This window comes from Erythrolamprus reginae, chromosome 1 (assembly GCF_031021105.1).
Source record: "Erythrolamprus reginae isolate rEryReg1 chromosome 1, rEryReg1.hap1, whole genome shotgun sequence".
Lineage (NCBI taxonomy): Eukaryota > Metazoa > Chordata > Lepidosauria > Squamata > Dipsadidae > Erythrolamprus > Erythrolamprus reginae.
Genome location: NC_091950.1, coordinates 161,649,208 through 161,793,386, shown reverse-complemented (window position 1 = coordinate 161,793,386; position 144,179 = coordinate 161,649,208). Strand labels below are relative to the sequence as shown.

The following is a 144,179-nucleotide window of genomic DNA, read 5'->3' as shown; positions in this document are numbered from 1 at the left end:
ATTGCCGCAAGAAAGGTCATCAAATCAGGCAAAACTCTCTTAACAAATGTCTCATTTAGCAGCAGAAATGTTGGGATCCATTGTGGTCATAAGTTGAGGTCTAGCTCCTATGCATATGTATCCAAGGATAGTTTACTTTGATGCTTCTTCTAAGCATTATTTGCACTATTTGTGAGCAAATATTATTGAAGGTCAAGGGTTTTTTTCCCCTATACAGGGAGTTTACTTAGTGCATTTATCTCACTACAGAAAAAAAAAGTACCTACATTATTGGATTTGCTTAGGTCTCTATTTTCACACTGGCCCAGAGCATGTAGTTGCTATCAAGCAAATTGCTATCAATTTACATTTAATTTGCTCAGTTCAATTTCTGCCATTGCAATCTCATTCAGTCAAACTCACTCCAAGGTGATCTGACTGAGAAGCTTCTAGCAGTCACATTAGATTCCTATTTCCCCCTCTGTGCTTGTCATTTTAACAATATGCAACAAGCTCTATTATTAAATAAAATATAACTGTATTGTTCGGGACACATTTTGGAAGGTTACATATTTGCATTGCCAATGTTAAAGAAAGCCTGACCTACCAAGCCTGCTGTTCATTACATTACATACTTTGATTTGTACATAGAATCTGCATAAACTGATGAGACGTTGTACCATAGGATTACAACAAAACTGCTGATGAGATATAATATAGAGATTCAAATAGGAATTTAGTGGAGACACTGGCTCCTCCAAATAATTTGAAATCACACATAGGGTGTTGGTGGGGTTTTATTTGAGCTGATTATAATATTTCCAAAACCGAGTGCTATGGTTTCCAAGCCAAAGAAGGACCAAAATTCATGTGTAAATCACCTAACCTAACACCAGCCTGCACATCAAATCCATGAAGCCATGAAAATGGCAGGTAAATTAATTAAGTATTGAATGAACTTTGAACACAGACAACAGACCATGGACCTGTGTGAAAAGTTGGAGCAAGATTTATTTCTCAGTGTAATTGGATTTAATTTAATTTAAGATCCCTTCCAACTCTGTTATTCTGTTAGTCAATATATTCCATTCTATTTAAGGTACACTGGGGAGGCATCTTTTTCTACAAACATAGAGGAGATCAAATGTGAAAGATAACACACATACCAGGAAGTTACTGGTGTATCTATGGAATCAAAGTCAATCAAAGAGAATATCTCTAGCTCAGGGTTGAACCGAGGGGTCCTTGCGTTCTCTGCGCTTGGTTGTTTTTCGTGCAGAAATTTCATTTTCATGGCACCTTCCAGATGTGCACCAGCTGACTTATGAAACATCTGCAAGAAAACATCAAGCCTAAGAGAGCACCAAGGGACCCCAAAGTCAATCAGTTGTTGTGGATGGGATGAGTCCATTTTTCAAGCACTAGATTTCAACTAGAATAGCTTTATATAGTGTTGTGGTTGGCTCTGGCCCAGCTCCTGCCCCAAGGAATGTGGAGGTGGAGGTGGGGGAAACATCCACATGTCACAGGCCTGTTTTGCTCCCAATAGAGTCTCCTGACAAAGTCTCCTCTGACGAAGGAAGTGTGAGTGGCAGGGAAGAGGGGAGTTTGGCAGACAGCCCAGGAGGACATCAATCATCCTTATCATCCCTGGATTCTGAACAAGAACCTATGACAGACCCACTCATGCATAGAGTGATGCATAGGGGAGAACAACTGAAGGATTATTACAGGAGATAAGTGAGACCACCTGTGGTTGGGTGGGGCTGCTGTAATTAGTGCTACAGATAAAAGAGCAGCATGCTGATTTAGTCTTGTGGAAGTTTATCTGATTCATAGTCTCGTCAAGATTGTGGTTTTGCTATTTCCCTGTTCAAGATTGTGGGTGGACTTTCTGGACTTTGGAATTGGACTCAATTTCCCAGTTACTGGGTGAGAAATTGGATTGCATTTAACCTGTGCCTTGTGTGTACCGGGAAATTCCTTTGACATTTAAAAGACTTTTGGTTTTCCTTCTATCGTGTGGTGTGTGTCTTTTTGGACCAATTACCCTATACTTACGGGCAGTTGGGACATGCCGGCAGAACATATAGAATACAGGATAGAGAATGACAGACTTGGAGGGAACATTGGAGGTCTTCTAGTCCAACTCCTTGCTCAGACAGGGAGCCCTACACCATTTCAGACAAATGGTTGCCCAATCTCTTCTTAAAAATTAAAAAAACATCTCATAATGTAGGGCATTTAGCCTTTGAGAGTATGATTGCCAACCAAGGTGTTCTAACTTTTTGATCCAACACCCCTCTTAAAATGGGGAGCATTGTAAACATACTTTAGATGTCCTTTGATTTGCAAACTATACCTCCGTAAACTAAACAACCTCCATAAACTAAAGTTTATGGAGGCATAGTTTGCAAATCAAAGGACATGTAACAAAGGTTGCAACTCCAGAAGAACATACCTCATGAGAGAGGTAACTGTGGCATGAAAACAAAAAAGGCTGTTTAGCAGTTAAGGCTATTGTGACTAGTAACGTTGACTTTTAATGTAAACAGGGAAGTAAAAAAATAGAGATCATCCCAAAGGTGCTTTCTCAAGCGGCAACTGGACTTTCTGGTTCTTCTTTCAACATGTTTTGCCTCTCATCCATGAAGCTTCTTTAGCTCTGGCTGGATGGTGGGGAATGAAAGGATTTACAGTATTTTTTGGAGCATAAGACGCACCTAGGTTTTTGGGGAGGAAAATAGGGAAAAGAATCTGCTTACCATGTATTCATCTGGCTAGCGTCCTTAGCCAGCACATTATTTTATCCCCTGGTTAGGGCTTTAAAAAAACTTTATTCGGAGAGAGTAAAAATGAAAGATCTTGCCAGCCAGTAAGAGCTGAGAACATCATTAGCACCTGGTTAAGGCTGAAAAGAAACATTTGGAGCAAGTTAGAGCAATGAAAAAAACCCTGGAAAGTCTAAGGACTTGGAAAATATTCTTCACAGAGAGTAACAATGAAAGAGCTTGCAAGGTAAGATTGTTAGCAGCTAGTTAGGGCTGGGGGGGAAAAAACCTACATTCAGAGTATAAGACGCGCCCAAATTATCAGCCTCTTTTAGGGAAGAAAAATGTGCATCTTATATTCCAAAAAATGTGGTATATTCCTTGCAGAGAAGTGGTCATTCGCAAAGCAACAGCATGACCTGGATGACTGAGAATCTTCATGGACCACGGGTGTCAAACTCAATTTCATTGAGGGTTGTGTTTGACCTTGGGGAGATGAGGTAGGCATGGCTAGTTTGACATCACTCATGTTAGGGGTGGTCTGCCAGTGAAACTGGGCTCCCGATCTCCTTTTCAGCTGAGACAACTTCCTGCAAGCTTCTGCCAGAGCAAAAGCAGCTTGGGGAGGGCCACACAAGGCACCATGGGATGGTCCTTCATTGTTTCCAGGCCGGCCATATTGGTCAGGTGGTCTAAACTCCCCATATGCCAGATTCAGCCCGTGGACCTTGAGTTGGACACCTCTGCCATAGACATTTAAAAATTAGAGATATTCAGGAACCATTGACGACCTAGACATGAGCATAAAGGAGGCCTTTCAAACAATAAGAACTGCCTCCTTAAAGGAAACCAGTGAAGCAAAAGCGACTTCCATAGTTAACCACATTCCTTTTCATATTTCAAAACAAGAGGATGAACCAGAAAGAGAGAAGGGAATTTCCTCCAGAAACAAAGAGCAGTGTGGTTATTGATGCATAAACTATCAAACTGGACACTTAATGCTAAGTTTGACAGGGAAGCAGATCATACACCCTCCCCAGAATGGGCTGCCAAGCCTGTGGGTATCATCAATCTCCTTTAAATAGGGAAACAAAAGTTCCAAACAAAAAATATTGCTACAGCAACTTCTGGCCCTTTCCTCTTTCAAGTTCCCGTGACAATGGCAAGAGAAAGAGAGAAGTGGGGGGAACGGAGAGGGAAGGAGGAAGGAAGTATCTTTCACTCTTTCCTCCACTGTCCTGCTGTCTTCCATTTCTTCACTAGACTGGTGACCTGATCTAGTTCAGCCTGGCGCAAGCAAACCTATATTTGAGGGGAAGAAACAACCTTTCTATCATATGCAAAGATTTATTATGAGTGAGTGGAGGAAGATTGGCTCCATGAGCTGTGACCTGCATTGTGCCAGTACTTTTAATGGAGGGTATAAAATATATTGCTCCATTGATATGTCAATAAGGAAGGAAGGATTTCACAGATTATACCTGTAGATTAAATGGTGAGGCAGAAACAGAAACACCCTGGTTCCTGCTACTTGGAAACAAATGTGGGCAGTTTTTCTGTAATTGAAAAGTGGGCAAAGTTTATTGCAGCTTTTTACAGTTTAGCAAATCTGATGAGTGTTCCTCTTCCAAATACGTCAAGAGATAAAGAAAACCTTTATTCATATTTGTTTCTTTGGATGGAAAATAAGGGCTGGAGCAGTTTAACAACCATCATCAACAACATTCTAACTGGCACCAGACATCTATCTATGCCAGTGTTTCCCAACCTTGGCAACTTGAAGATATTTGGACTTCAACTCCCAGAATTCCCCAGGCAGCGTTCGCTGGCTGGGGAATTCTGGGAGTTGAAGTCCAGATATCTTCAAGTTGCCAAGGTTGGGAAACACTGATCTATGCTATAGCACCTTAAACACCTGGACTAAACATTTCTTCAGGTTTTGTTTGGGGTATTTTTTAGAAGGCAAACAGAAGCAAATGCAAGTAACTACAGCAGAACTGTGGGCCATCTTATCATCTTTCTGATTATGTATTTTGTCAGCATGTTACCATCTATGGCAGTGGTTCCCAACCTTGTTTTGGCTATGCCCAGGGGTGGGCTTCTGCCCGGACGGTGGAGGGAATGCAGTGGGGTAGTGAAAATGGAGCTCTACCCCAGAACACCAAACTTGCACTGAAAGATGTTGAAAGAAAATGCAGGGTGCCCTGCATGAGCCCACAGTGTGGTAGTAAACATTTTGGTAGCCCTTCACTAGCTGCCCCACCTATGCATCTCTCCTGATGCCTTCCCACCCCCGTGACATATAGTTCTTACTATTCAAAAAGTGAACTACTCACATGGAGGAAGCCTAAAAGGCCATTAATTTGGTGTAAACAAGGTTCCATTTGCCCCCCTCGAAAATCAAATTGCACCCACGTTGGGAACCAAATTGCACCCACGTTGGGAACCAGGGATCCCACGTTGGGAACCAGGGATCTATGGCCATCTTGAGAAAATCCTCATCCACACAGAATGATACAGCTTAATCTGTGTGGATGAGAGACCTTACGTTTCATTCAGTGGCGTTGTCCTCTCAACCCTCCTTACGGCATCAAGAATAACATAAAGTCCAGTTGTATTATTTTTAATTTTTACTTACAGTAATGCGTGAAGCCTTTTATGACCCCTCTTTCTCCCAGCAGATTGTTATATTTTTAAGCACTTTCTGTGTAGAAGGTTTTGTTTTTTGTTTTTGCTCTTTGGTAACGCATGTATATAGTAAGAAAAAAAATATATTTGTTTTCATAGAAAAATAGAAGTCTGACGGTAGAAAAAGACCTCATGGTCCATCTTGTCTGCCCTTATACTATCTCCTGTATTTTATCTTCGGATGGATATATGTTTATCCCAGGCATATTTAAATTCAGTTACTATGGATTTACCAACCACAGTATTTTCTTCTTTTTATGTTATCTTAAAAGCAGGAAAAAGTTTACATTTTTTTTACCCATGTTGAATACTCTGTACAGGGGTGAGTTCTTCCTGGTACAGAACAGTTCACCCAAACCAGTAGTAAAATGCTGGTGACATCACAATGATGTCACAGAACCAGTTCGGTCAATGCTGGTCCTTGGGCACCACCATCTCTTTTTTTTAAAAAAAATGATTTTTTATATTTTTTTTATTGTATTAAAATGAGATTTTTCTTCTGAGAGTGTGCAGAAGTTGAGTTTCCAGCACTGTGCATCCGGTCTCCATCTTGTTTTGGGGTTTCTTTTTTAAAAAATTGATTTTTTTTTTTGCTACTACATGGCCATGCGACGTATGAGGAAGCAAAACAGCAACAAGGTAAGTTAGAACCCAGCCCTCTTGTGTAAGATTTTGTGTTTCTGTGTGTGTGTTTGGGTGTGTGTGTGAGAGAGAGAGACAGAGACAGAGAGAGAGACAGAGAATGATCTTTCAACTAACACGCTGAGGATCGTCTCTGTGTAGTTTGCGTGGGAAGTGGGGAGGCACAATTCACTCCATGGGCTGCAAATCCATCCTTCAATATTACTGGCTTGTACCATTTCTTGGTTTTCACCAACCTTCCTGATTGAAATACTTCTCCCATTCTTCAATAGCCAGGCCATTATAAGTTTACTGTATGCAGGCCGATGAAGATTCTCAGCCACCCAGGTAGAGTCATCTAGAAGCTAAGTCACAGCAACTGGACTTACCTTCTTGTTGGTTTGAGGCATTTCACTGCCCATCCAAGCAGTTTGAACAAGGAGGGGGGAATCTGAGTAGGCATTGGAATGTGCCAACTCCTAAACTGTATGTTTACTATATGCAAACTCCTTGTGTTTGTGCACAAAACAGATTAGCAGGACTTAAGAGCACCTAAGCTAGTCCAGTGAATGTATACCTGCACTCATCACTTCTGTCTATTGAGTAACACACTATTGAGTAGACCGATTCTATTTCATCCCATACCTGGCCTGCAATCTACTAATCAGAACAATTCTTGAAATCAGTCATAAGTAGATATATAAACCAGATCTGCAGAATGGGGCAACTATCTTGCTCCAGGCCTTGCAAGCTTTCCATTTTCAATGAGATGGCAGAACACATTTAGTTACTCTTTTTTTTTGTCCCTCTCCAAACCTACGGAGGGCATTTCCATACATGTCACTCAAAGCAATTCTTGATCCCATTAGTTGCTGATGGGAATGTAAAAGAACTGTGTTGGCCACAGGCAGTTTGAACCAGGGCTCTGAAAACACTCATTTGCAGCAGGCCTGTGCAATCTGCAAACTACCAAGATGAATGTCGTGCCCCAGCCACAATAGCAGTTCTCTAGGGACCTGATAAAACTTCAATTTTCTTGCCAGTCTGGAGATGCACAACCTCGCAGGGCAAAATAGGTGAATGGAAGATTACATTTGTTTTCCCAAAGGAGAAATTGTGCCTGTCAAAGCCTTTGTTTCCTCAGGTATTCTGTTGGGTGCTGTATGGTGTCCGCAGACAAGAGACAAAAGTGAGGATGGACATTTGTAAAGTCTCATTGACCTCCTATGCTGAGCCATAAAGTCTGGTTTATGGAAACCATGGCTGATTCAAGAAACAATGATTAGAGCAAACATGGTTTAGTGCAATGCTTGAATTCAGTGTCACTTTCCAAATGCTTCCTTTGTCCGATAAGCCTTTTTCTCCTTTGCTTTCTAAATTTTCTCTCATCCAGTAGGTTTCAAGAAAGACAAATCACCAAACAGATAGGCGGTCTGGAAAATATTTGTCTGTGCGTATAGTGTGTATGTAAAAGGACTTTTTAAAAAATAATCTTTATTAAATATTAACATTAAAAAAGAGAAACAAACGTAACAAAGAGGTACAGTGATACCTCGTCTTACAAACCCCTCGTCGTACAAACTTATCGAGATACAAACCCGGGGTTTAAGATTTTTTTGCCTCTTCTTTCAAACTATTTTCACCTTACAAACCCAAGCCACCGCCACTGGGATGCCCCGCCTCTGGACTTCTGTTGCCAGCGAAGCGTCCATTTTTGCGCTGTTGGGATTCCCCTGAGGCTCCCCTCCATGGGAAACACCACCTCTGGACTTCCGTGTTTTTGCGATGCTGCAGGGGAATCCCAGCAGCAAAAAAATGGGTGCTTCGCTGGCAACGGAAGTCCAGAGGTGGGGTTTCCCAGCGAGAGGAGCCTCAGCAAAATCACAGCATCACAAAAACACAGAAGTCCAGAAGTGGACTTTCGAGGACTTCCGTGTTTTTGCAATGCTGCAATTTTGCTGAGGCTCCTCTCGCTGGGAAACCCCACCTCCGGACTTCTGTTGCCAGCGAAGCACCCATTTTTGTGCTGCTGGGATTCCCCCACTGGGATTTCCCTGCAGTATCACAAAAACAAGGAAGTCCGGAGGTGGGGTTTCCCATGGAGGGGAGCCTCAGGGCAATCCCAGCAATGCAAAAACGGGCTGGCAAAAGGGTGAGTTTTGGGCTTGCATGTATTAATCGCTTTTCCATTGATTCCTATAGGAAACATTGTTTCATCTTACAAACTTTTCACCTTATAAACCTCGTCCCAGAACCAATTAAGTTTGTAAGATGAGGTATCACTGTATATTGCATAATATAACAAAAAATAATGGTATTATCATCATAAACATAGAGAGACAGTGAGAGAGAAGGAAAAAAGAGAAAGAAAAAGGATTTTTGTTATTCAAGGACTGGTAGTACAGTAGTCCCTCACCTATCGCTGGTGTTACGTTCCAGACCTGGCCGCAATAGGTGAAATCCGCGATGGGGAATTTATCGACTGATAGTACTTATTTAAGTATTTATATTGTAATTGTTTGGTAAGTTTTCATTGTTTTAAGTGTTTATAAACCCTTCCCACACAGTATTTATTTTAGATACAGTATTTAAATACAGTATTTACAATTTTAGATTTTTATTTTTTTTAAAAAACCTGCCGATCGAGTTCGGTGGGCTGTTTAAATCTGCCGATCGACTTCCTCAGAAACCCGCGATGAAGTGAAGCCGCAGTAGGTGAAGCGCGGTATAGCGAGGGACTACTGTAACTCAGTAGCAGGACAGTGATTGGATTTTGGCTTTTGAATTCTCCTATTGGTATGTGAGCACTGCATGGCTATTGGTATTTTTCTCTCTCGAAGTCAGCAGAAGTGATAGTGAGCACGGGTTAGAGGCAATTGATATACTGTGCACTGCTCAAAAAAATAAAGGCAACACTGCAACAAGTATTCAGTGAGAATATTTCATTCATTCGGATCTAGGATGTGTTATTTGAGTGTTCCCTTTAATTTTTTGAGCAGTATATAAACTTATGCCTATTTTCTGAAGTCACATACCAGTGAGATGAACTTTACTTAATTGGCCTGCAAAACTCCATATGTCAACTGTGAGCTTACATTTGGCAAGGAAGAACTGATGCAACCTCCCACATCTGTAATTTCCTTTCTGTTAGGGTGCGTGTGATTAATCAACACCCAAGCAGCTGTACAACATTTCTTTTTTAGTATGACATAGACAAAGACAGTATATTTTCTGTATTCTGTGCCCCTTTGTATGGAACATGAATACACAGAAACATCATTTTGTCACAATGCAGAGTTTTAGAAATTTAAGATTTATTTTTGAACTGTAAATATCAAAAATTCAAAGTTCATTTGGAACATCACTTGGGAGATGCTAACCAGTGAACCTCAATATCTAGCTAATTGTGTTTCTGCATGAAGTAACACTAGGAGAAGCCCCTGTAGTTGAGTTTTTACAAACTGCATTGTATTCCGAAGGAGCTGGTGGTGGCTCAGAGGATAAATACAGCTGTTACTTTATTCACTTAGCTCTACAAAAGCATTGCTGTCTTGCACCGTGGCTCTAAACAAACAGCTGCATCATATTTTACAAACCAAGGCAAAATAATAGGGAATGGAGGCTTAAAAAAGAAGTTGCAAAATATATTGACAGCCAAATTAAATACGGTTTTGCATTGCCTGTCTATTTCCAACTTCTGCCCTCCATTGAAAAAATTATCTCACATTCCTATTATAAGTTGCTTTGAGGGGGAGGGGAAAATCTCACAGAAATAAATAGCAAAAATGAAAGCAGTTTTAATAGATGCTGCATGTTCATCCTTCAATATTGACCAGACATTTGGTATTTCAATGTAAAAGAAAGGGTTCTGTTTTGAAAATTGTAGTCAAATTCCCCAGTAGAACAAGTAGCAATATTCAAAGTTCTTAGTTCTTTCTCCAAGCAGGCAGTGATTTCTTCCTCTATCAATTCAAATCAATTCTTCATATTCTAGTCTCATTTTTTCTTTCATCTACTCTTTCAATAAAATTGAATTATTGTGATCTTCTTAGCTTCCCGAAGGTATTCTGGTCCGATGCCATGGGGCTACCTTTGAAGAGTGTTCGGAAACTTCAGATCATGCAGAATGCAGCCGCGTGAGCAATCATGGGCCTCCCTAGATACGCCCATGTCTCATCAACACTCTGTGGCCTGCACTGGCTGCCGATTAGTTTCCGGACACAATTCAAAGTGTTGGTAATGACCTATAAAGCCCTACATGGCATCAGACCAGAATACCTTCAGGACCGTCTTCTGCTGCACAAATCTCAGCGGTCGATTAGGTCCCACAGAATTGGCCTTCTCCGGGTCCCGTCAACTAAACAATGTCGTCTGGTGGGACCCAGGGGAAGATCCTTCTCTGTGACGGCCCCAGCCCTCTGGAATCAACTCCCCCCGGATTATTAGAATTGCCCCCACCCTCCTCGCCTTTTGTAAATTGCTGAAAACCCACCTATGTCGCCAGGCATGGGGAAACTGATGCATCCCCCTGCTAATAAGCTTTATGTATGGTATGACTGGATTGTGTGATTATTTTTAAGGATAGGGTTTTTAAATAGTGTTTTTAAGTATTGGATTTGTTCATATTGTTCACTATTGTTGTGAACTGCCCTGAGTCTTTGGAGAGGGGTGGCATACAAATCTAATAAATTATTATTATTATTATTATTATTATTATTATTATTATTATTATTATTATTATTATTATTATTCCCATGCTTCTCTGAACTTGGAAGGGGTTCGGTTCATCAGACGCATTGAGGGACCTTTACAGTCTCCTCCTAAAATTAGATGTTTGTCACACAGCTGTAATATTTCATGAAATCAATTGTAGTATTTTATGGAAAAGAGTACATTTCCCAAGCGACAAAGGCTTTCTTTTTATCCTTTGAAGATTTAAGTCATTATTTATTTGTTTCTTTATGTTGATTTGTCCTCAATTTTATATGTACGTTCTGTAATCTACCTACAATCCTTCTGGTTTCAGACGATAGACAAAAAAATAAATACATGAGTTTCTTTCATTCATTCATATGAAAGAACGAGAATTAAAACCCAGGTCTGTCTTTGAACTATCTTATCCTTTCCCAGTTGGGGTGCCCTTCAACTAGGGGTGGGCTGCTGCCTGGATGGGGGGGAGAAAGCAGTGGGATAGCGAAAATGGAGCTCCACCCCAGAGCACCCAATTTGCACTGAAAGATGAAAGAAAATGCAGGGAATTCTGCATAAGCCACGCCCACAGTGTGGTAGCAAAAATTTTGGTAGACCTTCACTGCCTTCAACTGTATAGAACTGTAATGGTGGCACATAGAGCCATATCTGAAGGCATGCGAGGCACTGCCCTATGTCAGCTCCAGCGCGCATGTGCGCACTGGTCATGTGATTTTCGGCCTTTTGGAGGGTGGGGGAGGTTGTTATGCTTCAGTAAAGCCTCCGGAGCTGTGGATGGTGAAAAATGGGCCTAATGGTCCTACCGGAAAGTTCAGAAATAGCCCTGTTTTTTGTCCTCCCCAGGTTTCAGGAAAGAATGTGTGGTGGGCACAGAGTGTGTGGGGATTGTGCATGCATGCACAAAGGAGGACATTGCATTATGGGTGTGGGCATGCACATGCACACTATCTCACACGTGCGCACCCTTTTGGCACCTAAGCAAAAAGAGGATCGCCATTTACTGGTCTAGACCAGGGGTGGGCAATTAATTTCCTTCCTTCCTCCCTCCCTCCCTCCCCCAATTTCTCCTTCCTCCCTCCATTTCTCCTTCCTTCCTTCTTTCCTCCCTCCATTTCTCCTTCCTTCCTTCCTTCCTCCCTCCATTTCTCCTTCCTTCCTTCTTTCCTCCCTCCATTTCTCCTTCCTTCCTTCTTTCCTCCCCCCATTTCTCTTTCCCTCCTCCCTCCATTACTCCTTCCTTCCTTCTTTCCTCCCTCCATTACTCCTTCCTTCCTTCTTTCCTCCCTCCATTTCTCCTTCCTTCCTTCTTTCCTCCCTCCATTTCTCCTTCCTTCCTTCCTTCCTCCCTCCATTTCTCCTTCCTTCCTTCTTTCCTCCCCCCATTTCTCTTTCCCTCCTCCCTCCATTACTCCTTCCTTCCTTCTTTCCTCCCTCCATTACTCCTTCCTTCCTTCTTTCCTCCCTCCATTTCTCCTTCCTTCCTTCTTTCCTCTCTCCATTTTTTCTTCCTTCCTCCCTCCATTTCTCCTTCCTTCGTTCCTTCCTCCATTTCTCCTTCCTTCCTCCCTCCATTTCTCCTTCCTTCCTTCCTTCCTTCCTCCATTTCTCCTTCCTTCCTTCCTCCATTTCTCCTTCCTTCCTTCTTTCCTCCCTCCATTTCTCCTTCCTTCCTTCCTCCATTTCTCCTTCCTTCCTTCTTTCCTCCCTCCATTTCTCCTTCCTTCCTTCCTCCCTCCATTTCTCCTTCCTTCCTTCCTTCCTTCCTTCCTCCATTTCTCCTTCCTTCCTTCTTTCCTCCCTCCATTTCTCCTTCCTTCCTTCCTTCCTTCCTTCCTCCCTCCATTTCTCCTTCCTTCCTTCTTTCCTCCATTTCTCCTTCCTTCCTTCTTTCCCCCTCCATTTCTCCTTCCTTCCTTCCTCCCTCCATTTCTCCTTCCTTCCTCCATTTCTCCTTCCTTCCTTCTTTCCTCCCTCCATTTCTCCTTCCTTCCTTCCTTCCTTCCTCCCTCCATTTCTCCTTCCTTCCTTCCTTCCTCCCTCCATTTCTCCTTCCTTCCTTCCTTCCTTCCTCCCTCCATTTCTCCTTCCTTCCTTCCTTCCTCCATTTCTCCTTCCTTCCTTCTTTCCCCCTCCATTTCTCCCTTCCTTCCTTCCTCCCTCCATTCTCCTTCCTTCCTCCATTTCTCCTTCCTTCCTTCTTCCTCCCGTCCATTTCCTCTTCCTTCCTCCTCCATTTCCTCCTTCCTTCCTTCTTTCCTCCCTCCATTTCGTCCTTCCTTCCTTCCTTCCTCCCTCCATTTCTCCTCTCCTTCCTTCCTTCCCTTCCTCCATTTCTCCTTCTTCCTTCTTCCTCCTCCTTTCTCCTTCCTTCCTTCTTTCCTCCCTCCATTTCTCCTTCCTTCCTTCCTCCATTTCTCCTCCTTCCTTCTTTCCTTCCTCCCTCCATTTCTCCTTCCCTTCCTTCTTTCCTCCCTCCATTCTCCTTCCTTCCTTCTTTCCTCCCCCCTTTCTCTTCCCTCCCTCCCTCCATTACTCCTTCCTTCCTTCTTTCCTCCCTCCATTACTCTTCCTTCCTTCTTCTTCCTCCCTCCATTTCTCCTTCCTTCCTTCTTCCTCTCCCATTTTTCTTCCTTCCTCCCTCCAATTTCCTCCTTCCTTCCTCCTTCCTCTCCCTCCATTTCTCCTTCCTTCCTTCTTTCCTCCCTCCATTTCTCCTTCCTTCCTTCTTTCCTCCCTCCCATTTCTCTTCCCTCCTCCCTCCATTACTCCTTCTTCCTTCTTTCCTCCCTCCATTACTCCTTCCTTCCTTCTTTCCTCCTCCTCCATTTCTCCTTCCTTCCTTCTTCCTCTCTCCATTTTCTCTTCCTTCCTCCCTCCATTTCTCCTTCCTTCGTTCCTTCCCTCCATTTCTCCTTCCTTCCTTCCTCCATTCTCTCCTTCCTCTCCTTCTTTCCTCCCTCCATTTCTCCTTCTCCTTCCTCCTTCCTTCCTCTTCCTCCATTCTCCTTCCTTCCTTCTTCCTCCATTTCTCCTTCCCTTCCTTCATTTCTCCTCCTTTCCTCCTTCCTTCCTTCCTCCATTTCTCCTTCCTTCCTTCCTTTCCCTCCTCCATTTTCTCCTTCCTTCCTTCCATTTCTCCTTCCTTCCTTCCTTCCTCCATTTCTCCTTCCTTCCTTCTTTCCCCCTCCATTTCTCCTTCCTTCCTTCCTCCATTTCTCCTTCCTTCCTTCATTCCTCCCTCCATTTCTCCTTCCTTCCTTCCTTCCTCCCTCCATTTCTCCTTCCTTCCTTCCTCCATTTCTCCTTCCTTCCTTCTTTCCTCCCTCCATTTCTCCTTCCTTCCTTCCTTCCTCCCTCCATTTCTCCTTCCTTCCTTCCTCCATTTCTCCTTCCTTCCTTCTTTCCTCCCTCCATTTCTCCTTCCTTCCTTCCTCCATTTCTCCTTCCTTCCTTCTTTCCTCCCTCCATTTCTCCTTCCTTCCTTCCTTCCTTCCTCCATTTCTCCTTCCTTCCTTCCTCCATTTCTCCTTCCTTCCTTCCTTCCTCCTCCATTTCTCCTTCCTTCCTTCCTTCCTTCCTTCCTCCCTCCATTTCTCCTTCCTTCCTTCCACCATTTCTCCTTCCTTCCTTCTTTCCTCCCTCCATTTTCCTTCCTTCCTCCATTTCTCCTTCCTTCCTTCCTTCCTTCTTTCCTCCCTCCATTTCTCCTTCCTTCCTTCCTCCATTTCTCCTTCCTTCCTTCCTCCATTTCTCCTTCCTTCCTTCTTTCCTCCCTCCATTTTCCTTCCTTCCTCCATTTCTCCTTCCTTCCTTCCTTCCTTCTTTCCTCCCTCCATTTCTCCTTCCTTCCTTCCTTCCTCCCTCCATTTCTCCTTCCTTCCTTCCTCCATTTCTCCTTCCTTCCTTCCAACCTCCGTGGGCCGGTCACAGACAGCAAGCAGGCCACATCCAGCCCCCGGGCCACCCTTTGCCCAGGTCTGGTCTAGACACTAAACAGCCATGGCCAGGACAGTTGAAGATTTCTACAAATTGAAGCTCTCCCTCTCTGTGTAAGGTCTCCTGCAAAGCTTACAGAGGTTTTGAGAAGCGTGTAATCCATCACTGTATCCTTCCTTCAGAGACACACTTGGCTGCATCTGTTTACCTCCTAATCAATGTAGTTTTGGAGTCTATCATCCACTATTGTTACCTGATGAACTTGGGGTCACTAGTATCAATGACCCCAGTATCTGATTGTGGCAGCCTAGCTCTCTGTGTATTTTCTCCGTTGGTATGAACTTACGGCAATTTCCAAAAAACCTGCCTCTTTCTTTGCACAAAATATTTCACCAATCTTCAGTGACCACTTCACTGAACGAGCTAATGAAATGAAGTTCCTGCGAGTGTTATTTTAAAAGCCATTTCATCTAATCATTTTCAAAGTGAAGATGATTTTCTGTAACAAACAGGGTTGGGTTCTACTTGCCTTCCTACTGGTTTGAAAAGATACATTTGTCAAAAATCATGAGCTACAACATTCAACGATTGTCATAGGAGTCAAATAAGCTATCAGGAAACAATCAATATTAATAAAAATCTTAAGGATACAAGCAACAAGTTATAGTCATACAGTCATAAGTGATAGGAATGATGAGAAACAACTAGTAGTAATAGTATTGCAAACAGTAAAAAGTCTGACAGTGTTGAGGGAATTATTTGTTTAGTAGAGTGATGGCGTTTGGGGAAAAAACTGTTCTTGTGTCTAGTTGTCTTGGTGTGCACTGCTCTGTATTGACATTTTGAGGGTAGGAGTTGAAACAGTTTATGTCCAGGATGCGAGGGGTCAGCAGCCCTCTTTTATATTAATACATTATTAATATCAATATTAATAATAAAAGATCCCAACAAATAAGAATTTTGTTCTTCAGGAATTTATCCAATCTCTTTGGAAACTATCTCTAACAGTAGTCAGCTATCACTGTAGAGGAATAAGTCAGAATCATTATTTATTAATGCATTACCAATAGTTGTTTCATTTTAGGAAAAGCAAGAAGTGCATTCTTGAAATGTTTCTACAGTTGTTGTTTTTTTTAAATCCATTTTATCCACTAGATGGTGATCAGAAAGATCATTCCAACCATGTTCAATGATACTTTCAGCTCTTTTCCTTGTAGTGAGAATTTTAGATATATCTCTGTCACACAAATTGTTATAATTGTATGGCAGGCTAAGGAAATGTCAACTCCAAGAAACACACTTAAACTGAATTTGAACTGAAACAAGAAGCCAATTTGGGACCTGTTTCACCAAATTGTTCAGCACCAATTTAGGGGTTTGCTCCATTTTGCACCCTGGCGGAGTTTATGCAAAATCCTTTCATTGTGACTTTGCCCTGTGGTGTTGCAGACAAAATGGGTTAAGCAGTGCCAGTACTTACCTGTCATCGTTCCTGTGCACAGATTTCAAGAGATGCTGCCTGGAGACAAAATAAAACAAAACAAAAGCATAGTCTATTTGGTTCACCTAACCTATATTTGCTTACCCATATCTTTACAAAATGGTTACTTTCAATAGGCAATTATCACTCTGGGTAACGCCTGCATTTCCTTTCTCTCAGCTTCTGCTCTGGCAATCTCACGCTACTCACCAGAGCCTACAAAACGTTTGCCAGACCCATCCTTGACTACAGTTCATCTGTCTGGAACCCATACCACATCTCGGACATCAACACCCTTGAAAATGTCCAAAGATACTTCACCAGAAGAGCCCTTCGCTCCTCCACTCGAAACAGAATACCCTACTAAAGCAGACTATCAATCCTAGATCTAGAAAGCTTAGAACTACGTCGCCTAAAACACAATCTAAGTATTGCCCACAAGATCATATGCTGCAACGTTCTACCTGTCAATGACTATTTCAGCTTCAGTCACAACAACACAAGAGCACGCAACAGATTCAAACTTAATATTAACCACTCCAAACTTGACTGTAAAAAATATGACTTCAGCAACCGAGATGTCGAAGCGTGGAACTCATTACCTGACTCAGTAGTGTCAACCCCTAACCCCAAACATTTTTCCCTTAGACTATCCACAATTGACCTCTCCAGGTTCCTTAGATGTCAGTAAGGGGCGTGCATAAGTGCACCAGTGTGCCTTCCGTCCCCTGTCTAATTGTCTCTCCTTATCTCATTTTATCTTTTCTTCCTTTCAAATATGTTCACCTATACTTTTATATCTTTTCTTCTATTCTTTTCTTTACTTATATTATTACATATCTTTCTCTTCAATGTGTATTATGTATTGGACTAAATAAATAAATGAATGAATGAATGAATGAATGAATGAATAAATAAATAAATAAATAAATAAAATAAAAAATAAAAAAATAGAATTATTTTTAGCTTAATTCCCCACCTCAAACACAGATGGGTGGAGAGCCTTCTTCCTAATCTAACCTTGTCTTTTTCTATATCTCTCAGGGCCATTTCACAGAAGACATATTTCAGATGAGGAATCTCCTATGTAGCTCAGTGAATTGCTGAAGATTGGTAGTACCATTTTGTATATCAGTGTTTTTCAACCAGTGTGCCGTGGCACACTAGTGTGCCGCGAGACATGGTCAGGTGTGCCGCGAAGCTCAGAGAAAGAAACAAGAGAGAGAGAGAGAAAGAAAGAGAGAGAAAGAGAAAGCAAACAAGAGAGAAAGCAAGCAAGAGAGAGAAAGAAAGAGAGAGAGAAAGAAAGAGAGAGAGAAAGAAAGAGAGAAAGAAAGAGAGAGAGTAAGAGAGAGAAAGAAAGAAAGCAAGAGAGAGAGAGAAAGAGAGGGAGGGAAGGTGGGAGAGAGAAAGACATAGAGGGAGAGAGGGAGGGAGGGAGAGAGAAAGAGAGCAAAAAAGAGGAAAGAAGGAAGAGAGAAAGAAAGAGGGATGGAGAGAGAAAAAAAGAGGAAGGGAGAGAAAGAGGGAGAGAGAAATAGAGCGAAAGGGAGGAAGAGAGAGAATTTTTTTGTCCAATATTTTTTAGCCCCCCCCCCCCCCCCTCACTCAATGTGCCCCATGGTTTTGTAAATGTAAAAAATGTGCCGCGGCTCAAAAAAGGTTGAAAATCACTGTTGTATATTTTCACTGGGAAGCTGTGAGTGGCTGAGGCTTTTTGCCATACATTTAAACAGCAAGGGAGGTAGAGGAATCAGTCACATGTTATAGTCTTAGAACCATCTAACTCAACTTCAATAATAGGCAGTCAACATTTTTACTGCCATGCTGTGGGTGTGGCTTAATTGTGGGTGTGGCCTATTTTGTGGGTGTGGCTTAATGGTCATTTGACTGGGTAGGAGTGGTTTCCTGGCCATGTGATCAGGTGGGAGTGGCTTGAACGATCATCACCGTTCAAGTGAACTGTTAAGTCCTTGACTTACAACCTTACCAGTGTCGCTTGCTGGGGTGACAATTTGCTTCACGTTTCCCATGCTCTCCTTCCTGGGTTGCCCTTCCCACCTCAGGCTGGGTAGCTAGGCAAACAGGTGCTGCCAGAAGCATAAATGTTGCCAGTGCCGCTTCCACCCACGCCTTCTGCTTGCAGGAGATGGCCACATGAGGCTGGAGGGGAACTGGGCAGGAGAGAGGGAAGTTTGTCTGAGGCCAGGAAGGAGGAAAGAGGAAAAAAGCAATGAGCGCAGACGCAGCAGCAGCAACAGGGGGGAAAAGGAGAGCAGAGCTGAGACCAGTAATCCAGGAAGTGACAGCCGCCAATCAGCTGGAGCTGCGCACACATTTCATTTCCACCGGTGGAACTGCGTTCCACCCCGTCCTGCCTGCTGCTCTCTCCTGCTCATCTTAACTTGAATCAAAAGGGGAAACTTCAACTGGTTTTTAAAAAAGAAAGAAGAGACCAGCCTTTCATCAGTCCAGAAGCCCTAGATCAATGGTTCTCAACCTGGGGATTGGGACCCTTGGGGTTGAATGACCATTTCACAGAAGTTGCTCCTTAACAGAAGACTGCTACAGTTCTTAGATTGTTCTGTCACTTAAACAAATTAAGATCTCAAAAACTACATATTAGTATGTTTTTCATAGCAAAGAGTGGTATTCCATGGAACTCCCATTCCTGACTCCAAGCATTTTTTCCCTTCATTGGTTTCACTTTTAAGCTTGATTTCTCCCCACTCCCCTAATTTGCAGATATTTGACAAAATGAATGCCCCTAGTGACCTATTTTCAGGCTACTTGGTGCAATGCTGGAACTATGGAGAAAGGGGAACTTGTTGTAGTAGTTCACAACAGCTGTTAGACATGATTTTCCAATTTATTGTGTTTCTCATGCATGATGAAATTGAAGATGCAAACAAGAGAGGGGCGGCATATAAATCCAAACAAACAAACAAACAAACAAACAAATAAATAAATAAATAAGAAAATGAATGTGAGCAGATTCCTTTCTACCAAAGGCCTAGAGACTGAGGCACATGAAGAAGGTTTGCAGGAACTGGCTATGGCCAGTCTAGAGAAAAGAAGTACTAGAGGTGACATTAGAGCAGTAAAAAAGAGGTTGCCACCAAGAAGAGATGGTCAACTTATTTTCCAAAGTACCGAAAGGCAAAGCAAGAACAAATGGATGGAAACTAATCAAGGGAAGAAGCAACCTGGAATTAAGGAGAAACTACCTAACAGTGAGAACAACTAAACAATGGAATAGCTTGCCTTCAAATTTGTGAGTGCTTCATCCCTGGAGGTTTTTAAGAAGAGACTGGACAGCCACTAATCTCAAATTGTATAGGGTCTCCTTCTTGAGCAAAGGGACTAGAAGACTTCTAAGGTCCCTTCCAGTTCTATTCTGATTGATTGATTGATTGATTGATTGATTGATAAATAAGAAAGAGGAGTGGAGAAGAATAAGACAGAAATAAACTGAGGGCAGGAGATAGGGAAGAGGGGCTGTTCAGAAGGGTTGGTTGAAGGAATGATTGAATACTTATTCTGCATGGACCTGACATTTTTCAGCAGATTGTACTAGCTGGAAGCTCCCATGATCCAGGCATCCACAAGGCATCAGGCCATGTTATATATTTAGTTTGCCAGCCAACAGACTGCCCTTCATCCTTTGTCCCCAGGCTGCTTGACTAAATGCCAGGATCCCTCCAAGATTAGAAAGTGGTTTTAGGGTAGCAGCCAAAAATAAAAACAGCAAAGCAATAATCTGTTCTGTTTACCAGCTTTCATGAAACTGGCCCCTTCCCCAATCTGCATTTTCATAAACACAATGGGACAAGGAAAAAAGGAAACAAGGAAACAAACATTTATTTGGATATTTATGCAAATATCCAAGTCATAGTCATCTGCAGTTCTCATGCTGAGTTAAATAATGATGCTCCATTTTCTGGAGTACATTATGGGTGTTAATTGTGAACATCATTTGTAAATTCCTTTATGATCCTGAAATGTATGGAAACTCTGACTCTATAGCAGTAACTATGGTATTTAACTGTTATTGAAGAACACTTAGAAAACAGAGTGGAGAAAGATTGAGAAAATGAGAATCAGATAAACAATGCAATGAAAGTGGCATGGTGGCCAAGTGGTGAAGATGCTGTCAAGGTTCCAGGTAGCATCCAAACTAAATCAAAGCCCAAGCCATAGTACTCCTCAAAGTTCCAATTTATTGCCAGAGCCATTTTTTGATTTGATTTGATTTGATTTGATTTGATTTGATTTGATTTGATTTGATTTGATTTGATTTGATTTGATTTGATTTGATTTGATTTGAATGCCGCCCCTCTCCATAGACTCGGGGCGGCTAACAACAGTAAAAAGACAATATGAACAAATCTAATATTAAAAGTAATGTAAAAAACCCCAATTTAAGAAACCAATCATACATACAGACATACCATGCATAAATTTTATAAGCCTAGGGGGAAGGGAATATCTCAATTCCCCCATGCCTGATGAGAGAGGTGGGTTTTAAGGAGCTTACAAAAGGAAAGGAGGGTGGGGGCAACTCTGATATCTGGGGGGAGTTGATTCTAAAGGGTCGGGGCCACCACAGAGAAGGCTCTTCCCCTGGGTCCCGCCAAACAACATTGTTTAGTCGACAGGACCCGGAGAAGGCCAACTCTGTGGGACCTAACTGGTCGCTGGGATTCGTGCGGCAGAAGACAGTCCTGGAGCCATCCTGGCACCTACACTGGGAAACCTGAATCTGAATTTCCCACCCAGTTGAAAGTTCACATCCCATGTCCCTAACCCATAAACATGACACGTTGCCTACTCAGAGTATGACAGCGTGGCACGTTGTTTCTCTGCTTCTGCCCAGGTGGGTGGGCATAGGATGGCCTTGAACCACTCGAAGGAATGCTTTGTGGCTGCATCTGTCCCCTTATGGAAATCACCCCTTCCAAGTTCCCATAAACATCAGACCTTTTACAGGTAGTGCAGCAAGCCATTAATTTATCACCAGCTTCTGCAGATGAGCTTGACAGATGCTCATCTCCCACTCAGAAGGCTGAGAGTTCAAACCTAAGTAGCATCAGGTGTTTCTCTCTCAGAGGGCAAAGAAAAAATATCTGCTGTGAACTCCACCTAGGCATCAGGAAGGGGATCTGGTCAGTAAACACCCAGCTCCAACTAGTCACACTGACCCCACCCTGAATCAAGGGGCTTCAAGGTCATTAAAAAAAACAATCCAATGGCACTGGGCATTATAGAATAAATACACAATTAATGTCCTGTTGAGATTGACTTCATTTGGATAGACTTATGCATCTTTTAATTAATAAGTAAATGAGGGTGCGGCTGGAATTTCAGCACCATAAAGTAATTGCATTGAAATTTGCCTAAAACATCTCATAAAGTGCTGGCTCTGATATCTTTATACAGCAATGGAAAGAGTACATCTATAATCATACAGAATCCATTTTGTTCTGATGCTACTACAGCAGGAGCAGTTAAAGTAGGTTAACAAGGGCATACCATTTGCAAATATTTAACCCCTGAGATATATTGCATTGCAAATATAGAATGTCCTTTTCTAATCTTTGGCCTAGTCTTTCTAGTCTTTCTTTTAATCTTTTTCAAGCTCCACGATGGTGCAGTGGTTAGAGTGCAGTACTGCAGGCTACTTCTGCTGGCCACCAGCTACCACCAGTTTGGCAGATCAAATCTCAGTAGGCTCAAGGTTGACTCAGCCTTTCATCTTTCTGATGTGGGTAAAACGAGGACCCAGATTGTTGGGAACAATATATGCTGACTCTGTAAACTGCTTAGAGTGAGCTGTAAAGCACTATGAAGTTTAAATACTATTGCTAACCTAGCTGTACATCTTGTCTTGCTTTGCAGGTTGATACTACTGCTGCCAACCACGTATCTTCCAGCAGGATATCTTTATTGTTTATTTCTTTGTTTGTTTGTTTGTATTTCTGTACCAGCCTTCTCCATAGACTCAGGGTGGCTTACAAAAAATAGGAATAAAATACAAAAAACAACAGAGGGAAACCTAAACATAAAAACTAGTGCTAAAACCCCAAAGTTATTTAAAACCAGACATTCAAATTTATTCAACTGTTGTCCTATTTTAGCTGGCCTCCTATCTCTACTGTTGATGGATGTAAGAATGAAGGTTTACACAACCCATTAATATTACAGCCAAGTAAAAGGGAAATTTATTATATAGTACCATCTCTTTGTTAACTAGGGAAATCGGCCTCTTCCCCTTTGTGAGTAGATCTCACAAGAGATAAATACAATCAAACATTTAATTTTTAATTTTAAAAAAGGTGAAAGCTAAATGAAAGGAATGCAAGTGGGAGCCACTTTTGAGGCAAACAAAGTCTTTTTTACTAGTGCAAAACTGATTAGGGTCCTGTCAGGTTCAGGTTGAGGAAGCCAGAGCAATCTTTGAATCAACTAATTAATTACTTGAGCTTGCTAACCTGGTTGCTTCTGGCTGGACCCTTTGCTATTGGATGATTACATTCGCAAGTTTTCATTATTATTTTTTGCCACAGGGTTAAATATACTGCTCAAAAAAATAAAGGGAATACAAATAACACATCCTAGATCTGAGTGAATGAAATATTCTCACTGAATACTTTGTTCTGTACAAAGTTGAATGTGCTGACAACAAAATGAAATTGATTGTCAATCAGTGTTGCTTCCTAAGTGGACAGTTTGATTTCACAGAAGTTTGATTTACTTGGAGTTATATTCTGTTGCTTAAGTGTTCCCTTTATTATTTTTTTGAGCTGTGTGTGTGTGTGTGCATACTGCTCAAAAAAATAAAGGGGACACTCAAATAACACATCCTACATCTGAGTGAATGAAATATTCTGATTGAATACTTTGTTCTATACAAAGTTGAATAGGCACAACAGTATGTGAAATTGATTGTCAATCAGTGTTGCTTCCTAAGTGGACAGTTTGATTTCACAGAAGTTTGATTTACCTGGAGTTATATTGTGTTGTTTAAGTGTTCCCTTTATTTTTTTTGAGCAGTGTATAATCTTCTTGGTTATGATATGCTACCAGTAGTTCTTGACATATGACCACAGTTGAGCCAACATTTCTGTTGCTAAGCGAAACAGCCGTTAAGTGAATTTTTCCCCATTTACGACCTTTCTTGACAGAGTTAAGTGAAGCGCTGCAAGGAAGTAAATGCCGTTATTGTTAAGTGAATCTGGTTTCTCTGTTGACTTTGCTTGTCAGGGAGGTCACAAAAGGTGATCACATGACCTTTTGGGACACCACGACCATCACAAATACGGACCAGTTGCCAAATATCTAAGTGTTAATCCCATGACCATGGGGATGCCTCAATGGTTGTTAAGCATGAAGAAAAAGTCATACGTTACTTTTACATTACCACTGTGAAGTGCTATATGGCTAGTCCTTGATTTACAACAGTTCATTTAGTGAACATTCGAAGTTTCAAGGGCACTGAAAAAAGTGACTTATGACCAATTTTCACACTTACAACCATTGTAGCATCCTCATGATCATGTGGCACAATTCAGATGTTTGGCAACTGACTTATATTTATGATGGTTGCAATGCCCCAGGGTCATGTGATCAGCTTTTACGGCCTTCAGACTAGCAAAGTGAATGGGGAAGCCAGATTCACTTAACAAACATCTGCAGTGATTCATTTAATAACTGTGGCAAGAAAGGTCGTAAAATGGGGCAAAATTCACTTGACTACTCTCTTCCTTAGCAGCAGAAATTCTGGACTCAATACATTGAGGACTACCCATATAAGTTGATGATTTGGGGACTGGAGGCTAAAATATATGAAGAACGGGTATTGCAGGAACTGGGTATGTCTAGTTTAACAAAAAGAACCCCAATATCTCAGGGTTTGCCACAAAGAAGTCAACCTATTCTGCACTAAATGAACTGTTGTAAATCAAGGACTACCCATATAGCACTTCACAGTTGCAATGTAAAAGTAACTTATGACTTTTTCTTCACGCTTAACAACCATTCAGGCACCCCCATGGTCATGGGATTAACACTTAGATATTTGGCAACTGGTCCGTATTCCTGATGGTCGTGGTGTCCCAAAAGGTCATGTGATCACCTTTTGTAACCTCCCTGACATCTGAGGGTAGAACAAGCAGCAATGGGTGGAAATTAAACAAGGAGAGAAGCAACATAGAACTTAGGAGACATTTTTTGACAATTAGAACAATTAACCAGTGGAACAACTTGCCTCCAGAAGTTGTGAATGCTCCAACACTGGAAGTTTTTAAGAAGATGTTGGATAACCATCTGTCTAAAGCAATGTAGGGTTTCCTGCCTAAGCAGGGGGTTTGAACCGAAGTCCCCCCAAGGTCTCTTCCAACTCTGTTGTTGTTGTTGTTGTTGTTGTTGTTATTGTTATTATTATTATTATCATTATCATTATCATTATCATTATCATTATGTCTAAGCGCTATTTATTTATTTATTTATTTATTTATCAGATTTGTATGCCGCCCCTCTCCGTAGACTCGGGGCCAATGGAGAAGAAAGAATTAATTCTATTGCTATTGTAACATCGAACAGTCATTAAACAAATGGTTGTAATTCAAGGGCTACTTAACCTGTGTCTCCCTGCCTTTGGTTGGCAAACCTTGTAAGCATTCGGGTTCTAATCGAAAGGAACAACAAAGTACCAAATTACTTATCTTATTCTCAGGTCAACAACGTTCTCCCAGTCAGCTAGGGTAAATTCTGTTATCAGTCTTTATACCTTTCAGCACAGTCAGGGGCTGTAAAGGACTGGCTATTGATAACATGCCTCTTTAAAAAAAAAATCATCACACCCTTCCACAGAAACAGGCCACATATCTGCAGTATAAAATGGGCTTGCTAATAGAAAATTAAAGCCTGTCTGAGGCTCCTGTCTAAGAAGAGAAACTGGTGCTATCTTGTCACAGCATGCCGATGGCAGCATAATCCACCCCTCATTATTTCTTCTCTGTAGGTTTCTGCAAACTGGATTTTGCATATAATCAGCTCAGTGTTAGTGAAGCCCTCTCCTTCGCCCATTTCCTGTCTCTCAAACGCTATTGATTCAAAGCTTGGTTCTCACAGAATCAGGTACCACAGGACACCAAACCATTCAAAGTGCTCTTTTTCAACAATATGCTTTCTAAAATGCTTCTTTTGGGTGTAGGGATAAAAGCTGGTACACCGGGTACCCTAGAGGAAATTTCAGCTTGGGTTTTCATGTAGTTTTGCTGACTTTCTACTTGCAGGGAAGTTTGTTGTCCGCTTTCTAGAAGGAAATATTCAAAAATGGGATCTGGAAAAGAAATGATACAATTCAATTTAAACAACTCATTGGGGGAAACGCATACATCTAATTCAGTTTTCTTCTGGGTGATGCCCGGATGTATTAAAACTACAACTCCCAGAATTTCCAGGCAACAGTGGCCATTCTTGGCTTTGAATTCTGGTAAATTTAATTCCAGGACATGAAGCGGGCATTTTATTTAGGAAACATAATAAAGTCTCAGAATGCAAGAGATTAAAAAACAGACCACAATTGACTGTATAATCTCTCTCTCTCATACACACACACACATACAGAGATAGAGAGAGAGAGAGAGAGAGAGAGAGAGCAGAGCAACAGCACTGACACTGCAAACAGAAGACATTCCCTTCAATGTAATCAACTTTCCATCCTTGTAAAAGTTTCTATTTCTAAACCACTATGAAGTGCTAAATGTTTGACAATGTCCTTTTCCCCTGCCTTAGCTTTTATTGCAGGAGATGGTAGAATATTATTCTGAACTGTGATACTATAATTAGCAAATAATCCTTTGTCATAATTTTCTACATTTTGTTTTCTCTTAAAGGCTTCCTAACTCCTTTGCTCCTTCAGCAGGCTATGACAGTTGGAGAAACTTACTTTTTAAAAATATCTGCAGGCCTATGTTAAAAGTGTGTATATAAAAAAGCCTATAAGCAACTTATAATTTATTTGTTTCTAATAGAAACAATTCTGAGCAGTACACAAACGTCAATAAAAACAGCAAATACATAGAACAGTCAAAATAAAAAGATAAAAGTCATTATTAGAAAGAGATTATCATCATCATTTTAGCTCTGAAATATGCTGGTGAAACATGGACACTAACCTCACAATCGATTCAAAAGCTAAGAGTTTTGCAAATAGCCATGGAAATATACATGCACAGGATTACAAGGCAAGATAGAAAGGCCTGCACATGGATTAGAGAAGAAACAAAAGTATACAATAACATCAACAGAAAAGCAGAGAAGTCCACACCCTCCATTGAAATAGGGAAGCTTCAGCCAATGAAACCAGACTTAAGACCCAGGTGTTAGGTGCTACTCCTAACAGGATCGCTTGCAGAAACCTCAGGAAAGGCAAAAGCCGTCTCCGAATTTGGCAAGTGCATTTAGCTCTTTCTTTAGAAATCCCCTTTTAAAACTCCCTACGCCAGGAGCCATCGTCTCCCCATTTGAGTCCTTTCAAAATATCAACAATGAAGAATTTTTGAGAACCAAAGCAATCAGAAAGGCAGAGACATTAGTCTACCCGGGGCCTAAGATGCCAACCTATATATGAGGCTAGGATGACCTTTTTAAATCAAGGTAGAAGCAGCAGGCTTTTTGTCTAGGCCTAATTGCCACTCCAGAAAGGTGAGGCCGCAGATTTGCCAATGGAGAAGAAAGAATTAATTCTGATCTCACCACTTTCTATACTGCAATTAGGCTCAGGGAGAGAGAAAAAATAAGTGTCAATGGACCTGAAACTCTGATCCTTGCAGCATCCTCCATGCTACAATTAGGCTTGAAGGAAGAAAGTTCTCTTCTATTAAAAGCAATGGAAGTTTTTTAAAAGCCCAGTTGCAGGAAAACATCCTACCTATTCTCCAAAAGGAAAGGAGAAAGAAAGGGGTGAGGAGGTCAAAGGGTTAAATAAGGTTCAGGAGGGAAGTGTTTTTAATAGGAAAATGAACACAAGAACAAGGGGGCACAATCTGAGGTTTGTTGGGGAAAAGAACAGAAGCAACATAAAAAAATACTATTTTACTGAAAGAGTAGTAGATCCTTGGAACAAACGTCCAGCAGACATGGTTGGTAAATCCACAATAACTGAATTTAAACATGCCTGGGATAAACATATATCCATGCTAGGGTAAAATGCAGGAAATAGTATAAGGGCAGACTAGATGGACCATGAGGTCTTTTTCTGCAGTCAATGTTTTATGTTTCTAAAGAAAGAAACACCTTTATTGTGCAAGAATAAAGAATCGGGCAGGAGGCCCTTTCCTAAATATCATAGTATAGGAGTGGGCAACTGGGACAACTTTACAATCTGTGGACTTCAATTCCCAAAATTCCATGTTGGCTCCAGAATTCTGGGAAATGAAGTCCACAGGTCAAATTGCTCTAGTAGCCCACCCTGTCCTAATAGAATTGAATGTATACAGTAGTCCCTCACCTATCGCTGGTGTTACGTTCCAGACCTGGCCGCGATAGGTGAAATCCGCGATGGGGAATTTACCGACTGATAGTACTTATTTAAGTATTTATATTGTAATTGTTTGGTAAGTTTTCATTGTTTTAAGTGTTTATAAACCCTTCCCACACAGTATTTATTTTAGATACAGTATTTAAATACAGTATTTACTATTTTAGATTTTTTTTTTTTTTTAAACTGCCGATCGAGTTCGGTGGGCTGTTTAAATCTGCCAATCGACTTCCTCAGAAACCCGCGATGAAGTGAAGCCGCAGTAGGTGAAGCGCGGTATAGTGAGGGACTACTGTATTTGTACTATGGCGTCTTTTTATGCTCTGGCTTGTTCTACACATGGCGTATAAATCAGGGAGAAACAAGCTTTGTTTATTTCTTTACAGATGTGATCTGTGTGTGCATGCTGTAGAGCGGGAGGAGAATCAGAAGCTGTGGAGAAAAGGGGACATCCAATGTAATATAGCATCTTTCCACCTTCTTGCTCTCTCTTTTCTGCCCTTGCTCAGCCTAGCCTCGTTTCTGCTTCGCATTCTTGCTCCTTCCATTCTCTGCATTTCTTTATAGTCTTCTCTCATCTTATATTTCACTTTCCAGCTTTGCTCTTGATACTGCTCTTTTTTTAAAAAAAACAACAACATGCAATTATATAAATATGCCTTACATCTAGGAGTATCTCCTTATGGTCCAAAAAGTCAACATGGCAGCCACCACCACCAGGTGATTTTAACTCTAATGTACATATAAAAAATTAGCAGTTTTGTCTACGCTGTTGTAAGCACTATTTTGACTTTTTGGTCCCTATCTGTGGACATCAGGGTATCCTGCATCAAATATAGCAATAGCATTAATCCCAGCGACCGATAAGGTCCCACAGAGTTGGCCTTCTCTGGGTCCCATCGACCAAACAATGTTGTTTGGCGGGCCCCAGGGGAAGAGCCTTCTCTGTGGCAGCCCGGCCCTCTGGAATCAACTCCCCCTGGAAATTAGAACTGCCCCGTAAATTACTCAAGACCCAACTATACTGCCAGGCATGGGGGAGTTGAGACACCTTTCCCCCAGGCTTTTTTTTTAATTTATGTTTGGGTATGTATATGTTGTTTGCTTTTTAAAATATGATAGGGTTTTATGTGCTTTTTAATATTAGATTTGTTTTTGCTGGAATATTGTTTTTATTGTTGTTGTGAGCCGCCCCGAGTCTTCGGAGAGGGGCGGCATACAAATCTAATTATTATTAATAATAATAATAATAATAATAATAATAATAATAATAGTAATAATAGTAATAATAGTAATAATAATAATATACCACTTCACAGTGCTTTTACAGCCCTCTCTAAGCAGTTTACAGAGAATAAACATATTGCCCCCAACAACCTGGTCCTCATTTTCCCATCTTGGAAGGATGGAAGGCTGAGTCAATCTTGAGCCTACTGAGATTCGATCTGCCAGACTGCTAGCAGCCAGTGATCAGCAGAAGTAACTTGCAGCACTGCTCTCTAATCTGCACCATTGAGGCTCTACAGTATGATATGCCTGTGATATCCTTGATATCCTTGATACTAACACAGTGTTTTTCAATCTTGGGAACTTCATGCTGGATGGGGAATTCTGGGAGTTGAAGTCCACACTTCTTAAAGTTCCCAAGGTTGGGAAACATTGCACTTAAGAGACAACCATTGCCTTCCTGCAGGATGATTTCTTCTCTATCTATAGATTAACCTCTGTTCTAAATCAACCAAGGTCAGCTGGGCACTGCCACATGCTATGGTCATATTATATTTATGTTGATTGTCATGTATGAAAAAGATAATTCCAAAAAAGACTTAATGAAATGCTGAAGCTGAACCTACGGTAATTGAGAAATGAAAAAGGGTGACTTTTCCCCAGTTACTCTAACCTTGATTTAGGATTAGTTCTGGCCAACAACATAAAGGTCTAGTTACAGCAAAAGTTATTTTAAATACACAGCCTGGGCTTCCATTTAACTCATTGTTGTTTTTAATTTTTACTATTCAGAATCATACATGTAGGATGGGAAGCTGTATACATTGATGTAATTAACAAAAAGAAACCTTGAAATGTACAATTGCTGGCTTTATTCAAACCTTGATTATCCACATATTGTTTACCCGTTGTTTTTACAACATCCCTGTAAGAAAAGCTGAGCTCAAACATAGGGGCTAGTAAACCTGAGATGAGACTGTGTATCAGGGGTCTTTAAACTTGGCACATTTAAGACTTTTGGACTTCAACTCCCAGAATTCTCCAGCCAGTTTATCCACAAGTCTTAAAGTTGCCACTCCCCAGCTGTATATGTATGTGTGTGTGTGTGTGTGTGTGTGTGTGCGTGTGTACATACATACATACATATAGTGAAGGGCTACCAATTTTTTCCCTACCACACTGTGGGTGTGGCTTATGCAGGATGCCCTGCATTTTCTTCCAACATTTTTCAGTGCAAATTGGGTGGAGCTCCATTTTCGCCACTCCACTGCATTCTCCCCGTCCGGGCAGTAGACCACGCCTGTATGTGTGCATGTATGCATGCATGCATGTATGTATGTATGTATGTATGTATGTATGTACGAATCTCCGGAGGAAGTTTGGTCCAAAGGTCCAGAGCCACGACAGAGAAGGCTCTTCCCCTAGGCCCCACCAGACAGTTTAGTTTCCACACATACAATTAATCAGAATTGTATGTGTTCTCTTTAATATGCAACAGCATTCCACAGCCTCAAGTCCCCTTTGAGCTTCTCAGCTACATGTAGCTTTTCTTTGGATCAAGACTGAAGAGGCTTCCTCATGCTGGCTTCTAGTGGCAGTGATATTAACTTGCGAGTCCACCCTCCAGCCTTGGATTTTTTGGTGGTCTCCTTCCAGAGGAGAAACCAACTCAGGCCCTGCTCAGCTCTTTCAAAATCAACAGAGGCTCCCTTGCCTTGGACACAACTTTTATATACTGCTCAAAAAAACAAAGGGAACACTCAAATAACACATCCTAGATCTGAATGAAATATTCTCATTGAATGCTTTGTTCTGTACAAAGTTGAATGTGCCGAACAGCATGTGAAATTGATTGTCAATCAGTGTTGCTACCTAAGTGGACAGTTTGATTTCACAGAAGTTTGATTTACTTGGAGTTATATTGTGTTAAGCGTTCCCTCTATTTTTTTGAACACTGTATAAGAGTGACTGCCTTTATCTCTCGGAGCCCAAAGGGATTTTACTCTTTAGTGTCAAAATACTCGCGGAGGTAGATTCACCTGAGATCTATTGGCCCCCTCCAGAGGTGGTAGGAGAGTCACAGCTGTTGCAAAGCAAAACCGATTGGGGTCGAATGAACGACATAATTAGCTCCCCTTTCGGGTAGACGATTTAACTCGCTTTGCCTAGTTAAGTTAAAAACGTGGTTGTTCGCCATTTGCACGCGCGTTTCTCCGGAGGGGAAAACAAGCAATCCAAAAGCCAGACGGATTTGCAACTCTTATCCCGGGGAGCCGGAGCTCGGGATCCGCCATCTCCCCCAAGAGGTAAGACCGCGGCTGGGCTTTGAGCCACCCACCGGCCGCTTTCCCCAAGCGTCTCGGAGAGGCGGCCGAGGGCAGTGCCGCGGGGACTTTCCCAGACAGCGGCCGAAAGCCCTCCACGCACGTAACACGTGGACCGGCGCCAGGCCCGGATCAGGCAAGGCAAAGCAGGCAGGTCGAGTTGGCTCACTCGTGGAGCGAGGCGGGGAAAGCAACACGGAGAAGGAGGAGGAGTCCGCCGTTTTTGTAATGCCCTCGCCTTGCGAGCGCGGCCAAATAAAAACAAATTTATATATTTTTTAAAGCGGCCACTTTCAGCCTCGCTTCGCCGTCTGCCCTCCAACCCGAACCCCGTAAGCAACGGTGAGTAGAACAGCAGACCGAAGGCGGGAAAGGGGGGGGGGGGCGTCCCTCGGGCTTGGACTCCCCATTCGGTCGCGCTGCGTGGCTGAATGCCATTTGCTGGCCGTGCGTGGAAGACCAGCGGTCAGGTGGGAGGGGGCGAGAAGCGAGCGCTTGAGGAAAACGGAGGGCGCTCAATGGGGAACCCCTGAGGCGCCGGAAAGGGCCCCGGACGACAGGCGACGCTCCTCCTGCTCAGGGAAGCCCCCCCCCCCCTTTCCCTTCCTTGGCAATCCACAGGCCGGGCCCCTGAGTGGCAGGTCTCAATGGATGGCCGCCTTCGCAACAAGCCGCCTCCAAACATAACGAGACACGCTTATGCGCGGCTCGGTTCCCGTCTCGATAACCGCCTCCCCCCCCCCCCCATCCCTCCATTCACCCTCCTGCTCTCCATGTTAGCTCGCCTCGCTTTCCAGTTCCGGCCAAGTCTCTTCTTCTCTCCCGCCTGCGTTTCTCTCTCTCCGCTTTACTCTATTAAGCCACGATTTCCCTATTTCAGAGAGTCTGGCTTGGAGAGAGAGAGAGAGAAAAGCCCCGTTTTCTTTTTCATCTTCTCCGCCTTCCGAAAACTAATCTCGAGTTTTAAGAGAAAATAATCCGCACGGACGTTAAGATATACATTTTTAAAAAGCTCCGCTGAAGCGTGTTTCTGAAGCGTGTTTGTGGGTGCCGTTTAAAAGCGACGGTGTGTTAGAGCGACCCAAAACCTGTTCGGTCTTTGGGTGTATGTAGCGCTTGTAGCGCTACTCCGTTCGCCTGCTCCTCGTTTTCCACTCGGTGTATCTGCATTGCTTTATCGTAATACAGTACTACTGTAATAACAAGAGCTGGAAGGGACCTTGGAGGTCTTCTAGTCGAACCCCACTTTCATAGAGGCTGTATTGCATCGATTTGTTCTGTTGTGGCAACCTTGCCCCAAGAGTTGTTGTTGTTGTCGTTGTGGTTGTTGTTATTATTATTAGTTTTATTATTATCATTATTATTATTAGTTTTATTTATTTTTATTTATTAAATTTATATGCCGCCCACCTCCAAAGACTCGGGCAGCTCATAGTACTGTATTTAAAAAACAGTATACTGTACATCAAGATAAAAATAAGTTAAAATTAAGAGTTACATTTAAAAAACAAACTAAAAAGCCTATTAATGTACACACATCCCCATTCAGCAAACTTACCATATATTCATCATCATCATTATTATTATTATTTATTTATTTATTTATTTATTAGATTTATATGCTGCCCCTCTCCGAGGACTCGGGGCGGCTTACAACATATCAAAAACATAGTATACATCAAGATACAATTAATTTAAATTAAAAGTTACATTTACGTATCCATTCAAACAAACAAACTATAATTTTTTTTGGGGGGGGGGTTTCCCAGTAAAAATAGCAATAGCTCTTAGACCTATATACCACTTCACAGTGCTTTACAGCCTTCTCTAAGCTGTTTACAGAGTCGGCATATATTGCCCCAAGCAATCTGGGTTTTACCCACTCAGAAGGACGGAAGGCTGAGTCAACCTTGAGCCTGGTGAGATTTGATGTTTACGTACCACCGATCTATTTATTTGTTAAACTTATTTGCTGCCTATAGTATGTTGCCATGGGGGTTACTTTTGGTGACTTACAATAACAAACGGGAAGAAAAACGGAGTGTAAACAGAACAGAAGCAAAATAATAGAACAATAAACTAAACAATGGCAAAGAAGGAATACAATGAGGATAATACGTCAATAGAATAGGTAATTTTTTAAAACAGGTACTTTTTCAGTTAGTAGTTCTATATCTCTAAGGGGAGACCCATTGAGAACTGTATGCAATGAAATTTTATGGTAATGTACGTTGATTAGTGCACATTCAAAGACATGGTTATTCTGAGTCTGAAGTTCTAAGTCTATTACGTAGCAAGATTTGTGAAAATAACTGCTTGAGGCTGGGCTATAGTTTTGATGACTTCATGGGCATGATTTTGTTGGAAAGAATAGCGGAGTTGTTTACCCCTGCTCTTTTCCAAGATACTTTTTTTAGTTCCCAGTCTAACTTGCAGCCTTATGATTTCCTGGTGGTCCCCCTTTCAAGCAATCATATCTGTGTTTTCTTGTTTTTTAATCCACAAAGCAGTGTTAGATGGTGGCATCTGAGCAAGGCAGACACAAAATACTTAACCTGCCTGAATGCTGGATTAAACTATTGTGGAGAAAATTATACCCATCAGCTGCTATTTCATACCTATTGTGAACAGTGGATTAGAGTAGGAAGGCATGAAATTTTTCACCCTCTCTGTGAAAGTAATATGAGAGGAAAGATGAGCTTTTGAATGAAACACTCTGTTGATTCCCCATCTTGCCTCTAAATGTTTTTATTGTGGCATAAACTAGCCTTCCTAGTAACATCAGGATTTGTTGAGACTACAAATTTTAGGCCATGCTGGTTGGCATAAGCTTTTACAGATGAAAAGCTTCAATTAAGAAGATTTATTTTTTTTAAAACCACTCCGTATGTTCAGCCTATTCGTTGTAAATTTCCTTGCCATCAATTCTTAAATGTTTCCTAACTTTTTAAATGTGATCACAAAATAGAGCAAATTATCAGACATCAAACATTCTCTCCTGCACCTCCCTTGATAAGGATTTGCCTTATGCCTGCCAGTATCTCTTACAAGCAACATCTTCCTTTGCCTAAACCATGTTCCTCAGCCTTGGCAGCTTTAAGATGGGTGGACTTCAACTCTCAATATTTTCCAGTCAGCATGCTCAGTGAGAGTTAAAATCCATACCTCTTCAAGCCACCATGGTTGAAAGATGCTTGGCCCAAATTAATGATTGTAAGCTAGTTTAGTGTAGTGATTAAGGCACTACCAGGCTAGAAACTGGGGGACAAGCGACTTCTAGTCTTACCTTAAAAACAAAGCAAACCTGGGTGATCTCTGACCAATCACACACTCTCAGCCATAGGAAGCTGGCAATGGCAAATCTCTTCTAAAATCTGGCCAAAAAAAGCAACAGAGACATGTCCAGGCAATTGCCAGGAATCAACATTGACTGGAAGGCCAAAAAGAGAAAAAACTAATGATTACGAGAGAGATGTTTATATTTGTTGTTACATATGGCAAAGTGCCAGCGGCCAGGCTGTAACTTTAAAAAGTAGAATTTTGTCAGGAAAGTTGTATTTATCAAGTGTTTTGCCTTTATTAAGAAACTTGTTTTAAAAACGTCTTGGGAGGGAAAAAGGAACAGTAACAATAAGGCAGATCTTAGTCTTAATTTCAGAGGAAAAATTTCAGAGGAAAAGGTTGAAAATTGCTCCATTTACTGTTTTTTTCTCATAGTTGGTAGCAGTTGGCTGGAGGATACATGAATTTGATTCTAACTTTCACTATCCATTAGATACTTTGGTAGATGTGACAATAAGTGTCCCACATTCTTCCTGTGTATCAGAATAGCTCTATGGTAACACTTAATTACTTCTGGAATATGAAGAAATTCTCTTGGCCAGTTTATTGCAGGGTATAATTCATATCACAATGCCTGTAGACAAGAATCTGTGATGATTTTGGCATACAGGCTTTGAGGGGAGAGGATGTGGAATATCATACTACCTTCAAGATCTACAAGTCCCTCAGATTTACAAAAGGTGAAAACACAGGAAAGAGGGTCAGATATATTTTGGTAACAGGTAAGAGCACAGGAGGTTAAAGACCAGGTACAACAAGTTAAGGGGTGTACATAAGCGCAGTAGAGTGCCTTCCATCCCCTGTCCTATAGTTTCTCCTATATCTCCTCTACTATATCCTCTATAACCTTCATTGTGTATTATTGTGTATTGGAATAGATAGATAGATACCGGTAGATAGATAGATAGATAGATAGATAGATAGATAGATAGATAGATAGATAGATAGATAGATAGATAGATAGTTGTTTTCGTAGATTTTCACGGGTATATGTATGTAGATTGTTCTGAGTTCGGGTTTTGCCCCGTGTAATATTTTGAGTGTCTATGCAACGTTTCGGTGAAATCACATTCACCATTATTAGGCTGAAGTTGTAAGCTTCGTGCTGCTGTAGATATAGTTATATCTACAGCAGCACGAAGCTTACAACTTCAGCCTGATGATGGTGAATGTGATTTCACCGCAACGTCGCATAGACACTCAAAATATTATACGGGGCAAAACCCGAACTCAGAACAATCTACATAGATAGATAGATAGATAGATAGATAGATAGATAGATAGATAGATAGATAGATAGATAGATAGATAGATAGATAAGTTGCTTAGTTGAAGAAAGTTAATGAATGTATCAGTTATCTTTCCATTTGCATTCTAGTCTTTATGGTACGCTCTCTTTAACTGTTGTTCTAGCCAGGGCAAACATGCATTTATTACAGGAATGTGATCTTTTCTCCTGTTGTTGTTAGTTGTGAAGTTGTGTCCGACCCATTGCGACCCCATGGACAATGTTCCTCCAGGCCTCCCTGTCCTCTACCATCCCCCAGAGTCCATTTACGCTCATGCCGACTGGTTCAGTGACTCCATCCATCCACCTCATTCTCTGTCGTCCCCTTCGTCTTTTGCCCTCAATCTTTCCCAGCATTAAGCTCTTCTCCAGTGAGTCCTTCCTTCCCATTAGGTGGCCAAAATATTGTGAGTTTCATCTTCAGGATCTGGCCTTCGGAAGAGCAGTCAAGGTTTATTTCCTCTAGGATTGGCCGGTTTGATCGCCTTGCAGTCCAAGGGACTCGCAGGAATATTCTCCAGCCCCATAGTTCAAAAGCCTCAATGTTTTGGCTCATAACCAAAAAATGAAACATACAATGTGATATCAAAACCCCTAAAACACAATTTAAGCAATTTAAAACCACAATTAAAAACAGTTTGAAAAACCATGCATGTCATTAATGGCCGGATCTCGATGGTGTACTATTGGATCAATGGCCCCGGGCCTGCCGGAAAAAACAGGTCTTTACAGATTTCCGGAAGGCCAGTAGGGTAGGGGTAGTCTGGATCTCAGGAGGTAGCTGGTTGCAAAGATCGGAGCAGCCTCAAAGAAGGCCCTCCCCTGCATGCCCGCCAGCCGACACTTTTTAGCTGATCGGACCTGGAGAAGACCAACTCTGTGGGCCCTTATCGGTCACTGGGAGCTATGTGGTAGATGGTGGTCTCAAAGATAGTCTGGCCCTAACTCATGTAGGGCTTTAAAGATAATGACCAACACCTTGAATTGCACCAATCGGGAGCCGATGCAGTCCACAAAGAATTGGATAGCTTAAGGGAAAAAAGCAACAGGAGGCATCACTCATATATTACCTCTTATTAGAAATTAATAGGAGATTGATTTTTGTTTTTTTCTGTCGCTGTCAATCTCCAAGAGATTTAACTTTAAAGAATGCCAGAGAGATGAGACTTCAGATCAATTAAGCCTCTCTTACCTGATTATCCATAATGAGCAGGATCAAGAGTCATGGAAAATACAATCAATTCTACCTAAGCTATGGGATAGGTAATTTTACAACAAAAGTAGGGAACAGAGAACATCTAAATTTCCACAAATCTCTTTTTGACCCAGTTTTATTATCTACTGCAGCTGAGGCATCCAAGTTTACAGATCCGTTCACATTTTGAATTCAGTCCAATAGAAGCTTTCAGTAGCAAACTATATCATTCTGAAAGCCTTTCTGGCTGAAGAGCATAGTATAAATGCTCTAAATAATATATAAATGGCAGAAATATATTGATTACTAGCTAAGTCCATATTATTTATTTATAATCTGTTTAGCTGACATTTCCATATGAAGATGGTAGGGTGGAGTAAAATGTACCTTCACAGCAACCCTGCAGTGTAGATCAAGAATACAGGTAATCCTGAGAGTGGTCAGTTGGGTCAGTTGCCGAGCTAAATGGTATGTTTCAAATGGTGCTTTGTGTAACACAGCCACTTTCAGCCATTTGATAAGCTCTATTGGAGCAGTAGATCCCTTGGAGAGGGATTGGAAGAAAGAGGCTTTCTGGAAATTGATTTTTGGATGGCAGTCCAGATCAGTGTGACAGGAACCCCAGTGAGATCAGACAGGAAAGAGGAAAGCCAGCAATGGTGGTTTCATAGAGCTTGTGGAGTTGGGGTTTTCATGACAAATCATGGCTTGAACTATCTTGCTTTGCATGTAATGAGTCTCCGAAATAAGTCTACTGAAATAAATGAACTTTTGCAACAAATGCAAGATGTAATAGCAAAAAATTATGAAGATTTTAAAAGAGAATAGAAGAGAAATTATTTATACGATTTACCTGAAAAAAATACCACATTACCCCTCCAAATAAATTATCTTTAAACTTGGTGAGTGTTCGCTGAGAACATGGTGATGGAAGCAGTCAAGGTCTTTCCACCACATGGGATAATTAGTTTAAACCCATATCCTTTTCAGATTATTATTGACAGCTCAGGGATCAGGGATCCCCAAAAATATTTTTAAAAAATCCTTTAAAATCTAAAGAGAAAAAAGTATTTTGCACAGTAAATGAAAGATGTCCAATTTTCCATATCAATATTAAGGCCAAGATAAGCAATTGAAATATTTCTTTGACATTATGAAATATTTCAGATTTGCCATAATAGTTTTTTGTACTATTATTTGCACCTTTTCACCTTTTTATCTTTTTATTCTATTTATTGCTTTATTGGAAGGGCAGTGATCATACAAAACAACAGGTTTTTCACCTGGATGAATGCTGTTTATTGATTGCATAAAGTAAGCAGTTTATCAAAAATTTAGATAACTTACAGTATATCATTTAAAGAAATGCTGCATTGTCAACAAAATGATTCATCAAGTAAAAGTCTGTTAATAGAAAGTTATAAAGTATCAATTATCTGGATATAAAATATTACCCAAAAGCAGTTATTCCCACCCCTCATTCCAAACTGATGAAGATTAAGGAGTTAGACAGTGAGAAAGGATTTGGGGCTAATTGCTTTTGTCTATTCATAGCAACTCAAATTTTGTTTTTTGGGGTGGGATGGGGTTCCACACTAAGTTCCATTTTTTTGAGAAGACAGTTCTGCTGTTCAAGGGTCACATGATCACCATTTGTAACGTTCCTAGCTGGCTTCTAATAAGCAAAGTCAATGGTGAAATCCAGATTCGTTTCATATCTGCATGATTCACTGAACAGCTGCAGTGATTCACTTAACAGCGGCAAAAAAAGATAGAATGGGGCACAACTCACTTAACAAATGTCTTGTTTAATAACTGAAATGTTGGGCTCCATTGTGGCCGTAAGTCAAGGACTACTTATGCTGCCAAAGTCTGTAAATCAAGGCAGACGGCTTAGTCTAGTGATGGTGAAGCCATGGCACGTGGAGCCATGTCTGAGGGCACATGAGGCATGGCCCTATGTCAACTCCAGTGCACGTGTGCACGCTGTCCAGCTGATTTTCAGCCGTTTTTGCTCTTCCTAGGCTTCAGGAGGCTTTCCTGAATGAGAGCGAAAAACAGCCCAACGAAGGCTTCAGTGAAGACTGTGCGCATGTGTGTGATAGCAGCGTGGAGGGAGGGGTTGTGCACATGCATAGGGGGAATGAGGTGGTTATGTGCATGCACAGGGGGGAGGACATTGCATTATGGGTGTGGGTACATGCACGCACTCTATTGCGCATGAACTTTTGGGACCCTGGACTTTTGGGTCCTTTTGGGACCAAAGCCAAAAAAAAGGTTTGCCATCACTGCTTAGATCAGTTCTTAACAAACTGAAGACCTGGAAGGGAGTTAGAGATGAGTTGGTGTGTTAGTAGAGAAGGTTTGAAGAGAACAGGACCATTATTATTATTATTATTATTATTATTATTATTATTATTATTATTATTATTACATTATTTATTAGATTTGTATGCCGCCCCTCTCCAAGGACTCGGAGCAGCTCACAACAAGAAAAACAGTACAAATCCAATATTTAAAACAGTTTAAAACCCTTAACATAAAAACAATCATACATCTCATACAGACCATACATAAAGTGGAAACGGCCCAGGGGAATCAATTTCACCATGTCTTACAAAGTCAGGCTCCCTCATTGTTCATTAGTTGTAGCTGCAGCTAGGAATATGGTATCAGTATTTCTTCGCTCCTTTTTTTGCAAAATCCAAGCAATTGGGACAGAGAGTCTCTAACTTTTTTCCATGTGTCTCTAGTTTTCTTTCGTTTTAGTACACAATACACACCTCACTAGGCTAAATAATTTGTGGCTAGCTGTGCTATGAATCAGATAATTGCATCAAGCAATCATTTGGGCAAAGAATGTTTTGTAACATTGATTTAGCATGTGTGAACCCAGCCTCAGGATTTCTTAAGTCCTGCTTAGGCTAGAAAAAATCCAAGCTTCTCATGTACACTAACCTAGCAAGATCCTATCGTGTTTCCCCCAAAATAAGACCCAACTGGAAAACCCTGGCATGATTTTCATGATGCTCGTAATATAAGCCCTACCTCAAAAATAACACCAATTAAGGTCATCAGCCAGATGGATGCATTTCGTACCATATTCCCCATAAAATAAGACCTAATTAAAAAAAATAACCTAATGTGTCTTTTGGAACAAAAATTAATTTAAGACCCATATATAATATTAGACCCAGTGTTCTCTCTAAATTTTTTTTGGGGTGGGCGGAAAAGTATAGTGTCTGAGCGGCAGTCCCTTCGGGACTGGGCGACACAGAAATAATAATAAAATTTCCCTCTCGGCTTCTGGGCAGGTTTGGAAAACTCTGAGTTGATGATGATTTTTAAGTGAGCGATTGCTCACCTGCTCAGCTTAGAGGGAACTATGATTAGACCCATAATATAAGGGAAACACAGGATTGATTGGTTCATTCATTCATTCATTCGTTCATTCATTCATTCATTCATTCATTGGATTTATATGCTTTATAAAATTTCTTGGGAAACAGCCAAGCATCAATAGTTTGCAAACAGGAAATAATTTAAGGGATGAATAAATATAGTATATCTCAAGGCCTAGTTAGTCAATAATAATAATGACCCTTAAAACTAAGCTTGATTTTGCTCTGGCAACCCAAAGGGCTATTATCGGATTCATGATGTTGGGTGATAGAGTGGCGCTACTAGGACCAGCTTGGCCACCCTTCTACCTAAATGGGACCTTTTACCAGGCTTGTGTAGTCTTTCCACTAATCTCTTTTTTGGCATGGCCTGACTGTTTTCCGAAGACTTAGTGGTAATAGAGCTGATGTCACAACCTTCCAGCTGCTATTTAGGGGCAAAACAAGTTAAGTCACATATTTGAATAGAAACCATGCCTAGGAAAACAGATCCATTTCAGGTGCCAAAATACCTTTTTGAAAAAGGGTGCCCTCAGGGTGAAAGGAGTTGAGCAGTGAGGAGAATGAAACAAAGCCTTTAGAAAAATAAAAGTACTCTGTCTTTGAATAGTGAATACAATTTGATTGGGATCTGAACTTATGATATAAATCAGTGGTTCCCAACATGGGGCTCATGCCCTACAGGTGGGCAATTTTATTTTTAATGGGGGCAATTGGAACCTTTTGGTCTTTTTAGGCTTTTTAGGCTTCCTCCATGCGAGTTCACTTTTTCAATAGTAAGAATTATATGTCATGTGGGGAGGGGGAATCAGTTTTTTAGAGATGATCTAAACATTTAGATGATCGAGGGGGGACATGATAGAAACATTTAAATATGTTAAATAAGGTTCAGGAGGGAAGTGTTTTTAATGGGAAAGTGAACACAAGAACAAGGGGGCACAATCTGAGGTTAGTCGGGGGAAAGTTCAGAAGCAACATGAGAAAATATTTTACTGAAAGAGTAGTAGATGCTTGGAACAAACTTCCAGCAGATGTGGTTGGTAAATCCACAGTCACTGAATTTAAACATGCCTGGGATAAACATACAGTGGTACCTCTATGTAAGAACTTAATTCGTTCCGTGACCAGGTTCTTAAGTAGAAAAGTTTGTAAGTAGAAGAAATTGTTCCCATAGAAATCAATGTAAAAGCAAATAATGCGTGCAAACCCATTAGGAAAGAAATAAAAGCTCGGAATTAGGGTGGGAGGAGGAGGAAGAAGAGGAGAAGGAGGACAGTCACTGCTGAAGGAAGAAGGTGAGGTGAGGTGAATTTTAAAAATCCAAAACTTTAAGGCTTTTAAAAAAAAGTGGGACTGAGGCGGCGAGGAGGAGCACGCGCCTCCCATACACCCTGCGCGAGGCTGCCTCCCATACACTGTGCCAGAGAGAGAAACCCAGGCAGACAAAAGGGGGGAACCTTCTGATCCTTTGACTGAAAGGCGGCTGCTGCTACCTGCTTCCTCTTCCTTCCCATGCTGAAGGGCTCTCCTCTCCTCTTGCTCGCTTGCTTTGCAGCCGACACCTTTCTTTCACTGTGGTGATTCCTTGGTTTGGCTGAAGCCGAGTTGATCTGGCTGGGGCGAAGCAGCCCCTTTTGTCTTTCTGGGCTCAGACACTCTGGGAGGCAACCTCCCGCCAGGTGTGTGGGAGGCAGCACAAAGGAGTCACCACAGCGAAGTGGTTTATTCCCTCTCCAAGCGCCCAGAGAAAGTAAAATACTTCGTTCGCCCTGGACTGCCAAAGCCTCCTTAAGCACCACCAAAAGGCTCCCCTGGCAGCCCAGAAAAGCCCAAGGTGGCCAAGATTGAAGGGGGAATGGCAGGAAACTGGCCGGGCCTTTGTGCTGCTCTCAAATTTCCTGGGAAAATTTTCCAGGCTCAGGTTCTTAAGTAGAAAATGGTTCTTAACAAGAGGCAAAAAAATCTTGAACACTTGGTTCTTATCTAGAAACGTTCTTAAGTAGAGGCGTTCTTAAATAGAGGCACCACTGTATATCCATTCTAAGATAAATACAGGAAATAGTGTAAGGGCAGACTAGATGGACCATGAGGTCTTCTTCTGCTGTCAATCTGCTATGTTTCTGTGTTAGAAATGCCAAAAAATGATTGTGAACCACTGATATAAACGATTACATCAGTTATATCAAACCAGTCAACAGTGAACAGCTATTCTCCTATTGAGGGCTGTGTTTTCATAGGCTTGACAGGAAGAGTGTATGCCAGAGGTCTCCAACTATTGGGCTGTGCCCTGTTTGGAACTGGGCTGCGCAAGTGGCAAGCCACTTCCTCTCTCACCCCACTCACCCCCCCCCCCACCAGTTGCCAAGTCATGTGCCATCAGTGGGAGGCTTTAAAGCCGATGGGGATAATGACAAATCTGAGCAAGATTTCCTTCGTTCCTTCCATATCCTTCCATGCTTTCTTTCCACTCTTTCTTCTGAAGACTGCCAGGAAGGGGGGAAATCGCTCTTGCCAGCAGTCACAGGGGTGGGTGGGGGCGAGCTATTTAATTAGGCCAAGGACAGCGTAAGGCCCTGGAGCATTGAACTGAATATCTCTCCAGCTAGTCCACCAGCCACATGTATCATATTTTCTCTACTAGAAAATCCGGGACTTGGCTTGCTTCGGAAAATGTGACTTCCTAGAAGCAGCACAGAATTTGGGGAAAGAACATGTAAATTGCCTACTGCCATTTGAAAAGGAAGAAGCAAATGCATTGAAAGTACCCTTAAGTGATCAGTCATTAGTGGTTGTGGGCAGGGAAGCAGCCTGTGTGTGCCAAAAAAAAAAGTAGGCTGTTGTGTTGTATCCTGTTGGTGCTTTGTTGTGCCTGCTTACTTGCTAGCAACCTTTGCAGATGGCCATGAATGTGTCTCGCCTACAACAAAACATTTATGGTTTTAATCTGCAGATTTAGCTAAGCCTGTAGAAAAATGATTCAGTTCCAAAGGGATTCACAGTAGCTGTGTCAGTGCAGAAGAGAAGCCCAAGCATCACTCCTTAACTCCTTACCTGCTTCTAAAGAATATTTATATACCGTAGGTTATATAATACTGTATGCCTTAAAACATGGATATTGTTCTCCAGTGAACAACAGCATTAAAAAGTAAACTACCTAACATTAGAGTTGCTTACAGTTGTTGGACTAAACAGAATGGGGTGTCTTTGTTTGTGTAACATAGTTGTTTAGTCCCAGTTGCATTTGCTGTATGTAGCTGGACTGGTAACAATTCCTTTATTGTGCCAGGGTTTAATTAAGCAGCCAGGCAATGAGAGTGAGCTGGGTATGTGAGGATTTGGGAACATTTGAATGTACAGAGGTAGAAAGTGAGTCTCTCTCAATTAAATTAAGAGAGTCCAATCAAATAGATAAATAGACAGACAGATAGACAGATAGATAGATTTGATTCCTATCTGTTGACTCCATGAAGAAGTTCATGTGGCATGATAACAGTGATAGTCCATTTCTGGATTTTCATTCAGTTATTCAGTCTAGCCTACAGGTTGCGATATCCTGCTAGTCTCCCATTCAGGAGCTAGCCAAGGATTATCTTGTTTGGTTTTCTTTCAATCTAGGTTAAAAGTACATGGTCACTAAGCCCTGGCCTGTCCGTGTAAACCTTGCCATTTTCAAAGCCATCGAAGAAATGTACTGCAACCCTGCCTCAGTAATAGAACCCTTGAAAGTCAAGGTCAGAAAATAGGGAAGTAGGAGCACACTCACATAAGAAACTGACATGAAAATCCTAATATTCAAGATTTGGCAACAGTCATTCAAAATTATGCCACCTTAAACTACAATATATCTTGTTTGGGGTTTTTTGTTTGTTTGCTTGTTTGTTTGACTTCGGATAAGTAAAAGAAAGTGAACTCTTTTTTCAAACAAGTCATCCCGACCCTTGGTATTCCATACATTATAGATAATATAGTTTTCTTAGCAGCATTATTAAAGTTGATCACTGTTGCTATTTTTTTCAAGAAGAATTTAAGACTTCCTAGTCTGGTTGACAACTCTTAGATTCTTTGGTTGTCTTCTACCCTAACCTTCCCAGACGTAACTTTGCTTTAGCTTACTTCGGAGTCCCTTTGCATCCATCGGAGACCTAAGTCCACTGAACTTTATGTCCTTTTTGAAACTACACAAGGGAATTGTCAGGAATTCTCTGGTCTGAGTTCCATCATGAGGTATACAGGTAGTTCTTGATGTATGATCATAACAGAGCCTGCTCATAATGGTTGTTATGTCATGACAGTTTTTTAAAAAGGTTGGTGACATGACCCAATGTTATGCTTTGTTGTTGATGTTTTCTCCCTTTATATTTCCAACAATAAGGAGCTGTAAATTAAAATATTCTGAAATAGCTGCTGCACTGGGCAGCAATAACAATAAAAGGTTGTTTCCTTTGATAAAGACTGTTTTTGGCTACCTCTCTCATAGTCTGTAATTATTTATCTATTTAAAAGATTTGTAGACTGCCGTTTAGAATTATACCTCCCAAGACAACTCACTGTATATGTTTTTGCAATATATAACCAACTATGAATTCCTTAAAGCATTACAGTATTAAGAAAAAAAATTCAGAATGAGCTAATCATTCATAACATGGTTTGTTAAAAGAAATAAAATACAGCTAGAATTGCATAGTATCTACAGTAGATAAAGAGATATTAAATACATGCTATAATAACTAGGCTGGCAACTAAGAGTCTGTGAGTTCTAGTCTCACTTTAGGCATGAAACCCAGCTGGGTGACCTTAGACAAATCACTCACTCTCAGCCCATCTCATCTCATAGCGTTGTTATGGGGAAACAATAGGAGGAGGAAGGACTGTTAGAAATGTTGTTGCTTGAGATATTTATAAAAACTAACAAAGGCAGGATCAAAATAAATATTTATTGGGAAACTTTAAAAGCTTAATGTGGAAATGGAGCCCTGCATATTCTTACTAAAACTGAGTTGCATAAATGCAGAGCCATCACTGGCCCTTCCATTTTACCAACAGGGTAATGATTGTTACTAGTAGGTTTGTAAAATAGATTTACTGTTGATCTAAGAATGCAAAAAATGCAGTCCTTCATGTAGCTTGAGTACAAGCTACTTAGAGGTTTCAAGATTCTTTTCTTGGGTGTATTCTCCCAAGTGAGATTTTCATTCCCTGGCCTGAAAAAGCCTCCTCAATTTTCTTGGAGTGATTTTGGAGGTGGTTCTTCATTGCCTCCTTCCGAGGCAGTGACTGGCCCAAGATCACCAACTGGCTTCATACCTAAGGTAAGACTGGAACTCATAGTGTCCCAGTTTCTAGGTAGTGCCTTAACGACACCAAAGTGTACAATACCTGTGTAAGAAATAAAACCCAATAATTCAATTTAATTCAATTTATTAGACTTGTAATGCCACTCTCTCTGAGGACCCGGGGTGGGTCACAACATGCAATATAAACAATATGTATACAAATTTAATTTTAAGAAACAATAAATTAAAATCCCATTATATAAAAAACAGTCAGTCCACTCCATCACATCCATACATAACATTTAACTGTCAGAGAAGAAGGGGCATGGTCTCAATTCCGCTAAGAACCAAATGTTGGCTGTCAATAGAGCCAGCCGTAGGAGGGGAGGGGTGATAAAATAGATTCGCCTTTTTAAGTTTCGTGTGTGTACTGTACATTGTTTAGATGTAAATGTATTGTCAGTTGTTATTGTTTTAATGTATATTTGTAAATAAAAATTATTTTCAGAGAAGAAGGCTTCCCTGGAGCTTGGGAAGAGCAAAAACACCCTTCCCCCATCCCCCCGAGGCCCTCCGGAAGCCAAAAATGCCCCCCCAGAGCCTCTGTGTAAGCCAGAAATCAGCTGGCCAGTGCACCCATCTGTACTGGAGTTGAGCTAGGGCAACAGCTCACATGCCAGCAGATATGGCTCCACATGCCACTTGTGGCACCCATGCCATAGGTTCGCCATCACTATTTTATACCATCTTGTCCGAGTTTACCCACCAAAGAATTTCTCCCAGGGCCATTGCTATAATTCTCTCTGCCTCTACTAAGATGCCAGATCCTTCTTGCTACTCCTGGGATTGGGAAGAAAGGAGAAGCGATTGCAATTAAGAATTTTGGGTTTTAAAAAAAATCACCTTGCTCTTTTCTACCAGTATCAGATGAGTTCCAAACAGAATTGGGGAGGGAATCATTTTCATTGGATTTATGTTAATTCCAATTTTGGAAAGCAGGAAAAAGCCACCTGAGACTGTTTTGCCACAGATAAGCACTGCCTATGAATCAGCAAAAATAAAGGCTTAGTGGACCACCGATGGTGTCTGACTCACCTGTTTGAAACAGCAGTGCTAGACCACACTCCTTTATAAAGTATCTTTCAGCAAGCTGTCTTAATTGTGTTGACTTCAAACAATGGTCTTAGTTAAATCTACCATTAATGAGAGTCCAGACTTAAGATAGTCCCCCTCCTTTTAAAAATACCACTCATTTGCTTACACTTTCAAAGGGTTTAATGCTTCAGATTTAGATGTACTGTATTGCATCATCCAGTGTCTTGCCTATCAAAACAAGAGAGCACAATGTTTAATTTAAAACTTGGCAAATCTGCCCTTGCTCATTTTGAATGGCAGTTCGCAAAACACAGGTGCCAGACTATAAAAGAGACTAGGACAGTTCCTTATCCGTGGGGAGAACGGTTTGCACGTTTGAGGCATTGCTGGTTCACGGAACAAATCTCTAGGTAAATTCTATCTTGACATTACTGAATATTTATATATCTTAATTTCACTTAGACAGATAGGGTTCTGTTTGTTTGAAGTCTGAACTGGGCAGCAATTAGCTCTGAAAATGTCCTTATACTCTCATTCCCATCTTTTCTTGCTAACTTGTCCAGTAGTGAGGGATAATGGGAGTTATAGTTCGAGGTCATCCAAAGGGCTGCATGTCAATCATGCCTGCTTTAAGAGAATATCATTTAAGAGTGCTCTTAAATAGAGCTCAAAAACTGTTGGTTTTTTTAAGCTGATAATTTTGTTCATTGGATTAAATGAGTATAATGTAAGAATGTTTCTGCTGTAATTACAGGAATGGCTTCTCAAGTCAGGAGTTTCATATTATGAAATGCAATTCTAATCTATATTTATTCCAGAATCTTTATTGCAGATAGGTTTTTGAGGTTTCCTCTAAAGATAATGCAAAAATAATAAACTCTTGAAAAGTGTTTTAAATAAACTAATAAGCATAGAAATATAATGAAATTTAATTCTTACATGCCAATCATGTAATTGTGCAATATTTGCTAATTCGTACTTATTCAAATGTTGAAACTATTCTGCTAAACATGGTGTATTTATAAAATCATGTTAAGACTTGCTTTTAAAGTAAAATTTAGCTCTTCAATAGGAAACACTAAAGATTTTAGAAATACAATACCGGTAAGTTTTTAAAAAGTTTGTAAGTATGTGTGTTCTTCTTTACTTAATGAGTTAATACTTAAGCATAACTCAAAATTTTAATGACAAATTCTGAAGCCTGGTTTAATTATTTACTGATTAGGCTTATAACAACATTTAGCACTTACTGTATTTTTCAGAGTTTAAAATGCACCTTTCCACCCCATAAAAGAGTATGTGTGTTCTTCTTTACTTAATGAGTTAATACTTAAGCATAACTCAAAATTGTAATGACAAATTCTGAAGCCTGGTTTAATTATTTACTAATTAGGCTTATAACAATATTTAGCACTTACTGTATTTTTCAGAGTTTAAAATGCACCTTTCCACCCCAAAAAAGAGTCTGAAAGTCTGGGTGGTCTTATACTTCAAATGTAGCTTTTTTTGAAGCTTTTTTCCCCAATCCTAATGAGGTGCTAATGATCTTCCCAGCTCTTGTCTTGGGGGAGAAGGTATTTCATTGTTAATAGCTCTGAAAAAAAATTTCCAGCCCTAATTGGGGTGCTAACAATCTTCCCTGCTTGCAGGCTTTTTCATTGCTACTCCCTCCGAAGAATGTTTTTTCCAACCCTAAGTCTTTGGGGAAAAATTTTTTATTGCTACTCCCTCCAAATAAGTTTTTTTAAATCCCTAGCCAGGGGATAAAATAATGTGCTGAAGCTGACCAGGATGTTAGCCAGATGAATACTTGGTAGGCAGATTTCCCCCCCCCCTATTTTCCTCCCCCAAAACTAAGTGTCTTATACACCAAAAAATACAGTAACATCATACCATGCAGCTGCATGATATTAAAAAATTATTCTGATTTTTAAAGTTATTATTTGAGCTGTTCAAAGAACTTTCAGTATGGGACTAAAGCTATATACCGTCAATAATCAAGCAGATGCTTCATGAAAATAACCAACCTGCGTGTTTGATATGGCCTTGTGTTTATTTGCTTCAGCTTTACGGGATGCCAGGAGGTGACATGGCCAAACCACTGCTAAATCATCAGAAAGCGGACAGTAATTTAAGCCTGGCCCAGGCTGCTGGGAGCAGGACAATTGGGATTCTGGGAAGCGGCGACTTTGCTTGCTCCTTGTCTATGCGCCTGGTGTGCTCAGGTTTCAAAGTGGTGGTTGGAAGCCGGAACCCGAAGCGCAACATCAGCCTCTTTCCTTCTGCAGTTGAAGTCACATGCCAGGCAGACGCCATAAAGAAGGCCGATATCATCTTTGTGGCAATTTTCAGAGAACACTACACCACACTCTGTGACCTCAACAATGAGCTTTCTGGCAAAGTACTGGTGGATGTTAGCAACAATGCTGAGATCAATCATCACAAAGAATCCAATGCAGAATATCTAGCCTCGCTATTGCCAGCCTGCACTGTGGTCAAAGGATTTAATGTCATTTCAGCCTGGACTCTGCAGTCAGGTCCCAGAGATGGGAACAAACAGGTAATGGTTTTGTTTTTTCCCCTTTGGTACGTTGTTGACATTCTGGGAGTCTGAGATTCTCCCCTCCTAGGAAGTAATCATAGTTTGTTTAAACCAGTTTGTTCTGCATAAGGTTCAGACCCATCAGAAACTCTGTAATTTAGCTTGAGAAAAAGGGGAAAGCATCAACCATCTCCACTGTGATGGGGGAGGATCCCAATGAAGGAGGTTGATCAATTAATAACCAATCACTCCTCCCCTCCCCTCCCCATCCTGCCACTGCCCACCTCATTTGTAATTGACTCTTAGCAATTGGATTCATTTATTTATGATACACTGTGTGTGTATATATATATATATATGTACATGTATATATACACAAAGACAAACCATCATATATGTATGATTGTAAGTCATCACAATTACCTTGTAGTAAGGTGGGCAGCCTTTTCCCCCCCCTTTTTAACAACCCTGTAATCCCTTGCATCGAGTTGGAATCAGGGTGGCTGAATGGAGTTGAGCATTTACTGGCTGGATGCCCTTCCTGATGCCTATGCAGAGTTCACAGCAGATATTTTCTCTTTGCTCCCAAAGAGAGAAATAACTGCAACTACCAAGGATCAAACTCATCGTAATGAATATCTGAATTATTTTTGCTACCCAGACGGTTACAGACTTGCATATAGTTCTGCATCTAGAGGCCCAGGTATCAAATTTTGAGCAGCCTGGTAATTGAGATAGTCATTATTATAGAAAATTATAATTAAAACTCATTCATACAAAATTCATTAAAACAAGCCTCTATGGTGCAGTGGTTAGAATGCAGTACTGCAAGGTACTTCTGCTGATCACCGGCTGCCAACAGTTTGGCAGATCGAATCTCAGTAGGCTCTAGGTTGACTCAGCCTTCCATCCTCCCAAGGTCAGTAAAATGAGGACCTAGATTGTTGGGAGCAATATGCTTACTCTCTGTAAACCGCTTAGAGAGGACTGTAAAGCACTGTGAAGCGGTACATAAATCTAAATGCTAAAATTCATATAATCAAGTACAGTGGTACCTCTACTTAAGAACGCCTCCACTTAAGAACTTTTCTAGATTAGAACCGGATGCTCAAGATTTTTTTGCCTCTACTTAAGAACCATTTTTTATTTAAGAACCCAAGCCCGGAAAAATTTCCCTGGAAATGTGAGAGCGGTACGAAGGCCTAGGCAGTTTCCTGCCATTCCCCCTTTAATCCCAGCCATCTCGGACTTTTCTGGGCTGCCAGAGGAGCCTTTCAGTGGCGCTTAAGGAGGCTTTGGCAGTCTAGAGCGAATGGAGCATTTTCCTTTCTCTGGGCACTTGGAGAGGGAATAAACCACTTTGCTGTGGTGACTCCCTTGTGCTGCCTCCCATATACCTGGCGTGAAGTTGTCTGGACACGGAAAGACAAAAGGGGTGCTCACCTCACCTTCTTCCTTCGGCAGCAACTGTCCTCCTCATTTTCTACCTCCTCCTCCTCCTCCTCTCACCCAAATTCCGAGCTTTTATTTCTTTCCTAATGGGTTTGCACGCATTATTTGCTTTTACATTGATTCCTATGGGAAAATTGCTTCTACTTAAGAACCTGGTCACGGAACAAATTAAGTTCTTAAGTAGAGGTACCACTGTATTTCAGTATCTTTTTAAGATACCTCACTAGATGCCTCTTGTTCACAATAGTTCATTGGGAAAAATGCTTATTACCTCATTCAAGGAATGAGACTATCATGGGAAGTAAAGGCATCCAGGAGCACAAAAGAAAATGTTGTTAGGTAAATCAGTTTTCACTGCTGTTTCTGCTGCTGCTCCTGTTGTCATTCATCCATCCATCCACCCATTCATTCACATTTACATCCTGTCTTTCTCCTGAGAGCTCATACAGCAGTGATGGCGAACCTATAGCACGCGTACCACAGGTGGCACGTAGAGCCATATCTTCCGGCACACGAGCTATTGCCCTAGGCTCTGGGAGGGCATTTTCGGCTTCCAAAGGTCCTCTGGGGGAGTCAGGGGAGGGCATTTTCACTCTCCCCAGGCTCTAAACAAGCTTCTGGAGACAGGGGAAGGTGAACAACAGGCCAACTGTGCCCACCGGAAGTCAGGAAATGGGCCATTTCTGGCCACCAGAGGGCCTTCTGGGTGGTGAGGAAAACCCTCCCTAAACATTGAATTATGGGTGTGGGCACTTGGGCGTGTGCAATACCGCAAGTGCATGTACCTTCGGCACCTGAGAAAAAAAAGGTTTGCCATCACTGTCATACAGTATACAACTGACTCTGTTCTGTAGGTTGGAGTGAAGGAGAATAAATGTCCCCAAATAAGCAGTGAATCCCATGGTTCAATACGAAATTAAAACTGAGCTTCTCTGGTCCAAATCTAAAACCTTAACCACTAGGGAACACTATCCTGTTAAGATTCCTTTGGCTGCACCACTGCCTAGGATTCCTGGTTATAATTTCCCAGATGTTCCCCCCTCCTTCCTTTCGTTACAGGTCTTCATTTGCTCTGACAACCAAGAAGCCAAACAGGCTGTTGCTGAAATGGCTCATGCCCTGGGCTTCAGCCCGGTGGACATGGGTGCCTTGTTCTCCGCTCGGGAAATAGAGAATATTCCCTTGCGTCTCCTCCCTGCCTGGAAGATCCCCATCTTCTTGGCCTTGGGCCTCTTCCTCTGCTTCTACACCTACAACTTCATCCGGCAAGTCCTGCATCCTTACATTCGAGAGAAGAAGAACAAATTCTACAAGATCCCTGTGGAGATCGTCAACACCACCTTGCCTTGCGTGGCCTACGTCATGCTCTCCCTGGTCTACCTTCCTGGAGTGCTCGCAGCCATCTTTCAGCTATACTACTGCACAAAGTACCGGCGTTTCCCTGACTGGCTTGACCAGTGGCTACAACACCGGAAGCAGATAGGCCTCCTGAGCTTCTTCTGCGCAGCACTGCATGCTGTCTACAGTCTGTGCCTACCCATGCGCCGGTCCCACCGCTATCTGTTGCTCAACGAGGCAGTCAAGCAGGTATGGTACCCCCAGGAAAGAGATTGGAAAACTGGCTCTTTACTCCTTTTCATGGCATGATTTTAGGAATCCCTACCTCCACTGCTTCATTCCAAATTTACTGCAAACTTGGGATAGCTGGCGGGCTGTATAGGTAGTGCAGTGGTTAGAGTGCAGTACTGCAAGCCACTTATGCTGATCACTGGCTGCCAGCAGTTTGGCAGATTGAATCTCAGTAGGCTCAAGGTTGACTCAGCCTTCCATCCTTCCAAGGTGGGTAAAATGAGGACCCAGATTGTTGGGGGCAATATGCTTATTCTCTGTAAACTGTTTAGAGAGGGCTGTAAAGCACTGTGAAGCGGTATATAAGTCTAAATTATTAGACGTTCCCCAGAGTCCTTCGGGAATTGGGTGGCATAGTAAGTAAGTGAGTGAGTGAGTGAGTAAGTAAGTAAGTAAGTGGCGGCCCCGACCCTCTGGAACCAGCTCCCCCTTGAGATTAGAACTGCCCCCACCCTCCTTGCCTTTCGTAAACTCCTTAAAACCCACCTCTGCCATCAGGCATGGGGGAACTGAGATAACTTCCCCAGGCCTATATGGTATGTTATGTGCATGTTTTTTAAACTATGGGTTTTTAGTTTTAATTATTAGATTTGTATTGTACATTGTTTTTTCTATTACTGTTGTGAGCCGCCCCAAGTCTACGGAAAGGGGCGGCATACAAATTTAATTAATTAATAAGTAAGTAAGTAAGTAAGTAAGTAAGTAAGTAAGTAAGTAAGTAAGTAAGTAAGTAAATATATATATAATTGCTATTACTATTGTCCTCAACTTACAACCATTTCTTTAGTGACTAAAGTTGCAACAAAACTGAAAAATGCACATATGACCAGAGGTGAAAAGCTACCAGTTCGGACTAGTTCGCTGAAACCTGTAGTTTTAAAAAATGTTACCAGTTTGGGCAAACAGCTATAGCTGAAGATCAGCTGTGCAACAACCATCTGTGCCACACGATCTAGATTAGCTAGAAAGCAGGATTTCCTGCTTTCTAGCTAATCTAAATTGTGGGGCACAAATGATTTGCACCCCCCTCCCTTCTACTTAACTTTGCAGGCTCCAATGGCTTTAAAATGCTCCTTTTTTAGTGCTGTATGGTAGAAGCAGCGGTGAAATCTACTTACCTTCCCTACCAGTTTGGAAGTATGCGTGCCCCACCATCACACATGCTTTTTCACACTCTGCGCATGCGCAGGTTAAAAAAAAGAAAATGACGACGTACCGACAGGAAGGCAGAGGCTCACGCTGCTGTTGGTGCTGCTAACAGTTCTCCAAACCACCAGCAGCTGCCGCTAGCAGTACGCCCAAACTGGTAGCATTTTACCCCTGATCAGAAGACATTGTCCAGTGTGAACAGGATTTTCCTGGTTTTCCTTTGCTCTTCTGAGAAGTTAGAAAAAAGTGGCTTCTTTATCTGTAAGAAGTCAAGATCCATGCCTAAGCTCAAAAATCTAAGGTGTAAGTCAGCGGTCCCCAAACTACGGCCCGCGGGCCACATGCGGCCCACTGAGGCCATTTATCCGGCCTACCGATGAGTGACAAGAGCACAGGGAAAAGAGAGAGAGAAAGCCAAAAAAAGGGAAATAGAGGGAGGGAAGGAGAACTGGAGAGGAAGGAAGGAGGGAAGGAAGGAAGGAGAAATGGAGGGAGGAAGGAAGGAAGGAAGGAAGGAAGGAAGGAAGGAAGGAAGGAAGGAAGGAAGGAAGGAAGGAAGGAAGGAAGGAAGGAAGGAAGGAAGAATGAAATGAATGGAGGGACAGAGGAAGGAAGGATTGTTTTGGGGGGGGGGTAATTTTTTTTAAAAATTCTCTCAACATACATTCAAACAACACAGTGTACCATCTAATTTTCCATGAATAAAATGCAATATTTTGTTAGTAACTAATATCAATCATCAAAAAAGTTGCAAAAGTTTTTTTTTGTAATTTTGTCATCCAGTTACATTCATTTTTTAAATTAAATTTCCTCATAATGTTCCTTCAAAAAGTGCAACACCAATTATATTTCTAACTTATTAACCATTATGAATTTCATATATGAATTTCAGACCTTCTCCCCCCTCTAAATAGTACATTCCCATTTTGTTTTTTACTTTAAAACAAGGTATTTGTAGTGTGCATAGGAATTTGTTCATAGTTCTTTTTTATAATCCGGCCCTCCAACAGTCCGAGGGACAGTGAACTGGCCACCTGTGTAAAAAGTTTGGGGACCCCTGGTGTAAGTAGATGATTTCTATGGAACACTGTACATGTAATAGAATGATTTCATTCCAGTTTCTAAATGAGCACTGGTTATTTCACATATCAGCCCAGGCCAGAACATACAGAATCTAGCACTGATGGGGTTACCTAATTTGTTAGTGAAATATCTGTAAGTAAACTACCAAGGTCAGAGAACAGCAAGGACCCCATAGTTCGAGCCCTGAATTACAAGTATTTTTTTCCTATCAATATAGATTCTAAACCTGATGAAGTTTCATTGAGGCCATTGGACCTCAGTTCTACTTAAGTAAGTGAATAAGAGATGCAGTGTAGAAAAAACAAGGTTTTTCATTCCATTCTAACTTGCCTCTTGCCCTTCCTGTATTTGTTGCTGGGAACACAATATCCCCACACCCCAGCTTTTAATTCTGTTCCTGTTTCTTTTTGGTGATTTTTGTAAATAAATCTCAGGCCAGTTCTCCTGGCCTGTTTGTTTCTCTTCTTATGCTAGTTATTCCTCTCCCCTCCCCACTTCAGCCCCGGCTTCATGAATCTCATTGATTTAACAGAATAAATGGAAGGAGCTAAGTGTCAGTCTCTGTAATATAGTACAAATCCCATTTCTGAGAGGGTTTTTTTTCCCCATTAGCCTGAAGACTTCTCTCCCTAAAAGCATTTAAACCAAATCCCATTAAGCCCCTTAAGCGGCCCAGTATTCGCGGAGTGATGCTTGTGGTCTTTGCTTGAAACTGGAGCCGCTTAGCCATTTTAACTGTATCTTTCAAATGGCAAAGTGTGGTTTGATCTTCCAGGCACTAAGTTCCTGGCACATTCTTACAGAGGCTGGTGAGAGTTATAGACGTTCTTTTTTCCTTTATGTTGGTAAGTGAAGGTTAAGTAGGAGACACAGTTCTGCAGCAAATTCATATTTTTTGCTTCAAGTCACATGTATCTACCAAGAAAAGGAATTTATTTATTTATTTATTAGATTTGTATGCCGCCCCTCTCCGTAGACTCGGGGCAGATTGGTCAAATCACATGGCACCATTACAAAGTTTAACTAAGCTCTGAAGCTTTTCCATTGCAATATTTTTAGGCCAATATCTATAGCAGTTGATTGGTGGATTGATACATGCACATCTCTAGGAAAATACGACTTTAGTAAATGAGTAGTTAATGCACGAAACTCACTACCTGACTCTCTACTATCATCACCTAACCCCCAAAACTTTACCCTTAGACTATCCACTGTTGACCTCACCCAATTCCTAAGAGGTCAGTAAGGGGCATGCATAAGTGCACCAGCGTGCCTACCGTCCTACTAGTTTCTCTCTTACTAGTTTCTCTCTTACTAGTATCATGTATATAAACATTGTTATATCTTTGTATACTACCAAGACAGACAGACAGATAGATAAATAGACGGTGCCTACCGTACCATCCTAAAGTTTCTCTCTTACTAGTATCATGTATATAAACATTGTTATGTCTTGGTGGGTAGGTAGGTAGGTAGACAGACAGACAGACAGACAGACAGACAGACAGACAGACAGACAGACAGATAGATAGATAGAATCATTTCTAAACAGATCATGATCCAAAAAGAATGTTCATTTCAACCTTTGAGAAGCAAAATCCTAAGTAAACTTAGATGCCAATAAGTAAGTTAAAGGAAAATTTGGGAGAGCAATACTAAAAATCCAACACACACACACACACAATACTGCATTGAAAACACAGGTGAATGCTCCTTTTATCCAGTATTAAGAACAATAGGAAGGAAGTTGTAACTGATCGCCAATGGCGCAACTGAAGCACTTGTACTTCAGTTGTGGAAGTCAACCATATGCCAACCTGAACTACTTAAATGTCACTATCACTGTTGAACGATTATGAAACAGCCCATTGTGTATGCAAGCTGTGTGAAGTTGCCTGGGGCAGTGGTAGCAGTGGGCCCAAACTGACTATTACAACCCTTGTGACTATTCCCAGCTACGAAAACTTTCCGCCCCTATTTCTTCAAGTCAAATGGAGGTTAGGAATCAGTATCTGATCAGGAAAAAAAAGTTGGCTGAAGGACAGGCTTCCTTTGTCCAAAATTTCCCTATATCCTGCAGCTGGCAGACATTATATGGAAATTAAGCCCACCCTCGAGCATTATTCAGCTCACCCCCCTGTTTTCCATATCTTGGTTTATTCAACACAACTTTCCCACTGTTCTTTCAGGTGGAGAGGAGAACAGATGCCTGGGTGGAAGAGGAAGTCTGGAGGATGGAGATATATATTTCTTTTGGCATCATGGCTCTGGGCTTGCTCTCGTTACTTGCCATAACCTCCCTTCCGTCCATCTCTAACTCTCTCAACTGGAGGGAATTCAGCTTCATCCAAGTAAGTGCTACAGTTCAAGGTCCTTCTTCTAGAAAGAAAGAATTATTGAAGTCAGACTGGGGAGTGAAGGACACCATATTCTTAGGTCCATTCAGTATACACATAAAGAATTTCATCCCTAGCCAGCCTTCTTGCTAACCAAAATAGGTGAATACATCTTCTGCAGCAGCAGCCCTGGAATGGAGAACCAACATACTGATGATGCCCCCATGAATAGGGGGTAGAAGGCCTTTGGCTCCAAGCCACCATCCCGTGACTTTAGCAGGGAATCTTCCAGCTGCATGAAAATTGCACAGCAGTGCATTAAATAGGCCTAGATGGATTGAAGTCACTGAAAGGCCGCTTGTCTTTTGCGCAAGATTTGGCTTCTGCGCATAGAAACATAGAAGATTGGCGGCAGAAAAAGACCTCATGGTCCATCTAGTCTACCCTTATACTGTTCGTGTATTGTATCTTAGGATGGATATATGTTTATCCCAGGCATGTTTAAATTCACTTACTGTGGATTTACCAACCAGGTCTGCTGGAAGTTTGTTCCAAGCATCTACTACTCTTTCAGTAAAATAATATTTTCTCACATTGCTTCTGATCTTTCCCCCAACTAACCTCAGATGGTGCCCCCTTGTTCTTGTGTTCACTTTCCTATTAAAAACACTTCCCTCCTGAACCTTATTTAACCCTTTAACATATTTAAATGTTTCTGTCATGCCCCCCCCCTTTCCTTTCTGTCCTCCAGACTATACAGATTGAGTTCATGAAGTCTTTCCTGATAGGTTTTATGCTTAAGACCTTCCACCATTCTTGTAGCCCGTCTTTGGACCCATTCAATTTTGTCAATATCTTTTTGTAGGTGAGGTCTCCAGAACTGAACACAGTATTCCACATGTGGTCTCACCAACACTCTAAACAACGGGATCACAATCTCCCTCTTCCTGCTTGTTATAGCTCTAGCTATGCAGTCAAGCATTCTACTCGCTTTCCCTATCACCTGACTGCTCTGCATGTGCAGCAAGTAAAAACTTGTGTGTGGGAGCAAGATTTTGGTGATGTTCACATGCGCAGAAGCAAAAAATTGCCAAAATCTTGCTCATTCGAGCATCCTCACGTGATATTTCTCTTGCGGTACATGCACAGAAGCCATATCTTGTGCAGAGGCACACATGTGCAAACCAGGGGCGTGCAGCTGTGTGCGCATCCTGGATTTCCCTACCAGAACGGCACAACGGATGGTGTAACCTGGAACTCACTACTGGTTGAAGTGCACCAAGTGCTCTGACCAAGATAGAAGGTAGAATCCCAAAACTCAGATGATTATAACATGTTGATGACTGGCCATCCAGATGTTGTCCAATTAAAGACAGCATATATACAAACCTATTATATCCCCACCTCCTGGTTTCCTTACAGCAACAACCACTCTGTGAGGTGGGCAGGCTGAAAAGAACATATGGCCAAATGTGTGGGGATTAAGACCAAAAGCCTTGGCATCCCTAAGAAGTTCAGTCACTGTGGGGAGGGAAAAGAGGTTGTTCATAGAAAAACATCATCTAATGTGTGGTTGTGAGTGAATTGGCTGACTGATTTATTATTGTGAGCCGCCCCGAGTCTTCGGAGAGGGGCGGCATATAAGTCTAATAAATTATTATTATTATTATTATTATTATTATTGGGATTTTAGTAGTAATTTTTAATTAATTAGATTTGTTGTTGTGTTGTTTTTGTATCATGTGAGCCGTCCCGAGTCTTCGGAGAAGGGCGGCACAAAAATCTAATTAATAATAATAATAATAATAATAATAATAATAATAATAATAATAATAATCTTTCTCAACAGAGCCCAATAATAATAGGTTTTACATCTTTAAGAATCCTTTGTATAGAGCAGTGTTTCCCAACCTTGGCAACTTGAAGACATTTGGACTTCAACTCCCAGAATTCCCCAGCCTCACACGCACGCTCACCGCCCTGTTTGTGCATGCGCACATAAAGCCACCTGCCCCTCCCTCCCGCCCCCCTCCAGGCCACCAAGCTAGAAAGGTTGGGGAGCTCTGCTGTAGTGTACCAAGAAGATTTTCTGTATGAAATTTTGACAGTTTCATTGGTTTCAAGAGAGACATTGGTTCACTATAACCTTCAACTGGCATACATCAGGCTGCTCTGGTGAAGAAATTGCAAGCATCCCCCAAGGATGAAGAAAACGAGGGAAACAGAAAAGGGATACTGGTGAATAAAAAGCGGTTGATTCTCAGAAGAGAGAGTTTTCGGGTACCCAGAGCTGTCTCGTCGTCAAAAGAGATCCTAGCAAGAAGCTGTTCCAGTTTAATGAGAGAGAGAGATTTAGCTTTCGTGAGAAAAAGACCAGAGCACTGCCAAAAAAATAAAATAAAAATCGCCCAGAATATAAATAGATTTTTCCGGTTTTGAAAGAAGTCCTAATTTTCGAACAAAATCAAACAATGTCACCAATTACTTCTGTACATCCACTTAGGTTAGTCTTTCTGCTTCCTGTTCTGACATGGCTTTCTGGGCTCTTCTTCTGATTACAGCACTCTTGTAATAAGCCAGAAAGGCAAAAATCCTTTCAAGGTCAATGCTAATGACTCTTTCTGACAGGCAAGGAATCTTCCTGCCAAACAGCCTTGTGCGCTTTTCGGAGATGGCTGCAGTGCCATTGTGTGTAATAAGATAAAGCAAAATACATAAAAAGACTAGCTGAAAAATACCGTGATCTTTTCAGGAAGGTTGACTCACCTTCTGGTTTTGTTCTAATTATGATTTGCTGGATACAGTTAAGTCACAGGGACTGGATGCCGCCATACTAAGGCACATAAGAAAGGGGAGATCCATACTTGCATGGATTTGCTTAAATCTATCAACATGAATAATAAAGAGGGGGCCCATGTCCATAGTTCCCTCTAAGCTGAGCAGTGAGCAATTGCTCACTTAAAAATCATCATCAACTCAGAGTTTTCCAAACCTGCCCAGAAGCCGAGAGGGAAAGAGTGAGAGGGAAGGAGAGAGAGAGGAAGAGAGAGAAACAGATAGAAAAAAGAGAGGAAGGAAAAGAGAAAGAAAAAGAATGGGAGTAAGGAAGAGAGAAAGAAAATCAAAATCTAGTTTGAAACTAGCTCAACTATTTAAGTGGCATTTAGATATTGATAGAGTTGCCCTATTATGAGCTCACTGTTATAGACACACAGTACAGTATTTTATTTTGAAATTCTCTGAGGCAAAACAGGGTGGGTTTTTTGTTTCTTTGTTTGTTTGTTTGTTTGTTTATTTATTTATTATTTCTGTGCCACCCAGTCCCGAAGGGACTGCCGCTCAGACACTATACTTTTCCGCCCCCCCCAAAAAAAAAAATTAGAGGGGACACTGCCCATGTCCCTCTCCAACAAAGGTTGATTTTTTTTCCTACTAGCTGAGGTGCTGCTCAAAGATTACAACACTGATGGCGAACCTATGGCATGGGAGCCATATCTACTGGCACGCAAGCTATTGCCCTAGCTCAGCTCCAACCTGCATGTATGTGCCAGTCAGCTGATTTTTGGTTCACACAGAGGCTCTAGGAGGCATTTTTAGCTTCCAGAGAGCCTCTGGGGGGATGCGGGAGGGCATTTTTACCCTCCCCTGGCTCCAGAGAAGCCTTTGGAGCCTGGGGAGGGTGAAACATGAGCCTACTGGACCCACCAGAAGTTGGGAAACAAGCCGCTTCCAGCCTCCAGAGAGCCTCTGGGGGTGGGAAAAGATGTTTTCGCCCTCCTCAGGCATTGAATTATGGGTGTGGGCACTCACACATGTGCAATCGCACGCACCCACACTCTTTCAGCACCTGAGGGAAAAAAAGGTGGATTACAACATCACACAAGGGCTCCAAAGTTATTGCCCCATGTAAATATTTGATTACAGGTACATGCTGGGTTAGGTCTGAAGGAATTTTAGATGATATTTGAACTAAGAGCTCTGTTAACTTAGCTACTTATGTCTATTTTGTACAGAGTTATGGCACAGAGATTGAAGCCATGTGAAGGTTTTCAGCCCTGCCAGCCTCAGGCCTCTCAAGTGGCAACTGCTTGTAAACCAAACAAATATTTCGTATTACCAGTTGCTGTTCCTTCATGATATTTGCTCAGACCTCATTTCTAGAAGAATAATGATTCTTAACCAAAAAAAAAGGAATGAGCTTCCTTCCCCTTTCTTATTTAAAACAGCACTCCGGCAGAAAGGCCAAATCCATCTATTACAATTCAACACAGGGCAAGACGCTTTAACATATGTCAGAGCCTTGCATATTTACAAATCGCGGTTTTAAAAGTCAAAGCAAACCAGATTTGCAATCTGATATATCATTTGGGATCTGTAACAGTCCCTAACTGTGTCATTGCAAACCGAGGCCTCCTTCACATCTTTGTCTGCTGATGAGAGAGTTCAGGCCAACATCTAATTTTATCTCCATCCATTATTTTTTGGCAAATGTTTTTTAAAAATTCTCCACAGTTCCCTTCAAATGTCAGTTCACGCATACCTTTAGATATAACAATAACATATATATTTATACATTGAAATTCAATTTTCTACTCCTATTCATCAGCTTGTTTTCCTTCTTCCTATTACACTCCCTTCTATCTCCATCTCCTCCTTCTACCTTCTTACTCCTCTCCTCCGTCTACTTCTATTTTTTAAAAAAGAATTTTTTATTTTTTTTCTCTCCATTCACAATACAATTAAAAATACCAATACCAAGTTGCTTTACATTGAGTCAACTTTACAAATTATGGTATGTGCGAACCAATGCTGCCTCCTTAACTTTTAACATCTGGATAAAAAATAGCTGCTCAATTTCTTATGTTGTACAAAACTGCTATTAGCTAAAACCTCCTTTAGGCTGTTCCATATTTTAAGTATCTCAAGCTGATTAGGCTGTAAAGTTTCAAGTTTCTTCATATCTCTTTTATATCAATTTTCACGTATGTTCAAAAACCCTCCATCTACTTCTTTCCACTCCTTTTCTTCTCCCTTCTTCTTTCTATTTCCTCTTCCTCCCTCTTAGCTTTTCCCCGAGTGCCTCATCCTAATTCATCTTGTATTTAACAGACTGAAAGTATTTCCAAAACTTTTAAACTAATGGTGCTTTTCCTAAAATCATTATTTTATCTCATTTCTATGTGCATAATTTCTTGGTCTAGGTATATGTTGCCAATATAATGCTACTACTTCCTAGCTTGATTTTGTCTCCTGGGTCAATATCTCCATCCAATTTGAAGCACACTTGGCGTTCAGCTCAACTAATCTTAAAGTCTTTTGAAGAGGCAGAACTGAACTCTTTGCACCCATGATGTGCTCAAGTTTACAAATGGTAATGGGATCAGAGTTCAGCCTTCCAATTTCCTATGTCACTATTATTTTTCAAAATCTCATTGGAAATTGGGGTGCAGGTGCCCATCGCTGATCTAAATGACTGGAAAGGGCTTGACTAACAAAATTGACAGTTATGTTTTCATTAACTTCTACAGAATTAATGTCACATTTCAGGGACATTTTTCATGTGTTTGCTTACATGTTTTACCCGGGACTGAAAAATTGCTTATGTGTTTTACCCGGGACTAAAAAATCCTGTTGAGTCAAGGGATTCAGTGGTAAATGACTGCAGTGATAAATATCCAGGTATGGATAGATGTTTGTGGTAGAGCAGGGGTGTCAAACTCAAGGCCCGTGGGTAGCATCCAGCCCACAGAGTGCTTAGATCCATAGGACCAGATTATCTCCGAGACCGTCTTCTGCCGCACGAATCCCAGCATCCAGTGAGGTCCCACAGAGTTGGTCTCCTCAGGGTCCCATCAACCAATGCCGGCTGGTGGGATCTAGGGGAAGAGCCTTATTTGTGGGGGGGCGGCCCTCTGGAATCAGCTCCCCCCGGAGATTCGCATTGGCCCCACCCTCCTTGCCTTCCGAAAGAGTTTAAAAATCATCTTTGTTGCCAGGCCTGGGATCATTAGATCTTTTCCCCTGACCAACGAGTGTTTTTAGTCTGATTTATTGAGTGAATGTTAATGAATGTTTTAAAGTTAGAATTTTTTAAGATATGTAATTATATTAATTGGATCAATTGTATTATTATGTCTTTTGTATATGCTGTGAGCCCCCCGCGAGTCTTCGGAGAGGGGCGGCATACAAATCCAATTAGATCCGGCCTATGGGACCGCAGTAGAAACAGCAAAGGACTGGCCCATGGTGCCTCTGCCAGAAAAAACAGAGCTGGGCCTTGGGCGGGTTCCTCTTATCTTCCTACCAGTGCACTGCATGCACATCACAAGGATTCATGCAAGCGTCCCCTTGTGCAATTTTGCTTCCACGCATGCACAGAGGGATGACTTCCTTTCTGCACATGCTCAGAGAGCAAAAAAACCCCACCGAAAATTAGGGGGGAAAAGATGGTGCCATGCACAAACTGGCAACGCACAAAGCATTGGAGCCTTTGCGCACAAATTGCACAATTGGTGGGCCACTACCAGAGTGGTGCCCCAGGGCACACAGGTAGTAACCCATCTCTGAACTGGGCCCTCCCAAGATACAGAGCACTCAGGCCACCACCGATGCCCCCAACACAGGTCATGAGCTGGCCACGCCCACCCTGGTAGCACGCCCAGCCAGCCCTTCCCACCGTGGTCAAACAGAACCCTGATCTGGCCCTCAACAAAATGAGCTGGGGTGGCACAGCAGGTAGAGTGCTGTAATGCAGGCCACTGAAGCTGACTGTAGATCTGTAGGTCAGCGGTTCAGATCTCATCACCGGCTCAAGGTTGACTCAGCCTTCCATCCTTCCGAGGTGGGTAAAATGAGGACCCCAATTGTGGGGGCAATATGCTGGCTCTGTTACAAAGTGCTATTGCTAACATGTTGTAAGCTGCCCTGAGTCTAAGGAGAAGGGCGGCATAAAAATTGAATGAATGAATGAATGAATGAATGAATGAATAAAATCTAGTTTGACACCCCTGAAGTAGAGTATAAAAGTTAACATGACAGAAAATAACCCATCTTTAATTCCTTCCTGCTTTTTTTCAGTCTACCCTGGGTTTTGTTGCTCTGGTGATCAGCACGTTCCACACCTTAACTTACGGCTGGACGAGAGCCTTCGATGAAAACCAGTACAAGTTTTACCTGCCTCCCACTTTCACCCTCACTCTCCTGGTACCCTGCACCATCATCCTAGCTAAGCTCTTTTTCAACTTTCCTTGTATGAGCCAAAGACTGCAACGCATCAGGAGTGGGTGGGAGCGGAGCAGGTATGTCAAGTTCACGTTGCCGAGAGCGTCGGGGGAATTTTCCAGTGGAGAAAGCAGCAGCACTGTGTGATGCTGATGAACCTCTGTTTCCATTACAATTGTGAAGAAGCATTATGATTCTGGTTTTTATTGTGTGCATTTTTAAAAAAGAAAAAAAAAGCTTATTTGGGGTCATTAAATGGTGGGCGATATCTTATTCCAGGAGAAAGTTATCAAACAGAGTAACATTGAGAATACACTGATAATTTCCTAGGGCAGTGATGGTGAACCACAGGTGGCACGCAGAGCCATATCTGCTGGCACTTGAGCTGTTGCATGTGTGTGCCAGCCAGCTGATTTTTCGTTTGCACAGAGGCTCTGGGAGGGTGTTTTTTGTTTTCAGAGAGCCTCTGGAGGAATGGGGGAGGGCATTTTTACCCTCCCCTGGCTCTAGGGAAGCCTTTGGAGCCTGGGGAAGGTGAAACACGAGCCTGCTGGGCCCACCAGAAGTTGGGAAACAGGCTGTTTCTAGACTCCAGAGGGCCTCTAGGTGGCGGGGGAAGCTGTTTTTGCCCTCCCCAGGCACTGAATTATGGGTGTGGGCACTTGTGCATGTGTGATAGCACACGCCCACGCTCTTTTGGCCCCCGAGGAAAAAAAGTTTCACCATCATTGTTCTAGGGTACAAAAAAGGTTGCCTTAAAAACATCAGTGCAGAATTTTCACTTAGACCATTGACATATATGTAAGGAAACACAAGCATTCTGCTTCTTCAATACAGGGAAAACACAACTTTAGAAAAATTTTGTTTTTCACTGATATACCAGTCTAATTTTTTTTCAATCAGGCTGCAATCAGACACACACTCATGAATATCATTTGGACTCCTTTCTGAGCAGATTATTTTAGCTGCTTCCACAGAACATTTAGCGTGCTGACAGATTAGCTAAGAAGATTCTCTAGCAAACAAAAAATGTTTAAGTTCTGTGAAACTGACTTTCAGCTGTACCCAGCCCCTTATCCATCAAACGATGAGAAGTAATTCTCATAAATAACAAACATCTAGTTATTAAAGAGAACACTTTAATTCACAGGAGAAGGGAGAATCAACTGTATTACCTAGAAGTTAGTCAACAGCTGTCAGGAAGGGTTATTTTAAATACCCTACAGCTACTGTGTTTTAATTCCTTCCACTTGTTTCCAAACTTTTTCAGCATAGTGTTATTTCTATATACAACATAATAGGGGCAAAGACGCTTTGGGGCTACAATATTGGCCATTATGGAGATAGAATTAAATATTTTACCTATGTACACACAGCTGCAACATATAACATTTGTCACATTTCTCTTACATGGAAAAGTTCACACATAGGTTAACTGAATCTTCTGAGTGAATGCAACTATAAGTATGCCACAGATTCAAGCTGGTATCCAATTTGTAGTCTGGGGGCCACTCGTATACCCTGGGGTGTGGGGCAGGATGCAAGGAAGGACGTTTCTTCCATCTATTTCAAAATCTAGGGAGATCACCAGGTCTCCTAATATGTTGGCATACTTGCACAGAACATCGTGAGCTTTATGATATCATAATCTGACGGCAATCCAAGATTGGTTCTTGTTCTCTTGCACGCACACACACACACACACAATTGAGATTCTACAGAGGCCAAGTTGTCCACATTACAGTGGCCTTGAAAAGCATTTAATGACATAGTAAATCCACATAAAGGATAATTTGGGAACGGCTGCTCTAGAGCAGCAGCCTTTTAGCGCGTCAATCAGTTAGATAAAATGGACTTTGGATTCCTTTTATAATTAGTATTAGCAAAAGCTTCCGTTCCAAAGAGTTGGTCTTCAGATGTGCAGTATCTCTGTTAAAACACATTGTAGTTAGGCCATTCTGAATGTTTTGTTCTGCATCTTTACCTACTAGCTCTATCGTTCTCTTATTTCTTCATTGTTTCAGCCATGGGGTAACATAGAATGAAAGGCTTGCTTTTCCTGAATAGTTTGGGTAAACTGCTTAAATTTAGAACTTGGGTGGCTTGAGGGCTATCCTTTCCTCAGTTATCCATGGCAGCACTGAACAAATGAGGACAGAAACTGCCCAAAGAAGATAAAGCTTGGCCTATAAACTGGGCAAGTGGCAGAAACTGTATACCTCTACTTACGAACTTAATTCATTCCGTGACCAGGTTCTTAAATAGAAAAGTTTGTAAGAAGAAGTAATTTTTCTCATAAGAATCAATGTAAAAGCAAATAATGTGTGCGATTGGGAAAACCACAGGAAGGGTGGAGGCCCTGTTTCCTCCCAGGAGATTCCTAGAGAGGCCCCACAGAAACTTCTCCCTGCCTTTTCCGGCCCTGTTTCCTCCCAGGAGATTCGTAGAGAGGCCCCACAGAGGCTTCTCCCTGCCTTTTCCGATTACAGTTTCAGAGGCTCGGGTTTGTAAGTGGAAAATGGTTCTTGAGAAGAAAAAATATTGTATTGGCAACCTATTGGCATATACAATGAAAGATAAAGTTAAGATAGGCAGGTAGCTACATTTAACAGATTTAAATTTAACAAATAAAATATAGGTGACATCTTACAAGTCTGAAGAATGAAAAGCATTCCAATGCTCTCTTACTGCACATAGACATTGTTATTAATTGATGGCTGTGCACCCACCCAGCCTCTGCATTACAATGCCAGTTCTTCATATATAGTAGTTTTAGTTTCAGTGTGAACTTTAAAAGAATAGGCAATATAACGCAATAGAACAAAACATTTGCAATTGGTGTATAATCCAAAGAAAAATCATAAGGTGCTTTTACAGAGCGGTTGCGTACTCCAAAGCATCTTTTTTTAATATGACTTAAACCTACTGAATAGTGCAACTACAAAGAATTTGCCAAATCTTTCAATTCCGAAAGCATGCAATGATCCAATGAAGAACTTGGCTGTACTGTAGACACATTTGGAGCTGGATGTGCTTGCTTCCAGATTTTGAAGTTGGGAACCGAGTCCCATTGACAAACAACTTGGCTTGGGTCACACACATCACTCAAGTAAGATAATAATTATATAAATATATATAGAATATTTGGCTTAGTTTCATATAATCACATTTGTTGAACGAACATGGTAAAAAAGCTGACTTAGAGGTGAATGGACTATTGAGATTTAGGTGAGTTCACAGAAACCTATTGACCTGCTGGATCCACAAACCCTTGTAGGGTGGCATTTATCTATCCCAGCATCTATTTTACACATGGAGTCTGTCTGCCATAAGTGATACATAAGTCTAAGTGCCATTGCTATGCAAGGTTGGAACACAGATACATAGTATTTCTTACATTACCAAACAAAATTCTGCTCAGGTTGGCAGCGTTTAAACAAAAAGTGATGCAGCAAAGATTTTCAGGTAACTGCAGAAATTGGTCCCGAGCCATCATTCCCATGAAAGCTGGCAATAAGAAATGTAATTTCTGCAATTATTTCAGAAGCTCGGCATGGCTCTTGACTGGAAATAACTGCAAAGTAGCCATTGGAATCGGCTGTGTATCTTTTCTTTACCTATTATTTCAATCTGGTTCTTGTCTGCCTGCATCTGGGATGCTAGCCCATAACCATAGTGACCGCAATAGTTTTCCAAAATGTTCGGAACACCCATTTTTAGAAATGGACCATTATAATTGTGAATAGCTTTGGTTTTCCCGCCAATAAGAGTGTATGCAACATTGGGTTTGTGTTAGTTATTTGGTGTTTTCTGTAACAGCATTTGAATTTGAGTAACCAAAATGAATCTCGGTCGTTTTGACTGCAGATCTTTGTTAACGTATTTTTTTAATAATGTCTGGGCCAAGTTTACTGCCAAAAATATTGCGATCCAAATGGTACGAACAAGCAGAGAGTGATCTGAATGAAGTGGAATTGGGTTGCGACAAAAAATTTGTAATGGATGATGAAGAACCCACCACTGCTGCTGATTCTGACATCAGCGATGATGAAGCTCCCAATGAAATTGATGACCAGATACAATCTATGTCATGCAATAATTTATATGGCAAGAACAAATTCAAATGGTCTTCTTCTGCAACTTTTGGAAGCAATAGATCCATAATCGCTATTCACAATACTGTTCTGCAATTACCTGGACTTCTGCCAGCAGCTAGAAGCGCCATCATTCTGTAAACCAATATAAAAATTACAGCAAAAATATTCCAGTTCAAAGATAGCTATTTTTTTCAAAGGTTATTTATATTTAGGCAGGAATTTAGATGGACGATCTTTATCAGAGGAGGACTGCAAATTTTCCAAGCCTACTCAATCTGTATTGAGATTAGCCAAACCTCTATTTCGTACTAATAGAAATATAACCACTGATAACTGGTTTAGTTTGATCAAGGGTGGGTTATAAATTACCTGGCTGCCGGTTCTCTTCCTCCTGTGCTGCATGGCTGTGCTGGCTCATGCATGTGCAGTGCAGAAAATTCACCCACAATTCATCCAAAAAAGCCAAAACCAAGATAGTGCATGCGCAATGCCAGAAACTCAGCTTTTGCAGAAAAAAATCCCCCCCCTACAATTTTTTTTTTAAAAAAGATGGTGGCATCCACGGGCCGACGCAAAACCAGCTCAATGACATCATCAGTGGTTTGCTACTGGTTCTATAGAACCAGTGAGAATCAGGAGGAACCCAACTCTGAGTTCTATTGAGGTAGTTTGTGAATTAAGAGATAGACATTTGATTAATGTAGGGACTCTGAAAAAAAATAAAGCTGAAATTCCTTATTTCTTCCACATTGAAGGAAAGCTATTGGCTCTTACATCTACTCTTTACAACAGAAATAACCCTCTGGTCATAGAAAAATCATACAGTATGTTTATTATCTTCAATACATCATAATGAATACACCGATCCTGATAGCAACAAACCTAAAATTATTGCTTACTACAACAGTAATAAAGGAGTTATTGATTCATTGGACCAAAAGCATGCCGTATATTCCAGTGGGAGGTGTATCAGAAGATAGCCTATGGCAATATTTTTCAGAATACTGGCTATTAGTTCAGTAAATTCTTTCATCCTTTACAATTGTTACGGTAACACCAGTAAGAAAATAACCTGGTTCAACTTTGTCAAACAATTAGCAGAAAAATTGGTTAAAGATGAAATGATAAGGCTGGATAGACAAATGCCAAGAGAATTGACGTCTTCAAACCGAAAAATTCTGCAATTAGAGGAAATGCCACAAGACCAAAATTTAGATAAACCTCAAAAAAAAAAAAAGGAACATGTACTATGTGATCCAAAATTAAAAGTAAAAACTTTTCATTTGTGTTATACTTGTAAAATCCAATATGTAAGGAATGCCGTAAAAGACTGCAAACATTGCAGTGACTAAATTCATTATTATATTTGTGTTTCTCAATTTATAAAATTTGTTAATTTGATCAATAAATGGTTTAGGTTTAGGTTTAGGTTTATTGGATTTATATGCCGCCCCTCTCCGCAAACTCGGGGCCGCTCACAACAATAATAAAAAACAGTACAGTACACAATACCAAATCCAATGCCCACCCATCCAGTTCCAATTTAAATTAATAATCTCATAAAAAACAGTATATATAAAAAACAGGCACACAGTCAATCAATCAACAAAACAACATGGGCAAGGAAAATTTAAACTCTATAAAGTAAATTTAACAACATACCCCACCTATTATTTTCATAAAGAAAGTTGTATGAGCGGTCATTATGACCTCTTGTCTGTTAATAGCCTAGCCAAATTAGTATGTCTGTGGTTAAGGGCTAGAAACAACTTACATTTGGACTGTGACATTTTGAATTTCTAAATAAAGTGTGTTCCGTGCCACAGTAGCTAAGCCAGTTTTAAATCTCCTTTGAGGAGCTTTCTCGCCAATATAACTAATGAGTAGTATGAAAGGTTATGCTTATATATTAGGGCTCTGCAAAAGTTCCAGAGCGTAGGCGTGGCCTGCGCACAGCTTGACATCCCTGGCCTAAAATAATGACCAAGAAAACAGTGCAAGGATTGGTCACTTTGACCCTGATGCCTAGAAATGATGTGGCAGCCTGCAGCCTAGCAGATGTCTGTTTCTATCAAATAGGGCAAAAATCCTTCTTAAACAGGCAAGGCAGGCCAGGCCTCTTGCATACAGTGTATATAAGATATACAATCTTGGCAAGTACAGTTTAATAGATCATTTATCTCTATTATCCAAAGATGCCTATACAGTTTATTAGATTAGTAGTTGATGCTTGCCAAGAACATCACATGTAAATGTCGCAAAGCTTCAGAATTGTTTTCGCTTTTGTGAAACATTCCTGTCTGCATGAAGCATTTTAAAAGTGACTTTGATTTTGTTAAACAAACCAGCCATGTTCTCTTTCCTCTCTCCTTCCCTCTTCCTCCTCTCTCCTTTCTCTCTCTCATCACAATAGGAAACACAACCTCTTTGTAAATACTTTCTGCATTTTTAACCAATTACTATTGGGACGGAAAGTTTTGTGTAATAATGCTCGCTTGAAGATTATTTTTATATTTATATTCTGTATGAATATCTGCTGCAAAACTTAAAAAAAATGGCAACATACTGCCTATATCAATATTTTTCTGCACTGCCTAATTTGTGCCTTGGGGATTGTAAAGTTACTGGTGGACATTTTATTATTCCTGTTATCATATTGTAAAAAAAATGTAATCAGGATGTATTTATGAACTGATGCAAAGAACCTGTTCTCTCTCTCTCTCTCTTTTCTTATTTGCAGTAAAAGACTATTTCTAGATCTCCTTTTCATTTTATCCTAGTTTTTCAAACTTGGGGGAAAGGGGGGAAGGGCTCTGAAGATATCTCGGAAGTTGCAAAGTTTTGGGGGGGAAATGGAATTTGAGCTTTTTTTCTAAAGTCGGTTGAAAATTTCTGCTTAAGGCAGAAAGGGACTTAATAAAAGAATGGAATAAACTGAATGCTTCTGTTCTGCCAGCGTGTTTCAACCATCCGTAATTACAGGGTAATTAGTCCAGGAAGACACACACCACACGATAAAAGGAAAACCCAAAGGTTTTTATAAACAGAAAAACAGAAACAGCTCCCTTTTTAAATGTCAAAGGGATTTTCTGGTACACAAAAGGCACAGGTTAAATGCAATCCAATTGCTCACCCAATAACTGGGAAATTGAGTCCAATTCTAAAGTCCAGAGAGTCCCCACACAATCTTGAACAGCACAAAAACCACAATCTTGACGAAACAATGAATCAGATAAACTGCCATGAGGCTAAAACACCAAGCTGCACTTTTATCTGTGGCACTAATTACAGCAGCCCCACCCAACCACAAGTGGCCTCATTTTCTCTTGTAATAATCCTTCAGTTGTTGTCTCCTATGCATCACTCTATGCATGCGTGGATGTGTCATTAATTCTTGTTCAGAATCCAGGGATGATACAGATGATTGATCTCCTCCTGGGCTGTCTGCCAAACTCCCCTCTTCCCTGTCACTCACTTTTCCTTGGTCAGAGGAGGCTTCATCGGCAGTTTCCATCGGGAGCAAAACAGGCCTGCAGCATGTGGATGTTTCCCCCACATCCACCTGCACATTCCTTGGGGCAGGAGCTGGGCCAGAGCTAACCACAACAGCTTCTGGCAGGGGATTGTCCTTGGTCCACATAATATTTTTGAGAACCAAAGCAGATTGCGTTGGCCCACTTTAATGACCATTTAGGAAAGAGTCATTCTTCAATATTTACTGCCAATGTATTGTTCTGTCTAAGCGAAGAGCCCTCCAAGAAATAGGTCCACACACATTTTAATCATATATTTTCTAACAGTTAATAGCAGAAAGGATAACTGTAAAAATTTACCAGCAAAAGCAAGGAATCAGTCCATGGCAATTATTGGCTATTAATTACAGTCTCAGGCTGAGAGCCAAAAACTCCCCAAATAGTTTTTCTTTGATCTGGTCCTAATTACCATGACTCTCAATGACTTGGCAGGAAGCCCAGAAATACAAACTGAAGCATCTACTTTTGTAATTTCCCAGAAATAATCCACAATCATGATTGTCTCAGCTTTGTCCCATTGTTGAACGTTGTCGTCCACGATAGTTCATGAGAAACATCCTTATACAGTATAGCCAAAAGACGTGCGCACGTGTTCTGTAGAGCTATTCACACATAGATCTCTTCCTCCTCAGCTATTCCTGTCTACTAATAGTTCTGTGCACCTTTGCATCAAGAAGAGGCTCTTCCTCTTTTCCTGAGTCACTCATGGGCACCTCTGGAGGTGCAATAGGTCTCTGGAGATACAACAGGTCCTGATTGACTTTCAGCCTCTGATTGCACATCCTCTCTGACTTTCTCGCTATCAGACTTGGGTACCAAATAACTGGCCTAGGATACAGAGTCAGCCTTCTCCAGGTCCCATCCGCCAAACAATGTCAGTTGGCGGGACCTCGGGGAAGAGCCTTCTCTGTGGCAGCTCCAACCCTGTGGAATCAATTGCCCCCAGAGATTTGTACTATCTCCTCTCTGCCAGTCTTCCGAAAAGCCATCAAGACCTGGCTTTTCCGGCAGGCCTAGAATTAGATTGATTGCAAGTGTGCATGTTTTTTTTAATGATGTTGTTTTTATCACATTGATTTTATTGTTTCATTTTTTTATTGCTTTTTTACTATTGTTGTATTTATGACTGGTGTTAGCTGCTCTGAGTCCGTTTTGGAATGAGCAGCATATAAATACAATAAATACATACATACATACATACGTACATACATACATACATACATACATACACATACATACAGATTATCTCAGGGACCACCTTCTGTTGCACGAATCCCAGCGACCAGTTAGGTCCCACAGAGTGGGCCTTCTCCGGGTCCCGTCAACTAAACAATGTCATTTGGCGGGACCCAGGGGAAGAGCCTTCTCTGTGGCGGCCCTGGCGCTTTGGAACCAACTCCCCCCAGAGATTAGAATTGCCCCCACCCTCCTTCATAAGCTTCTTAAAACCCACCTCTGCCGTCAGACATGAGGGAACTGAGATATTCTTTCCCCCTTGGCCTTACAATTTACGCATGGTATGTTTGTATATCTGTTTGGTTTTATAAGGGTTTTTTTAGTTGTTTAGTATTGGATTGTTACGTGCTGTTTTTTGTCACTGTTGTTAGCCGCCCCGAGTCTGCAGAGAGGGGCGGCATACAAATCCAATAAATAAATAAAATACATACGTACGTACGTACGTACGTACGTACGTACGTACATACATACATACATACATACATACATACCAAAACACACTGCTCTCTCGACCCTCAGAATCCATGATCAGCTGAGCAGGAGGCAGACAGGCCTCAACCTATATATTAGAACTAGTAGAGGGAAATGGCAATATGTCATATTCAAGATCCATCATTTTAATTTTAAACAATTACCTCAAAAGAACCCAAAACATCAGAGATTCCCTTGGTTAAAGGGCATGGGATTTTAGTGAGTTATTTGGCAGCTGTTCTGTTTTTTTAACGAGTTTGTTTTAAATTCAGGCAACAAAACGTAATCTCTGCAGATAAAGCTTATACAGGTAGTCCTTCACTTATGACCACAATTGAGCCCAAAATTTCTGTTACTAAGTGAGGCATTTGTTCAGTGAGTTTACACTCAACAATCATAAGTGTGAAAAATGGCCATAAGTCACTTTTTTCAGTGCTGTCGTAACTTCGAACGGTCACTAAATGAACCGTTGTAAGTCAAGGACTAACTATAACATTCCCTAGATATCTGGACTGGAATGTTAGCAATTGCATGAGATTTAAATTGTATGGGATTTAAAGGACCATATTTTTGGTCCAGCATTAAGACAACTCTCACCAACAATTCTATTGGGCAAATACAAAGAACTTTAATTATTTGGAATCCTTTTGAGTATCGAAGGAATTTATATATGCAATTTAAAAGTTTACATTGACTACATTTATTCAAAAGTAGCACTCCAATTAATTTTGAAGCAAAATCAAATCAGAGACATGCAAACTAATATATTTTCTTCAAAATAATGGTGCCAAGGCATGCTCCCTGGAAAATGTGCACATTAAGCCTTAAACATTTTTAAGCATGATATGATAATATGGTAGTAAATGACATGACTATTTAAATATCTGAAGAAATCAAGTTCACAACAGATCATATAGAGACAACTGTCCTACCTGATATTCATAGGCTTACATTCATTTTTATATTAATTGCAATTCAAGATTGCATGCATTTTTTAAAAAAATATAGAGCATACATGTTTTTACTCAGCAGCTTTTGGTACCTCTCTAAATACTCAGTGTATATTTTTCCCCACTCCTACATGAAAGAAAAGCTGTGCTGACACCTTGTGGTTTATGTTGAAGGTAAAATCCACTACAGTACTTTGTTCTAGCATTTGTGTAAAGTGAACTGCTATTTCAAGGTAGTGTATTTCTTGTAGAAAGCGCCTGTTGTGAATAAACCGGGTGCTTGGTAATAACCAAGTGACTCCCAAGAATTACAGATGAACAGAGTTGGAAGGGATCTTGTAGTTCATCTAATCCAGTGTTTCCCAACCTTGGCAACTTGAAGATATCTGGACTTCAACTCCCAGAATTCCCCAGCCAGCAAACGCTGGCTGGGGAATTTTGGGAGTTGAAGTCCAGATATCTTCAAGTTGCCAAGGTTGGGAAACACTGATCTAATCTAATCTTCCGCCCAAGCAAGAGCCCCTACACCATTTTTGACAAATGGCACTCCAATCTCTTCTTCAAAGCCTCCAGTGATGAAGCTCCCATAACTTCTGAAGGCAAACTGTTCCATTGTTCTCACTGTCAGAAAGCTCCTCCTTATTTCTAAGTTGAATCTCTCCTTGATCAGTTTCCATCCATTATTCCTTGTCTGGCCCTCAGGTGCCTTAGAAAATAACTTGACCCCCTCCTCTCTGTGGCAGTCCCTCAAATATTGGAACAATGCTATCATGTCTCCCTTGGTCCTTCTCTTCACTTAGACTAGCCATGCCCAGTTCCTGTAATAATTCTTCATATGTTTTAATCTTCAGTCTCTAATCATCCTGGTTGCTCTCTTCTGCACTTTTTCTAGAGTCTCAACACCTTTTTTATAGTGTGGTGACCAAAACTGGATGCAGTTATTGCTCTGGCGTTCAGCCCTGGGAATAACCCGGTGCTCTTTATGAAACAGCAATATTAACACTTCCCTTTGAGTTGGTTCCTAATGTTTTTCAACACAGGCCAGCCCAACTAAATCATCAGGCAGAAAGTGAAGTAAGGCAACCCATCTTCCGAAGAAAGTTAACACGTCGGAGGCAGCATCTTTTCATACTGAAATGAATTTTGTCCAGTGACTCTGAACATAATCCAAGCCATTGTTATATCCTTAAAAGAAGAGCAGCAGAAATGACAAGCATTCGTTCTTGACCATATTGGTACAGAACAGTTAAAGCAAAAGGACTCAGTTAATAGCACAGATTAGATTAGATTAGATTAGATTTATTGGATTTATATGCCGCCCCTTTCCATAGACTCGGGGCGGCTCACAACAATGGTAAACAATACATAATAACAAATCTAATATTTAGCAATCTAAATTACAGTTTTAAGTTAAAAAATCCAAAAGAACTCCAATATATAAATAACAAGCACACAATCGAATCATACACAGAAACTACATGGGCAAGGGGGAGATGTTTCAATTGCATTCTGATACCAAATCTCATCATAGTTTACCATACCACAGTGACCATATCTCATAAATCACAGTGGGCATCTCTTATGAATACACCAAAGAAAGTTTTACCCAGCCAGAAATCAAAGGAAATGAAAGATATTACTTGGTGATTAGAAACTGTTAGATGCCCACTCTGCAAAATGACAATTGGTGAGTTATTTTTCTCCTTTCTACAGGTTTAACACTATATAAACAACTCTTTGGCACTCTGCCTCATTTATTAAAAGCAACATAAACCCCTGAAACAAGGCCAGCACAAAGCATGGATCTGCCAAATGAAATAAGGCATTTCTCACAATTCCTCACAATCTTGAAGAAAATGCTGTGTAGAAACAAGGGAAGAAATGCAAAGGATTGGGTTTAAAAAAAAAAAAAAAAAAAAGCTGCAGTGTGGTCAGATTACCCAGAGTAATTTTTTTATGCATAGTTTTTTCTGGACCTGATACATCTTCATTTTGGCATAAATGACTGTCCATCTCCATTCAAATTCCTATTTGCAAGCTGTGCAGAGAAGGTATCAACGTATGTTTATTATAAACCACACATTTCAGAAAGTGAAATTAGTTTTGTTGGAAAGCAATGTCACTGTTTGCAGTCGTGTTTCTCACCCCCTCTGCAATGGGTCTTGCTGTAAATAAAAGTCTCAATGCTTGTTAACATATATTTTTAGGATTTCAGGATAAACCGTCTCATTAATAGTACTGAATCCCCCCCCCCTCAATTTTCTTGGTCTTCACCAGGTAGCGACAGGGTTGGCTTTATATTTTCTGTAATCATCCATGCAGAAAAACGCGAGCTCTGTTTCATTCACTGAAATGAAGAAAATACACATATATAAACACCTTTTTGCAGTGATGGGCTACCAAAATTTTTACTACCACACGGTGGGCATGGCTTGTGCATTGGGTGCTCTGGGGTGGAGCTCCATTTTTGCTACCCCACTGCGTTCTGCCCCATCCAGGCGGTAGCCCACCCCGATTATCCACTATATAAAGTGTATATACACACATGCACACACAGCTCTTCTAAAATTATACACATTCAAACTCATTTACTGCGATAGGAAAAACATACCCAGAGCCCAGAAGGGAAAAAAAGAAGAAGTACTGTGTACTTGACCAAAATTTTATTACTGGTACTGCGTACTTTACCCATAGGAGCCCATCACTGCCTTTTTGGAAAAAAATAGTAATAATTAAGCTGTCATTTAAGGCTGTTGTTGATTAACATCTTTTTACAACTGATCCCAATGGTGGAAGGAAGAGGGAAACACCCTTGCTTAAAAACAAAATTCAAAACAAAGACACTGAGATAGCACTCCACAAGCTGGAAGTATTACTTCCTCTCTTTTCATTGTATTCTCATTTCAAAATATAAGAAACAGCTAAACCTATTATTTAAAGTTCCTTGTTCTATTTAGTGAGAAGGGAGGGAGGTTCCCCCTGAAATTAACCTGTAGCAGTAATAATTTAATACTTAGAGGATCAGTAGAATATTTTACAGGTCACTTTACATTCTCCCTCACGACCCATCAAATGCGAGACTGAAGCAGCTAATTTTTTTTCCCCCTGCCAATGATTAATTCATGAGGCTTCAACAATATGCAAAGTGAAAGACACAAATTGGCTTCTCCAGCAATACCTTCAAATGCCTCTAATTATTCACCGGGGATCTGGCAGAGCTCAAGGAACCACAGAGGTTCAGAGCAGCCACAGTTTCTTCCCACCAGCAGGTCAAGGACTTCTTCTAAAACAGTAAGTCAGCAACATTACTAATTCAGAGCAGACGCATCGCTGATGGAAAGTCATCACAATTAGAAGACGTGGGAGCCTTTTGAAGTGGGAAGCGACCAAGTTCGGGCGCTCGCTTTTTAAAAATTAAGTTAATGAAGTCTGCCTGTGTCATGAAGAAAGGAGCAAGGAGCGGGGAGAGCTATGACTGAATATCGACTAGGAAACCTGCCAGAAAGAGAAAAGAGGGTCCTGGAGGAATCAAAAGTGAAAGCAGACACTTTGCATAGAACTTTGGAGTGAACTGCACCCTTTTAAATCCTATCTTTTCAGATCATTCTTGCTCATAAAATGCTATTCGATTCTCACAGTTTGTTTTTCTCCAAAGAGAGGGACTGTTCAGAAGGTCACATCTGGGTTTATAGACCCTTCACCAGGGGGGATGAAATTCAGCAGGTTCTGAAAGGTTCTGGAGAATCGGTAGCGGAAATTTTGAGTAGTTTGGAGAATCAGCAAATACCACCTCTGGCTGGCCCCGGAGTGGGGTGGGAATGGAGATTTTGCAGTATCCTTCCCCTGGAGTGGGGAAGTGTTGTGGGTGATCCTCATCCAACTCTGGTAATGATAGATCCTAAGGAGGATGAGCCAGGCCCAACTTGGTACCCTGGACTAGTGGTGTTGCCAGCTGATGCAGAGAGTGAGAGTGAGAGAGAAATAGACCTGGATGAACCCGAAGGACCACCATAGGTGGTAGATATGCCAATGACAGTAGAGTCTGATTTAGAGAAGGAGGAAGATCAGGAGTCTTTGCTAGATGCCCGCTTTAGAAGACTAAGAAAAAGACAAGAATACAGTGATACCTTGTCTTACAAACTTAATTGGTTCCAAGATGAGGTTCTTAAGTTTGTAAGACGAAAAGTTTGTAAGACGAAACAATGTTTCCCATAGGAATCAATGGAAAAGCAATTAATGCGTGCAAGCCCAAAATTCACCCCTTTTGCCAGCCGAAGCGCCCGTTTTTGCGCTGCTCTGATTTCCCTGAGGCTCCCTTCCATGGGAAACCCCACCTCCGGACTTCTGTGTTTTTGCAATGCTGATGCTGCAGGGGAATCCCAGCAGGGGAATCCCAGCATCGCAAAAACGGGTGCTTCGCTGGCAACGGAAGTCCAGAGGTGGGGTTTCCCAGTGAAGGGAGCATCGGTGAAATCGCAGCATCGCAAAAATACCGAAGTCCTCGAAACCCCACCTCTGGACCTCTGTGTTTTTGCGATGCTGCGATTTCACTTAGGCTCCCCTCGCTGGGAAACCCCACCTCCGGACTTCCATTGCCAGCGAAGCACCCATTTTTGCACTGCTGGGATTCCCTTGCTGGGATTCCCCTGCAGCATCACAAAAACACAGAAGTCTGGATGTGAGGTTTCCCATGGAGGGGAGCCTCAGGGGAATCCCAGCAGTGCAAAAACAGGTGCTTCGCTGGCAACGGAAGTCCGGAGGCGGGGCATCCCAGCGGCGGCGGTGGGTTTGCAAGGTGAAAATAGTTTGTAAGAAGAGGCAAAAAAATCTTAAACCCCGGGTTTGTATCTCAAAAAGTTTGTATGACGAGGCGTTTGTAAGACGAGGTATCACTGTACTTGTATGGAAAAAAGAAGTAGTCTCTAGTTTGTTAACTCTGGGGAATGACTACTTCCTATAAATATTTAAGGGTGGAGTATGGATTATTCAAGGTGGAGTTACAACATTTTGCAATGGAATCGGATGATGTTTGAGATCTCAGCCAGGTTACGCTAGACCAGTGATTTTCAACCTTTTTTGAGCTGCGGCACATTTTTTACATTTACAAAATCCTGGGGCACACCACCAACCAAAATGACACAAAATGACACCCTAAGACACTCTCCTCTCTTTTTCCATCCCTGTCTCCTCCCCACCCGTGTCTGTGTGTGTGTGTGTGTGTGTACACACTCTTGAACCATTTCCAAAAACAGGTGAGGGTTGGGGGTTTTTCTCTTATTCTTTGGGTGCTTTTTATCATATGCTTTAAATCAAGAGTCACTTCGCTCTCTCTTTTGTTTCTCTCTCTTTCCTCTCATTCTCTGTCTCAATCATTTTCTCATTTCTCTTTTTTCCTCCCCTTTTTGCTCATTTCTCTCTCTCTCCCTTCCTCTCCTTTTCTCTCTTCCTCTCTCTTGCTTTCTTTCTCTCTCTCTCTCTCTTACCGTCTTTATCTCTCACTCTTGCTTTCTCTCTCTTTCTCTCTTTCTCTCTTTCACTCTCTCTTGCTTTCTTTCTCTCTCTTTCTCTCTCTCTTTCTCACTCTCACTCTCTCAGCAAAAAGTTGCGAGACCGGAATCTGAGCTTCCTTCTTCGCAGCACACCTGACCATGTCTCGCGGCACACTAGTGTGCCACGGCACACTGGTTGAAAAACACTGCGCTAGACAATTGTTATTTTCCTGCTAAAATCCTTTTGAGAAAAAGTGCCCTGTCTGCTGAGATGTTGGGAAGCTGTGAAAGTAAATCTTTGAAACTGGAGGCTCCTTACTTATCTCATGAAGGAATGCAAGTAGCTTTGATCTTTAGCAGCAGCCTAGTCATGGAACTGTTAAATCTTAATTACCCCTCACTGAGAAACTGCCAAGATTATCTCACATGCATGACTTTAGCTTGCAAAAGTGATACTTTATATATAAAAAGACTGATTTGAAATATGTGTGGATTCCTCCTTTGTTTTCAAGCTGCATAGACCAGGGATAGGACAGGAGGGAGTTGGGATTTTGCAGTATCCTTCCCCTGCCATGCCCACCAAGCCACGCTCACAGAACCGGTAGGGAAAAAATGTGAATTTCACCCCTGTCCTTGACGTCACAAGGAACAAGCTTCAGATTTGCACCCTTATTCTAAAACTTCTTCAAATTATTATTATTTATTCGACTTCTATGCTGCCCAATCTCAAAGGACTCAGTGCAGTTTACAACAATAATAAAAATACAATACAAATAGATACAAGGGAATAAAAAAGAAGTCAAACATTATCTAAAACTAAAACATTATCTAAATCTAAACCCCATAAAAAAGTTATTTAAAAAGGCAGTCACAGTTATACACATGCACAACATTCATAGAGTTGGCCATCAAGGATGTAAATTTGAATGAACAAAAATATCCCATGCTTATTGCAATACTAAATCTCTCTAGTCAATATTCTGTGAAAAAGGGCGATAAAGCATCAATGCTTAGATGCTGCCCCCTTTTTTACAGCAGATTAAATTGGGTCTCATTCTAGTGGGTTTTTCAGAAAGGTATAAAAACCGGGATTTTTCTGAAGAGCTATGAAGTATTTTTATTTTTTATCATTAAATTTCCATACCACCCATCTCATCTAAGTGACTCTGAGCTTAATAGACGCAGGTGAGAGCAACCTTAATGGGGTGAGGATAAGAGCAACTTTCTTACTGTGGGTTAGGCTGCTATGGCTGCTCTACAAGGCACTGTTGCTTCCTTTTCCTAATGGTTATTACAGTGGTCCCTCGACTTGCGCGTTCTCGATTAGCGCGAAACGCTGCAACGCGGTTTTTCAAAAAATATTATTTAAAAAAATAAAATATTAAAAAATAAATTTTTTTTTATTCTGTTCCCTGAATGGAGACCGCCGGCCGCTCAATCGGGCCGGCAGGGAACAGAATGGAGCCTTCCGCGGCGGGGCTGGTAAGGGGGGGAGCCGAGGGGGGAGCCGAGCCCAGCCCCGTGGCATTCGCTTTCCTCCCGCCGGCAGCCGACTGATCGTGGGCTCCTTCGCAACCTCGGAGAGCTTCCTGGTTTTCGTGAGCTTTCATGCCCAGGAAGCTCTCCGAGGTTGCAAAGGAGCCCAGGATCACTCGGCTGCGGGTGGCAGGAAAGCGAATGTCACGGGGCTGGGCTCGGCTCCCCCAGCCCCGCCGCGGAACGCTCCATTCTGTTCCCTGCCGGCCCGATTGAGCGGCCGGCGGTCTCCATTCAGGGAACAGAATGGAGCCTTCCGCGGCGGGGCTGGGGGAGCCGAGCCCAGCCCCGTGACATTCGCTTTCCTGCCACCCGCAGCCGAGTGATCCTGGGCTCCTTCGCAACCTCGGAGAGCTTCCTGGGCATGAAAGCTCACGAAAACCAGGAAGCTCTCTGAGGTTGCGAAGGAGCCCACGATCACTCGGCTGCGGGTGGCAGGAAAGCGAATGTCACGGGGCTGGGCTCGGCTCCCCCAGCCCCGCCGCGGAAGGCTCCATTCTGTTCCCTGAATGGAGACCGCCGGCCGCTCAATCGGGCCGGCAGGGAACAGAATGGAGCTTTCCGCGGCGGGGCTGGGGGAGCCGAGCCCAGCCCCGTGACATTCGCTTTCCTGCCACCCGCAGCCGAGTGATCGTGGGCTCCTTCGCAACCTCAGAGAGCTTCCTGGTTTTCGTGAGCTTTCATGCCCAGGAAGCTCTCCGAGGTTGCGAAGGTTACATCTTCCGCTGCCAGCCAGGCCATGCTGGTGGCAGCGGAACAATCGCTGGCTGTCAACTTTTCTTTTTAAAACTGGGCAGGAGCTGACTTGCCTCCCCAGTGCTAAAAAGAAAAGTTGACAGCCAGCGCTGCGAAACCGCCGAAACCGGAAGGGGCGAGGTGGGGGAGAACGGGAGGCTCAGCATTCCGTCAGTCGCAGCGCTGGCTGTCAACTTTTCTTTTTAAAACTGGGCAGGAGCTGACTTGCCTCCCCAGTGCTAAAAAGAAAAGTTGACAGCCAGCGCTGCGACTGACGGAATGCTGAGCCTCCCGTTCTCCCCCACCTCGCCCCTTCCGGTTTCGGCGTTCGGCAACGGAGTCCGGCGCTGGGGCCATGCGGGGCCGCTCATCCAGGGGGGCGTGGACTGGCAAGCGGCAAGCGGCAAGTGATCTGGCGGGAAGACCAAGGGAAGGTTCCTTCAGCCGCCCAACACCTGATCCGCTCCGCAGCGCGGCAGCAGCGAGGAGCCGAAGATGGGGTTTCCCCTTTGCCTTTACCCCATCTTCGGCTCCTCGCTGCTTCCGCGCTGCGGAGCAGATCAGCTGTTGGGCGGCTGAAGGAATCTTCCCTTGGTCTTCCCCGCCGCCCACACGCAAACTCCACCATCTGCGCATGTGCGGCCATGAAAAAAATGGCGCACATGCGCAGATGGTGGTTTTACTTCCGCATCCAGTATAACGCGGAAATCGGTTAGCGCGGGAGGTCTTGGAACGTAACCCCCGCGCTAATCGAGAGATCACTGTATACCTTATTATTTTAATACATTATAATTATTCTTAAGGTTACAGTCCTAGTTATTGGTATTCAAGTGAGATGAATTAAACACTGTTAGGCATATATACCTCAGGTGATAGATAAAAATGATCTGATACTCATGCACTAAATATTAGAAAGTTGTGTTTTCTTTTTTACCTTTTTACCTACAAACTAATTCTATCTTACGATGTTCAAATCATTTCAAAATTATCATATTTGAACAATACGTTTTCTTCTGTTGTCAATTTAATTGTTCAGATCATTTTTAGCACTTTTAGAGGGTTTCATCACCACCTTCCTTGGAAGCTTAAATGTTGAAAGAAAAGTTCCAGTCGAACAAACACTAGAAAGGACAGCCAGATAACACTCCAATTTTCCTGACCTCTCTTCACCATCTAAAGTTGCGTTTTCCTTAGGTCCTTCTGGATCAGATCCACCCCGGATTCTTTTATGGAATATTTTTATGGAATACTTCCTCCTTTGTATTTCTTCTGCTCTCCTCCTCCCCTTCTTTAGTTACATTTTATTCTAATTTAAATGAGATTTTCTTTGTTTTTTGGTAAAATTTATTAGCCACCCATCTTACTGCAAGGCAACTCTGGATGGCTCTTTTATTCATATATTCATGGTTTCATTTTAATGCTGTAAGCTGCCTGGAGTCCTGTGGCAAGATGGTCAGCAAACAAATTTAATAAATAAAGACAGTCACTGAACAAGGATTACCTGCAATGCCAAATCAATATTTAACTGGCACCCTGCAGCCATCTGGCTTGGCCTACACAATCCACTTTCTCTACATTTCTTACTGCACCACATACCCCAGGGCACTCTGCTCCAAACATCAGGGTGATATCGCCGCTGTGCTTTATTAAAAAGATGCCTCTCTCATATCTCCTCGCTAGTTCCCCTTCTTAAATTTCCAACCAAACTGTCCATTTAAATGTTACTGAAAAGACGAAGCAGATGTAGTTCTAATAACCAAACTGTCAATCATTTAAAATTACTCTCCACAGAGTTCTAGGCATAACTTCTTTTCTTTTTTTAAAGAAATGCCTTCATTAGCATTCTGTAGGGAGAGACAGGGTGCCCTCAAGCCCAATGATTTGAATGTACATTAAGTTGGCCTTCTCTCCCGCTTCTGAATAATTACCAGTTTGTGCACCGAGCACCAGGAATAGTGTTTTGCTTATCCAAATACGGTCAGCTGTTCTCAGAATAAAAGCCAACACAATGAACCACATCTTCCCTCAATTCCAACGAGCAACCTACCTACTCCAGCTGCTTTCAAAGTGCTGTCTTCTGCCAAAATGAGTTTGTCATCGTCCTCTAAACTCAGAACAAGTTCGTTAGTCTAGAAATATGGAGAAAGGGAGGGTGGAATGAGAGTGTCGACATTTTCCAAGATGAAGAGAAAAACAACAACATTAGAGCGATCTGGAGCAGAGGTGGAGAACTATGGACCCTTTATGAAGTATGGACTTCAACTCCCAAAATTCCTGAGTCGGCCATGCTCAGGAATTCTGGGAATTGAAGTCCACAGATCAATAAAAGGGCTATAGTTCCCCATTCCTGACTTAGAGGGAAATTGTTCTGACCCAGTTCCCCAAACATGACAAACCCTCAATTAATCGATGATTCCTTTATTAAGAGCCCCATTAAAAAGTCTCTACCTCACAGTAGGCTAAAAAATTTGTCTGACAGGAAGATGAATACAGTGGTACCTCGAGATACGAGTTTAATTCGTTCCGGACCTGGGCTCTTAAGTCGAGCAGCTCTTATCTCGAACGACTTTTCCCCATAGGAATTAATGTAAATAATTTTAATTGGTTCCAGCCCTCAAAAAACTCGCAAAGTTAGTCTAAATTATGCAGAAAGACATGTTTTTAATGAAGAAATGTACATGTACATATAAATGAATAATGAAGTTTCTTTCACTTAACTTGTAAACTTTCTTAAACTTTTAAATTTACATATGTTCAACTTCTCTGCCACCCAATCCTGTAGGACAGAGGTCCCCAACTCTTTTTGCACCAGGGACCGTCTTTAAGCGATCAAGAGAGGAATGGGTGAATGAATGGACGGAGGGTGGGAAGGAAGGAAGGAAAGAGGGAAGGGACAGGAACAGAGGAAGGAAGCAAGGAAACTTATGAAAGGGGAGAGTAAGAGAGGAATGAGTGAAGGGAGGGAGGGAGGGAGGGAAGAAGGTGGGAAGGAGAAAGAAAAGAAGAAATAGAGGAAGGGAAGGTAAAAGAGAGAAAGAAAAAGAGCAAGAAAGCAAGAAAGCAAGAAAGCAAGAAAGAAAGAAAGAAAGAAAGAAAGAAAGAAAGAAAGAAAGAAAGAAAGGGGGAAGGGACAGGAACAGAGGAAGGAAGCAAGGAAACTTATGAAAGGGGAGAGTAAGAGAGGAATGAGTGAAGGGAGGGAGGGAGGGAAGAAGGTGGGAAGGAGAAAGAAAAGAAGAAATAGAGGAAGGAAAGGTAAAAGAGAGAAAGAAAAAGAGCAAGAAAGAAAGAAAGAAAGAAAGAAAGAAAGAAAGAAAGAAAGGGGGAAGGGACAGGAACAGAGGAAGGAAGCAAGGAAACTTATGAAAGGGGAGAGTAAGAGAGGAATGAGTGAAGGGAGGGAGGGAGGGAAGAAGGTGGGAAGGAGAAAGAAAAGAAGAAATAGAGGAAGGGAAGGTAAAAGAGAGAAAGAAAAAGAGCAAGAAAGAAAGCTGCAAGCACCCCCCCGAGCCCCCCAGGCCGGCTGCAACCTTTTAAAACACGCGCGCCGCTTCGCAGCTGTCTCCTGAAGCCGAACGCGGAAGTTAGCATTTGGCTTCAGGAGACAGCTCCTTGGCGCTTGTATCTCGAATTTGGGCTTGTAAGTAGAACAAAAATATCTCTCCCCTCCCAGCTCTTATCTCGAGTTGCTCTTAAGTAGAGCAGCTCTTATGTCGGGGTTCCACTGTAGTTGTCTGCCACATCTATTCATCTCCACCCGCCATCTTTTATGCTAGGTTTTCACTAGCAGCGATGGCTCTTCCATCCCAAGGATCGGCCCACAGATTTCCACTGTTCTCCTCTCCTCTGCCTTCTGCACATCCATGCATCAGGCATGGAACCCAGTTGTTGTTGTTCCTCTTCATCAGCCATCTCCAGACCTGGGAGCTGTTGACTCTTCATCTGAGGGTTGATGGATGGCCCATGCTCCACCTCTGTCTCTCTCTCTCTCTCAGACAGCTCCATTCCCTCTTCTCAGGTTGCCTTGATGCTGATCCTGACTCCCACACCTCCTTCTCATCTGATTCAGCTGCTGGAGGGGTTGGTGGCCAACAGGCCACAACAGAAATAAAGGAAACCAGGCTGTCAAAGAACATGATGGCTGGACACCATCAAAGCTGACACCAGCCACAGCATAGAAAAACCCATAGAGGTGCAAGATTGAAAGATGTGGAGAGTCCTGGCCTACAGAGTCACCAAGAGTCAGACACGACAGAATAGATAACATCATCATCCTCAGTGGCAAATAAGGAAGCAATGATAAACACACCTTAGAGCCATGCGCTTGATGGATAATCTTCATTGTGTCTGAAAGAAATTATTCACAGAGTTGATCTTAAACACTCATGGACAGTTTCCTGATTTTGTGCATGCTTTATTCATTCTGCAGAGTATTACTTTTATTCATATTTCTGCAATTAGACAGATATCACAGTTTGAAAGGAGGTAAATTGCTGGGAGGCAGAGACCAAAGAGTGGGGGTTGCTGGGATGGGGCTACATTCAATGTATAAGAAGCCCCCAAATTTTTACCCTCCTTTTAGGGGGGGTGTAAAAAGGTGCATCTTATACTCCAAAAAATTCAGTAATCATATCCTCAAGGGCTCTCCTATGCTTTCCATCCCTTCTGCGTCATTTTAAAATACAGTGGTACCTCATCTTACGAACGCCTTTTCTAACGAACTTTTCTAATGAACTTTTCGAGATACGAACCCAGTGTTTAAGATTTTTTTGCCTCTTCTTCCGAACTATTTTCACCTTACGAACCCAAGCCACTGCTGCTGGGATGAAGGGGTTTCTTCTTTTTTTTTGAAGAAAGAAAAGGGAGGGACGACTTGGAGGGGGAAAGAGTTTGCATTTTAAAAAGTAGGAGAACAGCGTGCTGGCACAGAAGAAACTGTGCCTTTCTTCCTTCCCACTCACCCTTTAGCCTAGCCTTGTTTCTTCCACCTGCCCCCTTTAGCTGCTCCTCCCTGCCCTCTGTTCGCCTCCCTTCTAAAGTATGGGATTTTCCTGAAGGATTTGCACGCATTATTTGCTTTTACATTGATTCCTATGGGAAATATTGTTTCGTCTTACGAACTTTTCACCTTACGAACCTCCTCCTGGAACCCAATTAAGTTTGTATCATGAGGTACCACTGTAGAAGTATTCAGTGGAATAAGAAAACAATAGAACTAAAATGTATCAACTATTAATCAATATCTTGCAATTTCAAGTCATTATCAGATTGTGGCAGAAACTAGCATCTATGAAAAGATCACTGATTTTTTTAAAAACTATTTCACAATTTATTAGTTTACTAAAAACAAATTAAAAATAACATATAAAAGCAAATAAAGAAAAATTAAAAACATACTACCGTAAATCATATTCAAACTTTACTCTCACTATACCATGCAAGAGTTTCACTATAGAACTCTGCCATCTACTGTCCCTTAATCTCAATAGGCTGGTTATACAATATTGTTAATTCTTATTATTTGGGGGGGGGGGGGGATTCTAAGACAGTTTAGTATATTTTGCTTTTAAAAAACCCTGCAAAAATGTAATGCAATTTTCCTGGGAGAATTTCAACTTGCATACATTTTAGCACTATATCCTCCAAATTAGTGAAATACAGTGGAACCCCGACATAAGAGCTGCTCTACTTAAGAGCAACTCGAGATAAGAGCTGGGAGGGGAGAGATATTTTTGTTCTACTTACAAGCCCAAATTCGAGATACAAGCGCCAAGGAGCTGTCTCCTGAAGCCAAACGCTAACTTCCACGTTCGGCTTCAGGAGACAGCTGCGAAGCGGCGCGCGTGTTTTAAAAGGTTGCAGCCGGCCTGGGGGGCTCGGGGGGGTGCTTGCAGCTTTCTTTCTTGCTCTTTTTCTTTCTCTCTTTTACCTTCCCTTCCTCTATTTCTTCTTTTCTTTCTCCTTCCCACCTTCTTCCCTCCCTCCCTCCCTTCACTCATTCCTCTCTTACTCTCCCCTTTCATAAGTTTCCTTGCTTCCTTCCTCTGTTCCTGTCCCTTCCCTCTTTCTTTCTTTCTTTCTTGCTCTTTTTCTTTCTCTCTTTTACTTTCCCTTCCTCTATTTCTTCTTTTCTTTCTCCTTCCCACCTTCTTCCCTCCCTCCCTCCCTTCACTCATTCCTCTCTTACTCTCCCCTTTCATAAGTTTCCTTGCTTCCTTCCTCTGTTCCTGTCCCTTCCCTCTTTCTTTCCTTCCTTCCTTCCCACCCTCCGTCCATTCATTCACCCATTCCTCTCTTGATCGCTTAAAGCCGGTCCCTGGTGCAAAAAGGGTTGGGGACCTCTGTCCTACAGGATTGGGTGGCAGAGAAGTTGAACATATGTAAATTTAAAAGTTTAAGAAAGTTTACAAGTTAAGTGAAAGAAACTTCATTATTCATTTATATGTACATGTACATTTCTTCATTAAAAACATGTCTTTCTGCATAATTTAGACTAACTTTGTGAGTTTTTTGAGGGCTGGAACCAATTAAAATTATTTACATTAATTCCTATGGGGAAAAGTCGTTCGAGATAAGAGCTGCTCGACTTAAGAGCCCAGGTCCGGAACGAATTAAACTCGTATCTCGAGGTACCACTGTACTATGTAACAGACATTCAGAAATTGTCTAGGTATACAGTGATCCCCCGGGTATCGCGATCCTGATCATTGCGAACGGCTATATGGCGATTTTTCAACCCGGAAGTCAAAACACCATCTGCGCATGCGCGCCCTTTTTTTATGGCCACGCATGCGTAGATGGCGCCGGGCAGATCAGCTGCTGGGCGGCTTCCCTGGGTCTTCCCCCTCTTGCTGGCGGGAGGGCGAGCGGCGGGCATCAGCGAGGAGTTTCCCCACCGCCCACACAAACTCCTCGCTGCCGCTCGCCCGCCCTTCGCCCGCCCACGCCGTTCGCTCGCGCCGCTTCCCAGCTGAGTCCTGAAGCCAGAAGGCAAAGGCGAACTTCCGCGTTGGCTTCGGGACTCAGCTGGGAAGCGGCGCTGGGGTTTCTCCACCGCCCACGCAAACTCCTCGCTGCCGCTCGCCCGCCCTTCGCCCGCCCACGCCGTTCGCTCGTGCCGCTTCCCAGCTGAGTCCTGAAGCGAACTTTCGCGTTTGGCTTCAGGACTCAGCTGGGAAGCGGCACGAGCGAAGGGCGTGGGCCGGCGAAGAGCGGGCGAGCGGCAGCGAGGAGTTTGCGTGGGCGGTGGGGAGACCCCAGCGCCGCTTCCCAGCTGAGTCCCGAAGCCAAACGCGGAAGTTCGCCTTTGCCTTCTGGCTTCAGGACTCAGCTGGGAAGCGACGCAAGCGAACGGCGTGGGCGGGCGAAGGGCGGGCGGGCGAAGGGCGCGCGGGCAGGCAGGCAGGCAGGCGGCGGACAAGCGGCTGGCGGAAAAGACAAGCAGCGGGCGCGGCAGCAGCGAGGAGTTTGCGTGGGCGGCGGGGAAACCCCAATCTTCGGCTCCTCGCTGCTGCGGCGGAAGTAAAAACACCATCTGCGCATGCGCAGATGGTGTTTTTACTTCTGCAGCACTACTTCGCGAAAAACCGATCATTGCGAGGGGTCCTGGAACGGAACCCTCGCAATAATCGAGGGACCACTGTACTGTATAATTTTTTATTTTGTACAAAGGGATGTGTATTATTTATTTTTAAACATTTGCCAGCTAGTGTACTCTTTTTACATTAGCATAGTCCATTACATTATAACATGATAATTTATTTACTGAAAAACCTGGCATGGTCATTAAATGAATATTAACAAATATAGCCAAATGTTTAATTATTTCAAACCATCCCATACTTGTATAATTGGCATAATTCATTAATTTATCTTTTAATTTACTGATTCATTTTGATTTAATTATTACTTCGTCTTAGGATCCTATATGTTTATCTCTGCTCTCATTTGCGCCTTACTTACTATGTAAATTCTTTCAGCACATAATTCTTATTCGCTGCTTCCAGCCCCTACTTGATTCCCCCTTCTTGACCTCACAATTAGTTGCTGGCTATTGAAATGCAGAAGCATGGAGGAAACTGAGTTCAAAGGATTGTGGGTCATGAATGGCAGTTCAGCATGTAAGTCCAAACAGCATTTTGGGATCATATTACAAAAATTAAAACCCAAGGACAACTCTGATCATTAATATGTGGAAGTTGAATGCCAGGATACAACTCCAGAAGGAAAGGTTCAGCACAATGGAATTGCAATGCCTGATATTTTTCAATCAATCAATCAGAATAGATCTGGAAGGGACCTTGGAGGTCCTCTAGTCGAACCCGTTACTCAAGCGCGAGACCCTGTACAATTTGAGACTGTCCAGTATCTTCTTAAAAACTGGTCTTTAGGCATCATGTGAATTTCGTTGTATGGTTCGCGTGCCAAAAATGTGTATGCATGTGCTAGCATTCGCGCATGTGCCTACACCCATTCCCTACCCCTCAAGCATGTACACCCCCCCACGCTGCCCCTGCATAAGCGCACAATCACCCCCATCCCTGCGCATGCGTACAGGCTTCACTGAAGACTGGGACCGTGAAAAAATAGCCAAACTGGAAGTTAGGAAAAACAGACTTCCGGTTTCTCCTTTGTGCTGTTTTTTGCACTCTGGGGTTCAGTAAGCTTCCCTGAAGCCTCGTGAGTGTGAAAAACAGCACAACAGGGAAACTGGAAGCCCATTTTCTGAATTTCCGGTTTGCCCTTTGGGCTGTTTTTCACACTCCAGGGCTTCAGGAAACTTCCCTGAAGTCTCTGGAGTGCAAAAAACAGCACAACGGGCAAGATGGAGTGGTTGTGGGTCCTGTCTCCCAAGGACAATTCCATCTGCCCGTCCATAACCCTGGGGGGGGATTACTGACCCCCTCAGAGAGGGTCCTCAGAGAGGGTCCGCAACTTGGGCATCCTCCTCGATCCACAGCTCACATTAGAGAACCATCTTTCAGCTGTGGTGAGGAGGGCGTTTGCCCAGGTTCGCCTGGTGCACCAGTTGCGGCCCTATCTGGACCGGGACTCACTGATCACAGTCACTCACGCCCTCATCACCTCAAGGTTCGACTACTGTAACGCTCTCTACATGGGGCTACCTTTGAAAAGTGTTCGGAAACTTCAGATCGTGCAGAATGCAGCTGCGAGAGCAGTCATGGGCTTACCCAGGTATGCCCATGTTTCACCAACACTCTGCAGTCTGCATTGGTTGCCAATCAGTTTCCGGTCACAATTCAAAGTGTTGGTTATCACCTATAAAGCCCTTCATGGCATCGGACCAGAATATCTCCGGGACCGCCTTCTGCCGCACGAATCCCAGCGACCGATTAGGTCCCACAGAGTTGGCCTTCTCCGGGTCCCGTCGACTAAGCAATGTCGTCTGGCGGGACCCAGAAGAGCCTTCTCTGTGGTGGCCCAGAACCTCTGGAACCAGCTCCCCCCAGATATCAGAGTTGCCCCCACCCTCCTTGCTTTTCGCAAGCTCCGTAAAACCCACCTCTGTCATCAGGCATGGGGGAATTGAAATTTCCCTTCCCCCTAGGCTTATAGAATTTATACATGGTATGCTTGTATGTATGATTGGTTCTTTAAATTGGGGTTTTTAAGATTATTTTTAATATTAGATTTGTTTATATTGTCTTTTTATATTGTTGTTAGCCGCCCCGAGTCTTCGGAGAGGGGCAGCATACAAATCTAATAAATACAAATACAAATACAATACAAATACAAACTGAAACACCATTTTTCTGAACTTCCAGTTTGCCCATTTGGTGTTTTTTTTGTACTCCGGAGCTTCAGGGAAGTTTCCCTGAAGCCTCCAGAGGGCAAAACAGCGTTGCTGAAGGCTGAAAATCAGCTAGCTGGCACGTACATGCACGTTGGGGCTGATACATGCCCCAGATAGGGGTCTTGCGTGCCATAGTTTCGCCATCATGGCCCTATAATATTTCAGGCAAATAAGTTATCCCATCACTCCTTAAAAACCTCCAGTGTTGGAGCACTCACAATTTTTAGAAAGATAATTAAACATTAAAAAAAAAAGACCATGCCAAACTACATCTCTTCAATTTGTCTGGACCTCCAGAATGACAGCAAGTGTACCTCTGAATCAGTTAGCGGTGGTATAATACCTTTCTCTGTGTCTTTAAGTCTATGATAGGTTCAGAATCAGGGGCCTCTTGTCTCCAATAAGGTATAAACAACCCAACATTTGCTGTTGGACTAGTGGCACATCTTAGTAATGATTTGGTCCCAGTTCAAATAATTGATACACTGCCAGGGATATTTTTGAATAAAACTTTGTCTCCATTTCCCAACACCTGGAGATATTCTGATGACATATCTTGTAATAACTTGGGTACCCAGATACTTGATCCTCTGCCATGAGGCATTATTTCTGACGTTCTTTTACTTATTTACTTACTTACTTACTTACTTACTTACTTACTTACTTACTTACTTACTTACTTGATTGATTGATTGATTGATTGATTGATTGATTGATTGCTTGATTGATTAGATTTCTATGCCACCCCTCTCCGAGGACTCGGAGCGGCTCACAACATATAAAATATACAGTACACAATATCTTAAATCCAACTAACTAATTAAAAATCTAAAACCCCTCTAAAAAAACATAAACAATCATTCCATTCACTCCACATTCTCCATTCTCTCAACACATTCATTGGCCAGGGGGTGGTAATAATAATAATAATAATAATAATAATAATAATGGTGATGATGATAACAATAATAATAATAATAATAATTTATTAGACTTATATGCTACCCCTCTCCAAAGACTGAGAGCAGCAAGATCTAATGCCTCCAGGCCTGGTAGCATAAATGAGTCTTCAGACTCTTAGGAAGGCGAGGAGGGTGGGGGTAGTATGAATCTCCACAGGTATCATACTAGAGAACGAGTATTGTTCTCTTGATCTTAATTGTCACAAGCATCAACCCAAATAAAGAGATGAAAGGCAAGACTGCTTCAAAAATAGTGATACAATCTGCAAAGTTTGTTAAGAAAATTGTTTGAAGCATGGGTGAGCAGGAAATTAAAATACAAAATTTGATTGAAAGAAATGATTAGACCAAAAATGTAGACCACATCATTAATAACTCACCAACACTGTCCAGTATTCTCTGGTTCTTATCAGGAAACCTTTAAATGCAGCTAATGCAACTACCATCAGCTCCAGGGAAAAGCCAATTCAGTTATGCTGTTTACTCAAGAGGAAGTAAATGGAAATTCTTCCTTCAGTATCTTTGCTCACAGGAATACATGCATTAAAGACTGGTAACATAGACCAGCATGAGCATTACTAAATCAATACGATTACAATTCTTTATTTATTGATTTAGGATTTTAAAACCAGAGGCAAATTAAAAGGGAGAAAAGGGGGGAGGACACAAGAAAAAAGAAATAAAGTTGTCTTCAGAAATCATTGATTTCAGTTGCTTGCTTCCCCAGCCCAAGGTCTCCCACAGAATAAACACATCTACAGTTCAGATCATTTGCAACATAAAATTAAATGTACATCATATCTGGCTCCACTGATCCCCGCCTTACTTACTGCAGGCCACTGAAGCTGACTGTTGATCTGTAGGTCAGCAGTTCAAATCTCATCACCGGCTCAAGGTTGACTCAGCCTTCCATCCTTCCGAGGTGGGTAAAATGAGGACCCGGATTGTGGGGGCAATAGGCTGGCTCTGTTAAAAAGTGCTATTGCTAACATGTTGTAAGCCTCCCTGAGTCTAAGAAGGGTGGCATAATAAATAAATGAATGAATGAATGAATGAATGAATGAATGAATGAATGAATGAATGAATGAATAAATAAATAAATAAATCCCTGACCTCCAACCCTGACTTTTACGGGTTAAATTTTCAAAGAAAATTTGAATGAATTAGAAAACCAAGCCAAATTGATATCCATGTTTTCATGGATTGTACCTTACTTTAGAATTCGTTTAAACAGGTTGTTTAAAAAATAAGGAATGGAATTTACCATATGTATATCTTCTGAAAGGCGGCAAAAGTTCTGTCCTCGATGTGATATCTAGAGGGGGAGCAAAAATGAAAATCAACATTGTGGCCCCTTTTATTTAACAATGTAATAAGCACCTGGACCATTATCTTAGATCAGGAGTATCGAACTGGCAGCCCATGGCCCGGATGCGTCATGTGCATGCCACGCCCACCCCAGCTCCATGAAGGGGGAAAAGTCACGAAACACCACATGATGGCGATGTGCCCCTGTGAGCTTGCCTTAGGCCAAGAGAAAAATAAGCTGCTTTTCAATACCAGTCAAACTCCACCAAATCCAATGAAACTCACAAAAGTACAGTAGTACCTCTAGATACGAGTTTAATTCGTTCCAGAAGGGAGCTTGTATGTCGAACAACTCGTATCTGGAACAAATGCCTTTAGCCTTTGTTTTTCCCTGCTGAGATAACCAGAAGCAAGGATTCTTGCGCCACCTAGTGGACGCTCGGCTCGTATCCCGAATTTGAGCTCGGGTCTCGAAAAGAAATTTCTCTCCCCTCGTGGCTCGTATCTTGGAATACTCGCATGTGGAGCAGCTCGTATCTAGAGGTACTACTGTAGTAGTATATGTGGTAGGTAGCAATGATATCTTCTCACAGAGACCAATAGGTGGCAGCACCTAGTCAACCTTCACTGATCTTGAAAGGTTAAACAGGGTCAGACCTGGTTAATACTCAAATGGGAACCCACCAGAATTATCAGCAAGACTGAGAAAGCATCGCCCAAGAAGACATGACAAAACAGTCCCATGTCAAGAAAACTGGATAACTGTATCTATGTAGGTATCAGAGATTGATATCGGGCTGACGAGGCTATTCATATTTTAATAAATACGTTTGAGGCAGGCTTGATACCTGCTGACATAGGTGTTCCGCAGAGTTTTTATGGCAATAGCATGCAAGGTTTTTGCCTTTTTCAGGTTTGGTGGGTTTGTTTTTTTTCACTTTTACATCCAATATGGGTGGTTCTCAATTAACAACCACACATTCAATGACTGTTTGAACTTACAACAGCACTGAACGAGCAGTAGCTACAACCAGCCCTTGTACTGATGATGTCACAGGATCCTGGAATCACAGAGTTGCAATTTGGAAACCTTTCCTGCTGGTTTCCAACAAGCAAAGTCAATAAGGAAGTCAACAGGAGGTTGCAAGCCAGAATCACATGAGGGCTTCATTCAATCGCCCACCTGATCCTTTTTTTACAATATTAACCATTGCTAAGTGGTGCAGCTGTGTTAATTTTCAACCTATGCCCATGTCATTTAACCATAGGCTTTCTGGTTTTTTGATTGTTAGCACTGTTGGGTCCTGGAACCAATATGCGTGCTGGAACCGGAAGAGCAACGGACAATGGCTGGCATGCATCTCCCTCTCCATACTGTAGGTTCACCATCATGGTACTACTGGCTTGCCCTTTCACTGTTGTTGAAAGTGGTTTTGGTATTTCCTTGATTGGGTTGTTTTGGATTTGATTGGGTTTAATAATAATAACAACAGAGTTGGAAGGGACCTTGAAGGTCTTCTGGTCCAACCCCCTGCTTAGGCAGGAAACCCTACACTACTTCAGACAGATGGTTATCCAACATCTTCTTTAAAACTTCCAGTGTTGGGGCATTCATAACTTCTGGAGGCAAGCTGTTCCACTGATCAATTCTTCTAACTGTCAGGAAATGTCTCCTTAGTTCTAAGTTGTTTTTCTCCTTATTCAGCTTCCACCCATTGCTTCTTGTTCTACCCTCAGGTGCTTTGGAGAATAGGTTGACTCCTTCTTTTTTGTGGAAACCCCTGAGATATTGGAAGACTGCTCTCATGGCTCCCCGGGCTTTCGTTTCATTAAACTTGCCATGCCCAGTTCTTGTAACTATTCTTCATATGTTTTAGCCTCTAGTCCCCTAATCATCTTTGTTTACTGTTTACTGTTAGCTTGTTTGTCTGAGTTGTTAGTTCCTTGGTTGGGATATTGTTTGCTTTTTGATTGTTAGCATTGCTAAACGAGGATTACCTCATTTAGTAGTTAATGTAGTTAATCCATACAGTACAATCATATACTGAAATGTTATAATTCAGAATCTGCTATGACTTCTTTCTTTGTTTGCAGCCTTTGTCAGTGTTGACTCCTAGTGACTGTCTAGACTGCTTGCCTGCAGTTTTCTTAGCAAAGTTTTCCAGAAGTAGTTTGCCATTGCATTTTTCAAGGGTGGAGAATGAGTTACTGGCCCACAGTCAGTTAGCTTCATGCCTAAAAGAAGACCAGGACTCACCATCTCTCTGTTTTCTTGCCTGGTGTCTTAATTAAATTGGCTCTCATAATCTCTTAACATATGATACTGTAAAAAAAAAGTTGTCTTGTAGGTTGATTATCCCTTAGAAAGCATATATTCTGAGAGAAATAAAATTTTATTTTATTTATAAATAGAGTTTGACTTTTCCAAATCATGGTCCAAGGGAAACACTATAGGAACAAAGGAGTTAACATACAGTATAATCAAATCAGACAACTGGCTCAACCAACACATACATGACTGATGTCCTGGCTGGCTGGCTGGCTGGCTGGCTGGCTGGCTGCAACACTCTAGTTCTGGAGATTTTTTTTCTCCAGTTTGCCTAAATACCATATTTTACGGAGTATAAGACACACCTTTTTCCTCCCTAAAAGAAACTGAAAATTTGTGTGCATCTTATACTCTGAATGTAGTTTTTTCTAAGCTTTTATTTCAGCCTTCTTTCATTGTTTTTCTCTGTGAAAAATGTTTTTCAAGCCCTAAGCCTTTGCATGTTTTTTTCCATTGCTCTACTTGCTCCGAATGTTTCTTTCCAGCCCTAACCAGGTGCTAACAAAATTCCCAACTCTTATCAGCTTGCAAGCTCTTTCATTGTTATTCTCTCCAAATAAGGGGTTTTTTAAACCCTAACCAGGGGATAAAATAATGTGCTGAAGCTGATAAAACTAAGGACACTAGCTAGATGAATACTGGGTAAGCAAATTTCCCTCTCCTATTTCCCTCCCAAAAAACTAAGGTGTGTCTTATCCTCCGGTGCGTCTTATACAGTGATCCCCCGGGTATTGCGCTCCCGATCATTGCGAAAGGGCTATATGGCGATTTTTGAACCCGGAAGTAAAAACACCATCTGCGTATGTGTGCCCTTTTTTTCTATGGGCACGCATGCGTAGATGGCGCCGGGCAGATCAGCTGCTGGGCGGCTTCCCTGGGTCTTCCCCCTCTTGCTGGCGGGAGGGCGAAGCCCCCCAGCGCCCGCTCGCCCGCCGTTCGCCCGGCCACCCGCCCTTCGCCGCTCACCCGCCCTTCGCCCGGCCACCCGCCGTTCGCCCGCCCTTCGCCCGGCTCGCCCGCCCTTCGCCCGGCCACCCGCCGTTCGCTCGCTGCTCGCCCGGCCACCCGGGTTCGTTTGGCTTCGGGACATGCCGGCGGCGACGTTTTAAAACAGCCGCGCGGTTTACCAACTGAGTCCTGAAGACAAACGTCAAAGGCGAACTTCCGCGTTTGTCTTCAGGACTCAGTTGGGAAGCCCCGCGGCTGTTTTAAAACGTCGCCGCCGGCATGTCCCGAAGCCAAACGAACCCAGGTGGCCGGGCGAGCAGCGAGCCCGCCGTTCACCCGGCCACCCGCCGTTCGCTCGCTGCTCGCCCGGCCACCCGGGTTCGTTTGGCTTCGGGACATGCTGGCGGCGACGTTTTAAAACAGCCGCGCGGTTTACCAACTGAGTCCCGAAGACAAACGTCAAAGGCGAACTTCCGCGTTTGTCTTCGGGACTCAGTTGGGAAGCCCCGCGGCTGTTTTAAAACGTCGCCGCCGGCATGTCCCGAAGCCAAACGAACCCGGGTGGCCGAGCGAGCAGTGAGCCCGCCGTTCTCCCAGCCACCCGCCGTTCGCTCGCTGCTCGCCCGGCCACCCGGGTTCGTTTGGCTTCGGGACATGCCGGCGGCGACGTTTTAAAACAGCCGCGGGGCTTCCCAACTGAGTCCCGAAGACAAACGCGGAAGTTCGCCTTTGACGTTTGTCTTCGGGACTCAGTTGGTAAACCGCGCGGCTGTTTTAAAACGTCGCCGCCGGCATGTCCCGAAGCCAAACGAACCCGGGTGGCCGGGCGAGCAGCGAGCGAACGGCGGGTGGCCGGGCGAAGGGCGGGTGAGCGGCGGGCGCGGCAGCAGCGAGGAGTTTGCGTGGGCGGCGGGGAAACCCCAATCTTCGGCTCCTCGCTGCTGGGAAGTAAAAACACCATCTGCGCATGCGCAGATGGTGTTTTTACTTCCGCAGCGCTACTTCGCGCAAAACCGATCATTGCGAGGGGTCCTGGAACGGAACCCTCGCAATGATCGGGGGATCACTGTACTCTGAAAAATACAATATGCATTTTGCGGGCAAAAAATGTGCATGCTCCATTTCTTTTGCCAGAGACCTATCAAGAAACTCCCTCCCCCCCCCACCTCTGTTCTGCCAGTTAGTCTTTCAGTGCACTCACCAACAAAGTCAAACTTCACAGCTTCTTACCTTTCTTCACAAATGCAATAAATTCTTTTACTGTCTGGTCCAGATTAACATTACGGTACAAAACGGGCCTGAAATTCCGATGTTCAAAAGAGCGAATAAGACGAATGGTAACTATCACACTTTCGGATGACATGTGAAATTAACTGGAAATTACCTGGAAGGCAAAAAAGCAACAACAACCAAAAACCCATTGAATTATGGCCATTGAAAGAACTTTTTTTTTGGGGGGGGGGAATAGGAATATAAGAGATCAACAAGAGGCGCAGAGAGATTTTTAGAAGGTACATAATTATTCATTCATTTACAGTCATCCTGCAGAACTGCAAAAAAAACCAATTGCTTCCAACCTGCCTCCCATTGAGGACCTGCATCCTGCACAAGTCAAAAAGAGGGCTGTGAAAATAGTTACAGACACTTCACATCCTGGACACAAAAGAGTTTCAACTCCTACCCTCAAAATGACGCTACAAAGCACTACACAATAGAACAACTGGACACAAGAGCAGTTTTTTTCCTGAATGCCATCACTCTGCTAAACAAAAAAAAACCTCAACAGTCCCAACTATTTACAAAGTCTGCACTATTAATATTATTATTATTATTATTATTATTATTATTATTATTATTATTATTATTATTCCTATCACCCATCTCCTCCCACTAATGACTGTATGACTGTAACTTTGTTGCTTGTATCCTTACAATTTATACTGACTGGTTCCTAATATGATTTGATTGCTTATTTCTACCATTACGCATTGTACTTTATTCTGGACAAACGTTTCTTTTATGTACACTGAGAGTATGTGCACCAAGACAAATTTCTTATGTGCACTTGGCCAATAAAATTCTATTCTATTCTAATCTGTTCTATCCTCTCCGAGTCTCCGGAGAGGGGCGGCATACAAATCTAATAAATTAAATTAAAATTAAAGTCTATTCTATTCTATTCTTATTTCAGAAATTTAGAAACATTTTATTTTTATTAGATTAATAAGCCGTCCAACTCCTGACAGACTCTGCTGCATGGTATAGTATTTGAATACTATTTTGTATTTAATATAGTATTTGTGTATAATTTGTATATAATATAGTATTTGAATACTATTTTGTATTTAATATAGTATTTGTATATAATTTGTATATAATATAGTATTTGAATACTATTTTGAAAAGAAGCATTAAAAGCTGCATAAAGGGAGCCCTAAAATAGTGATGTTAGTAGAAAACTACTTAGTGGATACTGACCTACTCTACCTTCATATTCTTTCTCTCACTGTCCACTATTAAGCCCGCCAGCGGGTGTGGGGGCATGCGGGTATGACAGAAGCCTCTTGCATTTCACCACTGCAATCACAGCATCAGAACTATAGTATAAGGAACAGCGCTTAATTCCTTTAATTTAACAGCAGAAGGAAATATTATTTTCATTTATTTTTGTTAGCCACCCAATGGACTCTACTCAAAAATGCCCACCCCGTTGCGTGCACCGGCTTTCCCACGTGCTAACGCCTCTCAATGCCAAGCATACAAAATGCAGGCACATCGCTGTCCACATCACTTCCAGCTTTATCAAAATGTGTGATATCTCCGAAATCACCTGCGACTCTCCGTGACCGCTTCGCTAAGAAGCCTATAGTTTCCTCCCAGGCGAGTCAATAGAGCCTCGCTGCCTTCCAAGTTCGCCCCAGAGAAGTCACTCAAATAAATCCCGCCCCTGCCTTCAGAATCACGTGACTAGAAGGCTTCCTCCGCGGGTTCCTCGTTTATCATTTCCTGGTGGAGAAAGACCCTCTCGCCGGCGATTAACTGCTCCTCCCACTTTTTGCGTTCCACCCAATGACAATGCCTAGAATTCCCTTTCTGCGGCTACTCTCCGCCCCTCTCACCGGCGATTGGTTGTTCCGCCCCCTTTTGCCTGCCACTCAAAGCCTAGAGTTCCTTTTCCCTTTTTGCTAATTATTCTCCGCCCCTCTCACTGGCGATTGGCTATACCTCCCACTTTTTCATTCCACCCAATGACAAAGCCTAGAATTCCCTTTCTGAAACTACTTTCCGCCCCTCTCACCGGCGATTGGTTGCTCCGCCCCCTTTTGCCTTCCACTCAAAGTCTAGAATTCCCTTTCCCTTTTTTGCTAAATATTCTCCACCCCTCTCACCGGCGATTGGCTGCTCCTCTTAACATTTTGCGTTCCACCCAATGATAAAGCCTAGAATTCCCTTTGAGCGTTTTAACTGCCTTGCCTTGAATGGGAGGTGCAGCTGTCCTTTCTCTCCCTTCTTTCAATGGATTTTTTTTTCGCTGGTCATCTAAAACTTTCAGGGAGTTTCAGGGTATCTATGCCGATTTTATTGTGATAGACTTCGAAGCTTCTGTTAATAGTGTTAATAGTGCAAATAGTGTAAGGTGCCCTTAAATGAAAGTATGCCTTACTTCCAAATAATTCCACCTTCTCACCACGTGATTGAGGTAGGATTGGGTTGCAAAACTGGCTGGGTGACTTTGAAGTAGTCGCTACTCTCTCAGCCCAACCCACCTTGCAGGATCGTTGTAGGGGAAAACAAGGAGAAAGTAATATACTGCTCAAAAAAAATAAAGGGAACACTCAAATAACACATCCTAGATCTGAATGAATGAAATATTCTCATTGAATACAAAGTTGAATGTGTCCACCAGCATGTGAAGTTGACTGTCAATCAGTGTTGCTTCCTAAGTGGACAGTTTGATTTCACAGAAGTTTGATTTACTTGGAGTTATATTGTGTTGTTTAAGTGCTCCCTTCATTTTTTTGGAGCAGTGTATTAGGGTATGTTTGCCTACCTCGAGTTACTTGCAAAGTAATAAAGGCGGCATAAAAAAATCTTAATAAAATAAGGATGCAGCAGAAAGAGCATTTTGTAACGATCATGCAAAAGCACTGCAGGAATATATTCTGATTTGAAAGTAAAGCCTAAAATTATCTAATAAAAATAAAAATATAGTCCTCCTTAGACCGTTTGCCCATTTTGCAGCCTTTCCAACCTCAATGTTCTTTAAGTTTTGTGATCCCCTTATTTGATTAGAAATCAGACCTGGACCAGAAGATAAAATGATTAATATATATTTTTTGTAAAACACTAGATTTTTTTCTCACTTATCTACCTGCATTATTATACACCCCCGAGAGACAACAGATCACACAAAGAAGTTGCAACATACAGGAAGACATAAACTTTATTTTGGTTGAAAATGGCTTGAATTCTAAGGACGTGCATCCATGTCATCATTTCCACCGCATTTTCTGATTTGGCCAGGAGGTTCTATATTCCTCCTCCACTGCTGAAAGACTTGGGTGGATGCCAATCAAAGAGTTAACCTCAATTATTTCGCAAGTAGACTTCGGGTTCCTAGTTGCAACACATAGATTACTTTCCAGAGGAGAAAAAATAGGACTAATTCCTGAAAACACATCAATGAAATGGCAACATTTGCATCTTCATGAGAACCTGGCTAGGCAGCCTTCACTGGAAGTGTGGTCTAATAATGATACAAAATGCATTTAAAAATGCATAATCGTAGGAATCAAAGAAAAACCTATGGTTGCAGATGGAACTAGAAGGATTTAGGGACACAAAGTGGGTCTTTTGATTCAAAGACACTGGTAATCTCTACGGATTAAGCATTTTGCTAGAAATCTACATTAACCTGGCTGTCTATTGTTCTTGCATCCAATTTTTAATTGACTCTTAATATTTTGATGGTGTGATCTGATATTGTATTTATCACAGCAAATTTAGTTTTCAGTGAGTTTTATATCCTTTGAAATCTCTGGGCTACAGGCATTTTTGATAGCAAATCAATGCTGTCACCTATTTTGTCCAGAATCTTCCAGTTCTAAACTCCCCCTACATTTATTTTATTTATTTATTTATTAGATTTGTATGCCGCCCCTCTCCGTAGACTCGGGGCGGCTAACAACAGTAGTAAACAGCATATAACAAATCTAATGTTTAAAATAATTAAAAAACCCTTATTTAAAACCAAACATACACACAAACATACCATGCATAAATTGTATAGGCCTAGGGTAGTTCAGTTCCCCCAAGCCTGACGACAGGTGGGGTTTAAGATGCTTACGAAAGGCAAGGAGGGCGTGGGCAATTCTGATCTCTGGGGGGAGCTGGTTCCAGAGAGTCGGGGCCGCCACAGAGAAGGCTCTTCCCCTGGGTCCCGCCAGACGACATTGTTTAGTTGACGGGACCCGAAGAAGACCGACTCTGTGGGACCTAACCGGTCGCTGGGATTCGTGCGGCAGAAGGCGGACCCGGATGTATTCTGGTCCGATGCCATACTCTTTCTTGATTCAAAATTCTCTAGAGACACTTTCTATGTCCTTCATTTCACATGCTAACAAAATAGTACTTAGGATTATGCGACGCAGATTAGAACTCTACATTGAAAAAGAGGTGCCATATGCTCCAGCTGCCTTTAGAAAAAGTTGATGAGTACAAGACATGTCAATGCATGCTAGATAACTGAGAAAGAGGGGGAGAATCACATGCTTAACAGATTATGCAAAGGCCTTTAATTGTGTCAATCACATCAAGTTGTAGGATGGATTAAAAGGGGGAGGGCAGAATCTCAGAACATCTCACTTTATCCTCGTGAGAAATTTATATACAGTATAGGTTTAGAAAGCTTCAATACTGACAGGAGGTGATGCAACAGACTGGCTCCAGATTAACAAAGGAGTGCAACAAGGTACTTTCCCCTTATTTGTGTATTCAATCTATCTGCTGAGTTAGGAAACTGGATTAGATAAAGATTGACATGATTTTAAAACTTGAGAAAGAAACATCAATAATCTATGTTATGCTGCTGACACTACGGCTATAGACAAAAAATGCAAAGGATCTGAAAGCCATAGTAATAAAATTCAAGCAGCACAGTGAAAAGGAGGACTAAAATTATAAAATATAAAAAAGACTAAACTAGGCAAGGAGTCACTGGGAGGGAAGGGGGAGGAGCAGGGCCAGTCAGTGATGAGATCACCGGACAGGGAGCCACAGCAGAGGGCCCAAAGAGCTGCATGCGGCTCCAGAGCTGTAGGTTGCAGATCCCTGGATTAGGACCTCCAAGGTCCCTTCCAACTCGGTTATTCTAGTCTACTCTATCTAGCCACAATGGGATTGCCAAAATTCCCCTTTCATTCTTTCTCCTGATGCACATTCCATCACAGGAAAAGAGCCTTCTCTGTGGCAGCCCCGGCCCTCTGGAATCAACTCCCCCGGAGATTAGAACTGCCCCCACACTCCTTGTCTTTCGTAAATTACTCAAGACCCATCTATACCGCCAGGCATGGGGGAGTTGAGACACCTTTCCCCCAGGCTTTTTTTTATTATTTGTGTTTAGGTATGTATATGTTGTTTGCTTTTTTAAATATGATAGGGTTTTGTGTGCTTTTTAATATTAGATTTGTTTTCACTGGAATATTGTTTTTATTATTGTTGTGAGCCGCCCCGAGTCTTCGGAGAGGGGCGGCATACAAATCTAATAAATTGAATTAAATTGAATTGAATTGCCCATGGTTACTATTTTCGTTATGTGAATTACTGTAGATTTTATCTACCGCAATTAGATTAAAAAAGAATTTTATCTTTTTATATTAGCTACTTTATTTATTCTTATGCGCCACCCAAAGTTGTAGCTCTATGGATCTGATTAATAAAGGAAGAAGACAGACAGTACAAGAAAGAAGACAACCAGTACAAGGTGTACTCAGTTACAATGGTGATGAATGACTTCTTAGAAGAGCTAAAGGACCAGGTTATGGATAGTATGTCATGGAAAAATCTGTGTGATCACTAAGACAACAACTTGGTGCACATCATTAGTCAATCTCCCTTGAAAGAGAGACATTCAGGTTGTGGGTTCCCTACCTGCCTAACAAGTTGGAGATATGGGGAAGGTGCCAGGTAAATGCATCTCTGGAAGATAGATGATGACAGCACCAGAAAATGGGCCAGAGCATCTAAAACCCAGAGAACCTTGGGAACAGGAGGGTTGAGATTGCTTACCTTTCATTGTACAGCAGGAGTGTCCAATCCTGGCCACTTTAAGACCTGTGGCCTTCAAGTCCTACAATTTGCCAGCCACCCAGCCAGGAGAACTGGGGAATTTTATTTTATTTATTTATTTATTAGATTTGTATGCCGCCCCTCTCCGTAGACTCGGGGCGGCTCACAGCATACAATTAAACAATTCATGACAAATCTAATAAATTTAAAAAACATTTTAAAACCCCATTATTAAACCAGACACACACAGAGACATACCATACATAAATAGTATAGGCCCGGAGGAGAGGCGGCGGGAATGCCTCAATTTCCCCATGCCTGACGGCAAGGGTGAGTTTTAAGGAGTTTATGGAAGGCAAGGAGGGTGGGGAAATGCTGCGAGTCAAAGTCCATTGATCTTAAGAGTTGCCAAGATTGGACTTTACTACTTTTTAGGATGATCATTGTTTTACCTGTCTTCCTAACTTCCTGCCTCAACTTCTATATGTGTTAGCAGGGGTAGGCAAAGTTGGCTCTTCTATGACTTGTGGACTTCAACTCCCAAAATTCGTGAACCAATCATGTTAGCACAGGAATTCTGGGAGTTGAAGTCCACTTGTCATAGAAGAGTCAACTTTGCCTATCCTTCTGTTAGGGGGATATTTGAAAGACCAGCTATTGGACTCTTGATGTTTGCTAAACTGGGTTATTTACTTTCTTTCTATTTTTAAAATTATTTCTATTGAACATTTTTAAAGTTAAAAACAAACATGAAATTTACACAATTTCTTTCTTCACAGAAATTTCACTTTGCTAAAAAAAATTAGGTTATAGTTTTTTTCCTCCTCAATTTCTATTTCTATGCATTTCTATTATGTACATATATTTCTATTTATTTTTATACATCATATAATAGTGTACTCTATTTCTACCATGTTTTCTATTTCCCTTATGTTTATTTATGTTTGATACCATTTAGTAACTCCTGTGTCATCTTTTTTCTTATGTTACTCTCTTATCCTTTATCTCTCTCACTCATACCACTTTTTTAAACTGGGTTATTTTCACAGACATTTTATTGCTTAATCAAGAAGGAACCACACCCCAAGTCTGATTGGTAGAGCAAACTCTATGAAATCAGCCAGCAAACTCACTTTTCAGGCACCGATTATGTTACGTAACCTGGTAAAGAAGAATCTGCATGAAAATAACCCAGCTCAGCAAATGCCAAGAAACCAACATTTCAACACTGAACTACATATATTCTCTACTATGGGGGATAGGATACCTCTTTTCCAATCCCGAAGGCCCAATGCAGCCATGTTAACAATTAACCTTGTGATCTGGGTTTCCACAATGCTCTCAATTACAGCAACTCAACACTAAGTGCCTTTATAACATGCTGAATCATAATCTGAGCCTGCATGTCATGCAAATCCAACTTTAGCATACTTTCTTGATTTAATGATGAAACGGGACTCTTATACTTTCATCATAACTTTTCACATTTTGCATTGACCTAAGTTCAAGCACTATCAAATATAAAAAAAGAAGAGGGGGCTCATTTTTGGCAGGCCTAGTATTAAATGTACTTTGAAAGCCACACCTGATTTTGTTTGTAGGGAGGGGGGAACTGCTGTTGGAAAACTAGGAAGTAAAAAGTTGAGGCTCTGTACACATGTTCCATAAGCCACAATGGCAAAACTGGATTGGTCTATGCTTTCTCTGGTATCTGCTTCTAACAAACAAGCATTTGTCACCTCCTCTGCAATTGTGGGATCTTGAAATCTAGTTCCAGCTGTGTGGCTGATGAACACAGTATGGGCTTTGTAATACTTGAAATATGGTGTGTGTAGTCCTGTTGCCCTGGCTAGCTCCAGCAGTGCAGCTGACAACACAGTATGGGCTTTGTAATACTTGAAATATGGTGTTTGTAGTCCTGTTGCCCTGGCTAGCTCCAGCTGTGCAGCTGACAACACAGCATGGGCTTTGTAATACTTGAAATATGGCGTTTGTAGTACTCTTGCACTTGGCTACTATAGGTTTCATTGATTGGGCCATCGCCAGCACTGCAGTTACTAAAACAGCTGAACTCGACTGAACTTGATTGCTAATTGCGGGAGAGTCCGCCAGAAATCTTTAAAACCTCAAGCGAAGGGGTGAAGTTTCTGAAAAAGACTATATATATTAATTTGACTTAATATTAATATTGCTATAACGCTCCTCATCAGGAATAAAATATCCTTTTTTTAACTTCGTTATTTTATTGTGTGGATGAAAATCCAATTTTATCCCCTTCTTTCTTAGCCTGGGACTTAATCGGGCCGGAGTCTCCAAGGTCCCCCTCAGGAACCGGACGTGTGGGGCTCCCTCACTGCTCTTCACTAAAAACGAGAACTCTCATTTAATCCACGCCGTCCATCAACTCCTTCGGGAACACGGGATTGAAGGAAGGCGCGGAAATCTCCGCCCTCCCCCTCCTGTGATTGGTCGGCACCCGCTGGGCTGAGGAGTGAAATAAGTGGCGCTGGCCAAGGCCAAGAAAAGCTGCAAAGAGGGGGAAGCTGGTTCTCGGTAGGCGAGGTGGTCTTCGGTCTTTCTCTCGTCCCTGTCGAAGCTCGCTCTGACTATCTTGCCATCATGACGCAGGTGAGTTCTAACGTCCTCCTGGAACGGAGAGCCAGAACGCGTTTATTCTTCCTCGCTCTCTTTCTTTTCAATTACTCTTTTGTCTTGCGAGGGAGGGAAGGAGGGAGGAGGAATACGGACGTGCCTGCCATGCCTTCTAGCTCCACCGCCCGTTTGTTTCCTTCTCTTTTATTTCGACGCTAAAAAACCCTTTGCTCAAATTTTAAAAAAATTCATAAATTACTTGCCGTTCTTCGGTTCCCTATCGGCGGCGACCTGCCTTTAGCAAAGCAAACGGTCCCTGCAGATATGTCGGAAGGGTTTTTTTTTCCTTTTGAATTTTTTTAAATTTTATTTTTCTCCACAAACTCCATCCCTACGTCAGTATGCACCTACTTTGAGATTATCGGTGATATACATACATATACGAGTCCACGGAGAGTGGCGGCGTGCAAAATGCAATTAATAAAGAATAAATGAATAAATAATTTTGTATATCAATCAATCATAAACCGGTATCCAGCTTTGTGCCACTTTTCCATTCTATTTCTTCTCTCCTCCGCCTCCTTCCCTCCCTCCGTCTATCTTCTCTCCCTCTTCTGCTTTCTCCCACTTTTCTCCTCATGGAAATGATTTTTTTTCCCCATGTGCAATGAATGCAAAGAATAATGGTTATGAAATTTGTGCGGCGTCTCAGGAAAAAAACAAACCAACCACCTATTTAAGGTAGCTCAAAATTTCCCTTAATTTTTTTTTTTTTTGGCCGCAGCTGAGGCGCGTTCAAAAAAAACTCCCACAAGAAAAGCAGCTTTCTGAGCCTTACTGGGTGGAAGTGGGGAAGGGCGGCAAAGAAGTACTTTGTTTCCAAGTGAAAACAATTGGCAATTGTCGCTTTAGAGTTGAAGGCTCCAGTGTAGTGCACAGTGTAACATCTTTCGATACTGTAGGCCAGTGTTTCCCAACCTTGGCAACTTGAAGATATTTGGACTTCAACTCCCAGAATTCCCCAGCCAGCGAATGCTGGCTGGGGAATTCTGGGAATTGAAGTCCAGATATCTCCAAGTTGCCAAGGTTGGGAAACACTGCTATACGGAATAATGCTCAGTGAAATTACATGTGTAGGAACTAATTGGAATTTGTAGGGGTGGGTGAACCCAGTTCTGGAGCTGCAGCAGCCTAGTGTTGGAACCGGATTTTGCAACATTTCACAATCCTTGTCACACTTTTGATCTCTGTGGGCTTTGTTCCAGCAAGGGCTGTGTAGCTTGAAAATAGTACATTGCATCCCTCGATCCAAGTTCAAATTGGTGACAGGTGCATGGCATTTAGTGTTGCTTTAGTTAGGTTAAAACCGAAGAACATTTTATGAATGACAATCTTTGTTCTTGACTACAATTAAGAATGGCCAACTTTAGATGAGAATAGCCACTCCAAGTCTCCGGGTGGCATACAATAAATAATAATAATAATAATAATAATAATTATTATTATTATTATTATTATTATTATTATTATTATTTTCAACCATGGAATAGCAATAGCATTTAGACTTATCGTGTTTTTCGGAGTATAAGACACACCTTAGTTTTTGGGGAGGAAAATAGGGAAAAGAATCTGCTTATCAGATATTCATCTGGCTAGAATCCTTAGTCTAATCAGTTTCAGCACATTATTTTAACCCCGTTAAGGGCTTTTAAAAAAAAATTATTTGGAGAGAGTAACAATGAAAGAGGTGGCAAGCCAGTAAGAGCTGGGAACATTGTTAGAACCTGGTTAGGGCTGGAAAGAACATTGGAGCAAGTTAGAGCAATGAAACCCCCCCCCCTGCAAAGATAGGTCTTGGAAAACATTAGCAGAGAGTAACAATGAGAGCTTGCAAGCGGTAAGAGCTGGGAGCATGGTTAGCACCTGGTTATGGTTAGAAAGAAACTTACTTGGAGCAAGTTAGAGTAATGAAAAAAACTCTGCAAAAACTTAGAGCTTGGAAAACATTCTTCACAGATAGTAACAATGAAAGAACCTGCAAGTTAAGAGCTGGAAAGTTCATTAGCATCTAGTTAGGGGGGGGGCAAGCTGCATTCAGAGAATAAGACCACCTGAATTTTCAGCCTCTTTTAGGGAGGAAAAAGGTGTGTTTTACAGCGGTTTACAGAATCAGCATATTACCCCCAACAGTCTGGGTCCTCTTCACTAAACCTTTTTCTTACTGCATCTACTGAAATAGGCAGAATTTGATAAAGCGGCTGAAGAAATTAAGAACCTGAAGAGCAAGCCAACAGATCAAGAATTGTTGGATCTCTACGGCCCCTTTAAGCAAGTTACAGTTGGAGATGTAAATACAGGTAAGAACTACCAGTAGTAACTTACATGTGCACAAGGTTTCAGCATCTTGGAGGAATAAAACCACCTTGATTGAGGAAAGACTTTTCAGAATTGATATCAGCCAGAACTATTTCCACAAAATGTGCTAAAAATACAAATGGCTATTGGGTTGAAGTCAATATCTGGCTCATTTCTAGTCACACTCTCTTAACCTATTCTACTTTCACTTTAATATTTATGTTCATGAAAGACTTGCTAATAGAGTTCAGCTTGACTCCTGACTGAAAACTCTTTATTTGGTCAGAGATAAGCTGCAGGCAGACATGCAATAATTATTAGATTTGTATTGTACATTGTTTTTCTATTACTGTTGTGAGCCGCCCCAGTCTACGGAAAGGGGCGGCATACAAATTAATTAATTAAATAAATAAATAAATGAATGAATGAATGGCTGGAGAATTCTGGGAATTGAAGTCCACAAGTCTTAAAGTTGCCAAGTTTGAAGAAGACCTCTGTATTAAAAGCATAACTATTAATACATGGTCCTCAATGACTCATAACTCCCTGTAATATTAAAATTAATTTCTTAGTGAAATATATATTTAAATTGTGTTTGGTTTATTCCCATCTTGTATCTAAGTCCTTGAGGTATATTTGATTAAACAGAGATTTGAACCCGCTCCCTAATCCAACATCTCAGCTACTACCTCTTGTATGGCATAGTCACAGCTATAATATAACTATCACCATATGTTCATTCATATACTTTACTATTGTGGATTTATATTGTGCCTTTATTTCGTACAACTAAAGGTAAGAACGTAATATTCCAGGATCTAGCTTTCCACACAGCAGCTCTGCTAAGGAGATTGATTAAAAGAAAGAGGGGGGTGGTAAAATCATCCAGCCAGCTTTCATATCAATGTGAAACTAGAACTTTTCTGGTTTCTAGTCCAGAACCTTAATCATGATGCCAAAGTGTTTCTATAACATTGCTGGTCACAATGATTGCAGTGGTTCTTTCACACAGTGCTTGAATATTTCTGTGTTACTTCTGAGAATCTGCATGAAATTGCAAACAATGTGATACTACAGTGCATCTTAGGTTTCTTGATCTATTAATTTTAGCTATTCTTCATAAAGCAATAGAGCCCAAGTATGGTGAAACTTGTGGTTAATGCCTTGAGCAATATTCTACAAGCAGACTTGGCATATTAGGATACTTAGGAAGATATCATGTTCCAAGAAAGATAGACTTTGGAGATAGGAATTAAAGCATTGCATAATTAATTAAGATATTTGCCTTATTGGCAAAAGTTTTTCCCAATAAGCTGTTTAAACAACTTATGTAAGGACATTTCAGGCTTCTACTGCTTTATGAGGATTAATTAAAATGACTAGACCAAGTTTCTTGGCACATATCATGGAACTATTCCAAAATAGAAGTTGTAGGAATTGCAGTTCCAGCTTCTAAAATCATGATGGTTATGCAGCCTTTTCCATTGACCTTTCGTTTATAGAACAGGCAGTTAAACTAAAAACTGTAACCTAGTTTTCTTGACTAATTTTGCATGAAATGATTATAGAAGCCATACCATGAAGTGTTTGATTCTGCAAATTCTAGGAAACTGAATCCAAAATAGCAGAAGTTTGAGTCTGGTTGTAATAGAACATGATGTTATAACAGATAAGTGGTAGAAAATAATAAACTTTGTTATGCATGACTGTGACTAGTTCTATATGTTACGAAGAGTAAAATCTGGTGCCCTGATAGAAGATGGGAAAATATTTACTGGTATTACTGGTAATACCATTCAGTTAACACCTTACAATTAACTAAGGTTTTCACTAAAGACCTACATCTGTAGCTGTAGGCTATCTAAAGGCTATCTAAAAAAAACCATTCCAATTAGGTAAAATGAACCATAAGCATCATAAACCTTTAAACTGGAATAAGCAGCCAAGATAACTCCAGATATCTTAGCCTTTGTATGCCCTCTTCCTTGTTCAGCTTAGCCAGTATGTTTGCATCAGTTGTGGTCTGATTTATGTAAAGGATACCAGATTCTCTGTCTCTGCTTCAAGATCTGTGTGAGAATGGTAAGTTGTATGAGAATTTGGAAAGAAACAGTCCAATTTTTAAAAAAATATTCATGAGAATACACTTATGTTAATGATGAGAACTGAGCCTGGAGGCAAATCTTTTGTCATAAACGATTTCAGTCATTGCCTCCTATTATAATATCCTCAGTTTCTTAAAGATTTGGCCTATTGTGCAACTGATCCAAACTTTGTTTGTTTGAAATACTGTACTGTTTTTTTTTTACTTAGATGTTCCTTATACCAGTGTTTCCCAACCTTGGCAACTTGAAGATATTTGGGCTTCAACTCCCAGAATTCCTCTGCCAGCGAATGCTGGCCGGGGAATTCTGGGAGTTGAAGTCCAGGTATCTTCAAGTTGCCAAGGTTGGGAAACACTGCCTTATACCATGTTTCCCCTAAAATAAGACCCTGTCTTATTGTTTTCTTGAACCCTGAAATAAGCTCTTGGCCTTATTGCCATGCACTCAAAGGCCCAATTGGGCTTATTATCAGGGGATGTCTTATTGTGGAGAAAACAGGGTAGTTTCAAAAAATTTTGCTTCCTCATATAAGAAAGGAAGTCTAAGGGCAGCCTGGAGGTCAAAAAATGAAACCCAGAAACCCCTTCCCTACAGTTGCAACTATACTGCTCTAAAAAATAAAGGAAACACTAAAATAACACATCCTAGATCTGAATGAATTAAATATTCTCCTTGAATACTTTGTTCTGTACAAAGTTGAGTGTGCACAACAGCATGTGAAATTGATTGTCAGTGTTGCTTCCTAAGTGGACAGTTTGATTTCACAGAAGTTTGATTTACTTGGAGTTATATTGTATTATTTAAGTGTCCCCTTTAATTTTTTGAGCAGTGTATATTGATACTGTTGGACAGTTGAAAGGGATATAAAGCTCCCAGCTGAGCATTGCTGGCATCTCTGGTGGGGGAGCAAGAGGCAGTAGCTCAATTTTTACTCTGGGTTAATGCTGCCAATTTGAGTTCAAGGTCATCCTGGCGAGCAGCAAGATTTTTTTTTCCAAACAGTCTCATTGCCAACTTTGAGAATTAAGTTTTAAAGCGGCAGATTTGTTAAAGGACACCCCATTGCGTTTGAGGCTTAGGCCAAAAGTTTAGGCATTGAACAGATCTCCAAAATATGTTTCATGTGAGTTAAATACACAACCCTGATTCTTTTTATTCTGGTGACCTCTCAGAAGAAAAAGTGCCCAAATGGACAGATTGTCAAGGAAAGGGAGGCTACTCTGCTCAGATAACTATCTCACTAGGCAGAAGCACACATCATTTACCGAGAAACAATCAGTCTGTGTTCATAGAACAACATTATAAAAAGAGAAAGTCAGGTTGCATGAATGTACACAGGAATATTTTCACCCACACGCTTTGTTTTTACAAAGGTTTCAGGTGCAGTGTAACATTCAGGGTGGGTGTGATATTACATCCCTTTCACTTGGATGTTATATATAGTTGTATTGATGAATACCTGGTTGGAGTTTACCAGGAATCTAAAAGACTATTCATGTTGAGTTCACAGAGTACGCCAAGTCTAGAATCTTGGGTAAAGTACGCACAGCAAAGGGTTAAAAATGGCACTCTGTTTAAAACCGCTTAAGGTTTTTTTGGTCAGCATAAATATGCAAACATGGCCAGAAAGTTCCATGGGTGCCATCTTTTGTTCTTACAATGGCTCTTAAGGATTCTAGTACCCATTGTCAGACTAATTTGAATTCTTGAATACAATTGCAAGTGCAATTAGATCAGTGTTTCCCAATCTTGGCAACTTGAAGATATTTGGACTTCAACTCCCAGAATTCCCCAGCCAGTGAATGCCGGCTGGGGAATTCTGGGAGTTGAAGTCCAAATATCTTCAAGTTGCCAAGGTTGGGAAACACTGAATTAGATGTATAGCAATCATAAGCAATAAAAAATAAAAAGCATAATCTTTTCTTCTAAAAGAAGATAGGGCTTTAATGCAAACAGTTCCAGAATAGAATCCTTTTCTATCTTTAATATAGGGACTACAGTACTTGCTTGAACCAAATAACCCTCAAAATTGGGGATATATGTTTTTCATTTGTGTGTGTGCATGTGTGTGTGTGTGTGTGTATCTTGCTGGTCCATTCACTGGGGTGACAAAGGAGACAAGCAGATATAAAACAAAGTAAATTATTTTTGGAAATTTCCAAGGTTACTCTGGAAAGTTCAGGAATAAATTTGTAAGTGCAATTCTTGAGTATGAAAGGCAGGTGATTTTCATGTAGAGGTAAAAGTTGTTTTTAATGGTGGACGTATTACTCTACCATTTCACACAAAAGGTATGCACTATGCAAGTAGTTCATTGCAACTGCTTGAAGTTAGGATGGACCCCTAAAAGCTACTTGCAACCCAATTTCAAAGTTCCAATGCTGTGTCATGTGACACTGCCCCACATTTGCAGCCATTTGCAGTGCTCCATGGCCATGTGACCATGATTTATAGTGTTTCACTTGAAAAAAAGTGTTTACAGTACTTCCATTTTCCAGCAAAATGTGCTTCATAGCTAATAATGGGTTCATTTAATGCGTCCAGTCACATGTGAATGCTTTACAACTGTTACCACTTATAAAGCATAATTGCCAGGCTGGGATACTGCTATAAGTCAAGAACTACCTGTAGAGCCTGTTTTCAAAGCTTTGTGAGCTAATCAGCAGAGGAATCTGACTTCTACATGAGCGCACATGTCCGTAGTACTATGTAGGCATATTAAACTGAATGATGCAAGCAAAGCTTGTCTATGTATGTCCAGATCTCCATTGCAATAGGAGCCCTGCTCAGCTTTTCAGAACAATTCATAGTATCTGGTTTTCCAGCTGTATAGGAAACCTTTTGACATAAGTATTGTTTACTAATTAGCAGATCCCTGTAGGGTAGTCTGACCTAGCAACAGTAATAATAATAATAATAATAATTATTATTATTATTATTATTATTATTTATTACATTTGTATGCCGCCCCTCTCTGAAAACTCGGGGCGGCTCACAATTATAATATATTGATTGGGTGGGGGGAAATATTGTAATTATCAGCACCATTTTTTCTCTGGTGTTCTAATAAATTTCATGGCTCACTAAATAGTAATTGTCCCATACTGGCAGGATGTTTTATTTTGTTAGAACAGCTACAGTATATACTGTATATATATTTTAGCAGATCACAATAATTTGTCCACCCAGCTGCAATGAAGCATTTTTAGTGTTGTGGCCCATAATTAATATGTTTTTCTTTAAATGTGCTTTCAGTCTCTCAGTAAGCAGGATTAGATAAGGATTATATAAGCTCTTAGTTTATCATATAAAATAAACCCAGGAGAGTTACATTTTTAATGTCAAAACTGCCAGATTTCTATATATATATTCATTGGGGTGATAAAGGAGACAAGCAGATATAAAATAAAGCACATTGTTTTTGGAAATTTCAAAAGTTACTCTGGAAAGTTCAGGAATGAATTGGTAAGTGCAATACTTGAGAATGAGAGGCAGGTGATTTTCATGTAAACAAAAGAAAAACTTGTTCTGGTCATACCTCTTGCACACCCCTGTAAAGTTAAGGCACGTTATTTTTGCTCTTATGAAGTCTCCTCAAAGCAGTGATTTGTACTATAAGCATATCTAAGAGCCATGTGAAAATGTTTTGTTTCAGACCGTCCTGGAATGTTCGATTTAAAAGGCAAGGCAAAGTGGGACTCCTGGAATAAATTAAAAGGTAGGCCTTGGCAAAGACAACTGAAATGACAAGTGACTTAAAAGCACCAATTTTAACCAAACCTTCAGCCTGCAAATAGAAAGAATGTCATCTCTATGCTCTTAACAGATGATTTGTTGGTGGCCTTAAAAGACAATTTTTGCATATGTTTCTTTTGCACAAGGGGATAACTGAAATTCAGTGCCAATCTAAAATTCTTGAAGAGGATATAAATTTCTTACATTAGCCAATATTGTTCTCTAGGCAAATTCTTATTTGAATATTGATGGTTTTACATAAGAAAGTTTCAATAGCAGAATTTGACAAGGGTAAGAACCTGAAAATTCAATTAATTGGTCAGGATTTCCAGGTAAATCGAACTGATGAAATGCATTGTTTGTTCTTACCAAAAGTTATGACTTAAATCAAAACTCAATCTCATTAACCAAAAGGCCGTAAAAGTTAGTAGTAAAAGCCCTGTTAAATGCACAGTGCTCAGCATAAGTTAACATTAATATATGTACTATTCTTTTGTTATTGAACTTTTTCCTCCAGGAAATTTACAGGGGAGGAATTTTTTTTCAGGGAGCTGGCACACTGGAGCCATTACTTACACAAGAACTTCCCGATTGGGTTTTCTCAAGCTAATTGCAAAAGGGAGAAATCGGGGTAGTAAATAAATGGGAATTGCAAACATTTTCATACTATGTTTCTGCTCATCCATCAAAAAACTTTTTCCCCTTCAGGTATGTCCAAAGAAGAGGCAATGAAAATATATATAGACAAAGTTAATGAGCTGAAGGAGAAGTATGGAATGCAATGAACTCCTGCCTGAATGAAAATACGCTTTATTAATACAATGGATACTTAAATTGTATAGCACACAATATTGCCAACAGTGCCAAATGTTTGCCACTTATGAATAGCAATGTAAATTTTCTTCTAATGGTTTATAGAATAAAAATACCCAGTCAGTATTCAACTGATTGGTAACAACAGCTGCTTCTACTTGTTATCATTAAAGTGCTACAGTAATTCATAAGGTATTTCCCTGGTGGGTTCACATCATATGCTTATTCACAATAAACAAACCACATTTAGTTTTGTGTATTACATGCACCAGTCCCTAATTTGCCTGTTTCTTCCTTTGGGTCCTGGTATGTAGGCTGTTCTCTGCAACAATCGAAACATAAGACAAACTACGGTATTCAGGTATACAGACTGCTGGCTTAGGATCAGATAAATTCACTCCTCCAATTAAGAAGCTTTCCTAGATCTAAGACTATCCCATACCAATTACCATGCTAACATATAATTCTAAACCATATAAAAAACACAACTACTCACAAGCACATATAAATCTGCTGGTTCCTTTGCAAACAGGATAATTAACTGGATTTTTAAAATGCATGGTTTGATTAGGATGACCAGATCCAAACCAGGCATATCCTTGGGTTGTGCAACATACTATGCAGGTTTGTTAGAAGTGTGTGTTAATGTGCACAGTCAGTCCTTAAGAGGAGTGATCATATATTTTATCCTACAAACTGGGTCTCTTGTTTCAGCACATAGAGAATTAGCAGAAATCTATGGCTCAGGAATTCATGGTAAGCAAGTTAGCTGCAGGAAGAAGGCAAAGACCTCACAAGAGAGATAGAGAAGGAAAAGGTTGTTCAGGGCTCTTTCTTTTTAATAGGGGTAGGTTTTTCCCCCAACAAACATTACCTATTTTATGCACAAAGTATTGTCCAACTCAATCTTACATAGCTTTCCATATACGTAATCCATTCCATCATCATTTCTCTATTTCCATTCCAACCCGTAAAATATTCTCCTTACATATTTCTTTATCTTAACTTTATTTTTCTTAATACATAACATTACTAATAGCCCAAATTATGATCCATTACAATATCAATTAACTATCTTAATTATGACATACATTCCTCATATTTTCTATCCCACTATGTTTCAGCTTCTCATATTTCAATTAATTTAATATGGTTTAAGTTGTCTTTAAAGATAAAACAAGTTACCCTTTTGCATTCCATCTACTGTTCTGCTTTACTATAATCAATATACATCATCCTCAAATCTTACACTTTTTAATTTAATTAACAGGGCTGGCTCATGTATACAGTGGTTTTTTAAAAATGATAACTTGTACCAATAGATTTGCTCCATTAGTTTTTTTTAAAAAAATACTATTAAATCCTATCTGATTTTTAGAGACTGCTAGAACAAGTCCCTAAGTTTTCTTAGCAAGGTTTTTCATAAGTTGTTTGCCATTACCACTTTCCTAGGGCCAAGAGAAAGTGACTGGCCCAAAGTCACTTGGTTTCTTTTACCCCAAAGAGAGTAAGAACTCCATCTCAGTTTCTAGCCTGGTACCATAACACTACATCGAACTGGCTGTCCAAACTGCTTTTATATTTAATTTTAAAAATGAATCCAGAATAAACATGAATAGTAAGTGGTATTCTGTTGAAATCTTATGTTGTTGTCAGACTTGAGTAATAACTACTTAGAAACATAGAAACATAGAAGTCTGACCGCAGAAAAAGACCTCCTGGTCCATCTAGTGTGCCCTTATACTATTTTCTGTATTTTATCTTAGGATGGATATATGTTTATCCCAGGCATGTTTAAATTCATTTACTGTGGATTTATCTACCACGTCTGCTGGAAGTTTGTTCCAAGGATCTACTATTTCAGTAAAATAATATTTTCTCATGTTGCTTTTGATCTTTCCCCCAACTAACTTCAGATTGTGTCCCCTTGTTCTTGTGTTCACTTTCCTGTTAAAAACACTTCCCTCCTGGACCTTATTTAACCCTTTAATATATTTAAATGTTTCGATCATGTCCCCCCTTTTCCTTCTGTCCTCCAGACTATACAGATTGAGTTCATTAAGTCTTTCCTGATACGTAGTAGTATTACTCAAGTAATACTACTCGAGTAAAGTAGTAACTTTAACATGTATCAGATAAAATCTTTTACTGATTGTCTCTTCAAAGGCAATCTTCATATTTAATTGCTACAGGTTTGCTGACTTCAGTGGCAGCTGAAATTATCTGCTGCCTTTGCACTAAAATGTCAAAGCTGCAAGCTGACACTGGCTGTGTTATTCTATGTAGTAATTGTAAAAAAGCCTATCCAAAGAAGGCTATAGAAATAACCTCTTTTGTAATATTGACTTGGAGATAATCCAACCTGTTCATTATTATTCTTAGTAAGTCTTCAGTTCCATTCATGCACTGTGATGTTTACTTATTGAATAAAGCAGAATTGGCAGGGTTTGTCCATATACTAGGCCACAAGGCATTATGACAATGTGTTGCATGGCCCTAATCTTAGGCTGAAAGCATGCAACATGTTGAGTCATAAATTGCTCAACTATATTTCAGCCTACTATGTTGCATGAACTTGGCTTGCCAGGTTAGCTGATGGTTAAGTATGTCAAACAAAACCATTACATTGTGTTAATTGACCATGAAAAATGAACATGGGCATATATGTTCCTGAACAGACTTTAGGCTAGAAAACAATACACCAGAACTTAATTAAAACAGGGAAATATAGGAAGACACATCTGGGCCGACAGTATAAAATATTTTCATATTGTGAATTTGTTATCAGCCTTGTTATACATACAATATATTGCATATAATGGATATAATAATGACCCACAAAAATGGAATCCAAAGATTAACACTTTAGAAACAATCTTATTTATTGGATTTATATGCCAAATCCTGCCAGCAGAGGGAGCCAGCTCCCTTTGAATACCGAACCTATACAAATTGAGCTGTAGTATTTTTCATCCTAGTTTAAGCTATTACAGTATAGCATAACTTGAAGAACAATTGAAGTACCTACCAGTAAGAGTACCGTAATTGACGTAATTGTCTATGGGTAGTGAATTTTATTTTCTAAATCTAACTCAGGGACCAACAGTTGATTATTTAATATAAAAGATTAGCTTTGCCTTCTAGATCCCAATCTTGGCAACTTTAAAACGTGAATTTCAACTCCCAGAATTCTCCAGCTAGCTAAAGAATTCTGGGAGTTAAAGTCACGTGTCTTAAAGTTGTCAAGATAGGGACTCCCCTGCGCAGGGGTGATATTCACTTACTTTCCCTACCGTTTCGCACAGCCTTCCATACGTGAGCTTTGCTCCCTCGTGAGCAGAGCTTGCATGCATGTGAATGGCTTGAAAATGAGCCCAAATAGGACTGGAATAGCACCTTTGACCCTGCTCAAAAGCAATTAAAAGTATCTGAAGTTTTGGATCAAGAATGGATAGCAAGAATTAGGAGTGTGCGTATGTGTGTTTCTGTCGAATCACCCTGGTACACCCAAATATCGGAGGGAGCATACTGCTTCCTTTTTGCCTCTCGGACCCTCTAGGGTCCATATCCAAGGCAGTTAAGTTTTTTTATAGCCAACAAACTATATTGTATATGTTCTGCCAGCGTGTTTCAACCGCCTGTAATTACAGGGTAATTAGTCCAGGAAGACACACACCACACAATAAAAGGAAAACCCAAAGGTTTTTATAAACAGAAAAACAGAAACAGCTCCTTTTTTAAATGTCAAAGGGATTTTCTGGTACACACAAGGCACAGGTTAAATGCAATCCAATTGCTCATGCAATAACTGGGAAATTGAGTCCAATTCTAAAGTTCAGAGAGTCCACACACAATCTTGAACAGCACAAAAACCATGATCTTGACGAAACAATGAATCAGATAAACTGCCACAAGGCTAAACCACCACACTGTTCTTTTTATCTGTAGCACTAATTACAGCAGCCCCACCCAACCACAGGTGGCCTCATTTTCTCTTCTAATAATCTTTCAGTTGTTGTCTCCTATGCATCACTCTACGCATGCGTGGATGTGTCATTAATTCTTGTTCAGAATCCAGGGATGATACAGATGATTGATCTCCTCCTGGGCTGTCTGCCAAACTCCCCTCTTCCCTGTCACTCACGCTTCCTTGGTCTGAGGAGGCTTCGTCGGCAGATTCCACCGGGAGCAAAATAGGTCTGCGGCATGTGGATGTTTCCCCCACATCCACCTGCACATTCCTTGGGGCAGGAGCTGGGCCAGAGCTGACCACAACATGTATATATGTAACATATTTTTGCTGATAAGGAAAAGGAAGCGAGACTAGTATAGATCTATTTCAAGCTATTTTGCTCTCATCAGTTAGCCATACCCTTACTGGGATTTGAATACTCCTTGCCTTTGGTTTTTCTGCAAAGAATTGTAGTGGAATGCCCCAGAAAGACTACAACACTGAAGACTTCTCATTCATTGGTAACAAGTCACTAGTACAGTGGTAGCTCTACTTACAAACTTAATTCAAGCTTAATTCCGTGACCAAGTTCTTAAGTAGAAAAGTTTGTAAGAAGAAGCAATTTTTCCCATAGGAATCAATTGTGGAAAACACAGGGAGGGTGGAGGCCCTCAAGAAATCCCAGGAGATTTCTTGAGGGGCCCCATGGAGGCTTCTCTCTGGCTTTTCCGGCCCTGTTTCCACCCAGGAGATTCCTAGAGAGGCCCCATGGAGGCTTCTCCCTGCCTTTTCTGATTACAGTTTCGGAGACTCGGGTTTATAAGTGGAAAATGGTTCTTGAGAAGAGGCAAAAAAAATCTTGATCACCCGGTTCTTATCTTAAAAAGTTTGTAAGTAGAGGCGTTTGTAGGTAGAGGTAGGTAGAAATACTCTGTATTTCAAGGCTATTGCAGTATTCCATTAAATTTATTAAATAAAATTTACTGAGCCAACAGCTACTAAAAACAGATTTTATGACCCTGAGCAATTTCACTTTAGTCACTCAGCTGGAACCATATATTATTTTATTTTATAGGTTGTCATGTAATATATTGGCAGAATCATGCCTAATATAGTCTAAAAATCTTGTTTCACTAATAGTTGCCTACATCATGTTTTTCTCCCCCCCCCCCCCCCTTCTTTCTTTTGAACTTTTATATCATGTGCCTTTCTGACTGCTGACTGCTAGGGAGAGATCATCCTGCCTTCCTTTGAAGAATAGAGAGATCTTGTTTGCTCGTAATTACGATCACAACTGAGCCCAAAATTTCTTATTGCTAAGCAATTCAGTTATTAAGTCAGTTTTGCCCCATTTTACCACCTTTCTTGTCACAGTTTTTAAGTGAATCGCTACAGTTAGTAACACTGTTGTTAAGTGTATTTAGCTTCCCCATTGACTTTATTTGTCAGAAGATCACAAAGGGTGATCAGGTGGCCTGGAACACTGCAACTGTCATAAATACATGCCAGTTGCCCAGTGCTCAAATTTTGATCACGTGATCATAGGGATGCTACAATTGTAATAATAATTATTATGATTATTATTATTATTATTGTTATTATTATTATTATTATCTGAAAAAGTAGTAGATCTTTGGAACAAACTTCCAGCAGACGTGGTTGGTAAATCCACAGTAACTGAATTTAAACATGCCTGGGATAAACATATATCCATCCTAAGATAAAAAAACAGGAAATAGTATAAGGGCAGACTAGATGGACCATGAGGTCTTTTTCTGCCGTCAGTCTTCTATGTTTCTATAATAATAATAATAATAATAATAATAATAATAATAATAATAATAACAACAACAACAACAACAACAACAACAACAACAACAACAACATTGCAATCCCAGGAGACAGCAGAATTGAGGAGAAGAAGCTAGAGTAATTAGTGAAATATGAAGATCTAAAAATCGAGCTGCAACGACTCTGGCATAAGCCAGTGAAAGTGGTTCCAGTGGTCCTTGACACACTGGGCGCAGTGCCAAAGGATCTCAGTGGACATTTGAAAACCATCAGAATTGACAAAATCTCCATCTGTCAATTGAAAAAAACGCTTTACTGGGATCGGCAAACATAATTCGCCACTACATCACGCAGTCCTAGGTGCTTGGGAAGCGCCCGACTGGTGATGAAATACGAAATCCAGCATAGTGATCTCGTTTGCTGTGTTGTATTGACATAATAATAATAATAATAATAATAATAATAATAATAATAATAATAATAATAGTTATTATGAATAGCTCTCACAAAAGCCATGCATCTATAGCCACACAGTCTTGTTATGGCTGAGTTTTAGTCCATTCTTCTGTATCTACAGCAAATAAGTATTTTATTATAAGAAATTGCTGAATTTACTTTTAGCTGTATCACTTATGGAACCAAATGAAACAGAGCAACCTAGGTTTCAATTCACACAGAGTGAGAAAAATTTATTAGATTTGTATGCCGCCCTCTCCGAGGACTCGGGTCATGCCCCTGTTGGAGCCTGAATCTGCTGAGGAGAACAAGCAGGAATTGAAGACAATGGAGATCGAGGGGGAGGAATGTGGGGAGGAGCAGGCCAAGGCAGCCCAGGGCCCCTCAGGATATGGACGGCTTGTTAGCAAGGAGGACAACAGAGAGAGGGCAAGCAGTGGAGTTGAGGCAATGAGCAAGGACTACCCCTTCCTGGTCCCTGAGCACAGAGGGTAGAGAGAAGGCAGGAACAGCACACTCTTGGGAGGAGAGCACCCCACTCATCTTCATAAGGCACACCTGAGATTTAACGAGATGCTGTGGGGAAGGGCATTTGTCAGGAACAAATGCTGAATTGGTAAAGTTTGTTGTGTCAGTACAAACATTTGGAATTTGCAGGTCCGTTTGCTTGCTTGCTTGCTTGCTTCCTTTATGGACTCAGAGCCTTGTTGCTAACTTTGTGGACTCCTTTTTGTTCCTTGGTTCGTGGACTCATTGTTTGTTCCTTGGTTTGTGGACTCATTTCCCTGTTCGTTTTACTGGACTGGGCGCAGCCAGAGGCTGCCGTATGCATGCTCTGGGACTTGCCAAGAACGTGGGAGCATTTGGGGGGGGATTTGGAGCATTAAAGGGAGAGTTTGAACTCTCGGCTGGCCGTGTGACCTTCGTGCCTTGTCCCAGGTCATCACAGCAATGGTCATAAGCGTGAAAAAAAACATCACAAGTCACTTTTTTCAATGCTTTGGTCACTAAACAAATGGGTGTAAAATGAGGACAACCTGTAAACCAGAGGTCTCCAAACTTGACAACTTTTAAGACTTATGGCCTTCAACTCCCAGAATTCTGGGAGTTGAAGTCCACAAGTCTTAAAGTTTCCTAGTTTGGGGACCTCTGCTGTAGACAGTCCTCAGATGGTTTCAGCGTGTTTTGGCAGACCACTCCCAGAAGCAGCACCCACCTTGTGTGGAGGAGAACAGGCAGCACTTCAAAGGGAGCAACAATGTGAGAGGCCTTGGGGCATTGTCTAGCTGGCCCAGCCAACCAGGTTCTGCCATGGCCAGGAGGAGTCTGCGCTGTTCTGGGTTGCCCTTGTCTCACTCCCACCCTGAACTGGCTGATGAGCAAAGAATGAATATTGGGGTTCCCTTCTCGTTGTGCATTGATTGCATAGAGAGTAGCAGGTTTCCTTCCCATCTGAACAGGCAACCAGGGATCCGACACTTTCTTCCGCCCCCCGCCCCCCCAGCTGCGAAAACATATTGAGATCCCACACTTCCCTATTTGCGATCTTTCCGATCTTTTTCCTATCAGGGTACATTAAGGTGCTATGGAAGAGATATCAGAGCTGAGGGTGCAATCCATCAGGATTAAGAGTTGTCTGTAATTAGATATTTTGCAGGAAACATAGAAACATAGGAGACTGATGGCAGAAAAAGATCTCATGGTCCATCTAGTCTGCCCTTCTACTATTTCCTGTATTTTATCTTCAGATGGATATATTTATTTATTTATTTATTAAATTTATTCATTTATTTATTAAATTTTATGTTTATCCCAGGCATGTTTAAATTGAGTCACTGTGGATTTACCAACCACGTCTGCTGGAAGTTTGTTCCAAGCATCTACTACTCTTTCAGTAAAATAATATTTTCTCATGTTGCTTCTAATCTTTCCCCCAACTAACCTCAGATTGTTCCCCCTTGTCCTTGTGTTCACCTTCCTGTTAAAAACACTTCCCTCCTGAAACTTATTTAACCCTTTAACATATTTAAATGTTTCGATCATGTCCCCCCTTTCCCTTCTGTTCTCCAGACTATACAGATTGAGTATAGTCTGGAGATTGAGGAATTGAGGAATTAAGTGACAGCATAAAAAGAAATTACAATTTGCAAAACACACACACACAGAGAGGGACCCCCTCCTGTTCCTTCTAAAAAGGCTGCTTCCAAACACGTGCAGGCAAAGTGGAGGGGAATGGAAAGGAATGAATGAAGGAAGGGTGAGATTCTTGCTCTTCTGATTGGCTGGCGGAAAAGTGTCCCCTGTGTCCAAAAGGCCAGGGTGAAGGGGCTTTTGAGCCCGTTCGGCGAAAGGGCCAAGGAGAAATGGCAGCATCCGAATGCTGGGGGTGGAAGGCTGGGAACGAAACAAGCAGAAGAGGCGAACAGCCCCATTCCGGGCCAGGAGACTCACCACTCAGGCTAAGGCTGAGGCTGTTTGTCTTCCAGAATACCTCTGACAGCCCAGCTGGCCTATGTACACTTTCCCAAGCATATTCTCAGCATCTTCATAGATTGGATAAATGATTTGGAGAGGAACTGAATATCTTGATGAATACTTCCATTTAACTATTCCAAAATGAAATCGCTATAATATTTATGAAAATGCAAGCACCTGACACAGGAACACATCTCAGCAAAAAGGATTCACATGCTTAAGAAACTAGGTGGGAAGGTTAGGTGGACACAAGCAAAATATTCCTTACAGAATACGTAGGTTTGGCAAAATGTATGGGAAACCTGTTTTTACTTTGCTCAAAACGGCTCCCGGGTTGTTATTGGCACTAATATCTTCATCAAAAATGCTGAACGGGTACATTATAGTGGTTCAGGTGCTGGCCTAGAAACCAAGAGATTGTGAGTTCTAGTCCTGCTTTAGACATGAAAGCCAGCTGAATGACTTTAGGCCAGGGGTCCCCAAACTTGGCAACTTTTAAGACTTGTGGACTTCAACTCCCAGAATTCTCCAGCCAGCTATGCTGGCTGGAGAATTCTAGGAGTTGAAGTACACAAGTCTTAAAGTTCCAAGTTTGAGGATCTCTGCTTTAGGCCATCACAGACTCTCAGCGTAAACCATCTCACCGGGTGCTTTTTGTATGGAAAATAAGAGAAAAGACAATTAGGAACTGTATGTTTGCCTCCTTGTAGTTCCTATAAAGGAAGAAAGGTGGGATTAAATTCTAATAAACAACCAACCAGAATAGGAAACCTTGCTTTCAATGCAGTTGGGAAATTAAGCAGACTCAGGTAGGGTTAATATTTCAAATGGTGGGGGGACCACCAAGAAAAACCCAAGGTGGTAGGAGTTTAAAAAAGAGATGAAACTTTCCAGCTACTCAGTTTGAAGGGGGAGGATGAGAATATATTCTCCAAGAAATCAATGACGACATCACTTCTGTATTGTTGCCAGGAAAAATACATGGATGTGAAACCATCAGGAATTAAGCATACTTCAGAGGAAGTTTTATGGCCTTGAAAAGAAATTGCATAAAGACTACTTCTATTACACAGAAATAAAGCATGAGCCCTTAACCCTACATGTATTATGTTTATTTGTTCTGTGATGAGCTGCATTTGGAATCAAGTGTCTTTCAATGTCTAAATAGCACTTCAGTGCCAAACTATTGGAATGAATCTACTTTTATTTATTTATTTATTTATTTGTTTGTTTATTTGTTTATTTATCAGATTTGTATGCCGCCCCTCAGGGCCACCATCAGGAATTTTGGGGCCCCATACAGCCTAAGTGTCTGCCCCCCCCCCGCCATTTTAAAACTATTTTAAGTTGCCAAGCCACTCCATCCCCTGGGGATCATTTCCCGCTTCACGCCAAGCGAGGCGGTCCCATAGGCCAGTGTTTCCCAACCTTGGCAACTTGAAGATATCTGGACTTCAACTCCCAGAATTCCCCAGCCAGTAAACGTGAGGAGCTGGAAAGGATGAGGGGAGAGAAAAAGCAGGGTACCAGCAGTCAGGCAGGTGTCTTGAGGGGGCACTCCCATCTGGAAGGAAGGGAAGAAAGGCGAGGGCGAGCTATGAAGGAAGGAGGGAGGGAGGGAGGGAGGAATGGTAAAAGGGGCGATCAAGAGAGGAATGGGTGAATGAATGGACGGAGGGTGGGAAGAAAGGAAAGAGGGAAGGGACAGGAACAGAGGAAGGGTGCAAAGCAAGCAAGGAGAGGTGTGAAAGGGGAGAGTAAGAGAGGAAGGAGTGAAAGAAGGGAATGAGGGAGGAAAGAAGGGAGGAAGGAAAAGGAAAGCAAGAAATGGATGGAGTTAAGGAAGGAAGGAAGGAAGGAAGGAAGGAAGGAAAGAAAGAAAGAAAGAAAGAAAGAAAGGGGGAAGGGACAGGAACAGAGGAAGGAAGCAAGGAAACTTATGAAAGGGGAGAGTAAGAGAGGAAGGACTGAAGGGAGGGAGGGAGGGAGGGAAGAAGGTAGGAAGGAGAAAGAAAAGAAGAAATAGAGGAAGGGAAGGTAAAAGAGAGAAAGAAAAAGAGCAAGAAAGAAAGCAAGAAAGAGAGAAAGAAAGAAAATGAAAGAGAAATAAAAATAGAGAGGGGGAATGAAAGAAATGGAAGGAGGGAAGGAAGGAGAGAAAGAAAGAGAAAGAAAGAAAGCAAGAGAAAGAAAAAAGAATGAAAGAGCAAGAGAGCAAGAGAGAAAAAGAAAGAAAGAGAGAAAGAAAGAAAGAAAGAAAGAAAGGAAGGCAACTTCAAAGAAAGGCTCACTGAGCATCTCTCACTCTCTCTATCTTTCTATCCCTCTTTCTTTCTCTCTCTTCCTTTCTATCTCTCCTCTTCCTTTATCTCCTCTCTCTCTCCCTCTCTCTTTCTCTCTCTTTCTCTCCCCCTTTCCCTCTCTCTTTCTCTCTCTCCCTCTCTTGCTATCTCTCCCCCTCTCCCTCTCTCTTTCTCTCCCTCCTCTCTCCCCCTTTCCCTCTCTCTTTCTCTCTCTCCCTCTCTTGCTATCTCTCCCCCCTCTCCCTCTCTCTTTCTCTCTCTCCCTCTCTTTCTCTCTCTTTCTCTCCCCCCTCTCTCCCCCCTTTCCCTCTCTCTTTCTCTCTCTCCCTCTCTTGCTATCTCTTTCTCCCCCCTCTCTCCCTCTCTCTTTCTCACTCTCCCTCTCTTTCTCTCTCTGCCCCCTCTCTCTTTCTCTCTCTTCCTCTCTTGCTATCTCTTTCTCTCTCTTTCTCCCCCCTCTCTCCCTCTCTCTTTCTCTCTCTCCCTCTCTTGCTATCTCTTTCTCTCCCCCCTCTCTCCCTCTCTCTTTCTCTCGGCGGCGGCAAGGTCGTCAGCTGTGAGGCGGAGCTCCGGAACTGAGCACTGACGGCGGCGGCTAGACGTGTTGCTAGATGCCGTAAATGCCGTATATGCTGTCCAGCCGCCACGGTCAGTGCCTCTGTTCCAGAGCTCAGCCTCCGCCTCACAGCTGACCACTCTGCCGCTGCCCCACGGCTACTACCCGCTGCCAGCTGAGCTTCCTTCTTAGCGCCTTCCAAGTTTTCCGGCAACTGCAGCGCCCCGCCTGGCTGAGGGGGGAGAGGGGCCTACAACCGCTGCAGCCGTCACTGCCGCCGCCATCACCCTCCCGCTGCGCGCCGCCCTTCCTCTGCCGCTACCCTCCCACCAGCCCCAAAGCTCACCTGCTGCAGCCGCCAGGGAAGATCCAGTCGGGCGGGGTGCTGCAGTTGCCGGAAAACTTGGAAGGCGCTAAGAAGGAAGCTCAGCTTCCTCTTCTCACAACTTTTTTAACAATTAGGAGCCCCGGCCTTCTGGCGCCAAATTAGCAGCTCCTTGCACATGCACAAAAGGGCCCGGCCTTTTTCTTTACTGAGGTGACAGTCTGCACATGTGCAAGGAGCTGCTAACTGCGGGCCCCTCTAATCACCGGGCCCGGTACGGGACTCCCAGTAGTACCGGTCTATCGGCGGCCCTGCCACCCCTCTCCGTGTCCACTAGCTCTGTTCATTCATTCATTTCATTCATTTATTTAGATTTGTATGCCGCCCCTCTCCGCAGACTCGGGGCGGCTCACAACAGAATAACAGAAGACAATTTCAGCAAATCTAAATTTCTACTAAAAACATTTTAAAAACCCCACTTATTTACACCCCACTTCCTCAGCTTTCCAGTGTGATTGTATTGGCTGTCTTTACAGAGTTATTGAAGAGAATCAACCCAATAGTTTGTCAACAACGGATGACACCATGAATCATCTTTATCTTTGAAGAATGTTTAAAGGTCATGTGGACTCTACAGTCATTTTGTTAATTAAGAAAGGTGCTTTGCTTTGTAGACGGCTAGCCTTCCCTTTAAAAAAAAAAAGATTTAAATTTCATCAACATGGAATATGGAATTTACTAAATTCTACCTAAGAACGCCTCTACTTATGAACTTTTCGAGATAAGAATCGGGTGTTCAAGATTTTTTTGCCTCTTCTTAAGAACCATTTTCCACTTACAAACCCGAGCCTCCAAAACTGTAACCGGAAAATGCAGGGAGAAGCCTCCTTGGAGCCTCTTAGGAATCTCCTGGGAGGAAACAGGGCCGGAAAAGGCAGGGAGAATCCTCCATGGGGCCTCTCTAGGAATCTTCTGGGAGGAAACAGGGCCTCCACCTTGGTTTCCCCAATTGCACCCATTATTTGCTTTTACATTGATTCCTATGGGAAAAATTGCTTCTTCTTACAAACTTTTCTACTTAAGAACCTGGCCATGGAACAAATTAAGTACAGTAGAGGTACCACTGTATGCTTTTCCTGGCATTTTGATCTTGCTTGTTTATCCTTGCTCAAGGGAATGGACAGGGAAAGAATATGCGTAGCTCGGGATTAAACTGTTGGGGTCCTTGGTGCTTTCTGAGTTTGGTGGTTGTCTTGCAGACATTTTATTAGCAAACTAGCAAGAAAAAAACCCGTACCAATCTCAGATAGCACCAAGAAAGGGAGAGTTCTTAAACAACCTGATCATGCTGCAATTAAACATCTAGACTGACATATTTTCAGGAGCCAATTTGGACTTTGGCAGCAATATTGCTGCACTGCTGATAAAATAAAAGTGCTTTTCTTTTTGATTTTTCATGTTGCAAGCTTTTTCTGAAACAGAAACCATTTGATCAAGTGTGGCAAATGTGTACAAAAGTTGACCATTTAATCTCGGTGATAAGATTTTCCTGATTATTTCAGTAATAAGGACACTATCTTGCTCAGTGTTTGTAGAATCAAATGTTAATTGATTCTAGCTAATTCTCTGAGCCATGCAAAGTCTGTCCTCTTTATGTTCATCTCCGCTGTGTTTTCTGTTTGATCTTTAAAGATATATTTGGAGGAAGGCTTAATTTCTGGTTTGTAACATAATTTTAAAAAGATTTCCCAAAATGTATCAAAAGCTCAGCAGTTCAGCAGCTCGAATCCCTAGTGCCACCTAATGGGTTGAACTTCCTTTACTTGTCCCAGCTTCTGCCAACCTAGGAATTTGAAAGCACATAAAAAAATGTAAATAGAAAAATAGGGGCCACCTTTGGTGGGAAGGAAACAGCATTCTGTGCACCGTTGGCGTTCAGTCATACCAGCCTCGTGGCCAAAGTGACATATTCAGACAGCGCTGGCTGTTTGGCTTTGAAATGGGGATGAGCACATATGTGTGAGGGGAACGTTTTCCTATACACATACATACATACAGGGGTGGGCTACTTCCCGGACGGTGGTGGTGGGATGCAGTGGAGTAGCGAAAATGGAGCTCCACCCCAGAACACCCAATTTACACTGAAAGATGTTGAGAGAAAATGCGTAAGCCACGCCCACAGTGTGGTAGTAAAAAATTTGGTATCCCTTCACTGCATACATACATATATACATACATACATCACTAGAATATAATCATTCCTTTCATTTAATTAAATAATTATTATGTGGAATCAAGTCAATAAAATAAGATAGTGAAGTGTGTCAAGGAATTGCACAGCAACCATCATCCAGAAAGAAAGAATGGAAGATACTCAGAAATATCATGAGGTAAATTAAACAGTATACTGAAAACAATGAAGAAAAAGGCAGGAAATAAGGGAAACTCCCCCTTTACATTTACGGCAACCAAACATAGAATGCACTAATCATAAGAAAAAGAAAAGCACACAGATCTGCTATATACAGTATTAGAGATGGGTTCTTTTTATTATTATTTATTAGATTTGTATACCGCCCTTCTCCGAAGACTCAGGGCAGCTTCTTCCCGGTTTAGACCAGTTCTATGGAACCAGTAGTAGCTTGGGGGCCTGAATCACTAGAACTGGCAGTGACCCATGCCTGAACTGACTCTCTCAATAGCACTCTCTTTCTCTTTCTCTCTCTTGCTTTCTTTTTCTTTCTTTCTCTCTTTCTTTCTTTCTCTCTCTCTCTCACTCTCTCTTGCTTTCTTTTTCTTTCTCTTTCTCTCTCTCTCACTCTCTTTCTCTCTCTTTCTTTTTCTTTCTTTCTTTCTTTCTCTCTTTCTCTCTTGCTTTTTTTCTTTCTTTCTCTCTTTCTCTCTCTCTCACTCTCTTGCTTTCTTTCTCTCTTTCTTTCTCTCTCTCTCACTCTTTCTCTCTCTCTTGCTTTCTTTGTCATTTTCTTTCTTTCCCTCTCTCACTCTCTTTCTCTCTCTCTTTCTTTCTTTCTTTCTCTCTTTCTTTCACTCTCTCTCTCTCACTTTTTCTCTCTCTTGCTTTCTTTGTCTTTCTTTTTCTCTCTCTCTCACTCTCTTTCTCTCTCTCTTTCTCTCTTTCTTTCTCTCTTTCTTTTACTCTCTTTCTCTCTCTCTTGCTCTCAGCAAAAAGTTGCGAGACCAGAACCTGAGCTTCCTTCTTCGCGGCACACCTGACTATGTCTTGCGGCACACTGGTTGAAAAACACTGGTCTAACCCAGGTGGGGGTTACTGCTCCTGCCGCTACCGGTGTGTTGCATGTGCAGCTCTGTGTCTCTGGCATGGGCGCACGCGTGTCTGAGGAGGGGGTACATGTGCATGAGAGATTTCAGTGAATTTTTTGTTTTTGCACATGTGCCGAAGCAAAAAGTCACTGAAATCTCACGCACATGCATGCATCCCCTCATGAGACTTTGCATCCTGTGCATGCACAGAAGCAAAGTCTCACTCAGATGCACATGCGTGCATGCCAGGGATGTGGAGCTGCATGCACATCTCAATTTTCGGTATCGGTGCAATGGCGTCAACAATAGCGCAGGTGCCACCATCTTGTTTTTTAATGCTGTGTATCAAGGAGTGAACTGGCAGCAAAGAAAACCAGAACCCATCCCTGCTATATACAGTATTTCAGAACAATATCAAAAAGAGAATGGCCCATTCTGAAAGATAATAACAGAAAATAAATGCATTATTTATGGCACAATTATATGCATATGTATTCAGGACTCAATCTTGGAGATAAACTACAGTGTGGTCCACATTTTCTTGAGCCAACAGAAAAGTATCAAAACCGAACATTTGCTAATCCCATTGACAATTCCTATCCTGCCAGTGTAACATCAGCAAGGGGGATGGGCTGTATGTATTTATGATGTAGAGGACACACCAGGAGAAGGGACTGGTAGATCCACCTGGTTTTGTGTTTCTCTTCTGTAATTGAATACCACTATTTGGCAGAAAAACATCTACCAGTCACTTGCCTTTATGTGGGAATCTTGATAGGTAGCTAGGTTGTCAGATTCCATTTTATTCCATGGAAGAACTAAAATCCATGTGGCAAAACTGCTGACTGATAAAGAAGTCTGAAAACCGAAGAGAAGGGCCCAATTTGAAAGAATACAACTTTCCCCACTGCCCAAAGCAGGAGTGGTCCTGAGTACCCAGGGATTGGGAGAGAATAGAGGTCAATAGATGTTAGACTGATTTCATCCTATGTGGCTCACCAAGCTGTGCCACTGACAGGAGTCCTCAGAGAGGGGCGGCATATAAATGAAGAAGAGCCCTTCACTCCTCCACTCGAAACAGAATACCCTACAAAAGCAGACTATCAATCCTTGGTCTTGAAAGCTTAGAACTACGACGCCTAAAACACGATCTAAGTATTGCCCACAAGATCATATGCTGCAACATTCTGTTCTACCTGTCAATGACTACTTCAGCTTCAATCGCAACAACACAAGAGCACGCAACAGATACAAACTTAATATTAAAAGCTCCAAACTTGACTGTAAAAAATATGACTTCAGCAACCGAGTTGTCGAAGCATGGAACTCATTACATGACTCAGTAGTGTCAACCCCTAACCCCCAACATTTCTCCCTTAGACTATCCACGATTGACCTCTCCAGGTTCCTTAGAGGTCAGTAAGGGGCGTGCATAAGTGCACCAGTGCGCCTTCCGTCCCCTGTCCAATTGTCTCTCCTTATCTCATTTATCTTTTTCTTCCTTTCAAATTTGTTCACCTATACTTTTATATCTTTTCTTCTATTTGTTTCTTTAGTTATATTACTACATATCTATTCCATTCAATGTGTATTATGTATTGGACAAAATAAATAAATAAAAATAAAAAATAAAAAATATATAAATCCAATGAATAAAATTAATAAAATTAATTAATCAATCAATTCATTAATTAAATGCCCGGGAGAGTGCATCAGATGGTAACCAGGGCAGAACTGCTGATAAGATAAAGTAAGGATGACCTAATGCCCTCTGCTTTATGGGCTGGGCATCAATTGAAGGCAACATCACAACAGACATAAAAATTTGGAAGGGCAAGTTGGTGCTGACATTAATGCAAGTGAGGAGAGGCTCTCGTATACGTTCTACTGTAATATAATTCAAAGGTCACTGAATATGAAGCTCATGTATTTTTCATCCTATCCACATCTCATTACTGAAGTCAGATGGAGGGGGAAGGGTTGTTTCCCTTCTTCTGCACAAGATCATTCAGAAGGGAAGAGAAATGTGAATCCACATTCAAATCCTCATTGGTTTTCAGTCCAGCCTGGCTAAGAAGGTTCTTCTTCAGAGGATAAAATGAAATACTTCACATAGCCAACCCCCATATTCCCCCAACCAACCCGCCTTGATTGGTTTATTTTTATTTTGTTTTGTTTTGTTTTGTTTTGCTTTGCTTTGCTTTGCTTTGCTTTGCTTTGCTTTGCTTTGCTTTGCTTTGCTTTGCTTTGCTTTGCTTTGCTTTGCTTTGCTTTGCTTTGCTTTGCTTTGCTTTGCTTTGCTTTGCTTTATTTTATTTTATTTTATTTTATTATTTGTTTGTTTATTTATTTGTTCATTTGTCCAATACACAAATACATAGGAAGAAAAATAGACATGTAGTAATATATATAAGGGTAAAAGTGAACTTAGAGGAGAGGATATATGAAAGAAAGAAAATATATATGATAAGAGAGAAAGGAAAGACAATTGGACAGGGGACGAAAGGCACACCATTGCACTTATGTACGCCCCTTACTGGCCTCTTAGGAACCTGGAGAGGTCAATAAAGATGTTTAAAGATGTGCCTCCCAAGATGATCCAAGAACACAACCTACAGCCCAAAGGAACTCTTGTATAAACTTATATCCAAGTCACAACGGGTGGAGAAACCACAGTACTCAGAATCTTCTTGTTCTATCACCCTGCTCCAATAATCATTTCATTGCACAGACAAGGAGTGCATAAGACAAAATAGTCTTGCTCCCATTTGATTCAAGCAGAATCTCCTGCTTAAGCAGAGAATTGTACTAGATGACCTCCAAAGTCCCTTCCAGTGATGGGCTCCTATGGTTACGATCAGGTACGCAGAACTGGTAGAAAAAAATGATTTTTTTATTTTTTCCCCCCCTTCTGGGCTCTGGGTATATTTTTCCTATCACAGTAAATGAAGTTGAATGTGTATAATTTTAGAAGAGCTGTGCATGCGTGTGTGTGTGTGTACATATACTTTATATAGTAGATAATGTATATTTTTGTGTACCTGTGTGTAATGTGTACAGTATGTACACACATGGCATATATACATAGAATTAAATAGTATATTTTGGATGTTCAGTAATAGTAAGGGAAATTGTATCTCTTTGAGGCGAGGAGAGGTCAGGCACCCTTACCCTAATACAAACCTTTGACGTGAGTGATGTCAGGTTGGCCACCTTTAAGCCATTCACATGACCTTTAAGCCACCCCCAGTCACATGATCATCAAGCCACTCCCACCTGCTCACATGGCTGGCAAGCAACACCCACAAAATAAGCCACGCCCACAGTGTGGTAGTAAAAAAGTTTTGCAGCCCTTCACTGGTCCCTTCCAACCCTCTTATTTTATGTTTTATTTGTTTCCTTCATTTTGGAATTCCTGGATAGTTAATTCATATATCTATCTCATTTTTAAAAACTATTACACAGAACATGGGTGTAGCATATGTGGAGTACAGTGTTCCCTCGGTTTTCGCAGGGGATGCGTTCCGAGACCGCCCGCAAAAATCGAATTTCCGCGAAGTAGAGATGCGGAAATAAATACACTATTTTTGGCTATGAACAGTATCCCAAGCCTTCCGTTAACACTTTAAACCCCTAAATTACAATTGCCCATTCCCTTAGCAACCATTTAGATTATTACTCACCATGTTTATTTATTAAAGTTTATTTTTAAAAATGTTTTTTAAAGGCAGACAAAAGTTTGGCAATGACATATGACGTCATCGGGCGGGGAAAACCGTGGTATAGGGGAAAAAACCGCAAAGTATTTTTTAATTAATATTTTTGAAAAACCGTGGTATAGACCAGCGTTTCCCAACTGGTGTGCCGCGGCACACTAGTGTGCCGCGAGACATCGTCAGGTGTGCCGCGGCGAGAGGCGGCGGAGGAGAGTGGGCGGATCGGGCGGGCAATGGGGCAGGGCGGAGAAGCCAGGGGCGCGTTTGGCCGGAGGCACCTACTGCCGCACCTCCCTGCCCCTGCCTCCCCACGGTGCCTCCGGCCAAACGCGCCCCTGGCTTCTCCGCCCTGCCCCATTGCCCGCCCGATCCGCCCACTCTCCTCCGCCGCCGCCTCCTGCCTTGGGGCGAGCAATCCGGGAGTCCGGGACTGTGTGGCTTTGCGCCATGAAGAGAAAACGGCCGACTTTTCCCTGCTGCCGTTTTCTCTTCATGGCGCAAAGCCACACAGTCCCAGACTCCCGGATCGCTCGCTTCTCCGGTCAGCAAAGCCATCTGCCCAGGAAAGCGCCGCGCTGGCCGGAGAAGCGAGCGATCCGGGAGTCCGGGACTGTGTGGCTTTGCGCCATGAAGAGAAAACGGCAGCAGGGAAAAGTCGGCCGTTTTCTCTTCATGGCGCAAAGCCACACAGTCCCGGACTCCCGGATCGCTCGCTTCTCCGGCCAGCGCGGCGCTTTCCTGGGCAGATGGCTTTGCTGACCGGAGAAGCAAGCGATCCGGGAGTCCGGGACTGTGTGGCTTTGCGCCATGAAGAGAAAACGGCCGACTTTTCCCTGCTGCCGTTTTCTCTTCATGGCGCAAAGCCACAGTCCCGGACTCCCGGATCGCTCGCTTCTCCGGTCAGCAAAGCCATCTGCCCAGGAAAGCGCCGCGCTGGCCGGAGAAGCAAGCGATCCGGGAGTCCGGGACTGTGTGGCTTTCGGCCGGGCTAACGGGAGGCGGCGTGAGGCCGGGCGCTGGGGACGTCTGGGAGGGCGAGGAGGCTGATGGCTGCTGCGCATTCCACTCTCTCTCCGGCTCTCTCTCGCTCTTTCTTTTTCTCTCTGTTGCTGGCGTGGTGAACGAGAGAGAAAGAGAGAGAGAGAAAAAGGAGGGGAGAGAGAATGAGAGAAAGAAAGCAAGAGAAAGAGAGGGAAAGAAAGCAAGAGAGAGAGAGAAAGAAAGGGGGAAGGAAGGAGAGGGAAAGACATAGAGGGAGGGAAGGAGGGAGAGAGAAAGAGAGCAAAAAAGAGAGGAAGAAATAAAGAAAGAGGGATGGAGAGAAAGAAGGGAAGGAAGGAAGAGAGAGAAAGAGGGAGGGAGAAATAGAGTGAAATGGAGGAAGAGATATTTTTTTGTCCAAACTTTTCTTTAGCCCCCCCGCCCCCCCCCCCTTCAGTGTTCCCCAGAATTTTGAAAACATGAATAATGTGCCGCGGCTCAAAAAAGGTTGGGAAACACTGGTATAGACGTTCCGCGAAGTTCGAACCAACAAAAATTGAGGGAACACTGTATTTCATTTTACCCTCTTAAGAAGAAGTTTCTAAGCCATGCTGGGCTGAAAACTCATGAGGATTTGAACATGGATCTTGAAGGACTATATTTCATGCAAATTCTCAACTTGTTACAATGCGTGAGCATAAAGGAAAACATAGTGGAATCGTAGAAGATTGCTCCTGGATCATCTTAGCATAGTAGTGATGCCAGTTTCAGGGAGATTAAAAGTGATCCGCAAAAGTCAAAAGGCTGACACGAGTCCCAGTTTTTCCACACTCGCTAGAATTGCCCAAGTCCATATTTCTCCTGTGCCTTCTAATGTTATGTGTTCTGTCATTCTTGCTGCGCTTATCCCCTTGCGGAAAAGATGTTGTGTAAGGAGTGATGGAGATTTGCAACGTCGTCAAGGCATAGCAAAGTAAAGCACTTGGCAGACTCATTCAGCTGTGAGACATACAAAATGCTTTTCTCGGTTGAAAGGTTTTATACAAATAGATCTTGAGATACAGTGTCGTAGAATCATATTTGGCATTTGTTTCATTGTTGCAGGCAAGGTATTAAGATAATAAGCCAATGAAACAAAATAATGGGCTTAGATGAAATCAGATGAGATGCAAGGAACAATTGGTTAATTTCAGTGGTTTTCAACCTTTTTTGAGCTGCGGCACATTTTTTACATTTACAAAATCCTGGGGCACACCACCAACCAAAATGACACTCTAAGTCACTCTCCTCTCTTTTTCCATCCCTGTCTCCTCCCCCCCTTGTGTGTGTGTGTGTTTACACACTCTTGAACCATTTCCAAAAACAGTGACTGTTTTTCTCTCTCTCTTATTCTTTGGGTGCTTTAAATCAAGAGTCACTTCTCTCTCTCTCTTTTGTTTCTCTCTCTTTCCTCTCATTCTCTGCCTCAATCATTTTCTCATTTCACTTTTTTTCCTTCCCTTTTTGCTCATTTCTCTCTCTCTCTCTCCCTTCCTCTTTTCTCTCTCTCTTGCTTTCTCTCTCTCTCTTTCTCTTTCTTTCTCTCTCTTGCTTTCTTTTTCTCTCTTTCTCTCTTTCTTTCTCTCTCTCTTTCTCACTCTCTTTCTCTCTCTTGCTTTCTTTTTCTTTCTTTCTCTCTTTCTTTCTCTCTCTCACTCTCTTTCTCTCTCTCTTGCTTTCTTTTTCTTTCTTTCTTTCTCTCTTTCTTTCTCGCTCACTCTCAGCAAAAAGTTGCAAGACCGGAACCTGAGCTTCCTTCTTCGCGGCACACCTGACTATGTCTCGCGGCACACTGGTTGAAAAACATTGATCTAACCCAGGTGGGGATTACTGCTCCTGCCGCTCCCGGTGTGCTGCGTGTGCAGCTCTGTGTCTCTAGGATGCGCGCACATGTGTCTGAAGAGGGGGCGCATGTGCACGAGAGATTTCAGTGAATTTTTTGCTTTTGCACATGTGCAGAAGCAAAACATCACCAAAATCTCACACGCATGCATGCATCCCCTCATGAGACTTTGCATCCTGCGCATGCACAGAAGCAAAATCTCACTCAGATGCACATGCGCGCATGCCGGGAATGCGGAGCTGCATGCACAGCTTAATTTTCAATACCAGTGCAATGGCATCAACTGTATCGGTGGGAGTAATGCTCTCTACATGGGGCTACCTTTGAAGAGTGTTCGGAAAGTTCAGATCATGCAGAATGCAGCTGCGAGAGCAATCATGGGCTTCCCTAAGTATGCCCATGTTGCACCAACACTCCACAGTCTGCATTGGTTGCCGATCAGTTTCCGGTCACAATTCAAAGTGTTGGTCATGACCTATAAAGCCCTTCATGGCATCGGACCAGAATATCTCCGGGACCGACAGCAACCGGTTAGGTCCCACAGAGTTGGCCTTCTCTGGGTCCCGTCGACAAAACAATGTCATCTGGTGGGACCCAGGGGAAGAGCCTTCTCTGTGGCAGCCCCGACCCTCTGGAATCAACTCCCCCCACCCTCCTTGCCTTTCGCAAACTCCTCAGAACCCACCTCTGTTGTCAGGCATGGGGAAATTGATTCCCCTGGGCCTTTTCCACTTTATGTATGGTCTATATGAGATGTATGATTGTTTTTTATATTAAGGGTTTTAAACTGTTTTAATGTACTATTGGATTTGTACCGTTTCTTGTTGTGAGCCGCTTCGAATCTTTGGAGAGGGGCAGCATAAAAATCTAAAAATTAAATTAAATTAAATTAAATTAAATTAAATTAAATTAAATTAAATTAAATTAAATTAAATTAAATTAAATTAAATTAAATTAAATTAAATTAAATTAAATTAAATTAAATTAAATTAAATTAAATTAAATTAAATTAAATTAAATTAAATTAAATTAAATTAAATTAAATTAAATTAAATTAAATTAAATTAAATTAAATTAAATTAAATTAAATTAAATTAAATTAAATTAAATTAAATTAAATTAAATTAAATTAAATTAAATTAAATTAAATTAAATTAAATTAAATTAAATTAAATTAAATTAAATTAAATTAAATTAAATTAAATTAAATTAAATTAAATTAAATTAAATTAAATTAAATTAAATTAAATTAAATTAAATTAAATTAAATTAAATTAAATTAAATTAAATTATTAAATTTCCTACATATGAAAACATCTGCCAATAATGATACTGCAGTACAGGTAGTCCTTGACTTATGACCATTCATTTAGTGAGCATCTGAAGTTACAAACCGCACTGAAAAAAGTGACTTATGATTGATGTTCATGCTTACGACCATTGAAGGATCCCCATGGTCACACGATCAAAATTCAAGTGCTTGGCAACCAGCATGTATTTATAGTTGATCACCTTTTTTTAATAGAATTTTTTTATTTATAAATACATACAACAAACAGAAAACGTTTAAAAATAGTGGACATTACATGACAAGTCAGTTTACATTTCTCATGATATTAATTCATACTTAAATAGCTAATATTAACAATTCATTTACAGTTTCTATAACTCCTTTCCAATAGGTCTTTCCTTCTTTCTCCCTTTTCTCTTTCCCCCGATATTTAAACTTCTATTTCTTTCTCCTTAATGATTATGTCTTTAATTTTAACTGTTTATTTTGAACTTTTCCATTTTTCCATCCTTTTGTGACTTTCCCAGCTAGCTTCTGAACAAGCAAAGTTAGTGGGGGAAGCCAGATTTGTTTAACAACCACATCATTCACTTAACAATTGCAGTGATTCAATTAACTGCTGTAAAAAAAAAGGTTGTAAGGTGGAGCACAACTCACTTAACTATTATCCTGCTTAGCAACAGAAATTTTGGGCTTCATTGTGGTCGTAGGTTGAGGATTACCTATATGTGGTGGATCTGATTGGATTACTCTGCCCTATCTACACTCATTTGTTTGACTCCTCTTACATCCCCTTTTCTTCTTATCCAAACTGAGCAAAGTTTTTGTTCTGTTGTTAAAAAAAAAGATTAAAGTCCTGAAGGGAGCTGAGTCACAAGCAATACTATATTTAGACTATTTTGCTCTTCTTTATCTTTCTTTTTCTGCAGACTTTGATCCAGAAGGCTGAGCTTGATTATTTGCTTGCAGATATTTCATCATCAGACTAGGTAACATTATCTTCAAGGTCTCCTCAATTCAATCCTGAACTACGTATATTCTCTTCTACTGAAATTTTACATAATTTTACATACCCAAAGAAGATAAGTTATTATTAGGAACATGGCATCTTCCACTCAAAAACAAAAATTAACCAATTTGGGTTTAAAAATGTATTTTTAAACCCAAATTGCCATCCTGAAATGTTTTTTGAAAAAGAATGTCCTTTACACTGAAGTATGGAGCACCTGAATCGGAAATGTTGGCCTGGATTGAGCCACACATTAGACCAATGTTTTGGAAAACTCAGCCAAGGTAATTTAAACATAACCTTTTAAGTAACAATGGTATGGCTAAATATGTGGCAATTCTCCTGTTTATTCAGGGAATTTGTGGGAGCACATCTGCTATTTTTCTACTTTCTAGCTTTGCATTAATCCCATCAGATAAATAAGATGGAACAAATGCTAAATGGTCAGATAAGCAGCTCTGAGGTTGAGATAAAAATTTAACCCACATATTTTACTTCCAATGTGACATTCTATAAACCAGTGATTTTCAACCTTTTTTGAGCCGCGGCACATTTTTTACATTTACAAAATCATAAGGCACATTGAGGGGGGGGGGTGGCTAAAAAAAGTTTGGACAAAAAATTATCTCTCTTCCTCTCGCTATTTCTCTCTCCATCTTTCTCTCCCTCTTTTTTTCACTCTCTCTCCATCCCTCTTTCTTTCTCTCTTCCTTCTTTCCTCTTTTTTGCTCTTTCTCTCTCCCTCCCTACTTCCTTCTATGTCTTTCTCTCTTTCTTTCTCTCTCTTGCTCTCTCTTGCTTTCTTTCTCTCTTGTTCTCTTTCTCTCTCTTGCTTTCTTTCTTTCTCTCTCTCTTGCTTTCTTTCTCTCTCTTGCTTGCTTTCTCTCTTGTTTTCTTTCTCTCTCTCTTGCTCTTTCTTTCTCTTGTTTTCTTTCTCTCTCTGAGCTTCGCGGCACACCTGACCATGTCTTGCGGCACACTAGTGTGCCACGGCACACTGGTTGAAAAACACTGCTATAAACTAAATGTTGCTGTTCCTTCACCATCTTCTTATGGAATTTACACTTCATCCAACAAAATTAGAGAATTACACAGTGTTGTTTTCATTTCCCTTTCAACTTTATTTTCCACCTTCTGCCATGGTGTTTGATTCATACATTTTAACACTGCTCATCTTATTATTACTGGGAGTCTAATCAATCAAACACTGTCAGCTGCATGGCTGATTCAAAAAATACATTTAAGTATATCCCACCCTTTCTTTCCACCAGTTTGCAGATAATAAGTGAACAGAGAAAAATGCTGAAATCAATCCAGAATGGATATTATCTCAGTTTTGCTGTACAGTGGTACCTCTACTTAAAACTTAATTCGTTCCGTGACCAGGTTCTTAAGTAGAAAAGTTTGTAAGTAGAAGCAATTTTTCCATAGGAATCAATGTAAAAGCAAATAATGAATGCAAACCCATTAGGAAAGAAATAAAACAAGGATCCGAATGCCAGCAGTAATGGGCAAAAGGGGTGAGTTTTGGGCTTGCATGCATTATTCGCTTTTCCATTGATTCCTATGGGAAACATTATTTCATCTTAAGAACTTTTCACCTTACGAACCTTGTCTGGGAACAAATTATGTTCGTAAGATGAAGTATGACTGTAGAGGCGTTCTTAGGTAGAGGTACCACTGTACTTCTTCATGATACAAATTGTTCATGCAAAAAATAAAACAAAATGTTTTCCTGTCCTGAGAATGTGGGGTGTCAAACTCATGGCATCATGTACTCAGGGATGGGATTCAGCCAGTTTGCTCCAGTTCGGGTGAACCGGATGTTAATTTTACATCTGGTTCACCAAACGTGTAGTTGCAAGGACTGGCTCACCCCACCCCACCCCTCCCAGGAGTCTCCACGTGGCCCATTTTGGATGTGAGGTAAGTGCAGGGCCCATGTGGAGGCTTTGGCTGGGCAAAAAATGGGCTTACCAGAAGTACTGGAAGTCCATTTCCATCCTCTGGAGCCTGGAGGAAGCCATTGTCACCTTCCTGGAGACTCAAGGAAAGCCTCTGGATCCTGGGGAGGAGGGAAAATAGCCCTACCAAAAGTACTGGAAGTCCAGAAATGAGCCTGTTTCCAGCCTCCAGAGGTTCTCCAGAGCACAAGGAAGGCTATTTTGTCCCTCCTGGACCCTCGAGGAAAGTCTACAGAGCCTGGGGAGAGTGAAAATGCCCTCCCGCCGCGATGCAGGAGGCTGGGGAGGCCACACCCACCATGGCCACACCCACCCAGCAGCTGGGCAGAGAATCCCACTCCTGGTCATGTGATCACATGTCGTATCACAATTTTTCCCCCTTTTCTAAACCAGGGGTGAGTGTGACCAGCACATTTCACATCGGACCTATGGACCACGAGTTTGACAACCTTGCTAATAGATGTACAGATAATCCTCAACTTACAACCATTTGTTTAGCGACCATCAAAAGTTTTAGCAGCACAGAAAATAGTGACTTACAATCACTCCTCACATTTATGGCATTTATCACACCCACAATTCCCACAGTTAGGTGATCAAATGTGGCAGAGTTAGGTGCTTGGCATCCAACATTTATTTATGGCCATTGCAGCAGCCTGGAGTCATGTGGTCACCATTTGCCAGCCAATTTCCAACACCAAAATCAATGTGCAAAGCTGGCCTTGTGCTTCACTTAACTACCTTGTTTCCTCGAAAATAAGACGTACCCCGAAAGTAAGGCATGTCAGAGGTTTTGCAGAATTTGCTAATATAAGGCACCCCCCGAAAATAAGGTGTAGTCAAGTTTACATACGGTACGGTGGAAAAACATACGGTACCATTCAAAGCTGTTCATAGTGGTACCGTAATAATGTGGTGTCCCCTGCTGGCCCCTTCCATCACTTTGTACCGTCCAGTACAGCAGACACAGTCTGCTGCTGTCTCACCGCCATTACAGTCTCCACTACAGTGTGTAGACTGTAGTTCCTCTGGTGGCAAGAAGCTGCAATAGCGGGAGTATACTGTTGTACCATATAAGTGCCGCCATTTGTGTGGGTAGGTGCCATACTGACAGGTACCGTACTGTAATCAGTGTACACTTTCTTTGGGGGTGTCAGCTTTTCTGCCTGTGAATTTGTCTTATTTGAGAAATATAGGGCACCCCCCGAAAATAAGACGTAGCACAACCTTTGGAGCAAAAATTAATATGAGACAGTGTCTTATTTTCGGGGAAAACACGGTAGTGATTCACTTAAGAACCATGGCCAAAAAAAAAAAAGCTTGTGCAAATTATACTGCAGCGATTGAGAGATGGGTCTTTATCCTATCTAATTTTCTTGGTTGGGAATAGCATTCTCGATCAGCAGGAAAGGGCAGAGCAGACAATATCCTTATCACATTTTAATTACTCTGGATGCGACACACTGACCCAGAAACCAACCAGAAAGGCTGGGTTTGCACAGAACTGCTTATTAAATGGAAAGGTAACTGGGCTGTGCTTCAGAGACTCGCATAACCCAGTCGCTGGTTTACAGTTAAAAAGCAGAAACTTTCCACAATTCCACAATGTTCCCA

General features: G+C 41.6%; 3 protein-coding genes across 5 annotated transcripts; 2 read left to right on the top strand and 1 right to left on the bottom strand.

The window, feature by feature from the left end:
• The first annotated feature begins 30,940 nt into the window (after positions 1-30,940).
• On the top strand, positions 30,941-64,475 carry STEAP3 (STEAP3 metalloreductase). Of its 2 annotated transcripts, none has more exons than XM_070730965.1 (5): positions 30,941-31,263; positions 48,941-49,435; positions 51,929-52,456; positions 56,920-57,081; positions 64,144-64,475. In XM_070730965.1, exons 2-5 carry the CDS (start codon positions 48,950-48,952, stop codon positions 64,432-64,434), a joined length of 1,467 nt encoding a protein of 488 aa, XP_070587066.1. In that variant the 5' UTR covers positions 30,941-31,263; positions 48,941-48,949; the 3' UTR covers positions 64,435-64,475. The 2 variants fall into 2 exon arrangements, with proteins under 2 accessions (XP_070587066.1, XP_070587075.1); XM_070730974.1 differs by having other exon boundaries at positions 31,173-31,623.
• Positions 64,476-76,622: 12,147 nt separating this feature from the next.
• On the bottom strand, positions 76,623-100,709 carry C1H2orf76 (chromosome 1 C2orf76 homolog). Of its 2 annotated transcripts, none has more exons than XM_070730943.1 (6): positions 100,526-100,709; positions 98,926-99,079; positions 94,375-94,425; positions 86,644-86,681; positions 84,382-84,463; positions 76,623-76,921 (listed from the first exon to the last, which is right to left on the bottom strand). In XM_070730943.1, the coding sequence occupies exons 2-6, from the start codon at positions 99,056-99,058 to the stop codon at positions 76,845-76,847; spliced, it is 381 nt and encodes a 126-aa protein (XP_070587044.1). In that variant the 5' UTR covers positions 99,059-99,079; positions 100,526-100,709; the 3' UTR covers positions 76,623-76,844. The 2 variants fall into 2 exon arrangements, with proteins under 2 accessions (XP_070587044.1, XP_070587052.1); XM_070730951.1 differs by lacking the exon at positions 100,526-100,709 and adding an exon at positions 100,402-100,484.
• Positions 100,710-106,120: 5,411 nt separating this feature from the next.
• DBI (diazepam binding inhibitor, acyl-CoA binding protein) lies at positions 106,121-116,729 on the top strand. The gene is made up of 4 exons (XM_070736954.1): positions 106,121-107,610; positions 109,814-109,931; positions 115,690-115,752; positions 116,478-116,729. The coding sequence occupies exons 1-4, from the start codon at positions 107,602-107,604 to the stop codon at positions 116,552-116,554; spliced, it is 267 nt and encodes an 88-aa protein (XP_070593055.1). The 5' UTR covers positions 106,121-107,601; the 3' UTR covers positions 116,555-116,729.
• Positions 116,730-144,179: the final 27,450 nt, after the last annotated feature.

Coding starts and splice junctions, on each gene's coding strand:
- STEAP3 (XM_070730965.1), top strand. CDS start 48,950: ATGCCAGGAGGTGACATGGCCAAACCACTGCTAAATCATCAGAAAGCG. Junction 49,436..51,928: donor CCAGAGATGGGAACAAACAG/GTAATGGTTTTG, acceptor CTTTCGTTACAG/GTCTTCATTTGCTCTGACAA. Junction 57,082..64,143: donor GGGAATTCAGCTTCATCCAA/GTAAGTGCTACA, acceptor GCTTTTTTTCAG/TCTACCCTGGGTTTTGTTGC.
- C1H2orf76 (XM_070730943.1), bottom strand. CDS start 99,058: ATGTCATCCGAAAGTGTGATAGTTACCATTCGTCTTATTCGCTCTTTT. Junction 94,426..98,925: donor TATTGCATTTGTGAAGAAAG/GTAAGAAGCTGT, acceptor CTCCCCCTCTAG/ATATCACATCGAGGACAGAA. Junction 76,922..84,381: donor TTTGAAAGCAGCTGGAGTAG/GTAGGTTGCTCG, acceptor TCTTCATTTCAG/TGAATGAAACAGAGCTCGCG.
- DBI (XM_070736954.1), top strand. Junction 109,932..115,689: donor AGTTGGAGATGTAAATACAG/GTAAGAACTACC, acceptor GTTTTGTTTCAG/ACCGTCCTGGAATGTTCGAT. Junction 115,753..116,477: donor CTCCTGGAATAAATTAAAAG/GTAGGCCTTGGC, acceptor TTTCCCCTTCAG/GTATGTCCAAAGAAGAGGCA.